Source organism: Coturnix japonica, chromosome 2 (genome assembly GCF_054131305.1).
Source record: "Coturnix japonica strain WE chromosome 2, WE-NBRP24, whole genome shotgun sequence".
NCBI classification, from domain to species: Eukaryota; Metazoa; Chordata; class Aves; order Galliformes; family Phasianidae; genus Coturnix; species Coturnix japonica.
This window is the reverse complement of record NC_140664.1, coordinates 53864930-54007133: the sequence shown is the minus strand read 5'-3', so window position 1 is coordinate 54007133 and position 142204 is coordinate 53864930. Positions and strand designations below refer to the sequence as shown.

General features: G+C 43.7%; 5 protein-coding genes and 1 non-coding gene across 15 annotated transcripts; 4 read left to right on the top strand and 2 right to left on the bottom strand.

Moving 5' to 3' along the window:
- Nucleotides 1-283: 283 nt before the first annotated feature.
- TRNAV-CAC (transfer RNA valine (anticodon CAC)) lies at nucleotides 284-356 on the top strand. The gene has a single exon. It is a non-coding gene; the product is annotated as a tRNA-Val (tRNA).
- Nucleotides 357-27714: 27358 nt separating this feature from the next.
- Nucleotides 27715-77360, top strand: RIPOR2 (RHO family interacting cell polarization regulator 2). 5 transcript variants are annotated; one of them, XM_015855159.3, is made up of 23 exons: nucleotides 27715-27806; nucleotides 52076-52202; nucleotides 53450-53605; nucleotides 54185-54263; nucleotides 54491-54514; nucleotides 55031-55084; nucleotides 56742-56891; nucleotides 57782-57845; nucleotides 61443-61486; nucleotides 62153-62278; nucleotides 62586-62734; nucleotides 63480-63609; nucleotides 64136-64282; nucleotides 65499-66188; nucleotides 68571-68755; nucleotides 70503-70671; nucleotides 71275-71410; nucleotides 72161-72322; nucleotides 73012-73170; nucleotides 73499-73701; nucleotides 74336-74419; nucleotides 75230-75320; nucleotides 75746-77360. In XM_015855159.3, the coding sequence occupies exons 1-23, from the start codon at nucleotides 27746-27748 to the stop codon at nucleotides 75844-75846; spliced, it is 3291 nt and encodes a 1096-aa protein (XP_015710645.2). In that variant the 5' UTR covers nucleotides 27715-27745; the 3' UTR covers nucleotides 75847-77360. The 5 variants fall into 5 exon arrangements, with proteins under 5 accessions (XP_015710645.2, XP_015710644.2, XP_085393712.1 ...); XM_015855158.3 differs by lacking the exon at nucleotides 64136-64282; XM_085537585.1 differs by lacking the exons at nucleotides 27715-27806; nucleotides 64136-64282 and adding an exon at nucleotides 38749-38951.
- A 3721-nt stretch (nucleotides 77361-81081) lies between these two features.
- On the bottom strand, nucleotides 81082-86134 carry GMNN (geminin DNA replication inhibitor). Of its 4 annotated transcripts, none has more exons than XM_085537591.1 (7): nucleotides 85667-86134; nucleotides 85515-85578; nucleotides 83633-83731; nucleotides 83307-83442; nucleotides 82581-82663; nucleotides 82392-82502; nucleotides 81082-81564 (listed from the first exon to the last, which is right to left on the bottom strand). In XM_085537591.1, the coding sequence occupies exons 2-7, from the start codon at nucleotides 85569-85571 to the stop codon at nucleotides 81373-81375; spliced, it is 678 nt and encodes a 225-aa protein (XP_085393717.1). In that variant the 5' UTR covers nucleotides 85572-85578; nucleotides 85667-86134; the 3' UTR covers nucleotides 81082-81372. The 4 variants fall into 4 exon arrangements, with proteins under 4 accessions (XP_085393717.1, XP_085393716.1, XP_085393715.1 ...); XM_085537590.1 differs by having other exon boundaries at nucleotides 86016-86134; XM_085537589.1 differs by having other exon boundaries at nucleotides 85859-85913.
- Nucleotides 86135-91727: 5593 nt separating this feature from the next.
- On the top strand, nucleotides 91728-97577 carry C2H6orf62 (chromosome 2 C6orf62 homolog). 2 transcript variants are annotated; one of them, XM_015855147.2, is made up of 5 exons: nucleotides 91728-92131; nucleotides 93523-93699; nucleotides 94732-94854; nucleotides 95408-95542; nucleotides 96259-97577. In XM_015855147.2, exons 1-5 carry the CDS (start codon nucleotides 92003-92005, stop codon nucleotides 96382-96384), a joined length of 690 nt encoding a protein of 229 aa, XP_015710633.1. In that variant the 5' UTR covers nucleotides 91728-92002; the 3' UTR covers nucleotides 96385-97577. The 2 variants fall into 2 exon arrangements, with proteins under 2 accessions (XP_015710633.1, XP_085393719.1); XM_085537593.1 differs by lacking the exons at nucleotides 94732-94854; nucleotides 95408-95542.
- A 4625-nt stretch (nucleotides 97578-102202) lies between these two features.
- ACOT13 (acyl-CoA thioesterase 13) lies at nucleotides 102203-106079 on the bottom strand. Its single transcript, XM_085537594.1, has 3 exons — nucleotides 105965-106079; nucleotides 104387-104571; nucleotides 102203-102901 (listed from the first exon to the last, which is right to left on the bottom strand). The coding sequence occupies exons 1-3, from the start codon at nucleotides 106052-106054 to the stop codon at nucleotides 102745-102747; spliced, it is 432 nt and encodes a 143-aa protein (XP_085393720.1). The 5' UTR covers nucleotides 106055-106079; the 3' UTR covers nucleotides 102203-102744.
- A 43-nt stretch (nucleotides 106080-106122) lies between these two features.
- Nucleotides 106123-112341, top strand: TDP2 (tyrosyl-DNA phosphodiesterase 2). Of its 2 annotated transcripts, XM_015855146.3 has the most exons (7): nucleotides 106123-106320; nucleotides 106389-106468; nucleotides 107968-108135; nucleotides 109558-109649; nucleotides 110071-110189; nucleotides 110561-110731; nucleotides 111741-112341. In XM_015855146.3, exons 1-7 carry the CDS (start codon nucleotides 106129-106131, stop codon nucleotides 112020-112022), a joined length of 1104 nt encoding a protein of 367 aa, XP_015710632.2. In that variant the 5' UTR covers nucleotides 106123-106128; the 3' UTR covers nucleotides 112023-112341. The 2 variants fall into 2 exon arrangements, with proteins under 2 accessions (XP_015710632.2, XP_085393714.1); XM_085537588.1 differs by lacking the exon at nucleotides 106389-106468.
- The last annotated feature ends 29863 nt before the right edge of the window (nucleotides 112342-142204 follow it).

Below are 142204 nucleotides of genomic sequence, written 5' to 3'. Positions count from 1 at the left end.
GAGGGTTGTTAGAGTTAGGGTACTATGGTTAGGCTGCGGTTGGACTTGATGATCTTTGAGGTCTTTTCCAACCTGAGTAATTCTATGATTCTCCTCTCCTCATATCTATGCTGTCATGTCTGACATCCAGTCAACTGTAAGAGTCACCAGGAAAACTACTGCAGCTGCTGTTGCAGGGTGATGTTGCTTTGTCCCTGTACCACCAAAGCTGTGCACAGTTACTCTTCCACTTCCTATTTATGTCACTGTGAAGCCAGTGGAGCCCAAACTGAACAAGAACCAGGTTTCCATAGTGTAGCAGTTATCACGTTTGCCTCACATGCAAAAGGTCCCTGGTTTGATCCCAGGTGGAAACAGTGGAAATTTTGCATGGAGAGGTGGTGAGGCACTGGCATAACTGTGGTGCCCCATCCCTAGAGGTGCTCAAGGCCAAGTTGGATGGGGCCCTGAGCAACTGAGCTGGTGGGGGACAGCCCTGCCCATGGCACAGGGTGGGGCTGGGTGGGCTTTAACGTCTCTTATGGCTCAAACCATTCTATGTTTCTATTTGCTTCTATTCTATTCTGTTATGCTATGTTATGTTCTAATACTTTAAAAACAAACAAACAAACAAACAAAAAAACAAAAAAACCCAAAAAAACCCAAAAACAAACAAAAAAGAAAAACAAAACAAAACAAAAAAAACCCAGAGGGAGTGAAAGAGAATAACACTGTCTTGTCACAGCTAAATATTTCCTTTCCAGTTTGTTGTTGCTGTTGTCTTTATGGGGGAGGGTGTGGGGGGGGTCTTGTGGTGATACATTAGAACTATTTCATTCGTAACAGAGGACTTCAACGTTTTGCTGAACATTTGGAATACCCCAAAACATCTTCAGGTCACACCACCTAATGCCACAGGATAAATAGTGTTGGTAACTGCTTACATAAATTCCATAGGAATTAAATCCCACAATGGGCTGAGAGCAAATCTCACTTAATTCCCATTTGCAGTGTGCTCTGAGAAACATCTGCTCATTGAGTTATGTGCATAAGATCAGAACTGCCCCACTGCACCTTCAATGTGGCTCTGAGAGTAATGTGGCCCCTCAGGTCCTCCTCTGAAGATTAAGTGGGTGGAGCAGTCTAGACAATTTATGTTATTATATCACTACTATCTGCTGAGAACAGCCTGTCGGACCTGCCCAAGTGATACTCAGGTGTGCTACAGCAGACAGAAGGCAACATGCAAAGGCTTAGGGCAGTTTGGTTCACTTTGCTAATTGCTGAGTATCCACTTAACCCTACTCACTTGTGCTCCTTACATAATGAAATTGTTTCATTGACAATGAAGCAATTCATCCTCTATATTTGAGAATGGATGAAGATCACAAGTTCTTTCATTCTGCTCCTTGAGACCTGTGAGGGCTGAGCCTGTTCCCAAGACTCTAAGATGGATAAAATTAGTCTAGATAAATCCCACTCATAGTGATCTGCAAAAGAGGATTTCAACCCGAACCTTTTTCAAAATAGGTAGGGGATTTGCAGTCAGCTGAAAAAAGTAATGAGCTGGTCCAGAGCTGCTCCTTTACACAGAGTGGTTACAACATGCACAGCACAGGCACTGCAACCTGCGCCAAATATAATGGACGGTTTATGTAAGCTTTTTAGTTCTGTTAATCCTTCTGATCTGAGAAAGGAGTGACATGCTGGAAAACTAAGCTGGAAAGCAAAGAGAAAGTGATGAAAATGAACAAGAGATTATGCCCAAGAAGGGCTAAAGAAACACAAAACACACTTCTGCTTAAAAGCAGTAGTACAGTTTCTGAGCATGGAGTGGATACTAACCTGAGTATGTGGCTTGGGAAGTCCAAATGCAGCATGGAGCATCTTTTAAAAGAGCAAAACTTAGATCTCACCAGAGGATGACTTAAACCCAAGCAGAATACACATGCCACTGGCAGGGACTCTAAGTCATGGTGTTTATGAAGAAATGAGTTATAGTCCCTTGCAGATTACTGTCCTCTCCCATAGGCAGAGGTTGCATTTGTCAGAGCTTTTTGAGTGCTAGTGGCAGCTTCCCATTGAGGACACAGAATCCTGAAGTCCTCTTTGCAAGCCGCCTTCAGAAGACGGTGTAGGCTGTAGTCTCCCACAGCTGAGCTCAGGCAGCTCAGCAGGAGTGGGTGTTCCTCCTGAGGAGAAATACTGCAGAACTATTTGTATAGCATCTGCATTAAATAATGGAAAGCAGCTGCATTCAGAGTGATGGACAGGCATAGCAAATGTCTGCATGTATCACACCAATTCTGGGAGGAATACAGCCTTCCAATGGAATATTACCATTGCAGTATTAAGACTGGAAGTGCTTTTCATTTTACTCAGTTGCCAAACTATCTGAAGTCAGCTCTCACTTCTAACTTTCCTATCAGCTGCTCTCCAGAGTGCCCACCAGAAGGTGCTTTCATGCTTGTGAAAAACAAAGTTTTCCACTTTCACAAACTTTACGCCACTTGCTCTGATCAGAGTGAAGATGCTGGGATAAATTCTCTGGATGCAAACCAGTCCTTCAGAAAACAAAATCCAGATTCTAGGCAGCTAGTACAAGTGCCGAATGAAGGTAAACATACACCAAATCTTAAGAAAACACTGCAGTAAAAGAATATCAATAAGCTTGTCAACTAATCTGCAAAACTGATTAGCAGGAGTATCTCTTGTATACTTTTGTATAAAAGGTACAACCTTATAATACTCTGAAACAACTGCACTTCAGTAAAACAGGCCCTTTAATACAACATTCGAGATGGAGCCCTTGTCTTAAGGCATTGGCTGTCACAGTCGCCAAATCACAGCACTGCAGTAGATGGACCTGAAAATGGGGAGGAGATCTTCTTCACACAGACTTGTCTCCCTTTCCCACCCCTGGTCATTCATAGAGCATATGCAGGTTGGCATCTCCCAACAGGATGAAAGCACCAGAGACCTGAGGGCTTGATCAGGTCAGGGGAATCAGTGTGAGGGAAAAAATGGAAGATAAAGTAGCTCCCGCAACCACCTTTATCCTACTTATCCTTTCTATTTAAAACCTGCGCTGAAGAGAGTTCCGGACCTGAGCGGGTTTAGTTTTGGGAAAGGGGTGGGCAGGTGCATAATTGAATTGCTGCTTGTTTAGAGTGGCAGTACAAAGCCAGGAGCCCGCACTGAGTTCTTGAAGTGTAACCCAAAAATGTCACATCACTCTGAAACAGAAAAAAACTTCTAAGAGGAGTGTAGGTGGAACAATTCGGCTTGCCTGTAATTGCTTACATTTCCTCTGCTTTCATGGTGTGAGAATGCTGGATACATCCGGCATGGCTTAAAATATAAGCAATTAATATTTTACTTACACGTGCATATTGGGTCTATGTAATATGCCCAGATGCTCTTCAGAAGCACCAAAGTACTTCAGTAAGTTTTTCAGCAGGAACTGGAAAACAGCATTCTCTTGGTGTTGCAGCTACCAACTGAAGGTACTTAAGTACCTTTGGTGAGCATAGAATCATAGAAATACTTGAGCTGGAAGAAACCACGAAAGATCATCCAGTCAACTGCTGTAACAGAACAGCCCCATCCCCCACAGCCTGGGACCCACTTCAAGGCCAGCCCATGTCTTATTGTTGTTTACAAAGACTACAGTTACCTATTGTTTTTCAATCAGAACATTAATTTTAGATCGATCACCACTGCTGATGTTAGTATTTTTACTAACAGAAAGAGACATTTCTTAAAAGGTCTACAGTGGCATTTCTGAACTGCTGCAGTCAATGATGGCAGAACTGCTTAAATAACATGGGTATGCTTTTGTCATAATGCTATTTGTGTTCAAATTTGTCTATTCAAGCACAGATAAACAGTCTCTGGAAAGGTCAGAGGGAGGCCAGGTAAACTAAAATCAGTCATTTGTACTGCACTACCCCACAGAATTAATCAATTTGAAGTGTTCTCAGAGATCTTCTGTGCCACATCCATGACTTGTATATTGCTGGACTATATATTCAAGAGCCATGCTGCACGAGTTAGCTTTTCTGGATGATGTGGCTTTCTGTTTTGTTGTTTGTAGGAAGCCTGTTTTCTCAGATGAGATGAGATCTTCCCTGGTGGAAGATGCATCTAAAAGAAGGAACTAGGCAAGAAATCCATACCAACAAAATTACCAATTGTGATTCTTTACATACAACGAAGGTTTGGAAGGGGAAAGAAAATAGGGAATGTGACATTACTTGAAGCTGATTATTGGGACCTTAAAGGTTAATTGTGTCAAAACTCTAAGAAAAGCATTGTCTCCCCTGCAACTATGACTGGGCGTCACAATCTTATTTTTCTGGCACTGCTTTTGTACTATGACACAATTATTCTGGTATTATTTGGTATTGGAGAGGGATGGAGAGCTGCACTTGTACATGGCCCTTCTCCTGTCATTGTTCTCTATTCCATCAGGCAGCTCATCCTGCAGTATTACTCACCCCAGGGAGGCCTTCCTCAAGCCTTTTATTTATTTATTTTGAGAGAGAGTTTTGCTCTTGCTGTCAGTGAAAAGCTGAAGCTTAAGACCTACTTGCTCCAGTGGCAGATGGCATGTATAGGGCATTTTATTCCTTGAAGGCAAATGTGTGCCCATCTTACAAGCTCATTTCCTTGGTGACCTCACAACGTGACTGTGGCAGAGATGCTGAATTGCTTATTCCAGACCGCTCTAATTAAGCTCTCCATTAAAATAAAGTAGTAAAAATAAGGTGGTTTTATTTGTTTGTTTTGTCTTAGTTCTTTCATGGGGATTGTTCTGCTATATGGCATGAAAATATGTCTCCACAGAAATATTCATGTTGGTACTGCAAGATATATCCCATCCCTGGAGGCACTCAAGGCCAGGTTGAATGGGGCCCCAGGCAGCTGAGCTGGTGAGGGGCAGCCCTGCCCATGGCATGGGGTGGGGATGGGTGGGATTTGATGTCTTTCCAACCTAAGCCTATGATTCTACAATTCTATGATTCAGTGATTCTGTGAAATGGAAATAAATTATGAGTCCAATAAATCTATACACCCTGATAACAACTCTCTTGGTGGCACATCTTTGTTAGAGTGGACTGTTAGAAGGCTGAGATGAGCTTAAGTCTTGTTCCTTACAGATCCTGTGGGTCCAACAGGATGCTGAGGCTGATTTCATTTCCCAGGAAGGGGAGCAGAGCAATGCCTGCAGTCTGCACTTGCCCACCGTGCACCCCTACAAAGGGCCGCAAGCTCCTCTACTAGGCACCAGGACTGGAGGCCACTGATGAATATGCACAATTACCAGCTCTGGCTGAATGAATCTTTTCCCATAGAGTTTGTGACTCATGAAGGTTTGCTGAAAAATTTATGGTCTGTTGTAGAGTTGTGTGTCTAAAGAACTCTTGACTGGGGGAGGTGAGATCCAATTCACTTCTGGTTGTTGCAGAAAAATGGGACATTTCTTACTGAGTCTGTCCCAAAAGTAGGGTTTTAAAGTGATAAGATGTAGGTAAGACAGAATTCCCTGTTCTTTAACAGAACAGGAACCTGCTTTATTCTCAAGGCCTTCTTGCCTGTTTGCTCTAAGAAGGGCAGCTGACAATCATCAGCATTTCTGAGATACACATCGTAATGCAACTTCTTTTGTTTCTTGACATTATGGGCCTTAATTTACATGGAAAAAAATTAACAAAATTATCAACAGTAGGGAAAAAAAAAAAAAGTTCTGCTGAGATGCTGCAGCTCATAAAATTAAAATGCAAGATAAAACAAATGAGTACACCCTTGTTCAGATAATACGGTAGACTGTAAGGAAGGCATTTCTCATCTCATTTGAGATGTCTTTCTGAGAGCTGTGACTCTGACAAGAGAGCAGCTCCCTGCTGGAGGAGGAGCATGGCTACAGCAATGGATGCTCTGTGAACTCAGGCAGACATTCAGTGCCCAGGGACTGAGCATGGCCAAGCAATGCCCATTTTTTAACACATTTCTGGTTGTGGCAAAAGAAGAAGACCAGTGACAGAAGCAGAGGAAATCTATTGCAGCAATTCACCAGACTGGATACTGGGGAAGCGTTGAGATGGTCCTGTTAGCACTGTCCTGAGTGTGCACCAGGGTGTGTAGCTGGTGAGTAGTTTGCACTGGGGCTCCACCACATTTGTTCACTGAACCACAGAATCACTAAGGTTGGAAATGACCATCAAGATCATTTAGCCTCACCAGCCCATCACCACCATGCCCAGCTAACCGTGTCCCTCAGTGCCACATCTCCATGTCATTTGCAAACCTCCATGGACGGTGACTCATGGTTATACTCGTGGTTTGCTCTCATTACTTTCAGTTCCTGTTTTCATGTTCATTAGCCAAAGCTGTTTCATTCACCTTTTAATTGGATTAAACACATCCTTTTCTGTCCTTATTTCAATTGACTTGCCAGTGTTGTTCCTTTGCTAAATATCCAGAGAAGCTATAAATGGAGATGCTGGCAGGAATTAATGCTTTAGCTTGTGTGAGTGATGCTAAGCATCTGTGACATTCCTTAACATCAAGTTACATCCATCCCTTCATGGATGGGGCTGCTGACACCACCAGGCATCTTCTGCAGGAACCTACAGTTACTGTCTAGAAGCACTGAAAGTATTCTGAATATGTTGCTAGTTAAAGCCCAGAGCTACAAGAGGGTTTAACTGTGGCCAGCACCCCTGGCAATTGAGCATTCTGAATCATCAGCTGACACAGGTGCTTGTGCTGTGCCAAACACACACAGGTACATATGGTGGGAGTTCCGTGAGGATGCCCAGGAGACCCAGCTTCTCTGGAGAATGTTTTGTAGGTTGGGTTTTCCTGACTGAGCTCCATCAGAATGATCCTGGTAGGAACAGGTGATCACTGATGCCAGAAGCAGGGTGGATGGCACCCTTAGAAGCCCACATAAAGGGCTTTATGCCTGGGGACACCTGGCTGCACTGAAAGGGGTTTCACATCTGAGAGGTGCTGGGATATCTGGTGCACAAAACTGGTGAAAATTGGGCACCTTGAGGAGCTTTGAATAGACTGGGTCTCAGTGCTGTCAGGGTACATGGCAGCCAGGTCCTACCAAAGCTGCACTCTGGGTGCAATCATGCTTTTTTCTTTTCCTTTCACTCAGTCTGTCCATCATGAGTAAGCAACCAGGATCACACAAGAGAGTCATTGTAACTCTAGTTCCACAACAGTTTCTGAGACCTTTGTGATAGATTTTCACTGTACTTCATTCACTGTCTTACATTGTGTCCGCATTCGTAACAGCATGTAATTCTCAAAAGTAATGTCCTTTCCCTTTGTTCCCTCTGCAACTTCCTTATCGTTGTAACAGCATTCTTGAGGAATTCAGGGCTGCTGAAATTAATTTCAGGGCTGCTTTCCCTTTGGAGGATGATATAGAGATAATATCAGCAGTAACCAATGTGTTTTCTAGTGACCAACTACAAGTAGATTAGCGGTTGGTAAAAGATGTTTTTATAGTGTCAGGGATAGAACCAAATATTTGTTTTGGATTGGGAGGCATTCTGCTGGAATACTATTTAGATGTGAGTGGTTTTACTTGCTAACTGCTGACATTTAATATTTGGCAATAGGAACACGTAGGGAGGAAAATACAGCAAAGCTATGGAGTTACATTAAGTTACCAGAGTCTGTGGGAGGACTAGATGCCAGATACAAAGTAGTAACTTTGTCATTATGTCTGATTGTACAAATTGCATAATAGAGGGGTCAGGAGCATAACTCAGTTCTGAATTTCAGCACTTTCAAAGTCTGTTCACACAGTGCAAGGTACTTATTCTGTCTGAAATAAGATTTCTTTCTACAAATGGGGGCAGTTTTAATGCTCACACACAGACTTGCTGCTCTTTTACTCCAAGCTAAGTGCACTCAGAGTACTAACAATGCTAACTGAGAGGAAAAAAAAAGTGATGTTCCTGTGGAAGAGTGGGAAATGTTAGGGAGAAACAGAGTGATGGAGTCATCAGCTCCCATAATACAAGCAGCAAGAGAGCAGTAGGTTTCTGAGGTGTTAGCTGGGATCAAGCATAAGGAATTATTGTGTGCTATGGAATCAATTTCTCTGTTGTATTTCTTGTTCTTTTATATTAACAGAGTTATGAATTTCAGTTGCTCACCTGGTCTTTAGAAACATTTTGTTGGCCTACCTTATTTTTTTAGGCTTAAATTCTGTCATGACAGGCAGCAAGAGAGCTTCTCCAGAATAAAAGCAGAACTCAAGCACAGAGAATGTGGGTAACGCAGTGCTGGAGAGAACAGCACATAACCTTCCCTCTGCACCCTGGACAGACACACAGCCCCGGGACATGTTTGTGTGTGGGGTTTTGTGTGATGTGGTGAGCACCCATGAGAGAAGAACAGAGAGTGCTACTTGACACCCTGCAACCTGGTCTCAAGGACAAGCTAACCTGGCAAAACAAGAACAGTCCCTCGGTTTGTGCTATGGCTGCATCCTAAACCCCAGCCTCAAATGTCCAAAGAAACCACTGCTGGCTGTCATGGTTTTAAACAGGAGATTTTCTGCTTGGCTACAGCTGGGTTTCTGTTAACACAGATTGTCGTTGAATGGATTCAGGGTGGAAAATGGTAGGAAGAGAAGGAGTTCTTGCAAACATGCATTGAATTCTACCCTTACATATCTTTAAGCAATAGGAAGATCTCCTTTTTTTCCCCTTTTCTCTTTAAAGAGGGTGTTGCCCAGGGGGTGTGCTATGGCAGCAGCATCCAGCAGTACATTATTTGCTTCCTTCCAAACTGAAATATAAAGGACTTGTTATTGCATAGGCCTGCTGTAATTTTGGAAATTTAATCCTCACCATTTGGGGGGAAAAAAAAAATCACACTCCTCCCTGCCACATAAACTTTCTAAGCAGATTCTCTGCCAAGTTTTAGAGTGTTCCAATTTCAAGTTATTTTGATCTCATCTCCAACATGCTTTTTTAATGTATCTTATCATTAGAGATTCCTTATTGTGCAGTTGCAGAGTTCCCACGCTTAATGCAGATGGAGCAGAGTTTAGCCAGGCTGCTGCAATAGCTCAGCTGGAGGAGAGATGTGATTATTCATCTAAAAAAGCTCAGTTTCCTAAGCCACATGCTGCTGTGACCTGTCTCCAGACACAGAGGCACTCACAAAGCAGTGCTCCTGGTGCAGTGCCTGGTACCCGCAGCACACAGGTCGTAGTGAGGCTCAGGTGAGGAGTGTGGGCATGCAGGAGCGTGAGATGAAAACATTCCAGACAAGAGCTTTGCAGGCACTGAAAGCAGAGGGCTTCATTTTTCCACCTTGGAAGCATTTAGGTTTGATGCTCCAGAGTGCTGACCACAGTTGGCTACGGCAAGGTGAGCACTGTGTGCTCAGCCCAACACTGAGCAAGAAGCTGAAGTGGTCACACACAGTAGGACTTCAGCAGCTTCACCATACCACGTAAGAAGGAGGAAAGACTATTTGCATCTCCCCAGAAACCATTGCACCCCTGTGAAGCAAGCAGCTGCAGCAGCATCTAAGCAATCACACCAAGTGACATTCAGGAAAGGTTTCAGAGAAGCTTTAACAAGCACTTTGCTTCACCCGCCATCTTGACAACACACAGAAAGACTTTGCTCCTGTCAAAACCCTCCTGTGACACTGAGGAGGCAAGTAAAACATTTTATTAGGAGAGTTTTTCTCTCCAGGGGCTGCTGGTCCATACTTTATAATCTTAGGTAGTGTTCTCTTGCTCCCACTGTATCTTCCCTGGGGATTTCAAGCCTTTCTCCCACTGAGACAGTTTGACAAATAAACAACATGCAGCTATTTTATGACTTTTCCCAGTTTTTGCAGTGAGACATTCCCATGTAGCAGCTAATGAAAGCAGCACAGCATAGCATCATCTATCTGCACTGCCGGTTGGAGTGCTCTAGTGCTTGCAGCTGGGCACTGTGCACTTCCTAATGTGTGCCGACTTCGATATGAACTTCTCTGGCTATTATTTGCTTGATTACTGGCTTTAAAAATCCCTTACTTAAAGTACTTCCTTTGCTTATGAAAACTAGCAGCAACAGGTGATACTTGATGCTGTTTAGTTGAATCAACCCACTCACTCCTCACTGCAAACAGCACAAGTTTCATCCCTCTCCGTCATGTACAGGAGTGTTCCCACCACAACCAAGTGAGGACTGCTTTGTCCACACTGCCTGCTCTCCACATTACCCTGTGCCTCCCAACAGCTGGTTCTCTGTTACGCCTGATGTGATGTATATGCGATCTAAGACGCTTGCACAAGCAGAGCTGAACCATTGCCAAGCATGAGGGCTGCAGCCATGCTTAAACATCTGAAACCTCCCCTCCTGGCAGCAGCACAGAGCAGGTGGGGTTCATTTTTCTCATGCAAAACCATCTGTGAGGTCAGAGAAGGACAGGGCTGGGGAGTCCCTGACAGCCTGCAGGCAGTTTTTCCTAATGGTGGACACCAACAAGCAGTGAGAGGAAGTATAGGAAGGTTCAGCTCCCCTCCCACAAAGACCATTTTGAACAATGCAGACGGTATCTATCAAAGAAAGACACTGAGGCCCTGAACTATGTCCAAAGAAGGGCAATTGAAGTTGTGAAGGGTCTGGAACAGAAGTCTTAGGGGGAGTGGTTGAGGGTGATGGGACTGTTCCGTCCAAAGAAATGGAGGCTCAGGGGAAACCATATCGCTCTCCACAATGACCTGAAAGGAGGCTGTGATGAGGTAGGGGTCAGCTTCTTCTCTCATGTAACAGCAATAGGATAAGAAGGAATGACCATAGTTTGCACCAGGGGAGGTTCAGGTTGTATATAGGAAGAATTTATTCTCTGAAAGAGTGGTGAAACAGTGGCATAGGCTGCCCAAGGAAGTGGTGGGGTCACCATACCTGAATGTGTTCAAGAAACATGTAGATGTGGCACTGAGGGACATAGACAGTAAGCATGCTGGTAGGCCTACAATTGGACTAGGTGGTCTCAGAGGTCTTTTCCAACCTTAACGACTCCATCATTCTATGCTCAAGAGTAACTTTGCCTTGGGGCAGAGAATGAATCTCTTGAGGTCTCTTCCAGCTCTACTTTTCTACAAATACTTCTAGGTTTCTCCTTTGCATCTCTATTCTAAACCTGATGTCCCCAGCACACACTGGGTAGCAGTCACTGGAAGGTGCCATTCTGAGCCTAAGAGATGAGCCCAGCCTATTCTTGGAGTTCCCACAACCTTGGAACGCTCATGAAGCTACCAAACAGAAGATTCAGTACTTTGTTATTGTTTTATCTTTCAAAATTCTCCCTACTGTTTAAAAACTGGCTGACATGTTTGAGGTTCAGCTCTGAAAGGACATTTTGCCAAGTAGCTTCAGCAAAAAAAGCAAATAAACAAACCCCACTGTCCCTTCCATGCAGTGCCACACACTTGTTGGATGACTTTGAATAACCATTTTCCTTCTTATCACCTGAGTATTGTCAGCTTTCAAATGTTTATGAGAGAATTTTGTCCCTTCTCTCTTATTCCTTTCTTTCAGGGGAAAAAGCTGGCAAAGACATATCCATACCATAGCTGTAGTGCCCATGGGTCTTCCTAACTCTCCTTGTGCAGTTCTGTAACCCCATCACTTAACTATAAATCACAAATTGTCCACTTGACAGCTGTGTTTCCAGCCCATAATCACATTAAGTGGCTGCACAGCCAGTATGAATCAGGGTTTGGCTCACAAGAGCACACTGATGTAAGAAGTTGCCCACAAATCTGCTAGTGCATTTGCAGCCCCCCCCGAGGCGCCATCACTGGGGCATCATCAAAGCTCTGCCAAGCTCCTACCCTCATAAGCATGCTGATTTCATGGGGTATACATTTACTCTCCTGCCTACTGGATTTGTGTTAGCTGATTCTTATTTTATAGGGGGAAATAATGTCCTGCTTAGATAACGATATCAACTGCATAGCAAAAAGTTGTACAGCTCCATACTGCTGCTATGAGTGTCCTGGGGATCCTTTTCTAATCATTTTGTTGTCAGCAACAATTTAAAGCACGGTAATAGAAAAATCTGTCTTTAGAGCCCACTTCCTGCCACTAAAGTAAAAAACAACTCCCATTATTCCAACAGAGAAAGAATTCCTATCAGTAAAGTTGTCTTTAGAAAGCTATAGCAATATATTTTTATTTCTCACATAGTTCAAACTTTCATTGCCTTTAATAGGGCTAACCACTCTGTTTCATTTTCCAGTTACTTTGGGATGATTAAATAATCACACATCCCAACTTTGGTGCTCTACATCCCTCATCCTCAGCCTGAGGTTGACCTCTCAGCTGTTTTGTACCCAGCAGCTTCAGCTGAGGGTGCAGTGCTGTGGCTTGTTCACCACTCACTCTGGGAGATGGTAAGATCAATGGTATCATCATCCTTACACAGCATTCAGTAGCCTCATCCACTACTTGCTGCTGTGGGTGACACCTCAATGTGTGGGTGATGTGTCTTGTGACACCTCATAACCACTGATGGACTTCCCAACACCAAATCAGGCAGTAGTTCAGGCTGCCCAGGGCCACAACCTATCTGGCCTTGAATGCCTCCAGGAATGGAGCATCAGTCTCCACATGTGGACCTCAGTCTGTTGTGTCTTGTTACTGATGGTTCCTTACAGGTGACTTGGAAGCCCCCTAGCCCAATAGCCAGTATTGGCTGTTTGATGTACCAGCCTTTAAAAGCAGGTCTTCCCACACTGTGTGTAATTCCCAGCTTGGAGGTGGTTTGGCCTCCTGATTAAGGACACTATACTCCTGTATCTCCCAGTTCCAGACCTTTCCTTCAGCACTAGGTACTCAGCTAAACAGCAAGTTACATTCTAGCAAAGCTCTACAATTCAGAGGGAACATCCTGAACATGATCAGAAACTAAGCTACACACTGAGCAAAGGAAAGCTCCACAAAACAAATCTCCTTTGAGTTCTTGGCTCTGGGAATACATTTCTGCCAAGGGATGGCCAGCCTCCAGGGCCTCAGAAGAGAAATGCAGGGGGAAGCCTAGGGCAGGGCACACAGAACATCCATCCACACAATGTCTCTGATAACAACTTTAGTGCCTCTGCAGCCACAGTAACTGACTATTGAGCTGCCACAAACCAAGCATCACCATCAGTCACCTGATGAGGCATTATCTCACCTGTTTGCTAAGGTCTGTACTTCTGTCAAGGGCAGAAACAAGACTCTGAGTGACGGCACTCCCTAACCAGGCAATTTTGAACTCTGCACTGTCTGAACCCAAACAATAACATTCCATTTTGTATTTGATATACCAGATAGAAATCCAGACCAAGGTCTTCAAGGTGAAGCACTGATTAAATCTTTCATTTTACACTCCACACTGATTTTTATCTCCTAAATATTTGGTTCCACCCCCTCGCCAAATTTCCTTGCTCTTCATCTTGTGAGTGATGAGAACAGCTCTGTCTAGCAACACTGTATCTCCTGCACAGATTATACCCTGTGCTTGTGCTAGCAGTCACTGCTTCCTTGACAGAGGAAATTAAAGAAATCAAGTTTTGTTTTTTTTTAAAACACCATCTCAGTGATAAAAGGAATTGAATCCCTTCCTTGCCTACGCAAGCAGAGAGTTTCTCTTTAATTACACAGCACTAAATGCTAACAAGCCCACTTCCAGGCCTCTTATCACAGATTCCTAACACTCCCCACATTCATCACATTGACTAAATGATTAAATAATGTATGAAAAATGCCTCCAAGCAATGAGTGGCATCTTGATAATAGGAACACACAGCATTTCAGACTAGGGAAATCTGAGGAAACCTCACTGAAGTGAGCTATAAAGCAGCTGCCATAAGAACTTACAAACCACTGGTATGAAGGAGAAGGCTTTTTCCACCAGGCTTTTGGGATAGAGCTGTTATAACATGCCACAGTGTGTGCAGTCTTTGCCATGGAGCTGCAAATCTGCCTATGACCATCAGTCACACAGTTGTTATGCTTTTATTACCATCTTATATTGGCAGCACCCTTAGTAATATTCCCTTGTCTCCAACCCCCACACGCTCAGGGCGAAGAGGTGAGGAAACAGCAACCTCACGTGAAACCTTCTTGCCTTGAACATCAGCAGCAACAGAAGGAACTGGGATGCCTGGCTTTTGCTTGTATTATGAGGGTGTAGTCTGGGGTCAAGCTGAAGAAGCACTTGCAAAAAGATGCTGCCACATGGGCTGCAGTTGCCCAGCTAGTGCCAACCACAGCCAGGCAAGGCCTACTTGCAACAACAGCAAATTACAAAGTCAGAATGGTATTGAACTCTATCACAAAACAAAATTAACACTGTGCCTAGTGTGGCCATATGCCTGCTGCTGGGTTTTGCTGCATGCCCATGGCCTCACCATGGCTATCCCAAACGTGTACATGACTACCTGCAATAATACAGGTGCTTCATAAGATTCTATGCAGCTCCTGATGAGAAAAATGCTAATAATAGCTATCATTGTGGCAGATTCCTTGCTTGTGCGTGGGTTTTATTTTTGTGTCATTAGAAAAAAAAATAAAAATCTCATCTGTTAGTTCTTTTCTTTAACTAGCTATGGCACACAAGCACTATAGCTTTCTTACAAAAGCCTAACTGCCTCTCCACCTTCTGCCATCCAAAGTTCACATGAAAATAGTTCTTTGGCCCCAGCTTGAGTTACTTGAGTGAATCACAGAGTCACAAAATGGTTTAGGCAGGAAAGGACCTCAAAGCCCACCCAGCCCCACCCATTTCAGGGTGGTCCCCCACCAGCTCAGCCGCCCAGGGCCCCATCCAACCTGGTCTTGAGCGCCTGCAGGGATGGGGCACAACAGCTTCTCTGGGCAGTTGTGCCAGCGCCTCACTGCACTCTGAGCAAAGAATTTTTGCCTAACATCCCACCTAAATCTCTACTCTTTTAGTTTAAAGCAGTTCTCCCTTGTCCTATCACTATCAGACCACAGAGCTAAGAGTTATTTGTTAGGAGACTATCGCCTTGTATTTATATCTCATTACCTCAGCAAAGGAATTATTTAGCTGTTCACAACACATGTAAAGTAGTATCAATACAGTACATATATCAACCATTCCTGCCTCAATGTATTCAATGTGCTGTACATGAACGAGGAATAACATCAGGAATGAGCAGAGTACTCTGTTGATGGAATAAAATGTCCCAACTTTCTGGGCTGGTGTAATTCTGGCACTTTGCAAGACCATTTCCAATTGCAAAGTTACTGACAGAAGGACTGAAAATGGATCTGCTGCTTGGTATATCTATAACTGACATGTACCATTGAAAACTGCATGTTTTCCAAAAGTCACAGGGCCACTGCATGGGCATAAGATCATATTGGCTCAGCCTCTTCCATGACAGCTTTTGGACTGAATAGTCTCAGCTTTTCTCTTACAGACTGTAAGAGTCCAAAGAGCTTTTTACATTGCTCTGGTTGGAATAAAATCTTGTCCTTGTTGAAAATTAATTATTGAGGGTTATGCTACTTTATAATGTATTTATGTGCCCTTGGGGACACAGCTGAGGCAAGAGCAGCAGCCAGCTCTGCTTTGTGGTGCCTTTCCTCCAAGAACAGCAGGACACAATGATACCCATAGATAGTGCAAGGCTCTGACTGAAGGTTACATAAAGATGAAAGAACAGGAGAGCATAGGCTAAAGACTTGTCATATTGCTATTCCAGTGGCTCTTTGGAGAGAGAGAACAACAATTAAGAATGAAAACCCAACAAATTCACTGGGCTGGGTTGCCCTTTGATCGCTGTTACACTGTTAACATACTTTGTGGTCCTCCTATGCTGAGTTATTGTCTTCTTATACATAACTCTGACCACTAAGGTAAAAAAAAAACCACCTATTTTCTGGTTATTTGTTCCACACATTACTGCAGCTTCTAAAACACGATCAACTCCAATAGCTTAATTGTAGGCTTACTGACTGCCTCAGATGGTCGGTTTTGGCCTTGGAAAGGGAAATAACTTTACCCTGGCATACAACAGAGCTAAGCCTGCCTCACAGATGTGATGGCTATCAACATAACTGTTAAAGTAAGGGAGGGTTCTCAGGTGTTTTATTGAAATATTAGCTCTGTTTGCTTTATGCTGATCAATCACAAAGCCAGGACAGAGATAAGCAGGCAATCTGGGAAGAGGCATTTGGGTGACTTGGCATTACGCACCCTCCCAGCCATGTGGAGCAAGAACAGAGTCAGACTATCAGTTGTAGCACTCAAAGGGCAAATCTCAATAAACATCAAGAAACAAAGAGGAAAACTTTATAGAGATTTCAGTTTCTTAAAACCTTGGGTGAGGAAGCTATCAGACATTTCCCTCTTACTTCCACCTCCTCTCCTGCCCTCAATGACATAATGACATCCTTCTCACACTACAATGCCCTGCCTCATTTGCTCAGCTTCCAATCGTGAGTTTGAAGGATAAAATTTTTGGTGGAAATAACATTGCTTGGGTACTATAATACAAGCAAACAAAAAACTCATGTATTATTGTGGGAATGGGATAGACCAGTACAACGGTAAAGGCATTACAACAAAGGTGTGACAACAGAAACTGCAGCACAACAGAAGAGGATTACTCACCTATATCAGAAGACTCCAGGTTCACACAAGAAAAGTTTCACCAAAGACAGATCTCCAAAAGTGACCCTTCCCTGGGGGTAGTCAGCCCTTAAATGAGGTCTAGGAGAGGGGCAGCCAGGCTCCACCCCTTCTGCTCACACAGATGAATTGCCTTCACCTGTGCTCCCAGGGCTGACTGGGTCCTTTCCCCAGGTGATCAATCAGCAGTTCAGGCTGTGACTCAACAGTTACCATGCAATTATTTATATATATAATATATGATGTGTATATATTATTATTATATACTAGTGTACTGTTACTACTACGGTAAGGAAGTTTTCTTTAAGGAAAGAAAATAAGAGCAGAGGGCTTGAATTCACTTGATTCTGTATTCAAAATGAAGGTCTTTCCAAGCTCAAGGGCATATCCAGGCTGGGTTTGTGGATGGCTACCTACATCTGGAGGTATTTCAGATGTTTGCCCATCCACCCCACTTGCAAATCATATGTGGGGACACCTATTATACAGCAGCCCCCTGCTTCTCCAGCACAGGCATACCTGGTCACACCTGGAAATCCCAACACGAATTGTCTGACCCACATATTTCTCTGGCTTCTTCTAAGTCTTAATTTTCCTTCCCAAATTCACCAGTGAGATCCAGAGACCAGATTGAAAGCAATTTAAAATTTGTCTGATTAACGAGGCTCAGCGGCACTGGTGCTGCACTGGATATGTCAGCACCTGTCTTTCTTCTCTGCTCCGCTTTACTCCAAAAGAGAATTGACTTCAAACAGAAACATTTTCCACATTTCTCAGTTGTTTTTGAGCAACCTAGTTTCACTGAGCCACAGCCTGGAACTCAGCTTGGCAGCTTCCCCTAAGGGCAGAGAGAAGTAGGAAGAATACGAGTACTACCACAGCCTCTTTCACTTCTCCCATATGAAATGCTTGTTGCCAGGTACAGCCTCACTTCTTCTGCAGCACTCCTTTGATGTGGCCCACGGACATCTCAAATATCCCATTTGTGAGGGAGAACCCTACTGCCCTAGGCAAAACACTAGAGCCAGGGCCTAGCCTTGGTGGCTGTGGCCACACATGGTTGATTCCCCACAGACTCCAGATAATGCTCTCAGATACAGGGTTTGAATTTTGAGTGGTCCTGTATGGAGCCAGCAGTTGGACTTGGTGACCCTACACCCCATTCCTGGAGGCACCCAAGACCAGGTGGGATAGAGCCCTGGGCAGCCTGAGATGGTAGGGGGCAGCCCTGTCCATGGCGTGGGGTGGAGCTGGATGGGATTTGAGGTCCTTTCCAATCTAAGCCATTCTATGAATCTATGATCTTAACAGCCCCTTCCAACTTAGGATACCTGCAATCCTATGATTCTATGAAAAGCAGACAGTTTGGGGCAGTAACCAAAGCTGCAATGGAGGCACGTCTCCATAGGCAAGAGAAAGACTCAGAAACCACTCTCAGTCAGTTTGGTCCATACGGTGCAAAGCCTTGCAAACAGGCAACAGACTTCATGTGTCCCAGTTTTGACATCACCATCCTGTTTCCTGCCTATGTTTAAGTGTGCTAATTGCTTGGAAAGGAGTGTTGGGAGGGGGGAAAGAATCTTATGCTCAGATCTTCATGTAGGTGCTGTTGCTAAGAAGCAGGATAAAAAAGAAATTAACCTTTTTTTTCCTTTCTGGAGGAGAGGTTGTAGGAGAAGAACAGGGTAGAACAATCCTTTCAGCTTCATGTAAGGGAGATGCTATTGCACGCAAGAGATGCTGGAGTGAAACAAGCCCCCAGTCATCTTGCAGACAACAACTGCCCCTCACTGCTCTGCATTGGATGGCATTACAGTGTGGAAGAAAGTGGCAGCCTCAGCAACAAGGAGGTTAGCTTTTACAAAGACTGTCTGCACAGGGTGCAGCTCCTGTGGACAAAGTGGGGGACCTTCACATGTCTCTGCATGGTAGAGGTCCCAGACCAGAGGTTGTAGAGCCTGCTGAGAGCTCCCTTCTCTGGCACTCCCATGCCCACATCATCCCTAGCACCTGGGCTCCTCCATCCCTGCAGCACTCCCTGCGCTGTGACCTGTGCTTCCCTGCCTGTCTTCACAGCTGGGTGGGCAGCATGAAGTCAAATGGAGATGCAATATTTTCCTCCCCCTGTGCCACCCCCTAGAGCTGTTTCACTGACTGCCAAGCTCTCTGTGCACAGTCCTAAGTAGGGCACGCTGGTGCATCTCCCACAATTGCTATTTTATCGTTCTCTGGAAGATACTACTTTGCTGTCACCAGTGTCTCATTTGTTCAGCAGTGCCAAAGCCTGTACAAAGGTTGTCAGATCAGTCAGACTGGTACTGTCCTGTACTAGAACAAAAAGTCTGCCCATGGCGATAAGCTAACTTGCTGTTAATTTTCCTTCTGGCCCACTTATGTCATTTTCTGTCCATCACGACTATTATTTCCGAGCTGCCTCTGTATAAAATACTCACACCTGTTAATTCCTGCACTTCAGACCCTGCTGTTTTTTTATGGACTTTGAGAAGCCAACCTGTGCTTCTCCACTATTTGGGTGACTCTTGGGAAAGGGGCATCTACGCAGGAGTTAAGCTGATTAGAAAAAGAAAATTCAGGAGATGAAAACAAGAAAAATAACTTGCAAGAAATGCCACATCTTGCTGAAACTCGTGTTGCTATTTTTATTCTTGTGTTGTTAGGCTCTCTCTGAAGTAGCTCTCTCAGCAAACACGAATGAAAGCTAGACTGATTAACAAAACCAAGTCTGCTGAAGAAACACTGATGCAGTGGGTGGAGATCTTATCCTGAGCCAGCAAAGTATTTGTGCAGCAATGCAGCAGGAGGGGAACCTACCCATGTGCCACCAGTAGTCATCTTCAGGGGCATTTAACAAGTGAAATTTGACCAGCACGCTGTGGTCAGTATAAGCCAGGTGTATGTGCTAATGCATCATATGAAGGTAGGGAAGCTGTTCTTTAAGTCCCATCTTAAATTACTGTACCTTCGTGGGCACTGGAATTGCAGAAGCGTGTACAGGTTTTCAGAGTGTTCCTCATTTTGAGATACTCTACAAACGTTATCATTTCTCATCCACTCATATGCCAGCATTTCTCCCCCGAAGATGGGGATGTGGGTCTTCACTTCTTTCTCAGTGGTCACAAAATCTATTGGGTCTATTGACCCTTCACGTTGGGAAGAAAAGTCAGAAATGTTAACATTCACTAAAGAGAAACCAAAAACACAAATGCCAAATCAGTCTGCTGTGGTCATTACACCATTTTCGAGCTGCTAATCCATTCAGCAAGTTGCAAAAGTGAAGCACTGCACTAAAAAATTATACATTCCTCTTTTCTGTCCTACTTAGTAGGAGTAATAACAAAGCAGCTCCTCCAGGAGAGCTATTAAGAGTCCCGTGCACATCCAGCCCCCACGCCTGCCCTGTGTGGCTTGCCCAAGGAGGAAGGCAGGCAGGGCGGGGATGCCTTGCGGTGAGCTTTCCTTTACCGCAGGTTCCGTTCTCAGCTGTGCTTTTATTCTAGGGCTGAAGAAAGAGAAGTAAATCCTGCTGTTGCAATGATTCAGAGAACTCGATCCCAGAGTGGCACCAATGTACCAAGAGGTTGCAAGCACAGAGTGGGGTTATTTTTCACAAAGAGTTCTCAAAAGAAATGGGCTGAAATCCAGGACAGAACATCCCCATTTCAACTCTGTGTAATTAACAAAAAATTCTCCCTCACTATCACATTCAGAACAGGCAGTGCAGGAGAGCTTCTCTGTCCTTTGGAGACATTAGTTTGTATATTTTTCTAAAACTAAGATAAGTTCCTTGGTCATACTTCAATGCGGCCCCATAGCCAGCTGTACCGCTAGCAATACACAGGAAGGAAAAAGCACCTGTATGTTGGCTTTGGAATTAAATACTCAGATCCCCTGGGGCCTTAGTAGCAGGTGTGAGTGACACACAGCCTGAAAGAAAGCATCTAAGCCAGGTTCCACAGAAACCAGCAGCAATTCCTAACAACTGCTAGGTAGAGAACCACCAGAAAGATCCATTCCATGGCAGCAGAATGAATACTATGCTGGTTGGAGCTGAAAGATGTAGAGAAGACTGAGGCTGACTGAGAAGGTCAGCTCCTGCCTATGGCTGGAGAAACTGGAAATGGAGCATACAGAGCAGAGCAGTAAAGGCCACAGAGATGCTTTAATTTAAAGTGATGGAGAAGCATTCATCTGCAGACACTATTTGTTTGACAGTGTGAACTAACCGTCTAAAATAAGTGTCCTTGTGCTTTAACTCAATTTCTCATAGTTTACCTGGAAAAAAAGTACCTATATCTTTATGAAAACATTAGCAAAATTTGTTGTGAATCCATTTGGAATTTACCTTACCTAAGACGGGAGACATATAGCTTAACAACACGGTGAGTCTCTCCCCTGTATTTCCTCCAAGCCCAAAGACAATGATTATTTGGCATAATTATTTGAATAAAAAATGCCAGGAAACAGGAAATTAGGAAAGTCCTGTAGATTTGGTAATAGCATTACAGTATGGTGTAGACCTCTCCTGTCAATTTTGGAGTCTCTTCAAGTTAGTAAATGATTACATGATTGATATATAACCCCTACTGAGGTTTTAACACTTACAGGGATCAAGCATACTTATTGGTTTTGCAGGGGAGAGCATCAGATAGTTTGAATGTTGATACTGTATGCAGATTGCTTCTCTCCTACAGCATATGGAAACAACCTGAAATAATTCTGAAAGAAACCCATGGGATTTAAACATCAGAGGATGAAAAAAAACTTCATCTTGCTGGATTACAGAAGAATAGGTGTGAAAATAACTAGGAGGAAGAAAAGAAAGCTCAAAAAAAAAAAGAGTTGTGAAGATTTCTTAGAGAAGGGCAAAGATATTTCCATGCCAACTGAGAGCCACTGGAATGTGCTGAGCCCTTCAAGCAGCTGGACCACAAAGTTCTCAGCTAAGTGTCAATGAGAAAGAAAGCCAACAAGTAGAAATGAAGTATTATTCAACAGCTGCTGTATCCAATAGCATTGACTGTAACCTCAAGAGATCCCCTATTCCTAATACCCTTCCCTAAGGCAGAATCAACTATTCTTGTGTTATTCCCAGCAGTTACTTGTCTACTCTGTTCTTCAAAGCTCCACAGATGCTTTCTAAGTTTAAAGCAGCCCTGATTCACTCAACACTGACTCAGTCAAGCACTGTTTCGCTGCTTCTCAGATTTTCTTCAAACTTGCTTCATCCTTGTTTCTGCTAGTTTCCTACCTAAATTACATCTTCTCTTCTGTAGCCTGGGTTCATGACTCCTTGTGCAATGCAGAGGTCAAGAGAGCTTCAGGACCACTTTTATATCCTGTCTTGATCGTCTCTCCATCAAGCAAAGGGATTTCAGTTCCTCCTATCTTTTCCTTCATTTCCAGTTTTCTAGCCTTCTGATCAGATCTGTTGCTCTTCACAAGACTTTCACCAAATAGTCTCTCTCAAATGGCATCTCTATTGTCAGAGGCCTTGCTGACCCTAAGCACAGTGAATTACTTCATGTCTCTGTTTTCACTCACACCAGCTAGGATATATTCTGCTGTTTTCATGTGTTGTTTCCAACTCACACTTGGTTTCCTCCAGCCTTTGTTTCTGAAAATGTGATACTTAAGCCCCCATCCATGAGGATAATTATTCCTACTTGAGCATCGTACTTCACAGCTCTCTCACTTGAATTGCATTTCATTCTTTCCAGACCACTTCTCCAGTCTGTCAAGATCTGGTTGAATTTTGATTCTCTTCTGCAATGTATGTATGTATGTGCACTCCTGGGAAGCCAGACAAATCTAACAAGTGTTATCATACCCATTTTATTCGTCTGTAGGATTAAAGGATACATTGAATAGTACCAGGTCCAAAGCTCAGCCCTGCAAAATCACACTTGACCACGTACTTTCTTTCAATGAACTGCTGGGAACTACTTACTGAGAAAAATCTTCCAGATTACACTCATTCTGATTATACTCATTCTGCAGGGCTTTCATCCAGGCTGTCTTGCCTTTGAATCCCTTTGAACTGAAATACGGTTTTGCCATGAGAAGGAAATAATTTACTTTAATAAGCCAAGTGATATCTTCGTGAAAAAAAAAATGGGGTAAGAGAACAGAGAAGAAAGCCAAAGTTATCTTTGATGAGCCTGATGGGATGTGGTAGGTGCTGTGGTGCTGCGGATGGCAGTGACACAACTAAACACACACATGTAAGTGATTTCCAGGGCACGAGGTGGGTTCACTGTACACATCATGAGGGACACATAAATATCCCCATTAAAAAATGGGGAAAAAATAAATAAATAAGAAGAAAGTGCAAAAACTTTCAAGAGTTTGGCGAAGAGAAAACTATACTAAGCTTAATCAATCACTGGCATAGACTGCCTAAATATAACTGAAGTCCCCAGAGTCCCTGTAACTTGCAAATGAGTTAACAACTAGACACAACACTGTAACTCAATCCTCAGTGTTTCTAAGGAGGGTGTTTACCAGGAGAACTGACACTCAGGCAACATCCAGAGGAGAATCTCTACAGGTACTCGAAACCTGTGTGGGCACTGTCCTCCCCAAACCAAGAAGCAACTAGCCTCAACCACCTTTCCCATATCCCTTTCATACCTTATGTCACCTTCCTTCCCTTCTAATCCACATTTATTATTTTGCTCCTTATTTGCTGTGCAGGCTATCCTTCCAAGGCCACTCTTCTGCACAGACAGCCCTAAAATGACACAGGCCACCAACAGACCCTCAGTGGCAGGACTTGGCTGTATGCTGGGTGCTGAGGCAGGAGGGGTCTGGGTAGGGCAGGCATGGTTCAAGACCCCTCCCTTCCACACCAGCACAGTGGAGTAGAATAGGGTCAGCCCTACTACCCTGTTGTTTGTGGACATGTTGGAATTCAAAGAAAAGATGAATTAAAATAACCCCATCTAACACAGCCGACACTCTTAGACCTTTCCTAAAGTAAAAATATCTTGGCTTTTAGACTTGCATTTGCAAATGAAATGCCAGAACACTGTGTTTCTGTCCTTGGTCAGAAATTCTTTTTCTGCTCACTTATACTGTCTGACACAGGTTTAGTAGTGTATCTCAGACTTGTCATAGAATATACAAACAAGCAAGTGAACCCCACAGAGTATTTTCTTTCCCTGGTGTGGCAAAAGCCTTCCTTGAGAAGACCACCTGCAACATGGCAGAAATACTGCCCAAGAACCCAGCCCTTCACCACTGAGGGCAATTTTCCCATCTGCACATGTGGTACTGAGCATAATTCCCCTTTCTTGGGCTACAAGCTAACCACAAAGTAACTACTGTCCTCTTTGCAAGTGCTAAATTATTATTTCTGTCCCATATTTAGCACATGACTAATGCATCCCGCTCAGACCCAGTGTGCTATCCTCAGGACACCAGTGAGACTCAGCAGGCTCCTCTAGTAAAGATGTGGCTCTTGGAACAGCAGACACGTGGAAGCTGGAGCCACGTGCCACCCACGGCCAATGCTGGATGGCAGGGCAGGTTGCTGAGGTGGGAATTGCTTAAAGTAAGTTGAAAGGGAAGAGTGTTGAGGGTAGAGAGATTTGGAAAGAGTTGTTCTAAAAGCTGCAGGCTGTTGCTTGATCTGCCCTTGTTTTTGACATTGCCCTCATCTCCACTGTGCTTTGTTGACAGGTTCTTAGACCATGGGTGGTGGCTCTTTCTGGTAGCGGTATCAGATGTGGTTTTGTGAAAAGCACACACATGAGAGATCTGCAGTAACTGCAGGGTGGATTTTGTTGTTTTTCTGTTCTTTGTGTGTGTGCACGCATGTGTCGAGTGGAGTCTTGTCAGCCAGCAGGTAAAGTTACTGAGGTTTGAAACAGCTCAGAAAGAATAAGACTGTATGCACTTCAGGAAAAAAAAGGCTGAAATGCTACAAAATACAGCCGGGAGGAAGCCACTTTGTATGGCTAGAATAGTAGAATCACAGAATCATTAAGGCTGCAAAAGGCCGCTAAGGTCACCTAGTCCACCCATCAGCCCATCTCCACTGTGCCAACTAACCACGTCACTCAGTGCCACATCCACACATTTCTTGAACATCTCCCATAATGGTGACCTTACCACCTGCCTGGGCACCCCGTGCCACCGTCTCACTGCTCTTTCAGAGAAGCAATTTTTCCTTATATCTAACCAGGGAGATCCGTGAACAGCAGAGACACAGGCACACCAACCAGCAGGGTGAAATTACAGCTCCTCAAATGCAAAGGTGAGCAGGGACCCTAGTGGTATTCTGCGCTGAGCTATCCTGACTCAAGGGAAGAGCATGATGGTCGTCTGGAGGCCTGGTGGAACACCATGTGCTGTGGGGATGAAGGTGAGGCTATCCATGAGACAACAAGACAAATGGGAACGAATCAAAGTGACTCGTCTTTGTGCATTTGCAATGGGCGCTGAGTCATTACCATTCATCACCAGCCCGGCTGGTGTGTTCATGATTGTGACAGCTGTTTTTGGGAGAGAGGACAGCTTTTGATCCCTTTTAATTCCCAAAACTAAAAACAAAAAGGGCTGTCAAGGTAACAGGCATCCGGAGATGCCGACTGAAAACAGTGGGTGAGGAAATAACTTCCCCGGGGAAATGCAGCACAAAAGGGAACTGCCACAATAACCAGGATAGAGTGGCTTGCTCCTTCATCTTTCTGAAGGAAGCAGTAAATGGCTAACACTTCCCATGACCGACTTACAAAAGAGCTCCTGTTGCAGGATAACACAGCAGTCTCACTATTTCTGTAGCACAGTATTTTCCCCAGGTTTCTTCTTGCAAGGCTGGCTGCATGGTTTGAGCAATTTACACCAGCAGCACCACTGATCTTAAAATTTATCAGAATCAAGCTCCAAAAAACTCAACAGGATCAACAAAGCCTATTCTGGTTCTCATTAGTCCTCAGAGGCTCCTCTTTGACAAGAGAAGCTGTGGTTCCCCGTCCCTGGGGGCACTCAAGGCCAGGTTGGATGGGGCCCTGGCAGCTGAGCTGCTGGGGGGCAGCCCTGCCCATTGCAGGGGATGGGGATGGATGGGCTTTAAAGTCTCTTCCAACCCAAACCATTTTATGTGCTCCATGGCTTTTCAGAAGCTCACGTTTCTCCTGCTATTTCAAGGAAGTGAAACAGCGACTGCCCATTGCTGGGAGTAGTTCTTACCAGGAAGCACTTTAATGCAATGTACACCCTGTGGCTGACCTTCCCTTTGCACTTCTCCTTTCCGTGACCAGCCTGTAGCCTTCTCACAGCTTGGTCCCACGGCCCCTCAGGGTCAGCACTTTCCCCTTCAGGAATGCTCAGGGAGGAACCAATCCCTCCCTCTACAACAATGCTTCTCTCTCTTTCTCCTCTCTCTTACTGATCCCTTCTTCCGCTCCATTTCCACTTAACATCCCATAGCAGTATTTCTCTCTTTTTACCACTTTCTTCATCTACTTGCCAGCACTCTGAGGTCAGGAGAGCCTTACTGAGGCCTTTGGAGTACATGCAATAGGCTTCAGCTTACAGATCTAGCCAGAGATGGTCCCCACCTGCAGAAATCACTTCAATAAATGGGAGAAGGAAAAGGATGAAGAGAGGAAGTTTACAAGTGTAAACTGTTATTCCCAAGCCTATCCAGCAGGGCCAGAGCCAAGTCTTCACCCTTAGCCACAAGACCAAACTGCCTTATTTTCCCCACAGGGACTTGAACAAGTGTGGTGTTAAAGCAAAGACAAGCAAGAGAAGGCCTCCTGGGACATGAGCTCCTCAGGGAGAGGTTGACTGCCTGGAACAACCAGTAGTTACACCAAAGTTCATCCCTAGGAGGCTCTTGGCCTCTTCCATACACAGCTGAGAAAACAGCTTCTCTCCTGGGAAAGGAGGCAGAAGGAAGCCTGGCCAAGTAGGCAGCATGAAGACAAGGGAGAGCAGAACCCACCTTCCAGGGAGCAGGAGAATAGGGTACCCAAGCTGGGAAGGGGATTTAGTCCTTCATTTATCATCAAAAGTACAGGATTTGCCTCAGGATAGATGCACATGGCTTTGAGGCCTGGGATAGAGTTAAGTTTAAGTGCCCTAATGGGGCTTGTTCTGTCTTCTGTCTCATCAACTCCACCTGGGCTTGTTTAAGCTGTGTTCCACCTAGGATGCCAGCTGTCTTTCAGCCCTGCAGAAACCCAGTGGCAGAGCTTTCAGAAAAACAACAAAAAACCTGCACTAATTAGGGATGAACTCATCTCTGGTTGTGACTCATCTGCTGGAAGCTACAGTGACCACCACTGTGCTGGGAGTCGCAGTTTCAAGGGTGTGGTGCCACATGAGAATTCATGACCAAGTGATCAGAGCTCAGTGCAGGTCTGCTGCCATCACACTGAGAGCAGAGATGGGGCAGGCAACCAGTTTCAGCCCCCACAGCTGTGTGTGCACATGAATGCCATGTGAGTGGCCTCATGAAGCAACGGGACTATCCAAGGCTCGAGCATCACCTGAATGTACACACCAAGTGTGGTTTTTTGCAAGCCTAAGTTTCTGGGTATGGCCCTCTTATAAACTGAGGGACCTGGCAGGAGGGAGCCAACTTGCTTCATAAATTTCAGAGAACAGCCAGTGAAAGGAATGGTGAGATGCAGAATTAGTAGTGACAGAGATCTACAAATAACATGCCTGTTATTGGCAGAAAGTTTTGCTCCAGATGCCTATGGCTCTGCTGATCTCTACTTGCCTCTACCCTCCTACCACCTCCTCTCCACAACTCAGAGCTGCTCCCAAGGCCATCAGTAAGACTGTGGAGCATTATTTCATAGAAACAGAATCATAGAATCACCAAGGTTGGAAAAGACCTACAAGATCACCCAGCCCAACCATCCACCCATCACCAATAGTTCCCAGTATTTGTATGAATGAGTCTGCTTTCACAAAGGCAGAAGCGGAAGCTGTTGCAACCACGATGCTTAGGAAACCAGTGAGAGGAAATAGCCTCTCTTAGTGTAGGAACCGGTATGAGCATTCAGTTCTGGCTGCTGCCCTGAGCTGCACCCTCACCACGATGCAGCACATTCAAGAAGACCTGGTTGTATCTGGGGAAGAAGACGATGCCTTTGAGGAAGGTAAAGTCATCTTTTATTCAACTAATCCTTCTCCTGCACAGGCTAAAGGCAGTTCCTAGCTTGGGTGGTATTTCTTGGGTAAATCTGAAGTTCTTTACTGAATCCGAAGTGTCAGGGTAATCAGGCTTTCTTTTTTCTTTCCCTGAGAGAATGGGGAACAAAAGCAACCCCAGACACAATAAAAATAACTTTTACACCACTCAGCAGCTTGCTTCCTCAGCAAGAAGCTTATTGCAGAAGAAGAAAGCTAGGCAGACACACCAAGTGTGTTTACTACAACAGCTGCAAAGCTGCACATTCGCCATTCAATGCCACACGTGCAGCTGCCCTTCAAGCATTAGGGGCTGCAGGCAATGGGCTACCTTAATAATCTCTGCAAAATTAGCCTCCCCCTCTCTGGCCTCTGCAGCCCAGGGTAGAGTTGATGCCATAGTTGCTCATCCCTACAACTGGAGGGGGCCCACAGGGTATAATTTGTGCCTTGCTCATTGCTCCCCCTTGCACTTGAGTGAGGCTGGGGGACATGGCTCATGCAAATCTCCCAGCCCTAAGCAGTTTCCAAGGGAGCTGGAGGCACAAAGAGCCGTCTGGACCAGCTCCAGGGACTGTGACCCTTTAAATTCACTTGCAGCACTGCTTCAGCAAACCTCATTTAAACAAAGCTCAACTGCGGTTGGTATGGAAAACTTAGCATTGAATGGTGCCAAATCAAGTTATCCGAGCCTCACTGAAAGGCATCAGCCCAGAAAAGAAAGCAACTTCAGTGATGTACTGTCTGTGCTCAGATACATTTCTCACGTATATATGACCCGGCTCCTTGCCCTGTGTCATAGTTCTAGCTCAGAGGGGCAAAGGATTTGCAGAAAGGAGAGGTCAGAGTATTTGCATTTGGGCAAAAATCCCAACAGCCCCTGGAGGAGCTGGCACCCCTGGGCCAGATCAGCCTGTGCTGGGAACTGCATTCCCACAGCTCACCCTCGCACAGGGGAGAGACTGCCTCTTGCAATGATCAGCAACCTGCTCCTATTCCGTGTGGGTTTCTGTGATGGGATTTACGTGTTGCTGCTGTTTCTGAAGTCTGTAACTGATGTTCTTAACCAGCAGGGTAGGAGATGAATGCATTTGATATTTGTATCTGGAAAGATATAGCACTTGAGAAGTCCTTTTGAGCCTCCCAGCTATGTTGATTCTGGCAGGGCTGATCCAGCACAGCCAGAGGAGATACTGGCTTTTCTAGGGCAGGAACATCCTTAGAACCTCTCCATGACCCTGCTGGGTGCAAGAGGCATCCTATGAGGTCCCTTCCAAACTGGGTCACTCTGTGAGCCTAAGGGCTGGTGCCCACATCTCCCACTCCATCCACATGCAGCTCACAGCAGGATGCTGGCTCCCAGACCTACAGCTGGAAGCCCCATGTTAGTATGGCACAGCATTCAGCCTCCCCTTCATCCCTCTCTTTGTTCTCCTGAGCAGATTAGCAGGTAAATTTTTGGTGGTTGGTTTTGGCATAGGAAAGTGCAATGCCAGTTTCAATTACAGGGTGCAGGGGAAAAAATAATGGGCAATAGCAAAGATAGGAACCTCTCCAGCACCTGCCTGTGTGCAGGAGCAGATCTGTGCCTGACAAAACCTCTAGTGGGTCTGCTGGGTCTGCTGTGCTTTGTGGTGCTCCTGCTGATCTCCCAAGACTATGTAAGTGCACCCATCCTGGGGATAGACCTGCTCTTCTTATCAGGGTAAGATGTCCATCCTGCCTGCTAGGGTTTGGAGGAGAAGAGCTCAGCAAATTAACTTCTCTAACTACATTAAACCCTCAGGGTGCTGTGCCAGCACCTGTGCTCTCATGCTTGCTTAGTTTTAGACTGGTTAAAACACTGCTGCTGTGTAACTACACAAGAAATCTATTTCTGTCAAAGGCTTGCTAAGGCTGGGGGCTGGGCACACCCTCCCTGGTACCTCACAGGGAACATTAGGCAGAGCCAACACCACTGTAACACCTGAAACCCCAAACTGCACAGAGCGTGTACCAGCTAAAAACTGGCTGTGGGTTTTTGGGCCAGCTGGAGCCATTTGGCAGCTGGGATCTTCAAACCATAGTTCTGAGGGTGTGGGTTTGTTTTGTTCTCTCTCTCTTTTTTTTCTTTCACATCTGTCAAAGCTGTAGGTGTGTGCCTCATACAGCTGCCCACAGATTATATTCACACCACTCTGACCTCTGTCAAACAGACCACTGTCCATGGCTGTTTCTGTATAAAGTGTGAGTTTTAAGGCTTTTGATATTTTCATGGATCTTCCTGGGACCAGTATCTCAGGGATGTAGACACCAGCATGTAGCAGATCATCCCTGTTACACTAGGGACAAATCAGATGATCTCCTACTCATACTTGTGTGTATATATATCTATATCCAGCACATCCCTAATTGATCTACATCATTTCAGGTTTCTTAGTCAAGCTCTCATGCAGTACCAAGTACTATTTCTCACTATTCCTTGAGTAGGTCAGGACCCACTGCAAGGCTGTTGCACCTTTACTGACAGAGCACTGTGAATTCCCCTCCTTGGAAGCACTGGAGGCCAGGCAGGATGGGACTTCGAGCAACCTGGTCTACAGGGAGGTGTCCCTGCCTATAGCAGGGGGGTTGGAACCAGGTGATCTTAAAAGTCCCTTCAAACCCAAACCATTCTATGATTCTATGATTAACTCAGAGTTCCCCGAAGTTGAGACACGTTCCTCATTTAGCAACAGTTCAGGTTAAGCAACCTTTCTCACCCCTAAAACAACACAAGAGATTACACTTTCCTTGGAAGTACCTGTCAGGCACCATGTCTAAAGCCACACAACAAGACTGGTGCCACAGCTTGCCCATGGTCCATGGGGCCAGGCTCCTTTCCATGCTTCTTTGTTGAGAGCCAGCTACTGCACAGACTAGGGAGCACATCAAACTGCTGCTATCTTGAGCAAGCTGCATCCACTAAAGATGTTCCCATGTGCACAGCAGCACTACATTTCAGCAGGTGTATTCCTCAGAGATATAGTTTATCTTATTTTTCAGCCCAAACTGTGTCTGAGATGCCTATCTCCCAACATGCTGAGCACCCATCACATGGGAAGCCTTTAGCAAAGACAAGCAGTCTTGCATCGCCAGCGTGACTACTGGGGGACCACAGATGGTTGTCCTGCAGCTCCCATGAGTCCTTCTAGCTTATCTTCCATGCCCGCAATGGCACAGGCATGTGGCACATTCACTGCAGTGCAGAGGAAGGAAAAGTCCCAATTCCTCATCACCAAGGCAACAGTGTTCACTTGAACCAGATAGATGGATTTTAATAAGAGGTGTTTGGCCTATAAACTTGGGTTTAAGAACATTTCTCCAAGAGCGCAGACAGACCTTCTCAGCCCAGATGAGGGCAGAGTTGCAAGGTGGTTGCACAGCATTGGAGCAGCTGTTCTTGCTCCCGTCTGTGCTGACTGCTTGGATCCCCTGCTCTGCACAGCTGCTGTTCAGGGTTGGGTCTGTGGGCTGTGTGGGTAGGTCCAAACTGATCCAGAGTGAGGGGCTGCGTGGGACACTCGTCACCACCCCGGAAATTCCACAGCTGTCCTGGAGCAGCTGGAGTCCTATTTTTAATGGGGTGTTGCCGCAGGGATGATCAGGCCTGGAATTTAAAAATATCTGGAATCAGGGGCACATTCTGCTTTGTCGTCTCCCTGTATTTTAATTGAAGATCTTTGATCTTTTTTCCCCTTCTTCCATGTCTTGAAGGCAGCTTGTTTGGTTTCTGTCTGTCAGCAATATTTCTAGATCACTAATAATAACAGCAGTGAGGGAAAAAACAGGTCAAATAATAAACAAGTGGCATTTAACCAGTCTTCACAGAAAAGGAAGTGACTAGCCAGCCAGAGACTGCAGGTGTTGGTGCTGAGGTGACTTTCTAGGCTCTCCAAACCAGCATCTCACCAAACTGCCTTCCTCCCCACCTTTTGGTTCCTGTTTTTAGATAGCCCCCTTGCAGATCCCTGTAAAACACAAGTTCTTTTTTTGTCATCCAGCCCCTTTCTTAACACCACAAAATGAATGTGGCCTGGCTGGGGTGGGCTGACAGGGTAAACAGCTTCCCCACTTTAGTGATGCAAGGCACAGCTCAACGCTTCCGGCTCTCTGTGCTGAAAACAAAGGCTCTAGGCTGGTGTGCTGAGGGCGTGACACCACAGCACAGCCCATCAGGAAGCATGAGGGTAAAGGCTGTGAGTGAAAATGAGAGAAAAACAGAGAAACCAGCATGATGGCATGAGTCAAGGGGATAGGACGGAGCAACCGAGGACTTGGCAATGTTGCTGGGGCACTGCAATAGAGGTAGTGGGATGCCTTGGCCTTCTGTTCTCCAGACTGAACAAGCCCAACTCCCTCAGCCTGTCTTCATAGGAGAGATGCTCCAGCCCTCTGAGCATCTTCGCGGCCCTTCTCTGGACCCACTCCAACAATTCCATGTCTTTCTCGTGTTGGGGGTCCCAGGTCTGGACACAATACTCCAGACAGGTGGGAGGCACAGTGACAGACCAGCACTGCCAGGAAATGCTGAGTGCAAGATCTGTGCTGTGTAACTTATAGATGAAGGGGATGATGCTGGCTTACTCTGGTTTAAGTGCGAGGAGCCTGGAATTGGAAAATTCAGAGCTGGAACTTGAAAATTATGCCTGGGAAGCAAAGCCCTCAACTTCCCTGAATGTTTGTGACTGCCCAAGGTGCAAGTGGCATTGCACATAGGTGCTTGCAACACCTCATGTTTCATCATGTGAGAAAGCACAGCTCGGCACACAGCTTCCTAGAAGCAAACCTATATTTTATTACTTGGGAAGAAAAAAGAAGAAAATAGGAGAGGACCCAGGTGATGCCGTGGAGCTCACAGGGGTAGTGCAAAGCAAATGAGACCTTTTACTGCCTCAGAAATCAGCAGACCAGAGCTCAGTGCAGTTTCTTAATGGAGATGATGTGCAGAGCACAGCATGTTCCTCTAGGGAACTGCTGACTTCTGTGGTGGCATCTGGAGGAGCTGCCTTATTTATAAACAGAACACTTAGGGGAGCTTTTGTTATATCAGCTCTGGTGATCAAGCCACGACATGAGGCATTCACACGCATCTGACAGATTTCCTTCCCAGGAGCACCTTGCATGAAAGATTTTATGGGTGGAGATGGATTTGGAGCTGGGCAGCATCTCTGGAATCCCATTGCAGATGAAGCTTAAGAAGCCAAGCCTCCAGCATGGCTGAGCACAGCCCTGGAGCTGGGTGGCCATTACTTTTTTTTCAGTTTTCCCACAGAAAACAGGCAGCTGGGAAGGTCCTGAGCTGTTCTGCCTCTCCTGCCGCTCTGGGGAGCTTCCTGCCCTTTCTATTCCTGCTGCCGGCCACAAGCCAAAGAAGAGTTAGCTTAATCAGCAACACCAGCCACTGATTGGTGCCAAGCTGTTGTCATTAATTGCTTCAAAAAGCACTGTGCTGAATATACTACCAGGGTCAGACATTCAAAAACTGGCCTCGTTTCCCTGGTGTCGTGTAATCCCACTGCATTGCCATGTCACAGCTCTGGGAAGGCAGCTCCTGCAGCTGCAGGGCTGGCTGGATCACAGGCAGGCTCCCTCCTCCCCAACAGATACCCCTTAGAGATGCTCACAGCACCAGCCTGAGGGCCTGGTCAGCACAGAGGACCCCTCTCTGCATTGGCATCTCAGCCTAAATATTTGGCAAATGCTCTTTGGGCTCCTTATGTTACTCAGGCAGCATGTTCAGCGCGCTCCCCCGAATGGCATTTCATGTGCGCTGCACTTGTTTTGTATCTGCTATATTTAAGCCACAGAAATATGCGGCAATGAGGAAGAGGGCTGTGGGGTTTCTTGGAGGTATCTCGCACTGGGGACCCAGTGTGGGTAAACATGCTGCTGTCTGGCTGGAAGAAATCTGTAGGCTGGTTTTATGCTGAGGATGGAAACTGCCCAAAGCCTTTGTACCGGAGGACTCCTCTTAGGTTTCTGTAATGAAACTGTCTTATTAGGAACCTGTTTTAGAATGGAGTTGGACCTGATGATCTCCAGAGGGCCCTTCCAACCACACAGTACCTCATCCCATTTAACAACTGTGCTTCATGACCTTTCAGGCCTGGTGCCCTCTTGGTGACATGAGGTGGGCATGGATAGGGCTGGCCCAGACAGTTCCAGGCAGTCTGGATGTGGTTGGGCCCCCATTTCAACTGCAGTCATGCTGAAACCAGCAGGTTTTGGAGGTGGACATTATTATCCATCCCAAAGAAACACTCAAACATAGCAGGAGCTCAGCCTGCTGCGGGAACACATAGTAAGGATTGAGGCAGGCAGTACCTAGGAACCAAGAAGCAGGAAGGAGCCAAGAGAGGGCTTAAATATTCAAGATGATCCCAGCAGGAAGACTTCTGTCCACAGGGATGAATCGTGTCCTGGAGACAGTCTGATAGGGCACTCTGAGGAGGCACCGGACCTGTAGGTCCACACTTCGTTCCTCAAAGAAGCCCCCCACTCTCCTCACCCCTCTGGGCAATGTGGGAGCCAGGTTTTGAGGCCATCCAGCAGCAAGGGCTCAGCTCAGCTCAGAGGAGGCTGCCTGACAGCCATGCTCCCAAAAAGCAGCCTGACACTATCACTGGCACTTTAGCTCTCTGATCACTACAGTGGCTTTGATCATTGCATTGCTTTGCTGACTTTCAGCTGTTCAGGAAAGCAAAATGAATTTCCAGCAGATCTCCGTGCAACTTAAATTAGCAAACAAGGAACACGTTTTGAAAACAACAAGGGACAAAGCTTAGGGTAGAGCTGCAGCAATAGACATGCCATCCACACACTCAGCGCGCACAAGAGCAACTCAGCCCGCCCTGGTTGCTAAGCAGGCTGAGGAACTGGAATGTGCTGCTCCCTCCAACCCCTCTGCTCCTTGCCATGGCCACCAAAACCTGCCTGGGAGAGGGGCTGCTGCCCACTGACTTGACCCCAAAGGGAGATGGTTCTGGGGGGAAATACAGTATGGTCAGTGGCTCCTTCCTCCTGCTTCCCTAGGACAGGTATCTGAGGGCTGGTAGGGTGTAGGCTTGTTAACATGTCCACTGCCACAAGGTACATCCACTGACTTATGTACACGTTAGTCATTCCCAAAGCTGTGCTGAGCATCTGGCCAGAGGTCCTGGGAGATTGAATCTGTTCTGAACCTCTGCAGAACATCAGCTGAAGTGACCTTTTTATTTCCCATAAAGTGCCGTGAGAGCTGCAAAAGCAACATGAAGAAGAAAGTAAAATGGGGAACCTGAGGGTGGAGCAGCCACACAGTGACGGGAAGTACAAGGGGGGAAATAGTTGCACAGTGGTTAAAGGGTGTGAGCAGAAAAACAAGCGAGTTCTAACAGGCAGCAGAAGGCAAGCAACAAGTGCCACAGGAGGGCAGTGAACACAGGCCAGATGTACCAAGCAGCCCCATCTGACAGAGAAGGTGGAAATATGGGAATGGAGTAACCAACTCGAGGATGCTGCATGTTTAGCTGAGAAAAGAGTTAAATTTGTGCATGGCCAGCCCTGCCCGGGTTGCTTATAATCAGTGTCAAGTCCTTGGCTTTTACCTCTCCGATAATGCAACAGTCTTGCTCTCTGCTCTCAAACCTGATCACTCACCTCCTTTTTAGACTGAGGTCCCAGGTTCGCTACCTGTGTTCCTATAGGAGCCTTCCTGGGCCTGCCACCTGCTGTAGGAATCTTGTATGGGATGTCTGTCCAGGAGGTGAAAATGCACCCAGGCACTCCCTCCCACACCAAAGGGTATGGAGACTTCCATGGAAACAAAGCAAGGAGTTACAGTAGGAAAAAAAAAAAAGTACGAATAGTCTTCCATGAGGGCTGGGGCGGGCCTAATCTACCTCAGACATCCAAAGCCCCAGGCCACTGTCTAGTGGCCACTTCCTCCAGCCTCTTGCTGACACAAATGTGCTGATGAGATACATCCATGCAAATCGCCGTCTGCACGATGTGCTGAGCACTGCCACTGAGGTGTCTGCCAACCCCAGCCCCCAGATTCTAGGTGTCTGAAGTCAGCCAGGACTGGGATGTCTATCTGCATGGCAGACACGTGTCCCTGTGGTACAACAGAGAAGGTACAAGGATATCCCACACTCTCACTGTGATCCTCACAGGGCCCTCCCTCAGAGAATTTGATGGGGGTACAAGTTCCCCACAAGCCTCCATCTTTCCACATTTCTGTAGAGGACAGTGGCAGTGGGCCTGAAGGTGACTGCTTTGCTCTGCTGCACTTAACGGGGACTACAGAAGAGACAAGGAAGGATTCCTTATTGGAGAGTGTAGTGACAAGACAAGGGGCAGTGGTTTTAAACTCAAAAATGGGAGATTCAAGTGAGATGTCAGGAAGAAATTTTTTCCTCAGAGGGTGATGAGGTGCTGGCACAGCTGCCCATAGAAGCTGTGGTGCCCCATCCCTGTAGGCACTCCAGGCCAGGTTGGATGGGGCCCTGGGCATCTGAGCTGATGGGGGGCAGCCCTGCCCATGGCACAGGGTGGGGCTGGGTGGGCTTTGGGGTCCCTTCCAACCCAAACCATTCTGTGATTCTATGATATGTATCAGCCAGAAAATCCTGCTTGGCCCTTCCAAGAAGCCTTCCAGGTGTCTGGGAGTAGCATAGCATTTAGGCATGCTCTAATCTCTCCCCTGGGAAGCGTGATTTGCTCTCTGGCCTGAGAGCAAAGGCTAATAGAAAGCAGAGTGCCCCTGTGAAGCCTAGCAGGTAATTGAAGAACTCAGGCTTAGATCTCTCAAGTACAGCGTGGCTGTGGCTGGAAGTGTTGCTTGTAAAGGTGCACAGAAGCCCGGCAGGGATATGTAAGTGCAGCACAACTGGCAATTGCTGTTTTGCAGAGGTCAGTCTCTCTTGTAGAGATAAAGCCAGAATCGGTTTTGCTGTTGTCACTTGGAAATTGCACTGAGGACATTTGTGTTGACCTATTTTTAACATGACAGCAGATTACAGTGCAATCCAGTGAATAATTTATAGGGGTAGTAGCATGACCATGGCCACAATACAATGGCAGCTTTGGGTCCTGCCTAATGACGGAGGGAAGCAGAGCTCTCTGGCATTTTCCACTGAATTAGCAAAACAAGACACACGTGGAATGACTGACCCGATCCTTTCAAAAGCATGTGTGTCATGATGAATATGTGCTAGGAAGGACTGTGTGGAGCAAAGATTTTATTTAGACCATCCTCAAACCAAGCAGCAGCCCTGAGAGCAGGGAAATGGGAACACATGTAGGCCTAGAGGTGACAGAAGGGAATTAGACTTCCACGTTTACTATGCAAAACAGTATTGAGAAACCAAGAGAAACAGTTCCCACATCCCTCAGCATATGTATTTGCATAGGACGGAGAACATTTCCTTGAAAGAGCAGGCTGCAAATGAAGGAGGCATTTACATCTGCAACCTTAGGTTCAAAAAATCTTCTGGAAGAGAAGGCTGATGAGGCCAGAGGGAGTTTGCAACGTGGGGCACACAGAGTAATTGCCAGGAACTACTGTGGGAGGCACAAGGTTGTAGTCAGATGCTGCAATTAGCTGACAGCGCTGAAAACCTATAACAAATTAACTAGACTTCCACAGTGAGAGCTGCCACCCCCTAAAAGGCTGAAATGGACTCAAAAGCATATTAAGTATGCATGATGAGACATTTATAGCTTTCAGCATTGCCACAAATATTCCCTCTTCTCTTCCCCTGACATTCCACAGCTCGAAACACGCAGCTGTTTTATTCCAGAAAGCAACTTCTCCATGCCCTCCCCATTCACATCCCACGTGGAACACATGGAGATAAGACCTGCAGGGCTGACCCTAAAAACACGCCCTGGACCCTACAGCAGCACTATGGTGCCAGTGGCATCCTCTCTGCTTCTCACGCGTGCTTTTAGAGAGTCTGGAGTAATTTTCTGTTGTTTCTACATCTGAAGGCTTCAGGGTGCTGTTTATTTTCAGCATACGATATAAATACCACATGTTCATTAATACTGCTGGAAATGACTTAAGATTGTAGGTCAGCTGGAGTTGGCAGCTGGGATTTTTTTCTTTCTATTCGGTGAGGTTTTATTTTTCCTCTGAGCAGAGTGCTTTGTGGAAACCAAACTCTTATTTTTGCTGCCATTTCACAATCTTCTTCACACAATATCACCCTGCGTGCTCCACACACAACACTGACATTTGGAAGGGTGAATGTGACCTAAGTGGGGAAGGATCCAGGCATTAGGAAGAGTATCAGTAGGGTCTTCTTGAGCCACCACCCAAATTGTGCCAATTTACCGAGCCCACAGCCTTGCTGGGGTCCCCTGGTACTTCTCCCTCTTCCTCTTCCACTTGCATTCAGTACTAAAAACAAGTAAAGATATTAATGAGGTGTTAAGGTGCATCTACACAAGGCATAGGTTTGAGTTTTGCTTGAAGTCAGTTAAAGGTGTTGGATCAATATGTACTTCAGAGAAATGGAAAGAGCTTGGTGAAGGGCTCTGCAGCCCTTCTGTCGGGGGGGGGGGGGGGGGGACAGCAAATCCTATGGCAAACTCTCCATTTTTGGACCTGTGTACATTATTGCCAGCAGCAGACGGGACAGCGAGAGGGCAGGAGAGCACTCCTCGCCCCTCTCCTCTTGCTACACACCAGAAAGATATAATGGGGCAAGTCAAAAGTGCGGGGCTCGCCCCCGGGGCCGCACAGCCCTCCCAGAAAGAGGCTCACAGCTGCGGGTGCTGCACTGGGAACACGCCGGGGTCCCGCACCGCCCTCACCGCGGCGGGGGCGGGCAGCGCCGCCTCCTCCTCCTCTTCCTCCTCCTCCCGTAGCTCGGCGAGGAAAAGCCGGCGGCTGCTGAGCTGACTGCCAGAGCAGCGGGCAGTGCGAATAGAGGCAGCCTGAACCCCTCCACTTTAAAAACAACAGGAACAATTCTTTAAATTATTATCGTGAATTTTTTCTGAGGATGGAGCGCCGCTGTGCCCGAGGAGCCCGGGGCTACGGAGGCAGAGGGCAAAGCATGTCCCGGGGTGCGCTGTGAGCCGCGGGGACACGGCGATAGCTGCAGGTACCGGGGGTCGAGGGCCGGGATCCTCGGAGCTTCGCCGAGCCGAGGCCGGGGCTGCGGGGTGAGCGACTGAGGAGGGGAGCGGGGGTCTGCGGGTTTCGCCGTGTAAATGAGGTGAAATCCTCGGGGTGCCCGTAAAGGGTAAGGAGAGCCGCGCGGGGGGCTGCCGTCGTATTAGCAAGAAGTGCACTGCCTTGGTTCCATCCTAAAATAGAGTCTCGGCGTTTCCTCGGTTGCTGTCTTTCTATTTCCAGTAAGCTTCCATGGTATTACGGCTGAGGAGAGCTCAGACCCTCTTAAGTTCTCCTTTTGGTCTCTGGCTCGTTTCCCAAGGGCTGATGCAAACACATCACAGCCTGGCGCTGCTCCCAGGTTTGCCCCGGTTACAAAAGGTCGCCCTGATCCTGGGGCCGACTTTCCCACCGCTGGGCAGCCGGGCACCCCGCTGCCCCTCAATCAAAGTTCTGCAAAGCTTTCTGGATACGGTGCGTGTGTGTCTGTGTGTGTGTGTGGCCATTCCTCCTGTCAGGAGCCTTATATGTTCCCAGCCCAATCTCTGCGCCCACTCATCTGGCCGTGAGCACCACTGTGCTCACCTTCGTGACTGCGCTCTGATGCTGTCACACAGCCGGAGCCCAGGGCAGGAGTGCTCGCAAGCTGCAGCATTACCCTCATATTCCCCAGCAGAATTGATGGAGATTGATGTCCACTGTAGCCACAGTGGCACAGATCATCCCAGACGGCCTCCACACCTCAGTAGGCACAGGTGGGTATATGTGGAGCACTGTGAGTCCCAAGGCACCACATCCACCTTTTCTTCCATAAATATAACATCTTTGTAGTCACTGATTAAATCACTTGGATAGTCACTTAAGATGGTGCCTGTGCTGCTCGTTAGTACAGCACTAACTTGCTCTGTGTGGACTCTGAAAATCCCAGCATCCATGACCTTGCTTTAAATGTCAGCATCTGAGCAGCACTTCCTTGGAAAGATGAGGGAATTTTGTTTGTTTCCATTTGCCTTTTGAGGAGCAACAGGTGCAGTGCATTTCCAGGTTCCTGCTTGAAGAACAGAGCAGTTTGCTTTTCCATATCTCCTTACTGCTCTCTGCAGTAACGACACAGTTATGGCTTAGTGCTTCTCTGTAACAGAATGAGCGGTGTAATGGGAGAAATCTGGGGTTTGTGCAGGAGGGGTGCCTGGCATCTCTATGTGAGAAGGGTGCTCTGCCTCTCTGTGCTCTCAAGGCACACGGCCATTTCATTCAGCTTTATGGAATCACTGAGCTCTGCTCTCGGAGACAGTGACAGGGTCTGAGGGAGTTGAGAGCGTGGAGCTGTGCCAGGGGCGGTGGGCATGGAACGGGCTGCACAGGGCTCAGGGCACGGCCCCAAGGACTGGAGCTCAAGGAGTGTTTGGACACTGCTCTAAGACACAAGGTTTGGATTTCAGATGGTCCTGTAGAGAGCCAGGACTTGGAGTTGGACTCAGTGATCCTTGTGGGTCCCTTCCAACTTCAAGTTATTCTATGAGCGCTCAGGGTGACAGCTGTACAAAGCATATCCCGAACCCCACCGCAGTGCACCCACGAACCCCCAGAGCCCAGTGTGGTTATTCCAGAGCCCAGCCAGAAGCCAGGTGACTCGCAGGCAGTGCCCTGACCTCCCCGCTGTGAAGAAGCAGCAGAGAAAGCGAGAGGCAGCATTTGCCTTGTCCAAAAAAGGGCTGGCTGCTCTGCCTCTGTCCCAGTGCTACGTGCAGCCGGGGGACAGGCAGCCCGTGCATAGATTTTGGAAACGATAAAGGCAAAAGGGATGCACCAGCTCCTCCCTGCACAGCTGTGCCTCAGGGAGGGCTGAGAGTGGTGCTCCCCACTCGCCTACTCCACACAGTGCCCTGGCTGCTCTGGTTTTACTGCAGCCCTGCTCATTGAGCAGCCCCAGGACGTGCTGCCCCAGTCCCTCAGGGCACCGCAGTTGCTTTTTTGGCAGCTGCAAGCACCGACCTCGCCTCTCTCTTTGTATCCAGACTCTGCACGAGGTGGCCTCTGTAAGGAGCAAGTCCTCTGAGTGTGACGCAAGAGCTGCTTTTTTATTGTTTTTCTTTAAATGTGTCTGTTTCTGCTCCGTTTTCACGTTACAAGGGGATCCTCTCATTCTTCCCCCCGCCGAGTACAAAAGAAATGACAGATTAGCCCCGAAGTATGGGAGCATCTTTCTTCTCCTCAATGGGAGGCACAAATTGAAGCTGACAGTTCCCTGGAAGCAGCGCAACCCAAGGAACAGCCACAATAACACATGCCTTCTCCCAGCCCTTTTAAAGCCTCAGCCTTGCTGCTGAATGCCTGCTCTTGCCAGCCCCAAGCACCCGATGTGCTGCAGCCACCAGGGTCAGGCAGCAGCTGGTGGGCCTCCAGCCACCGATTGATTTCAGATAATCACTTCTCCAAGGCACTTTTAGTCTTTAATTCAACAAAACCCCACATGACACAGACTGCAACACCCAGAGATTGGGCAGACTTGGTTTTGTCCTAAAAATAGCACCGATGGGAAAACTTCACCCACCCATCAACCCCAGAAAGGCTTGAGGAGTTGCAGCAGAGAAAACCTCTGTAGTTGTCCCTGAAGTGGTGGGTTCATCGTCTCTGCCATGTGTTGTTGCAGCCTGCCTTCATGCCCACAGAAGGTCAGCCTTGACCAACCCTACCTATTCATGTTTAGCTATTCCCTGTTCAAGCTGACCAAAGGAATAGAATCACAGGATCATTCCAGTTGGAAGGGATCACTAAGATCATCTAATCCAACTATCAACCCACCCCCACCATGCCCACTGACCTCAGTGCCACATCCACACATTTCTTGAACACCTCCAGGGACAGTGACCCCACCACCTCCCTGGGCAGCCTGTGCCACTGCCTGACTGCTCTTTCCGAGAAGGAATTTTTCCTAATACCCAACCTGAACCTCCCATGGCACAACTTGAGGTCGTTGCCTCTTGTCATATCACTGAACCTATTTACAGTGTTGGAGGCAGATAGGCAAATAAGCACCTGCAAATCCCCGTGGGATGTTTGCACTTGGGCAGATGGGGCAAGGCTAAGTATTGCTGCTGCCTTTCCCTCTGAAATACCTCTGAGCAGCCCCCACTGCTTGTTCTGTCTCCCAGTGCCTCTTCCTTCAGTTAGATTTCCCTTACTCCTGCTGGAAGACTGAAGCAGCTCAGAGGGCAGATGTGGTTTGTGGAGCTGGTGTATGGGAGTGTGTGGGGCTCAGGCCCTTGGTAAAACCTGGGGCAGGCAGGTGGGAAGGGGGATGTAGCTTTGCTACATGGACGTTTTCTGGTTGTATGGCAGTAGGGAAAAGACTTTTTCCTTAATTAAGTAACTTAACCTCCACTGTTTGCCTCTAAGTAAAACGTTTGGGCTTAAAACTGTAACTGTAGGGGCTTCTACTGCACCTTTGTGCAATGACATCCCAGCAAGTGGTCTTTGGCCAGGACATTTCCCTGGGTGCAGAGGCACCTTCTCTGCCCATCACTGGAAGCATCATTGGGTTATGGTAACAGAAGCCATCCCAAACGTACAGGCGTGCTTGTGGGTGATGGAGCTGCTGAAAAAATACTGCTGCTCAGTCAAGTGTGTGATGTGTCAAGCCCTGCATGAATGAATGCCCTTTCCTTGTCTCGATCAGTACATCCACAAAATGCCATTTGGTTGGTTCAGAGAAGGACTTGGGTTTTTGCACAGGGCAGACTGAGCTGGGGAGCAATTGGCTGTGAGGTGCTCTTTGAAGCATGAGGCATTTTCCTGAATTCAGCGTAACGCTCGCAGGCCGCATCTATTAGATAAACGCATCTTTTTAATAAGAATAGACATCTGCCAAAGTGAGCAAAGGGGACTGCTTGCTTTATCAGACGTTTAGATTAATGAACCCAAGAGCTGGAAACACTCATTAAATCATCTCTGCTACACAGAACCAAACCGAGGCCATATTAAAAATGGTAAGACCAGCTGATGCCATGGCTAAGGGAATAATCAGCTTAAAATCCTGCTAGCAAAGCCAAGGTTTTGCTTTCTTTGCAGTCATAGAGCAATGGGACCACAGAGCCTTGCTGCAGGCGCAACCAGGTTGGAGGGGCTTGCAGCACATTTGGCTTCTGTGCCCTACGCTGCAAGCAGAAGCTGCCCGATGTTCTTTTTAAGGATAGAGTCGTTGCATTCTTGTTTTCCTGTATGCAGAACGGCAGCCCGTGCCCATTGTTGTTGTTATGTGAATTGGAAAATGCAGAAGCCTCAACAGAGAACAGAACAAGGAAAGAGCAGGAGGGCAGTGGAGGACAGAGTGCGGTGCCATGCCTGGGAAATTTTCATTGGCTTGTGATGGTCCTGGTGTGTTTCCACATGGAAAAGTGGGCCTGTCCTGAGATGCATGCAGCCTTCATTTACGCGATGAAAAGTTCCACCAGATAATTGCCTTGTAGTTAGTTCAGCACTATAAATGCTGTCAGATCTGTTTAATCTAGCCTTGGTTTATCTTTCATGTCTCTGTATCTTTAAAGATTTAAATGGTAACTAGTAGCAAGGCCAATTTACCAATTGAACTCAACTAGCTCTACTTACTGTATAATCAAGAGTCTCATCAGGTTTGCACTGGCCATGTCTGTAGCAGTAAACTATATGAGCTTGGGGTTGTTCGCCAGCATTAATAGCAGTAGGCGCTGGAACAGGCTTCCCAGGCAACAGGCGCTATTTCATCCTCATATCAGTTCTGAGCCTCATTGTTCTCCCTTGTCCTGTCACTGTTGTTGGACAGATGATGTAAAAAGTCCCTCTCCTTCCTGCTTAAAAGCTCTTCTTTAAATACCATAAAGCCACAATGAGGTTCCCCTGGAGCCTTCTCCAGGCTGAACAAGCCCAACTCCCTCAAGCCTTTCTTCACAGGAGACTTGAAAAGATTGCCATCAGAAAAATACCAAGCTCTACTGTAACTTTAAATTAAAACAAATAATTGGGGTCATCTACGTCAGCTCTTGTCTAATGTAAGATTCGAGTTGTGAGTGCAGATGAGCTGCAGCCAAGGAACGGCAGTTCCATCAGAATACACGGCCTCGCTGGGCTGTGCGCGGACAGTGTTCCATTGTTTGATGTTCCAGGGAGGAACTTCAGTTGTACACCGTGGCCAAGTACAAATGAAGTAACACAGGACTTCTATGGCAATGCTTTGGGAACAGGCACACTTGTGAAGTGTTGGAAAGATTAAATAAATTGATTGCTTCAGTGCTCACACCTGGGACAAAAATGTCCGGCTTTAAGGACAGTTCTGCCCTAAACTGTGCAGCAGTGTATCTTCAACAATATATTAACGGGCAGTGTGCCATTAAGACACTCCTGGAAACAGAACTATCATGTAAACATGGAAGGCATTTTAAGTCTCCCTAATCCCAAGTATTTAAAGAGGAGCAGCAAAGTGTTTGCATCTCATTAGCAGCTGAAAGGGTTTGACAACAGCGATGTTTTACTTTCAGGGATGAAAAGCCTGCCTGGCTTGTTTAATTTATCTCACGCTTGCTTATGTTAGAGTGAACCCGGAGGGGATACTGAGTATGGCAGTGGTTGGTTTGTCTTGGCTGGAGCAAACCCAACAACCCGTAGAGTAGCCCACCACTTACCCACACCGTCCTACACAGAGCTTGGTGAATTTAGTTTCTTGTACATGCAAAGAAATGAGGGCTGTAAACAGAATTAGTGGTGCAAAGTGAGAGGAGAAAGCAGCGCTCCTAAGGGTGGTTTGGGATTAAACACTGCTACACCACTGTTTTTCTCTCCTGACAAGGGGGAGGTTTTTATGTTCTTTGCTTACACGGTCTATGAAATCAGGTCATTCTCCTGCTTATACCTGACATACAGCTTTAGGTCAGTGCTCATCATGGATCTTTGCCAAATGACTCCCACCAGAGTCACATGTCGTTACATCAGGGCTGGCTCACTCAGCTGCTTTCGGATCTCACTGCTGGGCTCATCCAAGGGTGACGTCTGGTCAGTAAGGGACAGCAGCTCACATGGCCACCGAGGGCTGCTGAATCCCCAGCTCTTACCATTAGTGCTGGCAAAGTTGCAAGATGGCTTCATTACCTTTTGTGATCCCTGCTGAGAAGTTACAACTCTACCCAACAGACATGGGCAGCCTTATAGTAGTTGCCTGCTTATGGTTGTGGAGTTAGAGGAGCAGCCTGACTGCTACCAGCAGTAGCACAGTCCATTCTGCATTCTGCTAGTTTTATTACATCTCACAAGACCGTGTCTTTTAGTATATCTCCTGCTATAGTGACAGAGAACACCGCAGCACACAGTCTGCTGCATTACTCCCCACAGCACTGCAAAATGTCGATGTGATTCAGGAAGGCACTGGCTGCTTGCGCTGAGCTACTGCTGCACATGCAGTGAAAGCTGGCTTTCAAGCACAGGGAAATCATCCTCAGCTGATTTTCAGGAACGCTTTTCCTTACGTTATTTTCTTACACTCAAATGGCAGGGGGCTTTGCTTTTAATTAATTCTTTAATTGACACGAAGAACAATCGATGATGAGTAGAATTGGAGCTGACTTCTAATCAAAGATAATTCTGCATACCAGGTTTAGTTTTAAATGAATGAACACGAAATCTAATTAGACAGGCAGGCCCTGATCTCTCGGCCTCACTCTTGTGTGCCATCCCTGCACTGGTTCTGCTGAGCCGTGCTAACACTGCCTGGATGTGGTCGCTCTGTACTCAGAGCACTGTAAGAGAACGGCATTAAGGACGGCCCTGGGTGTATTTCACGCTCACAGTTGCTCCAGCTGCCAGCGCGAAACAAATGTTGGAACTGAAAAAATGAGGTCAGCCACCGCGAACCCATCTGTCGTGTGTGGGAGCCATTTAGTCTCAAATTTATTTTCCTTGGGTTTATTACAGCTAAATTACTCCTTAGCGTTTCCCTCGCCTTATGTTTTCAGCATGTGCTAAACCAAAATTGAGGAAGATGCTGGAGGTGTTTCTCTGAGGGGGACTGAAGCAGAGGAAAGAGCTCCATGTGCCGGGAGCTGAGAGCTACCACAGCACGGTTGCAAGGACTGCACTGGTGTAACAGATTGATAAGAGCTGAATTTGTGGTATTATGTTACAATAGGAGCTTCAACCGCCAACTCCCATATATACAAATATATGGCAAAGATGCCATCACCGTTCTGCAGGTGACCTGAATGCTTAGCTTTCTTATTATTACTGTTGTTACTGCTTTTTGGTTTACGTGCTTCATCCAGTCAGGTAGGAAGAGCAGAACAAACAGCATGAGCCACTCCAGATGGTAGACATCTTGGGTTTCTGCTCAGGCTGTCTTGTGATGAGCTAGCAAATACTGCAGCATTTCAGCTGAAAATGTCCTTACATACAGCAGAAAAAAACATTCTTCCATAAATGGAACAGTAAAGTACAAGTCTTGCTATTCGTATCAAGGCCTGGGGGTATATTATTTGACACGGAAGCTAAAATTTGTCACCAAAGTACCCAATGCTAACAGTCGTATATTAGAAATAATTAATGGCACCTTGTGCTCGCTCGCAGGATCTTCTGCATCCAGGCAGAGCTCTCGGCTATGACTTAGGCAGGGCCAGAAAGGAGATACCAGCCCTTCTTTGCACTACAAAAACTGAATCCACCCAAACTGAAGATATAAAAATACAACTAACAAAAGAAAGTATCCCTGTGAGAGCAGAGCCGTCAGCCAGCAGCGAGTCCACGCCTTTGAGGAGATCCTGCTGGCCAAGAGACCCACCTCAGGCGGTGCTGCTTCCAACTCAGTGTCTTGGGCTGACCAAAGATTGCTCCATGTGCTGGAGCCAAAGAGTCTTCCTACTGCCCAGATGCCCACCCCAGCACAACCCCAGCACTCCCTCATCTCCCTTCAGAAGGAGACAGAGTCAGCTTGTAGCCCCTTTCTGTGCAATACTGTTCTCTGCAGCCATGCTGATAAGCCCACGAGGCTCTTTTTCTGTGCTAAAATTAACAATTGAAGCTCACAGATCTGCTGGCCTTTCACTGGCTGATGTAGGCTCAGGAATTGTGCTTGTCAGTGTAGCCATATGCTCCTATTTAGGAGAATCTCCTTCTTGGATTCTGATGGAACAAATGCACATGATTTTGTTCTGGCAACCCAGAATAGTTCTTCAAATGGAGCTCAGATGTCTGGTCCTGCTCTAGCAAACCCTACCCTGCACAAGAAGTAGCAGCTCTGTCACTGGGAGCATAAAAATGCCATCAAGGTTGTACTGTATGTAATCCACTCATCTCTCGATGCTTCCAGGAGATTCCATCCCACAGAAATGATCCTGACACATTCAGAATTTAGGAGCCTAAGAGTTTTTGTCCTAAAAACGTTAACACTCCTGTAAGAGAGTTAATTTTCTTGTGGAAGTTTTTATGATGCTTTTGAGGGCACTTACCCATATATTATTGTCAAGCTTTTATATTAAAAATTCATCCACAAGAATGTCTAAATTGTCATCCAAGATACATACCTTTGTGCCTCCTAGGAGTCAGGGGAACATGGAAACCATAAATTCCAGGTGGCGGATTGGGCTACTGGCCACGCTGGTGTCTTATTGCCAGGGTAATTCAATTAAGTTGGAAGGAAGAAACTGGGAAATTGATATTATTTTCCAATTTTATTGATTCTGTGATTTCATGAATGTACATTGAATGTGCTTAGAATTGGACTGAGACAGAGTACGGAACTGATTTGTTCACTCAAAGCAGAAAGAATGGGCTTGCTGTGTGGGGGCCATGACGTGTAGGGGATAGTCAGTTTCTTCCCTTGCTGTGCTTACTCTTTTGGAGGTGCACACTGCTAAATGAGGTTTTATTGCAATAAAGCAATAAAGCATTTTACTTTTTTACCTTTCTAAGTTAACAAGCTACTCTGATAAGCACACCATAATCCTTGACATAGATGAGATATGAATATGTTCTTTCATTATTCAGTAAGTTCTTGGTTCATTTGTTAGACATACCCTGTTGCCAGGTTTTTGGTTAAGAGAGGTTCCTCGCATGCACAGCTGAGCCCTTTGGCTGCTGCTGCAATCTGCTCAGAGAGGTTTAGTGGACTCTCTCATCTTTCCTTACCCCAAGCAATCATCACCAAATCTTAATGCACAGTGCACAGATCAGCACAGGGAACATCAGACAAAACATCTCACTATGGGGATTACATCTTTGCAGATCCAGAGGGGGCCATGAAATGTTTGCCACATAAAACAAAAAGATAGGAACAAAGGATTATCAAGGATCAGATCGGCCCTTGAATCTACCCCCACACTCCCATTTAATCAAGGATTATATTTAATCTAAAAGCGTCCCCAAAGCTGCTGTGCCGCAAACCTTCAGTTTCAGTTCCCTAACATCCTACAGCAAACCCGAGACCTAGAGCCATAACTGCAGATGCTGTGAAGGAGCAGGATCAACCATGGGCACTGGCAACATGTATTTACTGGTGGTCTCTAGGTCAGTTAGGGGGGGAAAGCAAATGAAAAGGTCAGTCTTGATTTAGCAAATGTGTTTCTGACAGATACTTTGGCATTACAGGAGGTGCAAGTCCATTCGGAGGGTGACTGAAAGAGGGAAGCCCTATGGAAGTGATGGGCTCAGCAGTCCCTTCTCTCATTAGCTCAGGCTCAGCTGTTTCAGCCGTAAGGAGAGATGAGGGCAATGGGGTTTATTTCTCTGGGGACAGAGGCACCATCAATTATCTGCCATCCCCACTGCACACTGTCACTGAGTCAGGAAGGAAAAAATACTGATACGATTTCACCTTATCCCTCAGCACTGCTGCTAGATTCATTGCTCAGCTGCCACACACTTAGCACGGGCAATACTAATTGTATTAATTATGCTCACACACACACAGTGCATGTTTACATTAGCAGGAGATGGACTGATGATTTTTTAAAGTGAAATACTGGCAATTCATCAACTATAGAGATTTCAAAATGTAAGTCTGCTGGTTTGATCCACTGCTGAGGCAGAATCATGAATCTCCAAAGCTTTTAATACCATTTCAGATGCACACTGTGCTTTAATATTGAGAGAAAAATGCATATTGTAACTAGAAGATGGTAGCTTTATGCCAGATAACTACTAACTGTGGGTTTAGAAACTTGATCATTACATTGGAGCATCACCAAAATCCCTTCAGGGCTGTGCATCTGTAGGGACAGCGATCAGTTCCATAGCAGATCTGTGTGAGTCCTCGTGGACTGAGTCCTACTGAAATTACCCCAGTGATTACATACATGCATACAATGATGGTACATCTCTATTATTAAACTCAGAGGTAGGCTTGTTTAGCACAGGAGCTTGTGAATGGTTTAATAATAAGCAGGAATATAACTGCACCTCAGCGAAGCGTTTTCCCACAGCATGGCAAATACTCATCACCCAAAGGGTATTTGCTAGATGTCAGTGTCATAAATAATCCATGAACGTGAATGTGGTGCCTGTGCAAATCTGGGCTAAGGGGCTGCTACTTCCAGAGGGGGTCAATGCAGCTGTGAGATGTTGGCAATGTAATATTAAATCTTAACAGCAGATTGTGTTTGTATGGTAGAGGAGAACTGTAACCAGATGAACATATATATCGAGCACGAGCCAGTGTGGGCTTTGAGTTCTGACCATTTTATGCAATAGCAAAGCAGAGTAGCTCCAGGCAGGTCTCCAGTTTGCATTTCAATTGCACTTCATCCACACTTCCTTTTGGTACTGTGAGCAGAGCCCTCACTACTAAAGCACTGCAAAGCCCCTGAGCACTTCAGCAAAATAAGTAATATAAATAAATCAGTAAATTCCTTTTTCAAGATAGTTGCGTTTTTAAGCTTCTCCAAAACAAAAGAGCTATGCTTTTATGGCCAACATAGCCATGACTAGCACCCAGCATCAGGTTTGCTCTTGTTCCCTTTGTTTCCTGAGGGTTTGTGAGCTGATGTTTTTTGTCAGTGGGGTTTAGCTTCTACCCTCTCATGTCACCAGATGCTGGCCAGGCTGTGCTATCCATCCTGCTGGACACCCTCAAGGCTTTCTGCTCCTCTCAGAGGGGTTTGGGCTGGTTCTCAGAAGGGTTTTCGCAGCATGATCATAGCTGTACAGTGAGCATAATTAATACTACGCCCTGTTAGATGAACAGAGTGGAATGTTTTGATTCCAGCTTATGGCACTGGACTGCTGAGGATAATTCTGTATCCCAAAGTTGATCCTAGCACATACCAGCACTGCTGATGGAAGACAGTGGAGGTGGGAAGTAGTGACTGGGAACCAGACAACCGTCAGCCAGGGCTCACATCTGCAGATGCTCCTGTGGAGCTCTGCCATAAACCCATCACTCCTGCTCCTGTGCTCCAGGCACAAGGCCAGATGGGTTGGAATGGTCTCCAGCTATAAAAGTCTCCTGAAAATGGGGTCTGGCTACATCCAAGCTGCTCGCTGGAGTAGCTGGAATAGCCTCTGGCCGATGCTTATTCCCTAGATGTGCCTTGGGATTGTTCAGGAAGGCTTCGGTTGGCACAGCTGGATCGAGAGAGACCTCAGTGGTTGTTCTTGCCCAGGCATGAGACTGGATGGAGACAGAAACCTTTCTAGACCTCCCCAGGTAGATCATGGCTACCTGCTGGTCACAGCAGTGGAGAAAATCTGGCTTAAACACACCTATCACAAAGCCAAGGCTGCATCTATGACGGTTGCCCTGTTACAGAGTACTGACCAGATCTCACTTCCAAAACCAAGAGATCGATGCTGTTTGGGTTGTGTAACGGAGAATATTTCACATCGCTAATAACGCTGACAATTCTGAGGCTGGAAGAAATATTTTTGGCAGAGCTCTTACAGAAATATTCCTGACAAAGCAGCTCTTCTTGTGCAATACAATCCTCTCCAGAGAAAAGTAGCAGCTCGCCACGGTGCCGAATGCCACCTCGGGGAGTATTTGTCCAGCCTAGCATTACAAATCAAACATAACTGGACTGTGCACGACGTTTCCCCACATATTTGCTTTTTCCAGTGAGTGTTTGCTGTGGAGGCACTGCATAGCTCTGCTCCTTATCTGCAATAAATATGTTTGGTTGTGAAGGCTCAGGCTGCAAATCTGCGGTCCTTGTACGTGGCTCCCTTTGGGGCACTCAGCTGTGGATTATTCTTCATTTGTGGGGACAAGAGACTGCTTTAAGTTTACCCACCAGGTCCCATAGGCTGCAGTGTCGCAAAGCATCAGCTCTGTTGCCTTCAGGCAGCTCTAGCCCTAATACCCGGAGTCCTGCTGCAGCCCTATCTCAGCCCCATACTCATCCACAGCTGCTGGAGGAGATGCAGGGTAAAATGAACTGAGGGTATGGACTGTATCGGGGTCTGCTTTTAAAGTAGATGGGAAAACAATATTTTTGTTCATTTTTTGTCAGGATATTTTAAGCTGGCTTAGTTTCTCCATGTGTTTCCCAAAGCAGTGGCGTTAGCAACCTGGGAAGGAAGGTGGGTGGTGAATGGATGCGTCCTGTGGGATAAGGGAGCAGCAGGGTCCTCCTTAGTTCACTGACCACCTCAGCATAGCATAGTTGCTAAGGGGTAGCACTTCTGGTGTAGCAGATGGTGATGCTGGATCTGGGGGAGAAGTGTGCCAGGCATGGCATGAATTGGGGCCACTGCTGGGATTAGCACATCGCAGCAGCTAGTTACCAGCCCCACATCCAGATCCTCATTGCAGCCACAGCACAGTTTTCATAGTACAGGACAGGCATACAGCTGTATGTGCTGTAAGTCAGGTGTTGAAACCACTTCTTTTCTGAGGTGGGACAGTTGGGCAGCACAAATGAGCTGGTGAAACCCTCACCATTTCTGCTGTTTTCCATGCGAATAAGACATCCTTACAGGCACTCGTGTAATTTGTTCTGCAGACCAACCAACAGACATAGCAGACTGGAGCTGGGGGTTGTGTTGGTGCCCTGGCTCACAGCCCCACTTGGGGTTGGGTTGCTTTCCTCCTTTCTGATGCCCCTGCCTCACAGCAGCCCTCCTTCCTACCCCATCCCTGACCTTCCTTCCATTCTTTTTCAGGAATATCCTCCAGGCTTCCAGAAATCATGTCAATAGGATCACATTCATTCTCTCCAGGAGGTCCTAATGGGATTATCAGGAGCCAGTCCTTTGCTGGCTTCAGCGGTCTGCAAGAGAGACGCTCTAGGCAAGTACCCCGTTCTTTAAGTGGCATTTCACAGTCAGCTGCTAAATGGGCCTGAGGGTTTAGAAGGTGTAAGGGAGGTGAGGAAGAACTTCCTTCTCCCCAGCTTGCAGTCTTCTAGGCTAAAATCTCCTTACATATTGCCCATGTCATTAAGCTGTTAGTTTTCTCATTGCTGCTGTGAAGTCAAAGCAGCCCCTTTATTTATTTATTTATTTATTTATTTATTGCAGAGCTGCTTCAGCATCCTGCTGGAAGCAGATTCTTGTTTAGAGCCTTTCCCTGCACGGTCCTTTGGCTAGACAGGACCTCCTGCTTTGAGCAGTGCACTTTACTGGGTCAGCCAGATGCCTCCAGAGGCTGCTTTCCAATTAGTTTCAACTTGTGTGAACTCCACCAAGCTCGAGATCACCAGTCAGCAATCAGGGAGGAGCTGCAGGGTGAGGAGGTCACCTCCCGATTGCCAGCAGTAGGGTTAGATGCTGACCTGCAGGAGGGGAGCCAGAGAGCCACCTACATGCAGCACAGCTGTCCTCCATTTGTGGTCCACGATCGAGACCAGCAGCATGATAGAGAATCATGCAATAACTCATGTTGGAAAGGACCCACAGGGATCATCGAGTTCAACTCCTGCTCCATGCAGGACCACCCAAAATTCAAATCCTATGTCTGAGAATGTTGTCTTGAGCTCTGGCAGCTCATTCCTTGCCCACCACCCTCTGGTGCAGATCCTTTCCCTAACTGCTGTCCCAGCTGCCCCTCCACTGACACAGCTTCACGCTGTTCTCTCTGGCCCCGTTGCCATCACGGAGAGCAGAGCTCAACACTGCTCCTCCGCTCCCTGTGAGGAGCTGCAGCCACCATGAAGCCTCCAGATACACAGTCCCCAGTCTTAGGAGCCTCCAGACTTTACACCTGGAATTATCTAGGCACCCCTTTGCTCTTAGCCCTTTCATGGCTGAGTCTAAGCAGCAGGAGGCAGGACAGGCATGGGATAAGACAGTAATGCCTGATGAGCCTGGGACTTCATATCTGGGAAAGGCAACTGGCACATCAAAAGCTGACGGCACACATCCCAGACTGCTCAGACCTCTCAACCTGTAAACAAACACAGCCTTTTAAGCAGCAGGCACGTAAGCAGAACCATTTCTCTAGCACAGATAAAATCAGGAAGATTTCTTTAAGCTACGCTTCTTTGAGCTTGTTTGTGATTTACAGGGATTTTCTCCTCTTTTATGTTCACTTTGCAGGTGTAACTCTTTTATTGAAAATACCTCGGCGCTCAAGAAGCCCCAAGCAAAAGTGAAGAAAATGCATAATTTGGGCCACAAGAACAGCACCACCCCCAAGGAACCTCAGCCCAAAAGAGTGGAAGAGGTCTACAGAGCCTTGAAGAATGGCCTGGAGTAAGAGCCTTTATTGTGCTTGTTGACTGAAGCTTTCCCAGGATATTTTAGCCCCTAGAAAAACATGTCACAGAAGCAGAGATCCTTAGTGATCGAAGAATGTACCTGTTGGAATAACACTTAGGACTGGAAATATGTGTAGGGAAAATCAGTCTAGAATTCTGTTTGCTTACAAAAGTCTCAAGGACAGGGATTTCAACAGTAGAATTTTTTTCCTCCAGGTTTCCTGGAGTCATATCAGAAGAGTGTATCATCCTTAAGATAATGCTTCTGATGATAAGGGCTTTTACCAGCCAGACATTATAGCAGCAATCGGAAGGCACCAGCCTGTAAACTAAGCAGCAGATAGCTTACTTGAAAGCAGTTGTTTAGCATCAGGAAAACACCGGGCTACTTCAACAAGTGGCTTCTACTTATTCTCAGAAAGGCAGCAGGGAAACTGTTTTTAGACCAGATCGATACAGATCAACTTTTTGAGGAAGGCCATTTGTTGCAGAGATTTCCTTGTATAGCTCTCAGGAAGGGGCTCCATGACATGCTGCAGAGCTCATGTCTCCCTTCTCTGCTTTGTGTTTACAGCGAGTATCTGGAAGTGCACCAGACAGAGCTGGACAAGCTGACTGCTCAGTTAAAAGACATGAGAAGAAACTCACGCCTGGTACGTGTCATACTTGTGATTGTATAGAGAAGCATGGTGCCCATCCAGAGGTACTGGAACAGGCATGGGCTGGGAGTGGGAAACTGGGCATGTGCATGCATGATCTTTGTCCCTTCCAACTTTTACTGTGGTTTTGATCTCTATTCACTGATAAATGTTATTGTCTCACAGTGCTCTGGCACTGTCACGTTGCAAAATAAATCACAGTTTCTTCTTCTCTGTTGCAGGGAGTCCTGTATGATTTAGATAAGGTACGTTATCCTTTTCAACACTTCTTGCAAGGTAGTGTTAGTATTTGTGTGGTGTATGGAGCTGGAAACTCTCAGCCAGCTCTAATAGCCAGGCTAATGTCATTGATACTGAAGTTACCTGCAAGCCATTGAATCATTTGCCTTGTCCAACTTTGCCCTGTAAGCCTCAGGTGGGTGGGAGACTGCCAAGGGCACATCCTGAGTGTCTACAGACCAACCCCAGAGGGATGAGCCAAGGGCTCAAGCAGCTGCCTTTGCTCTTGCATTATGCACCTCTGAATGAGCGCCAGTCAGCACTTCATGGTGTGGACATTCACAAAGAGCAGTAAGCTCCATTTTCAGCAGCAGCTTAATCACAGTAAGGTGGGACAGTGGATTTATGGGCAGCAGGGCCTCATGTGCATTAAGGAGGAGCTCCTCAGACTCCTTGGGATCCGAAGACACAAGCTAGCATGGAGATATCTTACAGATGTGTTCACATGTGCCTCACTCTCTGCCTTTCTGTTTTTCCCACAGCAAATCAAAGCAGTCGAGCGATACATGAGGAGGCTGGAGTTCCATATCAGCAAGGTATTGAGCACCCCAAGCATGTCCTACATTAGAAAAAACAAACCCTGGGGCTACTGCTGCCCTCTCCTGCCACCTTCCAGGAAGGTGGATTTGACAAAGCCTCTCCTAGATTCACTGCTTTTGCTTTAACAGCTTGGTGGTCAGAAATGAAGAGGGTTTTCATTGGTAACCTCTGACACCCAGCCACTCTCCATGCCTCACAATGCTCCCATGCACTTTTAGCCATACTGAGAACATGGAAGCAGGTGCTTGCTGGGACAAGTCTCTCACAGCATGCTTACTTCTAAACTAGAGGTAAAAGTGGAGTTACATTTGAAAGTCATCCAATTCTCCAGCTGTAACTCCACGGCACACCACATCTAGGATGTTTTTGCTGCTAAATCTTCTGCTGCAAGGTTTGGTGGGTTCACATCTACCTGATTGCATTGGTGAGAATGAGTCTCTTGTACCCAGTAGAGGTGCTTGTGATTTATACCTGTAGAGTTTAGAGTTGGACGAGACCCACGACATGTGTTCTCATGGCTATAAACATATCTGCTAGCTATTAGTTACTTTTCTGAGTCTGACAAAAGAAGGAATTATTTTTGATGGATGAAATGCCTTTTGAGAGCAGTTTGAAAAGTGTTCTTACAGCTTGAAGTGCTCCAATTATGACAGCCCAGCCAAACCTTTTAATTTCGTGTTCTCTTACTCCGTGAGCTGAAAAAAGTCACCAGGCAATAGGATGAAATTTTGTTCCCCCAGCCGTTTTCTCTCTTGCTGGCAGCATGAATGGCAAAATTATTGCTTGGAGAACATTTCCATTCAAGGCCTTCCCACTCTAGCACTCTAAGAGCTAATGGTTTCTATGCTTATAACGGGAATGAAAAGCACCAAACACAAGGGTATAACTCTGATCACCTGAGAACATTAGTTCTCTTTCTGTAGCCCACAGCAACAGAGGCAGGAGGAGCAGAGCTGCACTGCATTAAAACTTGTGGGCTTGTTCGGGTGACAACACAGTTTAGTTTCAGATGCCAGAAGGTTCTTTCAACCCCTGTGCTCAACATGGGCACCCACTGCATAGGAAGCAAAGGAACCTTAAATTAAACTGTACCATTGGAGACTTCCACTGGACAGCTTGGATGGCATAAACATATAAGTTCAGTGCAGGGATTAAAGGGAAAGGAGAAACCAAAGCATGAGACTTGTAAATCCATTGAAGGCTAGATCCAGGTGAGACTTTAAGTTGTATGTCACCAAGTATTACAAAACCTCCAGACTGCTTACTGAATGCCCGGTGCCTCGGCCATGCCAAGGACTCTTAAGAAGATCTCAAGGAAATTATGCAAGCATCTATGGAACTGAAGTTCAAAATACTTACTTTGCCATCAGTTGTTTCTAAACTTTTGTTTATTCGGGCTACAGCTCCTAGTTCTTGAGGTTTTAAAACCAGTCCCTGTATTTGTGTCTTGTGCTGATTCTTTTTGGTCAGCTGTAACAGTATGATAGCTTTGCTGACAGCTTCATTCATCCACTCACTCTCCATCCGAGGGTTTAATCACTTGTTTGGCTTAGTTTCCTTTTAATGCAATTCTTTTATTTCATTGAGTTCTCAGTTTTTTGTCTTTCTTTCTTTTTTCCCTCCCCTCCTTGCCATTCCCATTGTTTGCTCCAGGTGGATGAGCTTTACGAGGCCTACTGTATCCAGCGACGCCTCTGTGATGGTGCCAGCAAAATGAAGCAGGCCTTTGCAATGTCTCCTACCAGCAAAGCAGCTCGAGAGAGTTTAACTGAAATCAACAGGAGTTACAAGGAATACACAGAAGTAGGTCCTCATCCATTTGGTCTTCCATTTTCACACTGTTGAAAGGCCGTGAAATCTTGGCCACTCATTTCAGTGATAACCACATCCAGATAAAAGGGTTAGGTGTAAAGTCAGTGAAGGAAGATTGTTAATTATTTATTTGTCTTCAAGTGAATTCCTGTTATCTTATAAAGACAGGTGACATAAGCTCAAAGAGTTCTTTGAAATAATAATGGTTATGTTCCAAAAGACGAGGGCTATACCCCAGGAACCACTGCATGCAAAGAAGTAAATCTACCCTGAACCTACATATGTTGCAGCCATACACGTTCCTTCCCACCCTGCAGACATTAGGGTGGCAGGGTAGCTGGAACAGGCAGACATCTTGTGCTCTGCATCCAGTTTCAATTGCTGTGATTACTATCTATTTTATTAAACCAGCAGTTTAATTAAGGAAAATCTAATAGTGCTGCAAACATCACAGTGCACAAGCTGTGGCATCCTGCCTAGCTCTTTGGGGAGGGTCAAGTACCCATCTCACACAGTCTTTATTTTTAATGTCGTCCATGTTTTGTGGGTGAATAAAAACGTGCTGGGAGCTACTCTGGCATGGAGCTGCTGCTGGCTTGTGTCCTGGTGAGAGAAGACAGGGACAGTAGCCATGCTACACTTTAAGGCTACAGCTGCCTGCTGCCAATGCCAGAATTAGATCGCAGGTTTACATTCAGCTTTGGTGTAAGCAGGCATAGTTCAGCTGCTGTTTTTAGGGCCAGAGTTTGCTAGACAAAAGTAGCTCTTGCATATGGATTTTAATGACAAATACCTTTCCTCTGCATAATAGAAGTGTTTATTTCCAAATAGAACTTAGAAAGAGGGTTTGTCTGACCTCACTATTCTGTCTTCCAACACAGAACATGTGTACCATAGAAGCAGAGCTGGAAAACCTGCTGGGGGAGTTTTGTATCAAGATGAAAGGTAATTACCTTTTCACCTTTCCTTTCACTGAACAGAAGTCAGTCTGTGCCTGGTGCTGAGGGCGTTGAGATGCTTTGGTTTTATATATGTACTTATAAGCATGCTTACTCGTCCTCTGCACCAATTGCTGAGCCTTCAAACTCTGACTTGCCCCTCTGCACTGTGGAAAGGATCACAGAGCTGGGAGCAGTTTACAGTGAGATAATTCCAATAACATGATTCATGTGTTCAAGGGAGATGTGCTAGTTAGGCTCTCCCAAATACTCCTCCCAACAGCCAAAGCAATTCAGTTTGAAGGGTGCTGCACCTTTTGCCTCTATCTCCACAACCCTTTAAGAGCTACATGAACGTCCATGGAGCTGAACTTCAAAATAGTAGACCAAAGGCCATACAGCGCAGAAAGGAAATTGCATCAAGCTGTGCCCCTCAGGGCATTGCCATAGTTGCTGTAAATGCAGAGCAGTGCACAGTTCAAGACAGGATGACTTGTCACAGAGCACATCAGGGCATCACAAACAACTGGGCTGAAAAGGCCAGGCCCCTTCTCTCTTGTATGCCTGAGTCTTCCAGGAAGGCCTGCGGGCTACAGTGAAGCAGAGAGCAAACCACAGATGACAGCTACGTCTAAAACATTCTTGTACCATGAAGAAGCCAAATGAGAAATTAGCAAAGAGAAATGCCATATTGCTAAGCATTTTCTAATTAGGACACCGTGACTCTTATGTAGGTCACTTACCCTAGGAATGGGAATCCAGTAGGACAGTCCAACTTTTGCTATTGTCACAGCTCTAGCACAAAAACCTAGCCATCACATAGCAGGCTTCACCCTTTCATTACACCACAGCACATCCAGCTAACTTTGGAATCTAATGTTAAAAATCAAAGTGTTCCTCCCCCCAAAGCTTATCTGTTCCAAGCCACTCCAGTGACAGCTATTTCTGTGTACTCTGTCACTTACATGGAAAGAGAACCAACCCACACAGCATCATCAGGAAACACGGAGCCCACACTGTGTTTTTATCATTGATACATACATATATATATATATATATATATTTAAGCCTAATCATTTCTCAAAATAAAGAGAATAAATCTGACAGAACGAGCAGTAGCTCAGGATTAATCAGCTGAAATTAAACAGGAAAACCCGTTGTGTGACTGTAGAAGTCCTTGTAGGTAAGCCAAGCGCCCTGTTATGATGCACAGGGAAGTGCCCTTACCCCTCTTTGAAGCACCAGGACAGCAGACAGTGAAACACTCAGCCATCTTAGAGCAGCACTCTGGTCCAACGCTAAAGCCCACCTGCCCACATTCCTGCCCTCGAGCAGAGCTAAGCACGTTGCAGAAGGCTTCAGGGCCCTGAACACAAAATACGTTCCTGTTCTGGCACCTTACACAGCCACCTAGTGGCCCCGTCCTGCCAATAATTGCACTGACCTCCCAGGAGCAGTCACCTTCCCCTCCCAGTCTGTGTTTTGAGCCCAAAGCACTGCTTCTACAAAGCCATTTGAAGCTGTGCAAGCAGGAGGTGGCCGGGAGGTGGGGATCAGCCCCTTCTCCCAGATAGCAGAGATAGGACAGGAAGGAATAGTTTGCATCAGGGGAGGTTCAGGCTGAATATTAGGGATAATTTCTTCTTAGAGAAGAGAGGTGAGGAAGAGAGAGCACAGACTGCACAGGGAGGTGTTGAAGAACCATGTAGGTGTGGCACTGAGGGACATGGTGGAGATAGGTCAACAATTGGACTAGATGATCCAAGTGGTCTTATCCAACTGTAATGATTCTGTGACGAGAGCCATTGGCTCCTGCTGTACACTGAAGCCCCAAGAGCCACTCACGCCACCAAAACTTATGTTCCCTGTGACAGTGATGTGAGCTCAGCAGCTGTGCAGTGTTCAGTCTGCCCATCATCTGGCTGCAGAGACCTAAGCAGCACCAGCAGCCTTAAGACCTTATTCCCAGACCTTGGTTCCTGCCCAAGCTGGCAGGGCCTGTCACCAGGCATAGACCCGAGCTCCAGACAGCACACACACACAGAGGCCCCAGTCACATCCCCCCATCCAGTGAGCAAAGGAGGGGCCTTTTATATTCCTCAGATGCTTTCAGAGATGCATCCCAGCAGAGATCAAATTCCTTTGTAAAAGTGTGCCTAGGGAGAGAGGAGCAGCAGTGGAGTGCTAGAAAGTTTGAATAATTTATGAACAGTAAATAAATTAGATAGGAATTGGTAATATGAGCTCTGAACAAGGGCATCTTTGTTCAGCTAAGCAATAGGATAAGTGAAGAAAACTATTTTCTGATCAAAGATATGAAAGACCAGCAGATTACAGGGACAGGCCAGGACTGCACAATAGAGATCTAGTTGGTCCCACAGCCCAACTGCAGCATGGCAGTAGAAGCCAGCAGTAGGTCACATCTTAGCTGTGCTGATGCTAACACACCTCTTTCTCTCTCTATGCGAATACCAGCAGCAGCTGGTATGAGAAGGCAAAAAAGATGCCGTGTATGCCTGGGGTGGTGAGCAGCTGAAGGAAATGAGGCAATTATTTTTTTTCTTAATAGCAAAACAAATGCAGTAGCTACCTAATGAAGAGATCAGGGAGGAAGAAGAGATTCCCTGTGCAGAGGGTTGGGTGACCAGAAAGCAGCCAGTTGCCCCCATCCTGCAGGAGGGCAAGTTAGAAGGCCAGGAGGCGGGTGGTGTCTTCCATGGGGCTTCAGGATGGTCACAAGCCCTAGGAAACTTTCTATTTCGTATGTATGGTGCCAATACAGAAATAGCATCATGACATCCTTTTAAAAAAAGCTCTCATGCAGGTAGTGCAGCAAAGCTCTTGTAGTGTATATATCACCCCTCTGGGGAAAGATGGGATAAATCTCATATTACAGAGGTCACTTGTAGTTCTTGATGTAGTTAGTGCTTAAAGACACTGGGGTAGTAATATAATGGTTACAGTATGGAGTCCCTCTCCCTCACTGTGTTACCATTAGGGAGTTGTATCACAGACTTCTGTGTGTGCCCCGGTGGCGCAGTGGTTAAGGACGCCGCCTTGCAACACTGGGGCCCGGAGTTCGAATCCCCCCTGTGGCGCAAGTGGTAGAAGTGCTGCTCTGCTACACAGAGGCTCGAATTCCGGGGGCTGGACTCGATGATCTCTAAGGTCCCTTCCAACCCGCATGAGACTATGAGACTATGAAACTATGAAACTTCTTGTTAGAACAGACAGTTGGGGCTGATTTGGGTTAACCAGCAAGCACTGCATAGTAATGAGCAGCTCGCCTACACCTTGTGATAGTCAGAGCATGAAGCTCAGCTTCTGAAGCCACATGACATCAGGAAGCTATTTCTTCTGTTTCATACAGTTATTACACAAAAGGGAAAATTATGCTCGGAGGAAAAAAAGCTGGGAAGTGCAAGTCTTTGATATGCACAAAACCACTGCATGATGAATTTCTGTACCAAAGAAGAAAAGTCATCCCCATAGAGTGTGGGCTGACAGGGCTGCTGCCTTTTCCTGTCACAGCTTGGTGGCCACTGGGTACACCCAGGGGTCTGTCTGCCTGCACTGACCCTCACTCCCTGTCTCTCTCCCCCAGGTCTGGCTGGCTTTGCTCGGCTCTGCCCTGGGGATCAGTATGAGGTATGTAGCACTTGGCTTCCGGATCAACACAAAAAGAATTAAAAAGAGAGGCAGACTTCTGCATTTTACTCCACGTTGAATAAAACTTAGTGTCATCTCCATGCCAAGAAACAGCTGCTAGTTTTCCTATAAGCTCTCCGAAAAGCATTGCAGATCTCTCTCTGCCTGTGTTATGGCATCTGTCACAAGACCTGAACATTTTATTTGGAGCACTGGGTGGTAGCTATTCCATGAGCTACAATAATTTATTTAATGAAAATAAGGCTTTTTTTGTATATGCGTTTGTCTCCCAAAATTAGGACACGCTTCTCACCATCTTGTTCTCAACAAGTATTTCTAATTCTTCTGGAAATAAAGCATATGCCTCACCCTATGTATGCAGCTCATTGGAGAGGTCCTTGCAAACATTCTCTATCAAATGCAGGGGTTTTCTTGTTCAAGCAGAAAGACACAATCATTTCTTGAGACCACTGTCACTCTGTTTTCATCATCAGCCTAAGCCTTGCTGCTGCAGAGGCCTCTTAACAGGGGATGACCAAACCCCACCTAGCCCACCCTTCAAGCTGTAGGAGTTAGGGAATTGGCCAGAGGGGACCTTCCCTTTCCAACATTTGTGCACTAAGAGAACATATTGTTCAAGATAATAAGAGGACTTTTCTTTTTCAGATTTTCATGCGTTACGGTCGCCAGCGATGGAAACTGAAAGGCAAAATAGAAGTGAATGGCAAGCAAAGCTGGGATGGAGAAGAAATGGTCTTCCTCCCTCTCATTGTTGGGCTAATCTCCATAAAGGTATGCATATTAACTGCTCTGCCTGCAAGCAAGGCAAGTGCCAAAAGGCTGCCTTTATGTGCACCGTCAGCAAAAATATGAAAGTAGATCATTAAACTTCTTTGAAATGAGTCATGATCAGTATTTCAGACACACCTGACTGAATGAAGAGTCATAGTACTATGATATGAAGATGCAACAAATACAGTCGTATTTTAAAAGCCTTTTAGCAAGAGGCCCAGACCAGAAAAAGACAAAACCATCCCTTTAAATTAAGGATTTTGGTACCTTGCGTGGTCCTACATGTCCTGTTGTTTTCCTCTCACAGGTGACAGAAGTGAAGGGACTTGCTACTCACATCCTTGTAGGAAGCGTTACCTGTGAAACAAAAGACTTGTTTGCAGCTCGGCCCCAGGTGGTTGCAGTAGACATTAATGACCTTGGCACAATCAAGCTGAACCTTGAAATCACCTGGTAGTAAGTAGAACTGACTGGACAGTCTCTGGGTCAAGCAGATGTTTTGAAAGAAATTAAATAAAAATCAACCATACAGAAGGGGTCTATCAGTGTGATCTCTTCTCTCTTTGTGGGAAAGAGCATGGTTTAAAAGCTGGATTTTGTGGGCTTTGTATATGGTGTGAGGGCAATGGGAAATCTTCTAGCACTCTCTGTCTGCAGTGGTAAGCGTGGGTAAGCTGATAATGTTTGGATGCAAACCCAGTTCTCAGTGTGTTTTAATGAAATAACTGTCATTCCTTAAATAGCATTAACGTTTTTAACTTCTACAGTAGTGTATGCTCTTTCTTGTAATGCAATAAACATGAAGCTAGCAATGGCAGCAACTGATTTCCTTTATAGTACAACAGCTCTATTAGCTCCTGTTAACTCTGCTGAGCACCTTCCTTGTTATCACATGAGCTACCTTTCAACTCAGCTCCAAGAATACTCATGTGAGAAAGCAGGCAGCGCTGCATAAATGATTTCTGAAGCTAAAATGCTTTTATTGGGAATGAGAACTGCACTTCTAAGCCTGCTGATTAATTAACAACGTTTTCTTTTAAATGCTTCAGTTAAAAAAAAGAAAAAGCCACCTCTGAGTTTTGATGTGCTCATAAACACCCTTTTCAAAACATCCTTTCTGGGGACCTGAAATTCCTTCTTCATCAGCCTAACAATGGTTGGTTTTTGATGTCTTTTTTTTTCCCTGTCTGTGTTCTTGCAGCCCCTTCGATGTGGAAGACCTGACCCCCTCCACGGGAAACGTGAGCAAGGCCTCTGCTCTCCAGAGGAGAATGTCCATGTACAGCCAAGGCACTCCAGAAACACCAACCTTCAAGGACCACTCGTTCTTTGTAAGCCCTCCTTGGCTTCATGTTTATGTAACAAGAAACCCTACCACAGTTCAAACACTGCAAACGCTTCATTGCTTTCCACATTTAGGCTTTTTTCCCCAGCGTCAGCAAGTTACCCTCACAAATACTTATAACACAAATGCATTTCTAGCTGCTAATTCTCAAGGTGGCAGTGGTCCTGGCATGCTGTATGGCCAACTACCATCTAACTGTTGTTCTTGTCTGACTGCTGTGTTACTTGAGTAATCTTCATAAAATGTCAGTTCTTCCCATGGCTGTGGTTAAACAGCCGTTGCAGCAGTAGTATATTTAATGTGTCCGCTGGTAAAGAAGAGATTTGCAAGGTTAGATTTCATGTGAAATTAATTCTGAATGCTTTATAAGGACCGTGCATTAAGTTGAATAGGCCATCTGTAGAGATATGAATTTTATAAGTGCTACATCCCATGCCTGTGATTTAAATGCTCTGCTACAAAGCATTCAGTTAACCTGCCCTCCTCACCATGTTTGCTTTTAACTGTTGAAGAGATGGCTGCATCCCCTGCAAGACAGGCCAAGGTTGGCAATCTTAGATGCTCTGCAAGACACTTTCTTTGACAAGCTTCGGCGCAGTCGCTCTTTTAGTGATCTGCCATCGCTCAGGCTAAGCCCCAAAGCAGGGCTAGAGCTATATGTGAGTCCTGATATTTGTGTGCTGAAGGAGTCTGCCAGTCCCCGTGTGGCATCTCCATTCCCATGCATGCTTTGTGTGCTGCTCTCTGGTGCAACTTGCTTATTTTGCTGACCGCTGACAGGGGATAGTGTGAGTGTGAGCCCACGCTGCTTGCGGTAAAGCAAATTCCTTTTGGTTTCTACAGGGATAATGATCTGAGGGGGGAGTGCATGGCAGGAGCACAAGCCTATATGGCATCCTTAAAAATGGCATTATTAAAAATGGCACGCCATATTGATTGATGTCATACATTTGCTGTGTGACTTGACTTTCAGCAGTAAAGGAGAGGTTGAAAGCGTACTCATGTGATGGGAAAGGAGAAATAAATCTTAGAGTATCGTTATGTTTAGGGAAGAAAGCTGCTAGGAAAATGATGCAAATTTTGGACATTGTAACTGTAAGTACGTTGCCGACATATGAGTGCCTATAGTTCCTTCCAGCAAATTGTCAGCAAAATACTAGTTGTCATTCATCTGTGCTGTGCTTTTGCATGAGTTTGCCATGTAATGAAGGCTAAAATTGGCTTCAGAGCCAATCAGTGTGAAATTTCAGGCTTTGATTTATTATGTTCTGGCTCCAGGCAGGTTCTTGTACTTCCCCTCCTTACTGCTTTTCGCCTTTCTTTATGTTCTAAAAATTGTGTAAAATAATAGAGCGATTTGTACTGCAGCTCTGAGATGCTTCAAACCAGATAGCAGGGAAGAAGTCAGCAGAAATGTTCTCTCTCCAATGTACAGTATAAATACAACATGAAATAAATACAACAGAAATCTGTAAGAACACAAAAATGTAGCCAAGATAGCTTAAATGCAGCCTACCAGGAAGGAAATTTCCCACAAGAAGTGGGGCAGTGCCTTGGAAGTGCTGTCAGAGTCAATTTATTTAGACAAGCAGCGCTTGGGGCTGCTATGGGACGTGCTTACCAGAGCTCTTGGCTTACCCTGCCCCAAAGAGATGTCGAACCTAGAGTTCCCAGCAGAATCCCGCTGGAGTCAGGAGCTATGCCAGATGAAAGCACAAGTTGGATTTCAAGTGATTTTCTCATTTCTCAAGTCTTGACTACTTCTCTAATCTTATTCCTTGCATTTGTCTTTCCCAGACACATAGATTATTATTATTATTTTCTTTCCAATGAGACATGAAAGGCATTTTCTCTCTTTCTCAATTATCTTTTCAGTCAAACTTGCCAGATGATGTCTTTGAAAATGGAACAGCAACCACTGAGAAGCGGCCTCTTTCCTTCACTTTTGGCGACCTGCCTTACGAAGACCGTGTGCCCCCTGCCAACTCAGCAGAGCCCTCCTCTGCTCACGTCACCTCCAGCCCCGATATCGCCACCACTGCTACCCAGCACCGAGCTCTCAAGTCATCTGAGAGCTCGAGCCCAGACTGCAGCAGCAGTGACTCCTGCAGAGACTCCATCCCTGAGCTCAAGGACCTGCCATCCCCAAGAGAGGCAGCAGCCATCAGGAACAAGGCCACCCCCAGGGCACATGCTGAAGTTTGCCAAAAGCCCTCCGATACTGGGAGCGATCGTGTCTTCATAGAGGCGAACGTCCCGGTTTCACTCCTGCAGGACACAGATGAAGGTTCTGAGCTAAAGCCGGTGGAGCTGGACACCTATGAGGGCAACATCACCAAGCAGCTGGTAAAAAGGCTGACGTCTGCCGAGGTGCCTGGGACCCCAGAGAGGCTGCCATGTGAGGGGTCCATCAGTGGGGAATCAGAAGGCTACAAGTCTTATCTTGATGGAAGTATTGAAGAAGCCTTGCAAGGGCTTCTCTTAGCTCTTGAGCCTCATAAAGAGCAATACAAAGAGTTTCAGGACCTGGACCAGGAAGTGATGCATCTGGATGACATCCTAAAAGTGAGTACGTTTTCAGAAAGTACTACACTGAAGGAAATCTGAGCGAGTAGAATCTCTTCCTGTTCCTTGCAAACATCGAATCAGAGATCACTAAACAGATCTGTTCCTGTTGGAGCACCCTCTCACAGTGCTGTATTTTTAAACTCGTGTCTGCAGTGTGCTGGTTTTAGCCTTGTATGCTCAAACAGCGGATCCTTTAATCAACTCAAAACCTGGGGGAAAAGGAAAAAGGTACAATGGCGGAGGGGTAATTACGTTATGCCTTTCTCTGCGGAAACCACTTGAGAGCTTGCCAGTTGTGCCATACTGGAGATCAGATTATAGCCAATCTTCTGCCTTTAAAATTCACAGGCCGCATCCTTGGTGGCTGTACTTTGGCACTGAGCTACACAGAGCTCTGCAAAACCACATCAGCTGAGGATCAGGCCATGTAGGCATGGCAGCTTGATTTTCTAAACTGCCAAAGTGATTCTGAAGTGCAGATCCTACTGAAGGTTGCCATTCCTTCCTTGCTTTTTGTTCCCAAGCCTTTTCCCTTTTTCCCCCATGTATTTTTTTAAAGGAAGTCATCCTGTCTTTACACCAGGATGAACCAAATGCATTGAAGATTGGAAAGAAGTAATCAATTTTGTATGGGTTTTGTTAATATGTTGCCTGCTGATCACTGTGGATCCTATCTTCCCTATGAATAAGAACTCGTGACGTGTTACTTTGCAAATAGTATCACATGGGAAATAATCATTTCAAATGCTTCATATTCATATGCAAGTTGGTCTGATAGTCATTTAAACCTCATCCTTTAAAAGCAGGGCTGAGGAGGAAGGAGGGAATCATTCATCTTTTCACTAAGAAAAGCCCACAGCTTTGTTAGCATTTTTTCTTTTGGTGTATGCAGCTGCATGGTATTTCTCCAACTTAAGTGGGATTTTTCTTGACAGTCTGCAGCCCATGAATTTTGTACTATTTTCCCAGTATTTCAAGCAGGCAAAGCTACCATTGCTGTTAATTTTCAGCTTCATGGCTACCTTGCCCTGCACACTGGGGATAGCTGCTTCTCCCAGACTTGCTTTCCATATGCATGTAGCTATTGATGAGCTTGCAGGTGGACACACAGCATCCCCAGTGGCTGTGCTGGTCTCAGAAAGCTGACCTGGAATCCAGCTGTGGCTGAAGAAAGTTCTCTTGGCCCTGTCAGATGGTCAGAGAAACACAAAGCCCACATGTTGCTGTTGCTCTTGCCTGAAAAAGCTGCACTACCAGCCTCAAAAGAAGCGGCAGCTAAAGTCATCTGTGCTGCAGAAGCATGATACAGTCAGCCTCGTGGAGGTGTTGGGGACTGTGTTTGAACAGTGTAAGACTGTGCTGTCAGTTCAAGGTGACAAGCATCATAAATGCTAACGTACAATTTGTGCAGACAAACTAGAAACAAAACTCCAAACCTTGACAGTTCTAGAGGAGCCAAGTCCAAACTTGGAGGCCAGCTTGTTTCTTTTTACAAGCTGAAAACAGATTCCTGGTTCCTACTTGGGACTGGAAGATGCAGCTTTGTAGCTGCATCAGTGGTCATGCAGTACATGAGGTGCAGGAGTCCTCACACAACTCCAGCTGCTGATTTGGTCAGGCAAAGTAATCGTGGCATCAAGTCTGTGGGCACACCTGGATGTAACCAGGGCTTTGGTACTTCCTGCAGCACCAGCAAAGCCTTGGTGATATTTCATTCCAGCACTGAGGTAGGATGACTTCCTCCCTCTCTAGGCAGTGTTGGTTCGCAGGTTAGAATGCAACTTCTTTGTGTCACTTAGGAAATCAATGCATTATTAGCTCTTCTCTTGTAAGCAGTGTGGCTTCAAAGGCCACAGAAGTCCTCTCTTGTCCATCACATGTATACATCTGCAGATGTGGGACCAATATGGCTTAGCTTCATTGGAGTTACATCTGGAATACATTCAGTAGTGTTGTTGTATATGCATTTACATATAAATCTGCTTCTGTATCTCTAACAGCCATTGTGCAATGTGCCTTTCTTTTTTCAATTTCCACTGTTCTAATTACCATCTCTCCTTTCGGAGGATGTTGAAAGCTGCATCACTTTAAGATGTACTTGTCCTTTCTGTAAAACATGCTGATTTTTGCCTTTGCAGGTCTTCTCTTTGGGCAAAAGAGGAGGTAGGATGGGGAGGGGAGGAGGAAGGGAAGGAATTTCTAATTCCAAGGCTTTGATTGTGTATGCTATGAATATGAAGGTTTGAAATGAAATGCCCAATAAAATGAAGTACTATAAATAAAATGAAGAATTGGAAAATGTTAAGCTTTATCCTTTATGTTTTTATTTCAGTAGTAGCTAATATCTGGGGTTTTCATTGGTTCGTTCTGCCTTTGCAGTGCAAGCCAGCAGTAAGCCGAAGCAGGTCCTCCAGTTTAAGTCTAACAGTTGAAAGTGCTTTAGAAAGCTTTGATTTCCTGAACACCTCTGACTTTGATGATGAGGATGGTGGTGGTGAGGAGGTTTGTAATGGTGGAGGAGGTGCAGACTCGGTATTTTCAGATACTGAGGTTGAGAAGAATAGGTAAGTTCGTAGCAACTGCCAGCTGTGCTTAAGCCAAACTGATCCCCCGGCTCTTTGTCGCTAACAGAGGATCCCGGTGCACACATTATTCAAGGAAGACTGACAAATCCTGGAGGAGTTTATAGGGTCAGAGGGTTTCCGGTGGCTGCTGCGTACCAAATCTTTAGCTTCCAGGATAATCTTTTCCTGTTCAAATATGCGCAATCTGCCCTCCCCCCAAAAAGAGATGGGTGAATTAAATTAAGCTGTCATCGATACTGGCAGAGCCTCTTCCTTGACATAGGTTTGGACCTGGCTTTCCTTGGATGCAATTACTAATTCCTCTGTGGTTTTTCCCCCCCCTCCCTTTGTCTTTTCTCTCTAGCCGAATGAGTCTTTGCAGTGGATTAAGCTTGTCAATAACAATAACACAGGGCCAGATTTAAGCAGCATGGTGTAGGTTTCCTTTGGAATGTAAGAGTGATGACTGGTACTCTGTCCATGGCCCTGCGTGTTACCTGCCCTTCTTTCATCACTTCTGGTCTTTTTGAGGGGAAAAAAAAAAAAAAGAGAAAAGAAAAAAGAGCTGTGTTGTTTTGTGTCGTGGTTTGCCATTGTCGTGTGACCGTAAGAATGCTGTGTTTCGATCATTAGATCCTAAAAGCACATCTGCTTCCTTAGCACTGCCTGCGTGTGGCACGAGAGCAGGAAGGCAGAGCGCAGCTCCATCAGCCCCCGTGCTTTCCAGCAGGGGAGCTCTGCTTCTCACACCTTATCATGGCCTGCTCAAAGCAATTCTGAGTGCAAACAAGCAGCAATGGTTCAGTTCCCATCATTTCACTGTGTTGTCTCTTCCCAGACTGAGATGGTGGGAAGAAAACCTCAGGAGATTGTGTTGCTTGCTGTATTCTGAGCTTAGGTCGTTGATGTAAAGATTTGGCTTTAAGCAGGCAATTAAGCTTGATTTTAACTTAGGCAGAAGAAATTGAAGTTAGTTGTAAGCTAACTTGGAACCTAACTAAGATCTCAAAGGCTAAATTCTCATGTTCCCCTCTGGGCTCATCCCAGACAGTGTGGATTCCTGCTTCCACTTTTAGCTGCGTGTGACTCAGTGTAAGGATCACAGGCGCTGACACTCCTAGACCTGCAGCCAAGCGCACTTGCGGTCTGGGGACTGACCTTGGGCTTTGTGTTTAAACACAGGGAGGACCGTTTGTACAAAACAAAGTTGGAAATAATGATTTAAAACACAGCGAGAACAGCTTTACGCTCTTACAGAAACTACTGGCAAACGAAGCTGTACACAGTGTGCCTAAAACAGCCTATGAAAATATCATGTCCCTCATTCCAGCAGTGGTTTTCCTTCTGCAGTGACTGATAAATTTGGCACCAGGAAGATGCTGATAGCCTAGATCTGCTCTCAGCAGCTCAGTACTTGAGACAACACAAACTGTAACGTTGCTTCTCCTGGACTAATACGGGAGATGATTTATTGAGAGAAGGGTGTTTGCTCCCAGTGTTTGTGCCTCTATGTGACTGCAACCTTATAGACACTTGCTGGTGCAGATACCATGTTATTCAAGGCTTGTCCCACTGCTCACATGTGACATGATGTCTTCATCACCGTGTTTCTGGCTTTCTGAGGGCTGTGTGGTCCCAGGGTGCTGCTTTCAGCTCTGCTCCGTGCTCGTTGCCCATCTCTGAGTGAGCGTGTGTCTGTCTGCCCGAGCAGCCACAGCCCTGCACTGATCTCTTCTTCCCTCTGCAGTTACAGGACTGAGCACCCCGAAGCCAGGGGCCACCTCAGCGAAGCCCTGACTGAGGACACGGGGGTCGGCACCAGCGTTGCTGGCAGCCCTCTGCCCCTGACCACAGGAAGTGACAGCCTCGATATAACGATAGTTAAGCACTTGCAGTACTGCACACAGCTCATCCAGGTACCGAACCCAGCTCATTTCTGCATTATCTTTTTACATTTTTGTGGGTATAAGTGGTTTGACAATGCTACTGTGGTGGCAGTGGGAGCCTCCCCTCCTGATATTCTTCACCCCCGCTACAACAATCACAGCATTTTGGAGCAGACTCTTCAACTTTAGATATCATCAACATTTTCTTGCCTACCTGAGCAATGCAGAACAACCCTAATTCCAGTCCCTTAGCCCTGAGCTGGACACTCTGCTGACTACAAGTATGAGAAAAAGGGAGTTTTTGGCTCATATACAAGAGCACATAGTAAATATGCAGCTGAGGGAGGCAGGCCTGAACTCTGTCCAGGTTTGATATGAATGATGTTGGACTGCTGAAGGAAATACAGATGTCAGCAGCAGGGTGTATTGGCCATGGGAAAGCACCAAACAAACACAGGCAGCTGGGCAGGGGATTGGAGCCAAAACAAAGCAGAGCAACAAGAAATATTTGATAATTCCAGGCAAGGAATTTGCCATTGCATTTCTTCAGGTGCCAGGTGTTACAGAGGTTTGAGTTTTGTTTTGAGGTTTCAGAATGATTCCTTTTCTTCCTTTCCATCTTGTCTCCATTAGCAAATTGTCTTCTCTGGTAAAACACCATTTGTGACAAGAGACCTCCTTGATAAGCTGTCCAGGCAGACCCTTGTAATGGAGAATATTGCAGAAATCAGCACCGAGAACTTGGGAAGCATCACCTCCCTTACAGATGGTAAGAGACACATTAGGGGTTTTCCTTCTGAAAAGGGCTGGTTTAGGCAGGGGGCCTGCTGAAATAAATAACCACTGTGACTGAAGGGAGTGCCACCATAGCAGGAGACAACTCACAAATGGATGTAGCAGTCAATGAACTTGGTCAGGGAGCTTATTCATAGAATGACAGAATCCTTAGTGTTAGAAGGGATCTCTGAGGGCCATCTAGTCCAGCTCCCCTGCAATAAACAGGGACACCACAGCTAAATCAGGTTGTCCAGGCCTTATCCAGCCTGACCTTATTCTGTCTTAAGTGCTGCTATTCAGAAATAAGCAGGTGAGAAGAGAAAGGGCTGTACTGACTCTTTTCCTGCTTGTTGTGCAGAAGGTGGGCAGAAGTAGCTGCAGCAATGGGGTGGGGATGCTGCCACTTCTGCAGTTATACTTGTCCTCCACCTCTTTCCTGAGGAAAGTGAAGATCTGCCTTATGCTACTTGGCTAACTTACCCAAGGCTACAGAGCAGTGCTTGGACAAGGACCAATCTCATGCAGACCATTCATTTTCCTTAGTATTTCCCCTAGTGGTTCATGGTATTTATAGAGATGAGACATCAGTGTCCAGAACTTGATCAGGAATAGATTTTCCCACATCTTCTTTTGGGAAACAGAAACAACTCATCACAAACCTGGGGTCAGCATGTGACCAACTCTGTGAAGGGTGACCTACCTTCTGTCAGTGTTTCATCATTCATTTTGTCTTCTCCTCCAGCAATCCCAGAGTTCCACAAGAAGCTGTCACTGCTGGCTTTCTGGATGAAGTGCACTGGTCCTTCGGGAGTCTATCACACATCTGCAGACAAGATGATGAAGCAGCTGGATATCAATTTTGCTGCCACTGTGAACGAGGAATGTCCAGGGCTTGCAGAAACAGGTACCTCCTGCCGCAAAAGAAGTTATTTGTCATCAAAATGGAGAACGCTTTTGTACTGGGCTTTACTCAGCTTTCATTGCTTTGTTTTCCAACCCCTGGAGGTCTGTTTGGGCATGGCTCCAAGATGCTGTTTGAAAGCTAATGCAACAAATTCTTGGAACAATTTTGGCCTGAAATAATCAGATTGGAATAGGAGAAAAAAGTGAAAAGAAATCATTGTTTAAAGGCTCATGAGGTAATCGGAAAGTGCATTCCCAAATACAGATTTGAAAGTGATATAGTGCAGTAGGAATCCTCTCGATTGTATACAGTCATTAAGGTTGGAAAAGACCGCTAAGATCATCTAGTCCAACCATCATGTGTTTATTATATAATGTCCATGTCCCATTGCAGTTTGCTGGCATGAAATGTGTACAAATCCAAGTGTGTCTATCTGAATGTAGGTTTCTGTTTGGGGTTGGATGTACCACTTGTCAAACTCCAGCTCCACTGACTAGCTCTCTCTGGGCAGGAACAGGATGGCTTGCTTAGCCTGCAGATGCCCACTCAGAGTGGGGTTTTCCTTCCTGCTCCATTCTGCTGCTCTCCAGGCCATTCTCAGGCTCACTTTCTGCATGACACACACCTGGGCAGGAATGCCAGCAGCTTCTGTTCTCACTAACACATCCTTTTGTCCCTGATCCCTGCAGTGTTCCGAATCCTGGTATCTCAGATTCTGGACCGGACCGAGCCCGTCCTCTACTCCACCATGTCCTCAGAGATCATTACAGTCTTTCAGTACTACAACTATTTTGCCAGCCATAGTGTTAATGACCTTGGAAGCTATTTGCTGCAGCTTGCAAAAGAAGGTAGGGTATACAAAATAAAGTAGCTAATGGGAGATTTCATTGGTGTCCTTCTGATTTTACAAGAGCTGGGGAGAGTCAAAGAAATGCCTTGGATACTAAATGTGACTGCACCCCAAGAGTTGCACATATCAAAGGGGAGGAGCTGGTGGAGATACACCCTCAGTCATTTCTATTTCCACATATGAATAAGACACCACGGTGCTGCAATATTCAGATGGGGATTTTTCATCTGTCCTCTGTATGCAGTGAGGATTTCTGGTGGGGAAATGAGAAATCTGAAACACAAGGGATAAAACCAATAACAAAAGCCTTCCTCTTGCACTTCTAGCCTCTGTGGTTCAGATGTTGCAGTCTGTGAAAGATGGAAAACTGCAACAAAACGTGTCCAAAATAAACTCCAACAACCTCCCACCGCAGCAAGAAGTTTTGAGAGCTTTGGCTTTACTTCTCAATGAAAATAAAAACGAAGTCAGTGAGACTGTAGCATCGCTCCTGACAGCTACTGCAGAAAACAAGCACTTCAGGGAGAAGGTAAATGGCAGAAAATCACCTGTTGCATAAGGTTTATACCTTATTTATACCTTATACCTTGTTATACCTTACGTTATACCTGTTGTATAATCATCATGCTTTTTTCTGTCTGTATGTCTCAAATGTCTGCATTTATAAAGTAGTTGCCCTGAGCCTGATTTAAATTGAACCGGAGGGATTTTCCACCTGTTTTTTTTCTGCAAATACACAGGTTTATTTCTGTCATTATGTCAATCTGCTTCTACCTGTCATTATACTAAACAGGCACTAAGCCAGATCATGCACATATTTAGGAAGTACTGAATTCTCCAGCTATCTTCCACATCTTGGCTTTTGTGCCAGCCTACCTTAAGCCTGGCTTGAAGGCAAGTCCCCAGCATCATCAGCACACAAAGATGTAGGTCACCTTTTATTTTCCCAAAGGAAGCTGGCAACTGAGATCTCCCACCTACGATGTGAGTCTAGTACAGATGCTAAAGGCAGATTAAACACAGAAATCAAAGAGATGAGAGAAAAGGAATGAGAAGAAATTAGGGGTTGACTTCCAGCCATTTGTGACAGACTCCACTCTCCAGCCTGCTGCTCCACAAAGATATGGACTTTTTCATGGCTATTCCTCTTTATCTTTTTCCAGGCCTTGATTTATTACTGTGAAGCGTTAACCCAGCCCAACCTCCAGCTGCAGAAAGCAGCCTGCCTGGCTTTAAGATACCTCAAGGTAAGAGACAAGGAGTTTAGTTGTGGTGCTTGGTGTTACTTTAAAGAAAGGACGTCTGAGAGGTGAGGATGATCAAATAGAAATTGTGATAGCAGCAGCAGTACTGCTTTTGTTTTGCATTACTGCACATCACTTCCCAGATTCCTTGTTTGGAAACAGTTTAGAAGCAGTTTTAGAAGCTTTGCTTTGAAGGAGAGGAAGAAAATAATCCTTTTCCAGGATAAAACTAGCTATAATGTGTGCAGACTGCAGCAGTAGAAGAGATAGATAGCTCAGTTGTAACGCTGCACAGAGAGACTGTAAGAGAAAGTTTAGGCCATGCTGTGTTATCAGCTCACCTCTGTTACCGCTTCTGCACTGCTTCCCATAAAAGAAAACAGTTGCTTGCGAGCTCAACTGGTACTGGATACAGCAAAATAAATAAATAAATGCATTCCATGCAATAGACTTAGAGCAGGGTGATACTTTCTCCTGCGCGAAGCTTGAGATGTGGGGTTTCTCGTGTTAGTGCTGCAGAAAGGTGAGCTGGGTGCTCCAGCAGCTTCCCCTGCACAATCTCCTAGCCAAAGCTAGTGGAGCAGGAGCCCTTCTCATCCTGCATGAAGACAGACAGGGCAGAGGGATGTGCACGTTGTCACGCAGTTTGGTTTGTGAGCCTTTATAAGATGAGGCCAAGGACACAAGATGGTATTTCCATGTGCATTGTGAATGGGAAAGGAAACACAGAGGGTGGTCAATATTCCTATATGACGTTCTGAAATTAAACCATAACAGGCAGTGTTAATATGATTCTTTTTAAATATTTTCCAGGCTACTGAGAGCATTAAAATGCTGGTCATGCTTTGCCAGTCTGACAATGAAGAGATTAGAAAAGTAGCCTCTGAAACCCTGCTCTCACTTGGTGAGTTGCCTGCTTTACAGCAGCATTTTGTTTTGTTTTTGAGCAGAAATACATGTAAAGCACCTGAATTACACAAAAACAGTTTAAAAGTATATGTACTTAGAAGTGTACAGGAGTGGAACCTCTCCTCCTTGAACAACATCAGAAATGTTAAGAGGGAAAGAAGTTACTGGTTACCTTCTAATAGTATCACAGTCTCATGCGGGTTGGAAGGGACCTTAGAGATCATTGAGTCCAACCCCCCAGGATTCGAGCCTCTGTGTAGCAGAGCAGCACTTCTACCACTTGTGCCACAGCGGGTTTCAAACCCGGGCCCCGGTGTTGCAACGCGGCATTCCTACCACTGCGCCACCGGGAATCCAATAGTTTAGATGTTGTACAGTAATGATACGGGTTGCTATGATGCTTTATCATGTTGTGTTCAGGTGAAGATGGGAGACTGGCCTATGAACAGCTGGACAAATTCCCCCGGGAATTTGTCAGAGTTGGAAGTCGCCGGGGAACTGAATCTGCCACAGCTTTCTAGAAGAACCTGCCTAAGCGTAACAGCCACAGAAGAAGGATGGAGCTGCCATTAAGCGTGGGAAGGAGAATGAAGACTTGGAAGGAGTGTCCCAAAATGTAGCAATTCACCAACATTTTAAGGAAAAGTGAAATCTAAACACAGCTAAATTGTTGCTGTTGGCTCCTCTCTGCAGCACACGATGGAACAGGCGGATGTTGAGGAACAGTGCTTTCTTGGTTGATTTGAAATAATGCAATTGGAGTTACTCAGTCTCGGCAAACTTCTGTGAGTTTTTAGAATCTGGAATCTTCATATATTTTGCCAAGCATTAAGTTAATCAGTAATTACATTTACTTCCTTGAAGTGGTCATGAAAGCTTCACACATGTGATGTGTATCTGAAATGGATGAGTAGGAGGCCACTCGAGCAGAACCACAAAGCAGCTTGCTCTCCAATGCTGAACCAAGCACCTGCTGCCTGGCAGTGCTTCCAGAACCACTCCAGCTGCCCAGAACACCGCCGTGCTGTCTCTGTAATGAAATACAAAGCGAGTTTCTTCAAGTTTTGCCTCCAGAAGCAGCACGATGCAAGCCCTGGGAGGTGTCACTTCAGTGACTCATTCTGAATGCCTCTACTGGTCTTTTATTTCCTTGCTCTCACCCTCCAGCAAAGAACCATCATTAATCCAGAGATTCGTGAGGGGGGAATCAAATAACCACGTAGGTTTTAAAAAACTAAATGAAAAGGTAAAGTGCATTTATTTATTCCAAGAAGTAGCGATGAATACAGCTAATTGCACAAGTCCCCAAAGCCATTCTGTCCTGCAAGTTGCAAGCAGGATTGGATTTCATATACTCTAATTAGCGGAGGATAGCTTCTATAGAATGACTTCAATAAAGAACTGAAACAAACTAAAGCAAACCTCAGAGGCAGTAATAAACAGTGTGAAGTGAATGCGTTTGCTCCCCCACTGCAAGAATGAAAGACAGTGCTTCAAGCTGTTGATTATGAGCCTGAAGATAAGAGAGGAGGTGAACAGAATTTAACAGAAGAGTGTTCCTGTACTGTGTTCATTATGCATGAAATGATATTTAGATGTCAGTTATAGTATCCACATTTGCATAGACTACGTAGAAAAGATTGCAAACAATTCACATCAAAAGAAGCCTTGAGCGCCAAACACATTGGCAGACAGAAGTTGTTCTGGTTTTTGTCTTTTTTTTTTATTGTGAATGTTACAATGATGTACATATCTGTATATTTATAAATATATATATTCTTCCTTTAATTAAAAAGGTACATTTTGTACAGTTCAGAATGCTTACTTGTTTACTGAGGGACGTAGACTCTTTATACAGGAGGTGAAATAACCATGTTCTGGTTTTTGTACCACACCTGTCCCATCAGCTGAGTTCTTTCAAGGTGTTCTTTTGTACTGACCTCTGCTTTTTTTTTTCCTCCCCCCTTTAGTTTTGTGGCATTTATTTCCTATCACATTTAAGTTATAATAAAGATTATTTTTTAAGTACTAAGCACATCAGTCCATATGTATAAGTCTTTCTTTCTACTGGTATCTTCTCCATAGTAAGGCTCACATCACCTTCAAACTACCATGGAAATCACCCCCCTCTATTGTAGGTAGCCCAGTAGGAATTGCCTACTTGGAAAGGTAGTTGGTAGCTTAAGTTTAAGCTCATAAGTTTAAGCTCATAAGGAATATTAGTCTCTTCAATCCTGAACAACCAAGATTTTATGATATAAAAAAGTTCAGCTAAATTGTGCAAAATTACTTGCTAAATTACCTGTTGTGAAGAAATACTTTTTGTTTCATACCATATGAAGACTTGGATGAACATTAAGATCTAACAGTTGAGTAAGCAAGTAATACACAAAGCAAAGAGTATGCGTAAGGGCAAGGAGAACTGCAACATCTTGCACAGCATAGAAATGGTACAACACTAGCTTGTGTTTTAGTATACACAACTGCTGCAAGTTCATTTTTTCTGTTGGCCAAGGGAAGGTAAGTAGCAAGCAGATTTAGTAGCAGAAATAGACACACAAATCAGAAAGGGAGGAAAAATAGAGGGATGAAACAATACTGAAAGTGACTGCTCTTAGTTATATCTCTGTAAGGTGAACAAAAGCACGTTAAAAAAAGAAGTAAACTGAAATGCTGTAACAAACAGGTATGAGAAAACTGTGCCCTCAGAGTCAATGAGGAAATTCATAGAAATCGGAATGCAAACACTGAGACTCAGTGTTCAGTTCCCATTGTGGTACTGACAAGCTTGAACCTGGCATATAGATGTATAAAGGCCTGAGGTAACTTTAAGCATTAGTGTTGTTTTATTTACTCTTCTTCTAAAACAAAAAGTCTTGTCCTAACATGATTCATGACAACATGCGGAGAAGAAAAAGTCACACTGAGTTTAAGAACTTCAATCAAGCAGGAATCTGAGATGTTTCTGCCCAATCTACCTGCCCAGAGCTTCACGCTGCCATCCATAAGATGACTCTTGGAACCAGCATACCTCCAAAAAGCCATCTATTGTAGCTTTGCTGTTATATACTGATTATTACTCAAAACATTCAAAACTAGAAGTCTGTAGGATTGCTGGACTGTATATCCTATATATGGACCCTGATTTGCAATCCTACCTGATAAGATCCACAGTGCTTCTCTTCAGCTGGCTTAGGTGCCCCAGAGATATTGCTGTCGCTGGGGGGTTGGCCTTGAACACAACCAATAACATTTCATCACAATCAGTTGGCAGATCTACAAAGCAGCAGAAAATAGAGTTCTATTATCATTTCCTCAACCCTTATCATTTGCTCACTGTATCTTTTATCTGTGCACAGGCTGCAAAGTAAGCTGCAGCACACATCAGTGCTGTGGTCACTTAGGTAAGCAATACAGCACCAAACATCAAGTGATTTTAGTTGTCCAGCCAAGGAGTTACTACGGTCTAATTCACTTCTCTGTGCATTGTCTTACATACAGTGGACTTTTACACTGAAATGGTTATTTTTGCTGAGCTTGTTTTCCAGTTAAGACATTCTTCCCCACACGAGCCCCCTCCACCCCCATGACTGCTTGTCTCTGCTAGTCCAGGCACAGCGGTTCCTTCCTGAAACACATCCAGATTCACAACACTTCAGTCTTACATACCTGACATTCTGTCCTCAAGGCATGCACATTTCTCTGTGGAAAAGTGCCAGGACCCAGTAGACGCATCCCACATCTGGGAAACTTTTAAGATCCATCAGTGAAAGATAAAACTGTGGCCACAGGCTGTACAATGAGAAAGAGTCAGCATAGTATGCTGGTCATGTTGCTGCACAAAGGTATTTACTACTTCTTAGCAAAACCACCTTATCTAGTTAGGTCCCAGAGCTGATAATTTCGTTTTGCATGACAGTATTCTCTGTAATTTAGCTGAATATGAAACGCCAAAGCTCCTGACAGCACTTCTATACATTAGTGTATCTGGTATAACAGGGAGGTATTACTTGACCAAGATCCAATACATCTGCAACAAAGAACACATACAGCTTCAGCTTCCAAACCACAGTTCACGTCTTGCAGCTGGTCTTCTCACACAGTCTGGTTTTCTTTCCAATCACAAAACTAGTCTCTCTGAGAATTACCACAGCAGGCATTGGAGAACTCCAGTGCAAGTGTGCTGTATTTACTAACTGATCTGTGTGGTTCTGAAACTAAGAGGTGTTCTATCACAGGCCAGGCAGACACTGCATGGTGTGCAGAATACGCAAATGGCATGAAAGATTTACTAAGTCCTTATCAACACAAGGAAGGATCCAAGCACTCAGTCACCACCTTTCCTTTGTTACTTACAGTCAGAAAACAGCACATGATTTAGATCTAGTAAACATCCTTCTTGGCTGTTTCAATGCAAATGAGACACAAACTTAAGATGAAGATGATGCACGCAAGCACTGGGTTCAGAGCATTCCAACAATCATTATATCGAGCATTACAGCTCATGTTGTAGTGATTAGAAAACACTAAAACATGAAAAAGAAGTTCCAAGGGCTGCCTCTACTGAATTGACCTGATCAAACTGGCCAAGGAATTGTGCAGGAGAGCTTTATAGCCTTTTTATGGCTCTGAGAAAACCTTGCTTACCAGGTTCAAGACTAAATGAAAACCAGAACTCCTGTAGTGATTCCAACATTCCCATTTAAATCTGTTGCGGGACAGGTGTTAACTGACATCTGTATGGAAACAAGGAGATACAGAAGAAACCTAAAGATATCAATCTCATAGTTCTGCAGGTGTTTATGCATGCCCTGAAGCACCTGTTTTGGCAAGGTCTGATAGGAACCCATTAACTAGCATCCCTGATTATTTCAGCCTGCTGAAAGTCATGCAGCATTTCATTCTGCATTAAGCTCTTCACAAGGTATCGCAATTGCCACCACCTTCTTTTAGAGTCTGTCCAGGGAAGGGTACCAAACAACTGCCAACGTTCCACCCAGGACTAGGAAGCTTGCACTGCTCTCCCTCATACCTCAGCACCTGGAGCTGGAAATACTTATTTCCTGTATAGATAAAGTCCTCCAAAGTTTTTAAGATGTACCTTTTGTTCATGTAAACACTTCCAAGTTCTAAGTGTTTACAAGAGAAACATTCGTAAACACCATATTGGCAAACATACCACCTCGTCCCTTGGTAAATACCAAGAACGGTACTTTGAAAGCAGAAAGCAAGTTTCCTTTTAGAACAGCTCTGCAGCATGGCTACTTCTTCCCCATTGAGTTCTCAGCACAGTTAGGAGAGGCTGAGTACACAAGCCTGAGCTGCAAGGATGAAAGCAAGGATGCTTTAACTTCAGGTTAGCCACTATAGCTCTCAGGCAGCTGGACTTATCTTCACCCACACATCCTGGAAAAGGCTCCTTTAAAGACAGGCAACAATGTAAGACTGTTAAAGCAAGTTTCACTAAACTCTAGGATCAATCTCAAGTCTTATTATCCATTCAGTAAAGCTTACATCTCACCAACAGCACTCAAGGTTTCCCTCCCCCCAGCCCCAAGCTTTTGCTTTCCCCTGTCCCCTCAAACCATTCTGCTCTCCAGAATTCTGGAGAGTAAATCAAGGGAGTTCATAAATCAAGGGAGTTCAGAAGTGCCCAGACAGTCCTCCTAAAAACACTAACACCATCCACCTACAGTAGCCACGACTGACTTGTGGAGCTTAGAACCAGCCATTCCTCAACTCAGACCAGACACTACTTTGATAAGGCAAAAAATTTATTTCTCAGTTCTCATGCATCATGTCAAACCATTTGATATTTACACAGTTTGAAATACACAGTATTTGCATTTTAAACAAGCAACTAACTGCAGCCTGTAAGAAGTTTTACAAGCAGTATAGAGGTACTCCCTGCTACATCATTTCAGTTAAAAGCCACTGTCACGCTCCCACAAGAGTTTCTATACCTGAGAAGATTTAGTATATCCTTTCAAGGGGAAGCCTGCAATTAAAAGAATCCACATACATAAGCCTACTTAAGCTCACAGTTGTCAGTAATTTCCTTCTCTTGAAGCAAGATCTGATACACCCTTCTTTAAGCCACAGGACACTTGTGATGGCCCTTCTGAAGAAGTGCTGTCTGCATCACCTCCAAGGTTAAGTTCTTCATTTTCCTGGTTGGATTCATCTAAAGCCAGACTCCCCAGCGTCTCAAGATTATCAGATGCTTGCCCTGTTAGCCTCTAGAAAAACCACAGGAGATGGTATGAAGTTAATAACCAGAAAAACACTGCATATTAGATTAAACAAGTTATTTATCTTCAAGCAGATACAGCTCATATATGAGTATGCAAAGCATACTCCAGTCCAATCAGATAAAACTGAAGTAGTCTGCCAGGCAGCCAGCTTCTTATCTCACTATAGAGCTCAGTCCAAACACTAACCAACTAGATGATCATTCGTATGTCCGGGTTTCATGGCTGCTTATTTGTTATAGTTCCAGGGCTGCTACAAGCAAGTTTTTCCTGCTTCCAGACTCAGCAGCAAGGCTACCAGTGCCCAAGGAACTCTCTCAGAAAGTACAGCAGCTACTTCCAAAAGTTAATCTACTGTAGGTCTGTAACTTAGAGCACAAAAACATGGTTTCCAAAAACTATTCAGCAGCTAATGGAATCAACCTTAGCTCATGCAGGTGACAATTATATTGCTTGAGGAACAGACACGCTCTCCCTTGAAAGAGCAAGGTTGTAACTAAGCTCTGGTTCCCAGTCCTTTGTTGAGACCTTCTGCTGATCCAGCATACTTCCTAATTTAGTCTGACAACATTAGCATCTGTACTACCAGTTTTATTCAAACAAGCCATTTTACAGGTTACAAGTCTACAAGCCTTACAAACAGACTTTGTACATTAGGCTTTTCTTAGGCCACAAAGTGGCAAAATTAAGTCATCCCAGTGAAGTGCAAATGAACTCTTCCTTTACACATCACTATCTCTAACATACACAGCCTGTTCTTATAAGACAACAGGTTGAATCTTCCTTTTGGAGAACATATTTCCTAAGTACTGTACCTCAATCATGCTGGTCAAATAATTCACATGTTCAGCCAGTGCCATGAGCTCCTCATTCTCCTCCTTCAGGCGGGCAATTTCACCATCTTTTTGTTCAATCTCTTTGTGCAACTGAATTCAAGGAAACAAAGTGTTAAAACAGAGGAACAACAGCCAGCGGTACAAAAGGTAGTTGCTTTCACTAGCTACCTTTTCATTTTCTTGAAGCACTTCATACAGAGCCTTCCTCCTTTCTTCAGCCACTTCTTTCCAATATCGAGATGAAGGACTTTCTAAAGTAAGAAGCTACAGTAAGTCCAAGGTAGGACTGAACTCAGATCACCTTAAGGTACCTAACTCACACATAAACACCCCATATACTGAAAGATGAGAAATTGTGTAGTGTCTTCCCCACACACTAGTAGCAAGTTCACAGTGAGAAACAAGTTCACTAAAAGAGATCCCACATTGTTAGCAGTGGCTACACAGGCTGAGTCTTCTAGAAGCTGCCCCAGATATTAGAGTGTGGAAGACACAAGTCTTAGTCCTAAGTCACTGTCCACACTGAACATTAATAGACACCCACTAAACACATAGTATAACTATATATATATTTAGTCCTGAGAAACCCAGGAGCTTCAGCATCAGCATTCTACACCAAAACAGAGCTTAATTTCAGCTTAGTCACTTGAAAGCCCATAGATAAGTTGAAGAACTAACAGACTTAACATTGCACAGTGAGTTCATGGTAAACCAGTACTGGGAGCCACTCTTAACAGTAGACAGCTATACTGTATTTAGCATACTACTGAGGGAAAGTATCATTAGCTCCTGATACACCACTATAAAAAACATTCATCTGACAACCATGCTTCAAGTTATATCCCAGTAGAAGCATTTTAAGAGTAAGAAAATATTGCCAGAATTACCACATACTTTTAATGAGATCTACGGCTTGAATGACATCATCCGTGTTCTCATTTTCTTGCTCTTCATCTACAGGTGGTTCAGCTTTACAGGCTGAAGAGGTAAGCTTGTTATTCCACAGTTTCCTCTTGACTGAAGATTTCTTCTGCACAAAGTACAAGCAGGTTTAATACATTCAAATGCTGCTCTGAAGTTAAGAAAACAATAAAAATATACAAGTTTACATGTCCAAGCTCGTCCAGGACTGCAAGTGGATTACATGCTTTTTCAGTTGAAGCTTAAAAGCACTTCAGTACAAGTAGAAACAATTACACAGCTACAGGTGATTCTCATACCTCATTATACCTTCCAACCAGGCAACCTTTTGCAGAAGGCTGAATCATCTTCAGAGTCCGTCTTGGGGCAGCACTGCATGCAGGGTCTGTGAGGTACTTCTAAAGAAAGGAGACATGGATTCAAAGCATTGCCACACTTACCAATGTAAATTGAAACTCAAGTCGGCCATGCTCCCATTAACATAATGGACAGCTTCCCTACTCAAGAAGAGCTGATATTTTAGCCTGTTTTCAAGTATTTGCAAAGAAGGGAATATAGTCGTTCATAGGAGAGGTGATCTTATCAAGCCAAGCTCAGTCTCTGCCCTCAGCCTTCCTAACAGAGCTTGAAGAAGCCACCACACAAATAATTAGGGGGAAGTTCTTCACTAGGAGAGTGGTTAGGTCCTGGAACAGACTGCCCAGGGAGGTTGTGGATGCCCCGTCCTTGGAGGTGTTCAAGACCAGGTTGGACGGGGCCCTGGGCAACCTGATCTAGTAAAGGTGTATGTTTGGTGGCCCTGCCAGGCAGGGGGGTTGGAACTACATGATCCTTGAGGTCCCTTCCAACCCGGGTCATTCTGTGATTCTGACTAAATTTCAAGGCCAGCTGCCATGCAGGGGCACACATGCTACAATTAAAGCTCCCAAAGCCACATTTGACAACAGCAGTATTACACTCTGGAGGGAACAGAAACAAAGGCTGCAATAGCAAGTTTATTTAGCATAGCCACATTGTTTTATTGGTGGTTTTACTGTCTGTGAACACATAAATGGTATTCATTCACACACGTGTTGCTTCAGTTATCCAGAGTGAAGCCACAACTTCTTTGCTTGGATCCAGACAGGCCATTGTTTTGTATAAACAATGTTTATCACTTTTCTTCTCAGGCATAAATACCTATTTCCTACACTAATGCTCTCTGATGGGGTTGGTTACGTGGCAAACAATGGACAGAAAACCAAGCAAAAATAACCAGAATACAATGCTATGCCAGCGTGAGAAAGTCACCGATCCACACCGTGCTCCGTATGACAGGAGCTCGCCTTTCCCACGGTACTTTCTGCCACCAATTACCCTGTTGCTGAACTGCAGGACAAACACTAACCACTGTGGGAACAGGAATCACACTGTCAGACACTGCTTGCTGCTATTGAGGACCAGCATTCAGTACGCTTTGCCAAGTAACTATTGGCTAATACTTGACTTAACACACCACAATTAAGTATTTGAAAGTGCAAGAAAAGGCAGACTTATCAAAGACCATTATTATTAATATTGTTGTAATCAATCACTCCTGAGTGCTTATTAGACTACACTAAGTCAGATCCAGTTAAGGTCTATATTAAGAGGTATATATTTAACTAAAAAAAAGTTTAGCATAACATCAGGTAACTTCTAAACAGTTACCTCTTAAAAAATAAAAACCCACCTTTCAAGCTTTTCTATCAATCTCAAGGCAACTAAGGCTTATTAAAGTACACTCAAACAAGGATGGCTTCACCTGTAGGCTCACCCCCACAACAGAACCCACTCTACAGAGCCCTACCAGCCAGACCAACCCAGTAACTGAAGTGCAGCAGGCCAGCAGCATTCAGAAGCTTTAAGACAGCAAGCGACCTCAGTCTTCTGCAATAAACCCTTGTTGTGCACTGAAGAAAGCATCTGCTCAAGCAGAACACATTATTTCCAAGGCAGGAGAATCATGTCAGGTGGGAGCACACTACATTCCTCCAATAGATATATGGCTGTGTCCCTTAACAGCCCATCTCAAAGACATCACAGTGCACACCTTCAAACACACTAAGGTTATTCATAACGCAGGACTTGCCAAGTAGCATCTTGCATTTTCTGCTCTTTACCTGCTCCTGCATTCTAACAGCAACATGTAAGAGCTCATACCTGCAGAGATCCAGCCGGGTTTTCCACATTCAGGCTTTGTTTCATTTTGGAATTCATCAAACCACTGCAGGATAAAGAAAGGATAAACAAAATGAGAACACCTGGCTATAGTTAAGGCCGAAGTACTACAATCCCACTTGGCAAGCTCTTACAGCAGCACTGAGAAACTCAGCCACAGTCACGCGGTTAGGAAGCTCCTTCAGCTCACGGCTCCACCCGCGTTTTAGCCCTATACCAGCAAAATGCCAGAAGCCACTACGAACCCAGCAGCTGTGGAGTCTTCTCACAGCCTTTTGTAGCAGCCAGCCCAGCAGCAACCGAGACCTCCCAGAGAAGGACCCTACCTGAAGGAACGCACGCCCAAAATGGCGGGAGATGGAATCCCGCCCCCTGCGCCTCGCAGCCAATGGGGAGGCGCGATGGGAGCCCGCCAAGCTCCAAACGCAGTGTGGAGCCCTGCAGCCCCGCTCTCTTCCATTAGCACGGACACCCCACACTCACCTCTGGCAGCTCTAGCATAGAACACAACAGTAACACATGCGAAGCACCCAACAAGCTGCCGCTTTCCTGCCCGCCCGGTGCCTACAAGCAGCTCAGGCAATGCTGGCCCCTCCTCCGTCACCTGACTGGCTCTCCGAATCCGAGCCAATCGATGGGAGTCGGTGTGAGGGGATGGGCGGGAAGGGGGTGTATGCACCTCTCCACAGCAGTTCCACACCAATCACAGAATTATCAAGGTTGGAAAAGACCTAGAAGATCATCTAGTCCAACCATTACCGATACTTCCAGGCTAAATCATATTCCTCAACACCACATCCAAACGTTTCTTGAACACTCCCATGGTCGGTGACTCCACCACCTCCCTGGGCAGTGCATTCCAATGACTGACTACCCTTTCTGAGAAGTAATACTTCCTAATGTCCAGCCTGAATCTCCCCTGGCACAGCTTAAAACCATTCCCTCTAGTTCTGTCATCGATTACACGAGAGAAGAGGCCAACCCTCAGCTCACTACAATCTCCCTTCAGGAAATTATAGAGCGCAATGCGGCTTTCAGTGTCTTTTCTAGGCAGTATTGTGAAGCACAATTGCAGAGAGATGGTAGTTTAGCACCTCGTCTGCTTGGAAATAAACTTTGTGGCACTCATACATCTCAAGGGAAGTTATAGTCTGGCAAAATGAAGACAGAATACAGACAACGACGAATGAAGGAGTATTTAAACAAGTATAAGGAAATAAAGCTGATCTCTCTTGCATAAACTTGCTTAGTCTCCCATTGACCCATTGAAGGTTTCATTGTTCGCCACATCCTTTGGCAAGTAGTTCCAGAGCTCAAATAACTGTTGTCTGAAGAGCCCTCACCTTCCACTTGGAACCTGATTCCCATTGCTTCGCTTGATGGACGCAGCCTTTGAACTGGAAAAGATAACAGCCAGTCCTTTCCAACCTTCTCTAGGCTGCTTTTGTCCGTCCATCCCTTCCAGCTCTACTCAGTCAGTGAGCTGTTTTATGTGGAAATACCTGCTGTAATTCAGATCTTTTTCACCGTGTACAACTGAGACATTTTCTTTCCCCCTGTGCATATTATATTATATTATAGGGCCACTAAGGTGGTGAAGGGCCTGGAGCATCTCCCCTATGAGGAGAGACTTAGGGAACTGGGTCTGTTTAGCCTTGAAAAAAGAAGGCTGAGAGGGGACTTGATCCAGGTTTATAAATACCTGAGGTGTGGGAGCCATAGTGGTGAGGCTGGTCTCTTTTCAGTAGTACGTGGGGACAGGACTAGGGGTAATGGGATGAAACTACAGCATAGGAAGTTCCACACAAATGTGCAGAAGAACTTCTTTACAGTGAGGGTGATGGAGCACTGGAACAGGCTGCCCAGGGAGGTGGTGGAGTCTCCTTCTCTGGAGATATTCAAGACCCGCCTGGACGCCTACCTGTGTGACATGGTGTAGGGAGCCTGCTTTGGCAGGGGGGTTGGACTCGATCTCTAGAGGTCCCTTCCAACCCCTACAATTCTGTGATTCTGTGACATTCACTGACATTCATTCACACTGGAGTTCACTGACTGCTGTTACTCAGTTCCATAATGCCCTTATGCGTTGTTTTTTTTTTTTTTGCTGTTGTTGTTGTGTTTTTGTTTTTTTTTTTTTTGGTCAGCCTTCTTCTTGTTATACAAATTAAGGTGGTGTCATCTACAGACTGTCACCTCAGCAAGCTTCATCTTCTATAATGATATATCATATAATAAGCTCTGATTAAGAAGTCTTGCCAGCATTTTGTTTCAGAAAGATTGGATAAGGGTAAAATATACATACAGATGGATAGTTTTAGATTCTAAAACGTCTTCAGAAAAGCAGTTCAGAAGTGGAATAACTGCTTTTGGAAATGCTGGTAATTGGAAAGGGCCAAGGCAATGGGTGATGGCTCTGATGTGACACTTGTGTTTATTTTCCTTTTAATCCGTTCCTTGCTGGAGGCACATGATCTCGAGTTTTATTACAAAGGTGCCACTCCTTCGGTTTATCCGGCTGAAGAACACGTCCCATAATAAAGCATTGTGTTTGAAGAGTTTTCCTTCTGAGGAAGGAGTTTCTTCGCTTTGAAAAGTTTCTAAAGAATCCCTTCACCGTATCAGAAACGTATTCATTGATTAACTGTGGGAACCACTGTAATTATATTAAACACTAACACTGTTAACCTGTTTTCACACAGCTCCTGCTTGCCCAGTGCTCGATGTGCCCATGGAAATCAACCCGCTACCATCCCCTAAGCGACAGCAGGTGGCAGCGCGGCCTTGCTTTGCCTAGCGCCGACCCTCCATCATCCACTGTTGTTGTGGCATTGACTTATATATACAAGTGTAGTTCGTGATCTGTCTTCTTTTTCTCGGTTGATCATCGTGGAAGGCTGTATTCTAATAAAACTCTGTCCGAAAAAAAAGGGTTATATACACAGCATAATCCCTGTGTGACGTGGTGTAAGGAGCCTGCTTTGGCAAGGGGGTTGGACTCGATGATCTCTAGAGGTCCCTTCCAACCCCTACAATTCTGTTATTCTTTGGAATCCAAGCAGGTTTTCTATGGTGGCCCCATTAAAAAAAAAAAAAGGAGAGAGAGAGAGAGAGAGCTACAGTGCACTCTGAAGTATATGAAAGAGTTCTAATTGCCACTAATTTGACTTGTTTGAATTACAAAGGAATACTAATTTTTGTCTGATGCATAAACATTTGGCACTGAATTAATCATCGTTCTGTTTTTGAAGCAAGTAGCCTCGGGGCTGTTACTACTTCTAACATAGGCAGCATTTTGAAGTAGTCCCAGCAATCTAGAACTCATGTGCTGCTGCTGGTGGTTAGAGACCATGTTTCCACCTCCACTCATGGGGTTATTTTCAACAGGCATTGCCATGAGGAGTGAACAGTGGGTAAAAAATGGCCTGATTCTGCTCTGTTGGGAACAACAGGGGAGTGTTCTGGGTGACTCCTGCAACAGGGAAGGCAAGATGGAGGTCTGACTCAGAGGGCTTCGCTCGTGATGGGTGAGGATGAGAGCTAAGGGCAATGCTGGAGGTGGGGGGAGACCTGGCTATGGGGTAGAAAAGGGGGATGGACAGTCAGAAGCCAGGGCATAGCACAGTTCTGTGGGGACAGAAATGCTTATTATTCTTCAAGGATTAGGCTCGTATCTCCGGAATAGCAACACAAAAGTGAGCTGCCTTCATCCGGGCACACTTCAGCCACACGCATTCACTACAGCAGGGCCCCGTTGGAGGTGGGCACCACCTGATGCCTCACAGTCAATTTGTTCTTACACGTGCAGTTTCCTCTGCACGCACATTCCGAACTGAACCCCAAACTCGATGAGTGAGGTGAAACTGATCTAGTAAAGGTGTATGTTTGGTGGCCCTGCCAGGCAGGGGGGTTGGAACTACATGATCCTTGAGGTCCCTTCCAACCCGGCTCATTCTATGATTCTGTGAAACAAAAGCGGCCAGCCCGATACGAGGACCACCACACTCCTCACACAGCCCAGCTCCCTCCATGTGGAAGCGATGGGAGGGGGTCGGTTCTCCCCCCTCTCACACCCCCCCGTCCCAAGCGCAGCGTTGAGCAACTCCATCCGGGTCCTCGCCCCTCAGGAGCACGCGTGGCTCCGGGGGGACGAAGGAGCAGTCAAGAGCCCCCCAGCTTCTCATCGTGCTGGCGGCTTGAAGGAGCCCTTCTACATACGTTGACTGCTCTTTATTTCTCCCAGAAGCGAATGCTCGCCACTAACGAGGCCACCACGGAGACTCCCAACCCACACTCCATATCTCTCTCCCCCGCGGGTCGGAGCGCTTGGTACGCGCCGTCCGATCGCGGCTGCGCGTTGCGGGCAGGGCGGCACCTGTGTGACTCAGGCGCTGCCATTTTGAGCGCTCGCTGCTGCCGCGCGGCTGCCTTCGCCCTTCTCTCTGGTGCCGACAGCCAGGCGCGCACCGCGGCGCTTCCTCTCGCTCCTGCCGTCGCCTCCAAGGACGTCCCAGGGTCGCCTGGGCGAAGAGAGCCCTCGTCTTCCTTCGGGCTGTCCCCGTCCTCCACCGCCGTTCCGGCGCCTCTATGCCCGCCGCCCTCCTCGGGAGCAACTAGCGCGTCGACCCGCCGCCGTCTCTTCCTCCTTCCGTTGCCGCCGCCGTCGCCTCTTCCTCCTTCTCCTCTTCCTCTCTCCGCCACCATTTCCCCACTCCCCGGCACCGGGGCGCTGAGCTAGACTATGGGGACCAGGCTGGGGCTGAGCAGCGGCAGAGCGGGCGGCCCGGTCACCGTGTCCACTGCGGCGGGGATGGGGGGGCTCGGCGGCTTGGTGGCTTTATCTTGACATGGCTCCTCTCCGTGCTGCTAGCAGCGCCGCCTCCTCTGCCCCTCCTGCGCCCGCCGGCTGCGGGTAGCGAGCGAGCCACGGCCTTGGTCTCTTGTCCGAGTCTCTCAGCCTCTTGCTTCAGTCGGGGGGAAATTTGGGGAGAAATTCCTTTTTTTTTTTTTCCTGTTTTTTTTTTCTTTGTAAGGCGAGGAGAGGGGATTCTTTTTCCCCTCGTCTTTAAGCTGGTCCGACAAATTTGCTAACCTCCAACCTTGAAATCCCCGCTAATCTAATCAAACGCCTCGGGGGGCAAAATGTCTGGAGAGGGAAGGAAAATAACCTGATAATTGGGGATTTGCTTTTTGGGGGTGGGTGGGGGGGGATTTGAGAGGTTTAAAATCACAACCTTAGGCTTGTGATTAGAATTAAAAAAAAAAACCTCGCCAAAAAAAATTTGCTACCGAAATCTGCTTGGCAAGAAAAGCGGAAGCAAAACTCTCCATGTTTTCCAAGTCGTGACCATGAAGTGAGAGGGGGAAGTGCCGCGCTAGTTGGGTGTGCCAGGCCCCGGGCACAGGCCGCCTACTACAGCCTCTGCCACCTTGCATAGGGAGGCCCAAGGAAAAGCAGGGAGCATTGGTCATGCACAGCCTCGGCTAACCGAGAGCGCTGCGGGCACAGCAGCAGAGAGAGAAGGATCCCCCGGGGGTCAGCAGCCCAGGGAGCCTGTGGGGCATTGGGGGATGTAGGGCTCTCCTGCTGGGAAGGAGTCAGGATTTGGGGTGTCTGTTTGGGTGTTAGTCTCTAGGTGAGATAATACTGTCTCTTAACCCCTGCCCGCTCCTCATCGGTGGCTGTCATGCGCTCTCTTCCCTTTGGCAGCAGAAGCCTCGGGGCAGTGACGTGCCCGATGATGAGCAGGATGAAGTTAGAAATGACTCTGCTGTTTTTTCTCTTTGCTTCCCTGCAAACCAGCACTGTGTTGTCCGTCGTTGATTTTGTTCTTGTTGGCAGAGAAATGTCATATCTCCCAGGATGTGCGCTCCTCCTTTGCACCCTTTCCTCTGCCACCCACCAAGTGTAATCGTTGTGAAGGGGAAAAAAGCAACACAGCAATAGTGGGAATCTGAGAATAATAATCAGTAGAGTCATGAATCTGGCTGGGGTGAAATGCAGTTTGTAATACCAGCTTCATTTTTTTTTTGTAAGCAGAGCAAAAATAGCCCCCCATGGATTGGGCTTGTGCCAGTTGCTTTTTATTGTACACATAAATTGTGATAAGATTTGGTTTTTTTCTTCCATTCTCGCCCACTTATTCCTGCAGCCAAACTGTTAAATTTTTTTGTTGTTGTTGTTAAAAATTCTTAGGGTTTTTTTTTTTTTTTCATTTCTTGGTTTATGGTCAAACCTCTTGTCCAGCCATGGCTGGGCTACTGCTTATTTTGTTTCTTGACCCTTCCAATACGACATTCCCATAAAATAACTGCCTGAGGTGCGGTTTTTGGGTTGCACTCGTGTTTTTTATCGATTCAGTCGTATTAGCAGGAATAAAATGACTTGTTTCTGTTGTACTTGAGTCTTACGAAAAAGTGCCCATAGTTTAGCGACAGTTTCCAAAGGCTTTAGTACCACCTATATTAACAAAATGGGGGACCCAAACTCCCGGAAGAAACAAGCTCTGAACAGACTTCGTGCTCAGCTTAGAAAGAAAAAAGAATCTTTAGCTGACCAGTTTGACTTCAAGATGTACATTGCCTTTGTGTTCAAGGACAAGGTAACTTGGGTCTTGTTTATCTGCTTCTGTGTTGCAGTGCGAGATAACTATGCTGGGCCAAGTCTTTTAGCAGTAGTTTGTTCCCTTGGGTGTTTTAAGTTTTTATTGCCCATTGATATTTGCCCCAGTTCTTATTTATTGTCAGTTTGGTTTTCGTTTTCATGTGCTTGTAATGCTGGGGGTGCTAATGCATTATTTAATAAGGAGGCAGCTTCTATATCAGAGAAGTACAAGTTCTGTTGTACTTAGCTCAGTTTAATTACGGTCTGAGTTGTGTAATTGTTTGCTGTGAAATGGTTCTGTTAAGAAATGAGATCTGACTGGTGCAACTGACAAAGCTACTGCACTTATCTGGTTAAAGCAGAAGGGAGAACTTGGCAGCTGAAGGGAGCGGCTGTTAAAGGCAGTGTTGCAACGACCTGAGGATGTTGGCGTATGTGAAGCTGCCTCCCCCTTTATGAAAGTTGGGGGAAGAGAGGAAGCCTGTTCACTCAGCTGTCTTGTGGAAGGCTATTGGAGGCTGTAGATGTGGGCCAAAATGGGAAACCCATTGGCTTTCTAATGTCAGATTAGAGGCAGAACTGTAAGGTTTTTCCATCCACAGAAGGAGGGGAAAAGTAGATGCTCAGAGTAAGTGAATAAGCTCAACAAATTGACTGAGCGAAGATGGAAATGGCAACTGAATAGACAAAATAAGTGCATGTACATGAGCACTAAAGCTGTTTACTTTAACTAAATATATAGTTTTATACGTTTGGTAGAAGTTAATCCTCTCTAATCAAGACTGTTCTCTGGGCTTCGTTTAAAAAATTCCATAAAGTTATCGCCTCCAGATTGTTGTTCATCAATTCTTGTTCCAACCTTGTCTTATATAACGTGACATAGTTTCTGGGTATTGTATCTACTGCAGTGAGACTGCTGAGTGAACTTGCTTGTATTTAAAGGACAACTCATTCTTTTCTGCTTTTGTGGCAGTTCTAATAGTTAAAGATACCACTATTTCTAAAGAAATGTAAGTTTAGTGATAGCTAGATTTTTTTTAGTTGATGGCATTTTTAAGGCCCATCTCCCCACTGTTAATAAACGAGGGGAAGGACCTCACCAGGTTTAATTGACTGCCAAGTAAAAGCTTGCAGAGGACTCTCAGTCAGCCTGAAGTCATGTGTTCTGCATGATGAAAGCTCAGTTCTACCAGTGTCTAGGTAGATCCTTAATATTGGATCCAAAAGACATCTATGTTTTGTGATTCTGCTGTGATTTATGTCCAGGTTCTATCTGGGGTGATGCTTTATGCATAAATGCTAATAGAATATTATGGAGCCTGAAATAAATGAACTACAAGTGCCTAGAAGTGGTTGTAACCTTAATGCAATGTGCCTTTTCTTTTGCAGAAGAAAAAGTCAGCGCTTTTTGAAGTGTCTGAAGTGATACCAGTCATGACCAATAATTATGAAGAAAATATCCTGAGAGGTGTGCGGGATTCCAGCTATTCCTTGGAAAGTTCCTTAGAGCTTCTGCAGAAGGATGTAGTACAGCTTCATGCACCCCGCTACCAGTCTATGCGCAGGGTAGGGTTATTCTTTATGCTTTCACACAGATCACAGAATCACAGAATGACCCGGGTTGGAAGGGACCTCAAGGATCATGTAGTTCCAACCCCCCTGCCTGGCAGGGCCACCAAACATACACCTTTACTAGATCAGGTTGCCCAGGGCCCCGTCCAACCTGGTCTTGAACACCTCCAAGGATGGGGTGTTCCACAACCTCCCTGGGAAGCCTGTTCCAGGGCCCAACCACTCTCCTAGTGAAGAACTTCCCCCTAACATCCAACCTAAATCTTCCCTCTTTTAACTTAAATCCATTTCCCTGTGTCCTGCTATTGTCAGCCCTTTCGAAGAGTTTACTGCCCTTCTGGGACTAAGTTCCCTTCAGGTATTGAAAGGCTGCAATGAGGTCACCTTTCTGAGTTTCACTTTGAGTTTTGATTTCTCGTGCTACTACTTGTGAATCTTGATGCTAATCCTGCTTCCCTACTTTCTCATCTGCTGCTGCCTGAGAGTTTTGAAGGCTCACTTTTGTAGGGTTTTGTTTGAAGGATAACTTAGAATCATAGAATTGCATCAGATTGGAAAAGACCTTCAAGGTCATCAAGTCCAACTGCAACCCAACCATAGTACCCTAACTAACAACCCACCACTAAATCATGTCCCTGAGCACCACATCCAAATGGTTTTTAAACACATCCAGGGATGGTGACTCAGCCACCTCTGTGAGGAGCCTATTCCACTGCTTAACTATGTATTGAAACAACTATATACATATAACTAAATGTTTTTGTTAGATAAATATTGGAAAGCAAATAATTTTTCCTAGGAATGATGAATTTTCCTAAAGCTGGAATTTATATTAACTGGATGCTTAAAACTCAGTGGAAAGCGAGGAGGATTATAGTTCTTTTGAGTAATACAGATGGGGGGAAAAAAGTACCTCACAAACAGGATAACTATCGCCTTTTAATTAAATGCCTGTATAAGTGTGTTGCTTTTCTGTGTCTCCTACTAATGGAGAGACTCTAAAGTACAGAACTCTCCCACTTGCAGGATGTGATCGGCTGTACCCAGGAGATGGACTTCATTCTTTGGCCTCGTAATGACATTGAGAAGATAGTCTGTCTCCTGTTTTCTCGGTGGAAGGGATCTGATGAACCTTTTAGGCCTGTTCAGGTATTGCTTTTAATTTAAGTAATATATCTGGGAGTGGGGAAGAAGGGACTAGGCAGGAGGTAGACGGGAAGACTTTAATACTATCTTTGCTTAACCATGATAAGGTCTGTGCCTTCTGTGCATGTTAGAAGGTGTTCCAGTTGGTTTGATTTATAGAACAATTTTCTGAGTTCTGCTTCATGAACTGGGGTCTTAGCATGAAGAAAGTGGTATGAAGAACCTTTTCAAATGGCATATATAGACATATATATATACGTATATATATATATATTTAGTTTTTCTAGATACTAGTTCAGTGTGGTTCTTCTCAGTACAATCAAATCTTTATTTATGTATGTTGTTGAGGTTTTGTGAGTGTTCCCGAGTTGCTGTATTTTGTAAAAGGAAGCAGATCTGAAATAGGTGGGATTATTTCACTGTAGGTTTGTGGGGTTTTTTTGGTCATAAAAGAAAAGGTGGTGGATTGTGAAGTCCCAGATTAAGTGAAATTAATTGATTATACTTGAGATTTTAGCTGGGTAAATATTTTATTCCCTTTCCTCACACAATACAGGCCAAGTTTGAGTTTCATCACGGTGACTACGAAAAACAGTTTCTGCATGTTCTGAGCCGAAAGGACAAGACTGGAATTGTTGTCAACAACCCTACCCAGTCAGTGTTTCTCTTCATTGACAGACAGCACTTGCAGGTGAACTTACTCTGTCCCTTTGTTTCCTTGCTACCCACAGCGGAAGCATTTTAGGAACGTCTTACTCATAAAATGCTTTATCTTCTCAAGAATGTTAGTGACTGATACTGCAAAATATCCATCTGGAAAAACTGATGGTGCGCTTGTGCTTGCGTTTCAGCTCTTAGAGGAAACATGCTATAAATAGCACTTGCGCATGCACCAGCTATTTGCAGGGCAGAGATCTGGCTGCGCGGTTCTGTAATTCTTAATACAAAAGCATGAAGTTCTGAAGTAGACTTAAAAGTGTTTTGGAGACGTGAAAGCATTGGCTGAGTTTGTGTGATATTAAAGTAATAGTTAGAGGGGAAAAAGGAACAAAATAGTGATTTTTAGGTATTCAAAGTTCTTGTTTAGATTGTGTGAAAGACAATGGCTTGTTTGTGGCACAGTGGTAGGAATGCCGCGTTGCAACACCAGAGGGCCCAGGTTTGAATCCCCCCTGTGACGCAAGTGGTAGAAGTGCCACTCTGCTACACAGAGGCTCGAATCCCGGGGGTTGGACTCGATGATCTTTAAGGTCCCTTCCAACCCACACGAGACTATGATACTATGAAATGCCTGTCTTCTGCCACAAGCATGCTGTCAATTGCATTGAGTCTTCTGGGGGTCTGTCTATTAGCCTTGAGTTGACTCGTATGTTTAACCACTTTTCTTTGTGTTTTCTTTGCCTCTAGACTCCAAAAAACAAAGCTACGATCTTCAAGTTATGCAGCATCTGCCTGTACCTGCCACAGGAGCAGCTCACTCACTGGACGGTTGGTACCATAGAGGATCACCTCCGTCCTTACATGCCAGAGTAAGGTACTGGCCAGCAAAATGGGGAAGATCACAGAATGCAGCAGTGAATTTTTCACTTTCCTCACCACTTTATTCTTTCAGGATTTAGAAGGAAACGGACTCATGTTCAGAACACTATACATTGTGAAACTTGATCATCCTGGATTTGTTCTTTTTTTTTTTGTTTTGGTCATTTGTATCTCAGAACTTTAAAATTTTTTTGGTTGTTTTCTGCATGGACCTTGTGAAAGAGAGGATGCTCTGCATACTTCTGCACTGCATCAGCATCTTATTATAATGTGAAATGAAGGGACTGTACACTGAAACAAATGTATCTGAAGGCACAAGGTGATCATTTGTGGTGGTGTTCCCATTTGTGCTGGTCATGTCCCCTAACATCTATGTTAACCATCAGTATTTGGAGGGTGAGAAGTGAATGTAAAGGGTTTAAAAGCCTTACAGCTTTGCTGTTAATGATTGTATCTAAGAGCACTATTCGTGTTAATGAACAGAAAAGTGGCTATTACAATAGGAGGTAAATGTGGGAAAGATTTTTCTCTTCTTTTAAAGCAAAAAATGAAAAGCATCTCATTTAACGTGTAGGCATTTCTTGCCTTCTTTTTTTTTTCTTTTGCTGGGCCATGTATGAGTTTACTGGCACTTTCATTTTGGATCTCTTTCCCCACGTTGCTGTATAACTGTATGAAAGTATTCTTTTGAGTTGGATGCGTATATACAGATGAGGCAGACCTGGAGTCTGAAGTCGCTCAAGCAGCTAAAAATAAAATAATAGCTGCAGAAACAATGTTGGTAGAGGATTATTTTTTTCTTGAGAGTTGAGACTTGTAGACTTGCTGGTGAACCGTGCAGGAAATCCTGGTTTCTAAAACATTTCTTATGGGGAAACCTGTTGAGGTTTATTTTTTTTCCTTTTGAAATAGACGTTATAAACCAATGTAAGATAGTGTTTGGAGTGTCAAAAGTTGGTTCTGACAGAACATGATAAGATTGTGCAATGCTAAAAGGAAGACTACTGTATAGTTTTGATGACAAAGAAGGTTTTGCTTAAGGGTTGAGTACTTTACTGGAGTAAAACTGTATAAGCCTGCTCCATTTGGATAAAGCTAGTGCTTACCTGTTTAAAACTTGTATTTAGCTTTCGTTTGGAATCGGGGAAAACAAAAATTGGAACTTAAATAAATTAGGTGAAAGACAACTGTGTTTATTGATGGAAATCTTACGTATCGAGTTTTACGGGTGTTCGAGTTTTACCTCTTGGCAGTGTCACCTGTTGCAAACGCTAACAAATAGCAACTGTAAAAATGATGTTATGATTAACATGGTGGTAAAGGTGTTTCTATGCAGGGAAAGCATTTACTGTGGCAAAGCAGCTGTTGGAAATGATGGAATCGCTGGCATACCGGTGTATGCTACGTGGATATTTTTAGTTCTTCGGTCATAATATCCTACAGGTTAAACTGGAACAGTGCAGAAAAACAGCCTGGAAGCTGCATCAATTCACACCTTATGAAGAATTCATATTTAAATTCCTATTGTATGAAATGCTAACCAACATATCTGCAGATAGCGCTTAGTTTCCCAACTAGTTACACCATCTTAATGCTTGTAAGAGTGCAGTTACCTTGGTTAGTGAAGCAAATAGCTTAAATGTTCCTAATGCAGTAAGTTGCTAAAACAACTTGGAGGGGGGGGGGAAGCAAACAGCAAACACACCAACCCTTTAGTGTTGGCCTGGGTGGATGCGTACAGTTCTTCTTGTGTCAGCACTGACGTGACGTGATCCTTAATTTCTAGTCTTCTGTAATACACAGAGTAATACAAAGTTTAGTTGCTTTGATTGTTCTGTATGGGCTGCAGAAGATGCGCTGGTTATTTGTTAACTCTTTGTGGTGATGATCCCAGGGTTAAATGCAACTATACTTTGATGGGAGAAGAATGTGGATGTGGAATACTGATTCTGGTAAGTGATCTGTTCCACACAGCTAACAAATAGATTTTTTGCTGTGACGTCACATGGAGTTGATGCACTTCTCCCTTTTGTAAGAAGTCAAGATAAAGGGAAGCAACAGACTCAAGGGCATGAATATCTCAGCGTATGTGAGTTCACATCATTGGCCATCTTTGGAAGGCATCTTTCTCTGCTGGCAGAATGACTTCAGAGGGAAAAGATGAAGCTTGATGTTGCTGTGTGCTCTTAGTGCATCTTCTAGTTTAATGGCAGCATTATTCTGTTAGCTTCTGTAGCAAAAGAAAAGCCCTTTGGGAATCTGCTTTGGGTTCTACTTAACGTAAATATCAGTGTTGAGCCTGTATGTGGTTATGTAGCTTAACTTTGTTTTTAACACATCTTCAGTTGCACAAGTGTCAGCAGAAATACAGGAAGGTGGATGTAACTGGTTGTACAAGCTCTGCCCTAAGGTAAGTAGTTCTAAGAAGTTTGTAGTTTGCTGTTTATCATGTCTCAGAACATAAATATCCCAACAAACTAGTTCTTAAACTAAAAATAGCTGTATTTATGGCTGTGTCAGGTAATAGCAACACACTGGCATTATACAGCTCTTTGTGAAAAACAAACCCACAACCCTCTGTGCTGAAATAATGGGTAAGCATTGAGAGCTTAACATCTACCCGCTGATTTTTTGCTACGTGTTACTGTTTTGCATGACAGTGCTAAGCTTCTTAGACACAAAAGTTCCACCTTTGCCTTAGGTGGGTGCTTTGATAGTCCTTACAAATGACCTCATTGCAGGAAATACATGGGTATTAACTGGAAGTTCAAGTGTTTCCAAGCTTGTAATAGCCTGAATCCCACTCCGTAGACTAAAACATTACTGGTTCTTAGCCCATTTGTTGCACCTGTGGTGCGCTGGCTTGGAATGATGTGTTGTATTCTGTCCAGAGTATTAGAGAACTGTAGTAATTGGCTGCACGTAATGGTGTTCAAGTGTATGGTAATTTGCTGTCCCTCACAGATGATGCACAGGGATGGATAGATAGATAGATAGATAGATAGATAGATAGATAGATAGATAGATAGATAGATAGATAGATAGATAGATAGATAGATAGATAGATAGATGAGCTTGCTTCAGTTAACCTGCAGAGCAAGTGAGATGCAAGCGTAAACTTTTGCCTGACTGACTGAAATGCTTTTTAGGGCTGAAGATATCCATGACCTAGTTTTTCTGCTTGAAGAGTATTTACGTATGGGAAGGGCTTGTAATTTGAGTGTGATTACTGTATGCTACAGCCACGCTGAGCCTACAGCATCTGCTCTACAAGCTGCTTTTCTGGGCTTCTGAAAAACTATCTGAGCAGCTACTGTTTATTCTAAGCAGAAGAATGTTAAAGATGCAGCTTCCTACTGCAGCTGTGCAGCCCAAGTAGTGTTTCAATAAGCAACAGTAGGGATTTTTCAGTGCATTCCTTTTGATAAGAGCTTCCAAGTAATTTGCTCTTGTTAAATGAGAACTGCACATAGCACAGTGTCCTGCAGTTGTGGACCATGGGATTTAGTAATGGCAGTGCATTCACTGAATGACTATAGGATCGCTAAGGCTGTAACTGTCAGCATGGTTCTCTCTGAACTCTTAAGGAGTGAAACAGGAATCAGAGTTCCTCTTTCTCTGTACCCATGGAGAGCGAGGAAACAGAAGTTTGCAGTTTCAGTTTACTGATCAGATGGTTTCTGCAGACAGAGCAAAGTTGTGAAATGGTTAATGGTAAAATGCCATCAGAAGTTCGTACACATCTCCTGGCATTGGCTCAGAGCCGGTCAGTGCAGCAGAACAGAATTTAGCTGCTGTTAGAACAGTTACTTAACAGCCTAATTCTAATTCTGTCCCCTTCCCCTGTTCCCTTTAAGCGGCTCGTCAGTTTGTGAGTTATAAACCAACTAACTCATAATTAAATTGGCAGAGAATCCTGGGTGAAGTTGTGCAGCCCCTTGTGGCAGGTGGCTTCAAATGAAAAGCACAGATAGTCAGGAGTCAGTCTGGATGCACTGATGCAATAGCCAGTAATAATGTGAGACCAACATGAAATACTTAGCTGCTCTATATATTGCATACAGTGGGAAGCTGCAGTTGCTTTCAGAGATAAAGGTGAACCGTTCCATGATGTGTCATATACCACTATTTACAAGTTTGATCCGGTATAAGATCTTTAGACACACAGGAATACTGTGTAGGTGTTTGATATGTTGGATAACCAAGCAGTTCCACAATATGGGATGGACGGTCTCATCTGTAATGTATGGCAGTTACAAAGTGTCAGTTACTGGATATGTGATTTCTTATATGATGAGACTGTCTTGTGATGCTTGTCACTTCATTTGCTTGTAAGGGCATTATGCCTAAATCTGCAGTGATAGAACCAGGTCAACCCCACAGGAGATCTGCTTGTTCTGATGCCAGCTGGAACCATGTGCTATTCATCCTTATTCTGCTAATTATTTCCCATTCTTTCCTTTCAGACATAGCCAGGGTAAGATGCAGATTTTCTAACAGGCAGGTTAGCAGCAAAGAACACTTCAGATTTGAAGTTGGACAGCTTATTCCTAAAACTAAGCAATCTCAATGGTAAGAACTCTTTCAAAGGCCTTCAGCTCTGTTATTTTGTGTAATAAATGATCAGTGCAGTTGCTGATGGAGGGCTAACAGACAAGGATGTCTTAAAATAATGACTTTAACGAACTGCTTCTAAAACAACTGGTCAACGTGTTAGTGAGGTCCTTCTTATTAATTAGGCAGCACTAAAATACTGTGTCCCTTATGACAGACTACTCTGTTATAAGGGAGAAAATAATTTACTTGTTATTTCAAGGTTTCCCTCTCAGCCTGCAACTGTCCTTGCCTGGCTTGAATAGGAACACAAGGATATTGTTTACTTGTTGAGGTTTGCTATTCCTAATTTGCCTGGACACTTTTCAATTGCAGTTATGTAGATATGATGAATATTATGTGATAGAATGAGACCATTTAACTAGGGTAGGTTCCTCAGGCAACCAGCTTGGATGGAGGGAAGGTGTTAAATTGCACTGGGATAGTTATTACACAACTGCAGAGTTGCCCAGACATTCAGCTAACTGAAATGCTGAAAGATTCAAAACACACTTGAATTCAGTGCCTCTGTCATTCTCACCTTCTGTCTCTTGCTTTTGGTGTTAGTCAAAACAGATGGAAACTGGTCAGTGTGAACAGGTGATAGCACAAATTTCACTGAATCTAAAGTTTGAGAATGCACAGAAATCCTAAATGCAATAAATGCTCAGTCACAAAGCTGAAATCACTGAAGACTCAGCTTGCGTGACAAAAAGAACCTTGCATGCACTTCACCAGTGTACACTACTTAAATCTTCCACTGGAGCAAAACTAAGGGCGTGGTTTATATAAACTTGCACTGTGCATGTAGCGTTGCTGTTCTTTTGATTTACGGTGTGATAGCCTGGCAGAGGATCACCTGTCATTTGTTTAAGGGAAACAGTTAAACCTGTCAACAGCAGTGCAAGAGGAGACAAGTCTTAGCTGATGAAATAGCAGCTGAACTGCACCACATTCAGCATGTCAGACAGCCTTCAACTTTGAGCCTGACGCAGGGCTTTTAGGAAGCCCTTTCACATGCTTCTGAGTCTCACATGTTGGGTTGGTTTTGTTTTTTAAATAACTATAGATAGAATTTTAGTGAACACATGCAAAGATCTCATCCTAGTTGTACAATCACAAAGTGAATGAGAGAATGGAGTAGTTGGGTGAATTGGTGTATGCCTGTTCCACTACACCCACTTTTATTTGAAACAGAGAAGAGAAACCTTCGAAAAGGTAGTTTCAGAAAGCTTTATTGAAAAGATTTGAACATGTTACAGGATCAGTGACTTACACTTTGTACTAGCTTGCTTCACACATTCCGTAACGTGAAGCCAGCTGCTTATAGGCACCCTTCACCACCCTCCTGCAGAACAGTCAGTAAGCACACACTGTAGTGTGTGAATGTGCTAGTCACAAGCCTGAAGGGTGGGTTGCTTACTCACATGGCTACATCACAGCCAAAACAAAAAAGATTTTTTTTAATACTGTCATGCTGGTGAACCACACTGCTGTTCTAAAGGCTTTTTTCTTTGTTACCTTGACCCTCAGAGTCCAAACAGATGTATTTTCATGCTATTGGGTTGTTTTTCATCCCCAAACAGGCATTAATTTTATGCTTCTAGCCATTCTGAAGGTCATAAATTTGTTCACGTGTCATGGAACTGAGACCAATTTGTGTTACACAGTCAAAAGTATGGAGATTGTCATTGCATAAGTGAGAAGACTGTTCTAGATGGGATTCTCAACCCAATGTTGTTACTGTTTAAATTCCTTGCATTACTGTCCTATGTACTTTGTATGTCTGCCTTGCGCAATTAACTTTCCTGTCGCCTTATTTGTTAGATCCACGCTGGCAAATGCAAGATTTCTTCCTTGCTTCAAAACCTGAGCTGTGATCAGTACTTCTTCTCCAACTTTAGCAGCTGAAGCATATCTTAAATGAAGAACAAAATGAACAAGTAAGGGTCTGTACAGAGCATGAATCCAAGCCTATTTTCTTCTTTATAGATTGTCACAAGAGAAATTAAGCAAAACTAATAGTCACATCTCCTTATAACTGCCTGCTTGAAAATCCCTGCTACCTTAAGTCCTTGAACTCCTACAGAGTATTGCAGAGGTAGTTCAATATAGCAGTTCTCTGAAGAGATGGGAGGATAGAAAGAAACCCATTGCTTGGTTCTTATGAAGTGTCTTTTTGGAGCAGGAAGAATTAGGTACCAAAAATCTCAGTTACAAGCTCAACTTGAATTCCTATTCCAGCCACTGCAGGCTTCTTGTGTCCTTTCTAAACCAGTCTGGCTGGTTTCTGAAGAACATCTCTGCAAGTAACATATCCAGAAGGTCATTTCTGTATAGAACCTAATCACAGGTTAACTGCTTCACATAGCCCGGTCACAGAAAAGCCATGGGAATTTGGGAGGCTTTCAAAACTTTCCTGGTTTAACTCAGTTTCAATTCATTACATGACTTTCTGTTTTATTTACTCAAGTGTGTGGGCGTGCCTCTGAAAACACACTGTCCAGGAATTAAGAAGAAATTTCACCACAGAAAGCCACAAAAGTTTTGTTTGACCCGCGTATCTCCTAAACTTTATGCTATTTGATTATTTTGGATCACAGTGTCAGTGGAAAGCTCCAGTCCCGCTTTACCAGTGGGAAATCAGAAGGCACTGGGGGAAAGGAATGCATCTAGTAAAGATACAGATCACTCCCCACATATTTCCCTATGGTTTTGATTTTTTGAGGCAGTCTTAACAAGGAGCTATTTCTCCAAGATTTTTAGTGCTCAGTATTTGTTATTTCAAGTCGTACTACGTCAGTAATCTCTTCAGAGGAAGTAAAGAAGCAAAGCTGACAAGCTGTAATAGCGCGATCAAAGACAGTTTCAGCCTCTTTTTAAAGGTACTGTTTAAAAATTGCATTGCAGGAAGAACTATTTTCAACCACCAAGCGCCCTAGAGTCAAGGAATCTTCTATCAGTGAGAAATTCTGACTCAATTTGTAGTTTATCCTCTGAGTGTAAAACAGAGCTAAAATGTTTCCTTTTTTACTCTTGGACTAATGCTGAAAAAGGGTTTATTGAAAGCTGTTTGGCCTAGATTTTGTTGTTTGAGGAAACTCTGCCCAAGCAAAGCCAATTGTGTAAGACTAAGGAGTTACTACATACCATCCCTTTTAATGTTCCATGAATGAATGGGTAACAACGCATGTAATAAATACAAACTGATTCAAATTTTGCAGCCAACTGGCAATATCCTTAGATATGCTTCCCTCCACCCACAACTCAGTTTATTAAAAACAAGACTTCATCACCTTTTCAAAGCAGGTAGTACAACACATAAGGGAAGTGTAACAGAGTCAGTACCTTGTCAGGGAAGAGAAGTTAGTAAGTTCTGCTAGGTGTGATGGAAGATACCTACGTGATGTTCATGTCCACGCTGACCCCGGGCAATGCTCTTTCTGAGTACAGCAATGCAAATGTTGATACAACATCCACAAGTGTGGCTGTCAAGCCTCCGTGTAACGTGCCAAATCTATTGGAATGTTCCTCCTCCACTTTCAATTCGCACACAATTTTTCCTGGATTTGCAGAAAGAAGTTTCATCTATACAACCAAAAATGGAATAAAGAGCTTACTGACAGAGTAGCAACTCCAGGTGCTGCCCTGAATCAAGTTGAAAGGATTATTTTGGATTTATGAGACAGATGGAAAGACATAAAACATAGTAATTGAACTGTCACATCAGATGTTTCCATAAACTTTGAGCTAATCCCATTGGCCTACCTGAACTGAAACCAGCATTCCTGGGCACAATCATCCAACGCTGAATTGTAATGTACTACAGCACCATAATTTGTGTACATGCTTCGATAGGTGTTATAAAGAAAACCTGTACTGATGCATGCAATTATTCCACCCCAGGTGTAGGCCTGCACTTGTTGAACCTCATCAGGTTCCTCTGTGCCCAACTCTCCAGCCTGTCCAGGTCTCACTGAATGGCAGCACAGCCTTCTTGCTAAGGGTTGCGTTCTGTCCTTTCGGCCATCAATGAATCTGTTGAATAAGACCAGACCCAGTACTGACCCCTAGGGAACACCAGTATACAGGTCTCTAATCAGACCTGTGCTGCTGATCACTACTCTCTGAGCACTGTCAGCCATAGAACCATGGAATGGCATGGGGTTGGTATGGGCTCCTTACAACTCTATGAGCGTCTTAAAGTTTTATACTTTCTAGACATAAGACCAAAATGACTTGGGGAAACACAATGATAGGAGCTGCTGTCATAGAATAGTTTGAGTTGGAAGGGACTGTTAGAGACCATCTAGTTCAACTCCCCTACAGTGAACAGGGACACCTACAGCTAAATCAAGTTATTCACAGCCCCATTCAGTCTGACCTTGAGTGTCTTCAGGAACAAGGCAGGAACAACAGAATCACAGAATTATCAAGGTTGGAAAAGACCTAGAAGATCATCTAGTCCAACCTCTCTGGGCACCTTGCTCCAGCACCTCTGCTCTTACTGTAAGAACCTCTTCCACACACATGAAGACAACATGACGCCAGAAACAGAATCCTGGCTCTGCAAAACATAACGAAGGCCCCGGAACTGGGAGCACACAGCAGCTACACTACCACACACTGCAATATGTGATACACTAACATCATTTTAACTGTGTTTTAACTGTACTACAGCATTATATTATTGTTAATATGCCTTGTATAAGTTTGTGACTTCAGAACTGCACCAGACCATTATGTTTCTTAACACCGGGCCTTGCCAGCAGCTCACAAACCCCTGCCATGTTTGCTTTTTCAGCGTGACTTCAAGTTGAATCTATTCCGAAAGGGACTCGTTTTCATTTTTAAGCAGAGAGCAGCAATAACATTTCAACACACCACAGCCCTAAAAGTGACCTTGGCCACCGGCATTACTAAGGAATTACTCCTATTTCCCACCGCCCCGGGGGAACGGGGACCCGGCAGCCCTCCCTACCTTGCCGAGCACCCTGTCGAATCCCTCGGACTGCAGCATGTACTTCATAGCATCCCGCAAACCCTCCAAGGTTAACCGCGTGCTGCCCATCTCGGTCACGGCGCCCTATGACAACAGCACGGCCCGGAACGGCTCGGCTCCGCTTCCGCTCCGCCCGCAGCGTGATGGAGCTGGAGGCGCGGAACGAACCACGCTCCCCGCGGGCGGAGCATGGGGAGGAGGATGAGGAGGATGAGGATGAGGAACTACGGCTCGCCAAGCGGAGGAAAGTGCTGTGCTCCGAGTTTGCCGCCGTCACCAGCAGCGACGAGGCGGTGGCGAGCGGCTTCCTGGAAGGGAACGGCTGGCAGCTGGAGGTAGGGCCGGCGGCGGGGGGAAGGGGAGAGCGGCCGCCATTCCCCTGCGCTCTGCCTCTGTGTTTCAGAGGGCGCTGGACGCCTATTTCGAGGCACCGATGAACGGACAAGATGCAGCAGGAGGGAGCTCTGTGGGGAACGACAGCTGGTGAGTCCCCTGAAAGGAGAGATAGAAAGGCCCCTCTGGTCTTGGGCTGGAAGAACCCCAGGCACCTGTACAGGCTGGGAGGAGTGGTCCTTGAGAGCAGCTCGGCAGAGGAGAACCTGGGGGTCCTGATGGATGAAAAACTCAACATGAGCCAGCAGTGCGCTCTGGCAGCCCGGAAAGCAAATGGGATCCTGGGCTCCATCAGGAGAGGGGTGGTCAGCAGGGATAGGGAGGTGATTGTCCCTCACTACTCTGCTCTTGTGAGGCCCCATCTGTTGTACTGTGTCCAGGTGTGGAGCCCTCAGTACAAAAAAGACATGGAGATTTTGGAAAGGGTCCAGAGGAGGGCCACGAAGATGATCAGGGGGCTGGAGCACCTCCCCTATGAGGACAGGCTGAGGGAGTTGGGTTTGTTCAGCCTGGAGAAGAGAAGGTTGTGGGGTGACCTCATTGCAGCCTTTCAATACCTGAAGGGAACCTACACCCAGGAGGGGAGTAAACTCTTTGAAAGGGCTGACAATAGCAGGACACGGGGAAATGGTTTTAAGTTAAAAGAGGGAAGATTTAGGTTGGATGTTAGGGGGAAGTTCTGCACTAGGAGAGTGGTTAGGCCCTGGAACAGGCTGCCCAGGGAGGTTGTGGATGCCCCGTCCTTGGAGGTGTTCAAGGCCAGGTTGGACGGGGCCCTGAGCAACCTGATCTAGTAAAGGTGTATGTTTGGTGGCCCTGCCAGGCAGGGGGGTTGGAACTACATGGTCCTTGAGGTCCCTTCCAACCCAGGTCATTCTGTGATTCTGTGATTCATTCTGTGTGGTCTTTATAGCTGAGAACAAGCTGTGTTTGGCAACAACTGACCTGAAAGTAGCAAGGTGAGGTCGGCCTCTTCGCACAGGTGATGGCATAGGATGAGAGGGAATGGCCTCAAGTTGTGCCAGGGTAGGATCAGGTTGGATATTAAGGAGAATTTCTTCTTCAAAAGAGCGGTGCTGCAGTGGCACATGCTGCCCAGGGAGGTGGTGGTGTCACTGCCCGTGGAGGTGTTCTAGAGCCATATGGATGTGGCACTGAGGGATGTGGCAGTGGGTGTGTGATTCTGTGACTCTATAGAACATATATATATATTCATGTAACTGTATAAAAGAATTGCTGCTATCCAGCTGCTCCACAGCAAGTCAGAAGATGACTGTCAAACTGTAGGCACCTTTTCCTTTTCTCCTAGTTGCCTTTGCACTGTAGCTTATGCCTCCACCCTATAAGGAGGAGGAAGAAATTGTAAATTCTATGTACTAAGACTCCATGTGATTGAAGTCTTATGTTTTAATTACTGTGCTTCTTCAGAATTACAATAAGAGATCACCTCGTGTTCACTTATTTGTTGGGAAAGTTTTGGGTGGTTGTCTGTAAGTTGTGTGGGGTGTAAAATGTTGTACTTTAGAAGATGAGAGGCAGTTGCAGTAAGAATAATGTTATGCATGTTGATGAACAAACTATCTCTTTAGTATCGACCTCACAGCAGATGAAACTGCAAGTGATACCAGCAGCAGCGGTGCAGGCTCCAAGCGACAAGATGATGACAGCAGCTTCTCGCTGATAACCTGGAACATTGATGGACTGGACTTGGGAAATCTGCAGGAGCGAGCTAGAGGTGTCTGTTCTTACCTGACATTGTAAGCACGGCTTTGATCGTTACGTATCCAACTTAAAGTGAGCTTCTCATTTTAGATTATGCAAAGACCTTCATGTCTAAATTATCTTCAAATTAGATGCAGTAATAGAGTTGTACAAATCCTAATACTGATTGGAGGAGGTGTGAGCCTGTGCAGTGTTTCAGGGGTTAAAGACTTTGCAGTATTGCTTATATCAAGTTTTATGCCTATGTCAGGAGCATGCTTTGTTCCCTTGCCATTACTGTTATTTGTCTATAAAGGATGATAATGTGCAAGCTAATATGAAAGCAGTAGTATCTGTGATTGCCTTTTATAGTTGTACTGTTTGAAGCTTCCTGTTAATACACTTATGATTAATTTAATAATTACATAAATTGGTGTTTCTTAATACTGCAGTTTATCAGTGTAAATTAAACTGGTTTAAACAAATGTTAATTGGTTCTTCTGAACCCAACAGGAGCCCTTAACTAAATTGGTATTTCTCTTGATATTTAATAATATGTGTTGATTTTATTTTTTTTCTGTAAAAGTGAACTTAGAAGCAAGAGGGAAACTTTTTACACAGTCTGATAGTGATAGGGCAAGGGAGAATGGCTTTAAACTAAAAGAGAATGAGATTAAGGTTAGATGTTAGGAAGAGATTCTTCACTCAGAGGGTGGTGAGGTGCTGGCACAGCTGCCCATAGAAGCTGTGGTGCTCCATCCCTGGAGGCACTCAGGGCCAGGTTGGATGGGGCCCTGGGCAGCTGAGCTGCTGGGGGGCAGCCCTGCCCATGGCACGGGGTGGGGATGGGTGGGCTTTGAGGGTCCTTCCAACCCAAACCATTCTGTGATTCTATGCAGTTTGTCCTTTGACTGCTTAGAGAAGGTCTGTTCAGCAGTGTAACAAAAAAGGACAGCTATAAAGTTGTGTCTAAAAGAGCACTTTCAGGATTCCTACCCCACTTGTGCTGTTACTGGTGGCATAGCTCTAAGGAGGTTGGCATTGATGAATGGCAGATTAAATGAGGAAGATCTGTTGTAAAGGAATGAGGTGGAGGGTAGAATTTCCTAGAAATCTTATCTGTTGCACAATATGATCCAAAGCTGCTTTTCAAGTGTTTTAAGTTAAACTTCTTGCATATATAATGATTGAAAACTGTGCAAATGTTCTCAAGACAAAAGGAGGTCATGCATTTTATTGCCATGTTGGTACTGTGCCCTTAATAGTAATTGTTTTCTGCATTGTCTTCAGCATCAGTGCTATGTCTACATGCTACTATCATTATAAATATATTAAATATCTTTAGAGAGGATCTTAAAATATCTAGGTAGATAAGGAAAAGGCTCACCTGAAATCTCTGACCCTGTTCTGTTTGACAGCAGAGTGTAATATTGGTACCCCTCAGCAGATAACTTCACAACTTGTTTTGCTGATTTCAGATACAGCCCAGATGTGGTGTTCTTACAGGAGGTTATCCCACCATATCTCTGTATGCTACAGAGGAGAGCAGGAGGTTACACCATTATTCCAGGTACGAAGTAAGCCTCAATTTCTTAAGACAGAAACTAGACAGAAAAATTAAGTACAGTTTTGTTCAGTCTTCCTTGCCAAAAGCTCTGACTTCCTGTAGCAACTGAGAAGAGTAAGATGAAGAAGGAAACACTTCAATTACTTCCTCTGTTTTACTACCATATAGTTGGATGCAGATCCCCATGTTTTGAAAAACTGATAGCAAAATTATCCCCAAAAGCACCACAGATGTTTAGTTGCTTAAACATCTGTATTAAAAACGCATTCATACCACTGTTGAGGAACTTTTGAGTAATCATTTTGTACATCTTGCAAATTAAACATTTTCTCCTAAATGATAGTAAGGAGATCTGTGGAAGAGCTTTAACTTTGTCCTGTGGCAGGAGATGTCCTTGACCTTTCATTTGCCTGTTCCTCTCCAGGTAACGTAGATGGCTATTTCACTGCCATGCTGTTGAAGAAAACGAGAGTGAAAGTACTAAAACAAGAGATAATATGTTTTCCAACAACTTCCATGATGAGGAACCTTTTGGTTGTGCATGTGAGTCAGTCTGTCAGTACTACAGCTGTGTGTCTGTCTTCAGAACAATAGAATCATAAAAAGATTGGGCTGGCCTTACTCAATGGCAGTCTTAAACAGAGCATAAACGTTTCTTCAAACAAACGAATCGGGTTGCATATGGTACTAAGAAAATCAAGTATCTTATATTACTGGCTGTACTTTGTTTTCATATCTGATAACCTCTGAAAACAAATTAGAAGCCTGCTATCCTCCTGTGAGGCGTTTCTCCAATTTAAAACAAATATTAACCAGAGCTCTGTCATTCATTCATTTATTTTCCGTTTAGTTCTTGTCTATGATTTTCATATCACGGTGTGGAAAATAGCATACCTGTTTTGTTTCGTGTGCAGGTGAACATATCTGGTAATGAGCTTTGTCTTATGACTTCTCATCTGGAGAGCACTAGAAATCATTCAAAGGAGCGTATCAAGCAACTGCAAATAGTGTTGAACAAAATGCAGGAGGAGTCTGAGTCTACCACTGTCATATTTGGGGGAGACACAAACCTCAGAGACAGCGAGGTAAACAGAAATAAATAACCTGATTATTTTGGGGAGGTATTCTGGTAAAATCTTGTCAGACTTTTCTATTGTCTTCATGAGAAACAAACTGCACAGCTGAAACCTGTAACTTCTTCCTAACCATGCTTTCCCTTATTAAGAGCCAGAAGCTGTGGTATTACTACACTCAGGCCTTGTTACAGTTGAGATGTTGTTACATGTTACAAAAGGAATGGTTATTTTTCCCTGTAACAAAAAATGCATAATTCTCAAAACGCGTTTCTGAGAAGTTTCAGTTTTCAAAGCATCTTCTGATTTTGAGAACTTGATCTTTTTATTCATTCATCTCTCTGATTCTAGGGATTTAATGCTAAAAAAATGAATGAAAGAAGCAGGTGTTCTGCAGAAATAGATCTTGGGAGCCTAAAATCCGTCCCCCATCATGGAGACGTTCAAGATTAGAAGCCATTTTTGGCTGCACACGTTAAATGTGAAATTTCTGCATTATTAGTAAAACTTCTTTTTTCCCTAATAGTGAAATTCCACTGCTATGAGCAGGAATGACCTTATTTCAGGAAACATGGCCTTGACCCCCATGCCTGAAGATTTCATAGTTGAACTCTTTGTTTTGTAGCATGGGAGTCCATTGGCATCCTGGCTTGTGTCAGGAATGGTGTGGTGAGCAGGGCTAGGGAAGTCATCCTGCCCCTGTACTCGGCATTGGTGAGGCCTCACCTCGAGTACTGTGTTTTGGGCACCTCAGTACAGAAAGGACATTGAGGTGCTGGAGCAGGTCCAAAAAAGGGCAGCAAGACTTGTGAAGGGCTTGGAAAATATGCCCTATGAGGAGTTACTGAAGGATCTGGGGCTGTTTAGTCTGGGTAAGAAGAGACTGAAGGGAGACGTTGTTGCTCTCTTCCAGGATCTGAAAGGTGCTTATAGTGAGAGCAAAGCAAGTCTTCACAACTCATGTTTTGCAGGGGGGGAAAAAGTGATATTTTGACAGCTCGGTTCTGTTTTCTCCCTTCAGGTAGCTAAACTAGGTGGCTTACCTAAAAACATCACGGATATCTGGGAGTTTCTGGGCAAACCCCAGCACTGCCGCTATACGTGGGACACAAGCTCCAATACCAACCTGCGCATAGAGAGTAAATGCAAGTTGCGGTTTGATCGCCTCTACTTTCGGCCTGCAGCAGAAGGGGGACATATTATTCCACGAAATATGGACTTGATTGGATTAGAAAAACTGGACTGTGGCAGATTCCCAAGCGATCATTGGGGTCTTCTTTGTCACTTTGATGTGATATTATAATGAACAGGGCTTGTGTTGTTTGGTTTTAAGGGTTCTGTTCCTGTTTTTAAGGAATTTTACACTCCCAGTTTAAGTAGGGCATGTTGACAGTTTCTGCCATAGCACATTCTCTACTGGAACATCTTCAGTTAATTCCAAGGTTCTTTCTTCCTCATTGTATGCATCTGTTGCTGAATCATGGCTTTAAATATATATTTTTAACAAAACCAAATTTCAGTTCTGCAACAGGAGATTGTCTGTAAATGTACCAGGTGATTTTCAACATGCTTTTATTTTGTCCTGTATTATAAGCTCATAATAAATGCCACTTGTTTTTTAATGATGGCTGCTTTGTTTTGTAACCGTTATCATCATCCTTTACAGCAGTGTCTTTTGTGAGGTGTTTTGTGTCAGTTTCTGAAGTTCATATTGGTAATACATAGAGGTCCCCTCAGGCAAGATGATAAACTGTGGAAAGAATAGCGAGGCTCTCACAAACTGAGAGTTTCTATCTAAGAATTAAGACACTTGGGATGGTAAATACCCTGCTTTATATTTATTAATATATAGCTATAATAATATAATATAGCTATTAATATATATATTATTTATTAATATAAAGCTGCTTTATTGATGTTAAATATAAGGTAGCTCCATATTAATAGAAGGCTAGAGAGGAGTTTCAGGCTTAAGATTTTATCATTCGGGTGAGCTGAATACAAAACAGCTCAGAGTTTAGCTGACTTTACAGAAGATAAACAGACTTTCTTACTCAAGAGCTGTGTAATCAGCCTTGTGTAAGCTATCATTTTATAGCTGTGCAAAGTACTAAGTGGTGTCATTAAAAAGGAGTTCTTGCTTTGAAATTGCAAGCATGAAGTTCAGTGCACAGGCACGGAGAGGTAGCACAGACAGCCCGTGTCAGTGGTACAAAGTGCACTGAACTGTCTGTACTAATGGCAGTGTTCTTACAGGCACTGACAAACTGATGTGTTTTTTAATCTTGGGTCTTAAGCCAAAAGCTTAAGAATGCCTTGTGTTTTTTCTGGGATTTTGAGGCAGGTTAGCCCCAGCTGGCCCAAATAGCAAACAAACAAAGCTCGTGGTTAAAGGAAACATGCAGCGAAATTACTTACCAATTACTCTCATGGGCAAAACAGGCTTGACTTACAGAAATTAACTGAAATTCATTACTAATTAACAAATATCCTTAATTACTAATTCAAGAAGCAGTATAATGAGTACCTTTTCTCCCCCTTTCCCAGGCTCCATGTCACTCCAGGCATTTTTGAGGAGTTGTTTGTGTACTGGTTGGCTTAAGACTGCAAGATGGGTTATCTCTATCACTAACATGACTGGGGGAAGTTTTCTCTGTCCTTCTGTAACAGGCTATGAACAACATTGAAGGGCAAAGGCAGCATGAATAAGTACTGGGGACAGCATGACTGGATAGATGCAGGATGTCACCAAAAGGCCGCATCAGACCTATGTCAAACCAGCAGAAGTGAGTGATCCAGCAGTGAGCAGAGCCACAATTAGCTCTTGTGGCATTATGTGGCTTAGCCTATTGCATCTACCTGGGTGCTCCAATCAGCCAAGCGTCAAGGAAGATGAAAGATGTGTGTGAATGTTGCCTTTTCCATCTCCATCTTGCAGTGCTGCTTGTAGCCCAAAAAAGCAGAAGTTGGGCCAATATAGGGCAGTGAAAGGTGACTTGGTGGGTTCTTACCCTAAAATAGTCCAGATATTTAACCAGCTTCTCATGACAAGGATAGAGAGGCCTGAGGTACACGTGTTTTTTCACAGCAGCCTTACTACAGCCTTACTACACAAGGTTATATGTCACGATGGCTATTTTTTGCTTGTGTGGATGCATTCTCTGCACTGTTTTGGAGAGTATGAAAAGGCAATGAATGTTCTAGGTTTTTAATTTGAGAAAGAAAGAAGGAAAAAAAGGCTCAGAGCAGTGCTGAACTTCCAGATTCATCTCTAGCACTGACCGTGTGTCCTCTGCTTTGATCAGCTGTCCTTCTTAACCTCTGAAATAGTGAGTGGGCACAGGGCATTTTTATTAGGAACAAGCAGAGACATAACACTGTAAGAGCCATTTCATTTCTCTAATTATAAAGGTAGGCAAGAAGTCCATATTTAGTGTAATTAGTGGTTAATCATTCTTTCAGAATGAGGAAATTATGCTTTACAGCCTTTAAAACTCTTCTTCTTGAACTACATTAAAGGCAATCATACTTAAAAAATTAAGATGACGTAAATGCTGCATGTTTCACTGACTACTGAATGTGAAGCACTACATCTTTAATAATTAAATACACGTTGAACCACTCAGTAATTACCCAAATTACTGACAATCAAGAGTAGCGAGAGCCCTTACGTTAATTTGCCTCTTAATTTAATCAGTGATGTAAAGGATGAAATATCTGCTGAATATGTCAACTGAAACCTGTGAGATAACTGAACATAAGTATTTAAAGGGGTAGAAACAGCAAAGTAAAATTAAATAAAGGGTTTCTGGGGCTACAACTTTCATCTTGTTTTCTTCTCCTGTTTCAGCAACGTAATACTGTGGCATCCATACACTGGGTGACAGTGACCTCATTTAAATACATGAGGGTAAATTTCCCATGTTTTGTATTCACTGGAGGTATAAGAAAGATTAATTAATGAAGACACATAAATAACATCTATTTACTATTTGGAGAGAAGGCACGCTGTGGAAAATCAGCTTAAAGAGAAGAATCCCAGAGACTGTGAAGCCATCAGTTTAATGCTGCCATTTTGGTAACAGTGAAGAAAAAAGGAGGCTTAAACAGATGTTGGAGATCACAGGGATTCTCAGTGTGTGATAATGCCAGTACAGTTGAGGAAAGGTCAGAAAGAAGCTTTATGATCATGGTGAGAGCACATTCAGACAGCATCTCTTCTCTGCTCCCCTGTTCTCTGTACAAATGTTGCTACACTGCAAACAAAATATATTTTTTCTGCAATAACTCACAGTAAAGTTGGGCCCAGATCACTCACAGCTCATATGTATCTCAAGAACTTCATGCCCTGTGGTGGCACAGAGGAGGTACAATCCCTCCCTTTTGGCCCTTTGGAAGCCTACTGGGGACACTAAATTTGTCTTCTGAGAACCATTACAAAAAGCCACATTTATCTGCAGACATTAAGCATTCAGAAGTGAGCATGGGCAGTGAATACAAGCACAAAGTTCCAGGCTTCACTGCAAGGAAGGGAGGTTTATCCAGAATGTGATGTCAGCCTTGCAAGGAAAACAACTTTCTATGGTACACTTTCACTGATAAAATTTATGTGTATTCTTCCCTAGGCAAGGAAGAGGTGAAAAAGAGATAGGGCTCTGAACAACCTGATGTAGCTGCTGTTGTCCCTGTTCAATGTAAGGGAGTTGGACTAGATGATGTTTTAAGATCTCTTCCGATTCAATCCATTCTAGCTAGAATAGCTATGACACTATTTTATTACTTGAATTAAAGCTATTTGCAACCTAATAAGCGGGCTAAAGAATGATCTAACTCTCAATATACTACAGGATCAAGGTGAAGTACAAATCATCACTGAGGATCAAATAATTCTGTTCCAACTGACCATCTTAGGCAGCACTTAGTTGAGGCTTTTCAGATCAGCTAGTTTGAAAGCAGAACTGTTCTTTCTAATACGTGTATTTCACAATGTATTTTTGTTCTGATACGAGCTTGGTAGAAGCTTCTATCTCCTTGAATCCGGTTGTGTTGCTTAATCTGTACTTTATCAAAGTCCAAGTTTCTGTAGCTCAGTGAGAAAAATATTGCAGTTTCCCTCACTGACTGACTGAAATAAAACGGTCGATGATGCACGAACAAGTCCAAATGAAATAATAATATCCTTAGCAGTGAAAAACGGATTGGTAGTACAGTAATTGAGTAGATTTATTGCCATCTCCTTGAGCTAGCCTGCTGAAACAGCCTGCTATTTTATTTAATCTCAGAGGAGTTACAGGCTGGTAATCCATTCTTAAACATCATGCAAAATGATGGATTTTCCAACATCATCAATTCATATCTCATTAGCACGTGTTATTTATGATTCTCATAACAAGATCTATGGAGGAGAAATAGAGACGTCAGCTATTGTTGAGATGAGATGAGATATAGTGTAGTTTATAAGTCAATAAATACATACAATAATATTTCCCCATAGAATCAATTACAAATAAACAGAGAGTGCCTTGTCTTCCCTTGCTGTGTATGACAGCACTTGCTTCTATGTGTTTTGCTGCTAATAATTCAGTGAAAAAAAAATATTAAAAAGCACAAAAGAGATTATTGTAAAAATTACTTTTAGGTTACTAAGGGAGGAGAGGAGGAAGAGCCTTTGCATATTAAGTAATAAAAAATACACTTTACAGCTTTGTTGCAGTTCACTGAGCACTTGGAGCACTTTTTCCCCCTATGTCCCTGTGAATGCCAATGCACATATTTCTCCAGCTGTGGCACAGTTGCTTCTTAAGGATACTTTTTGTTGACTCGTGGCCTTAGTGCAGCAGTAATTATGGTCACAGTGACAACTGCTGCCTCAGCTAAACACCTGAAAATCATTTTATGGTCAGCTCATAAATATCAATGACAGAAGAAGAGTAATAAGAGGCTATCTAGAGTACAAGGGATCAGCTCATATTTCAGATGAAAATGAAATGTTGTTTTTTATTTGCCTGTGGAATTCCCATTAATTGCATCTCTGATGGGAGGGAGATAGATCAATAAGTGGCTGGCTGCAGAAAGCAGTTTCTGGCTGTTCAACAGTCAGTGTAAAAGGAAAACCACCATATGGTGGTCTTCTCAGTATCAAAGAATCATAGAGGTTGGAAAAGACCCTGGAGATCATCTAGTCCAACCCCTGCCAGAAAAGGAGACTCCACAGCCTCTTTGGGCAGCCTGTCGCAGTACTCTGCCACTTTCAAAGTAAAGAAGTTTTTCCCTGTGTTCATACGAAACTTCCTGTGTTCCAGTTTGTTCCCATTGCCCCTTGTTCTGTCACAGGGCAGTGATGGCTCATGTTCAGCTGGGCATTGACCAACACCCCCAGGTACCATTTCTCTTCACAGTCATCCAGCCACTCAGCCCCAAGCCTATAGTGCTGCATGGGGTTATTGTGGCCAAAGTGCAGGATCAGGCACTTGGCCTTGTTGAACCTCATCCCATTATATATGTACCTTTTGTGGCTGCTCTTGAAGCCTGACTAAACAATTTGCCTATCATTCATTAAGTTGTTATTTGAATCTGGGTCAGTTTCTGATCCTCACTGCAAGGAGAGATACTACACCCATTTTATTATATTTCCCCTACACAGTATAGCCTTTAATTGCTCCCCAAAATTGTAGAGGATCTCATTCCTTCCATCTTTTTTCTTTCTCTCACACAATTCATTCCCATTTTCTCTTGAAACATTTGTATCTGTTGGCAGCTTCTGATACCAATGTCTCTTCTAAGTACATTTTAATCCAGGAGATTTTGTTCACAATCACTGTGATTTCAGTACATTTTGAGCTATATGCATTATTTCCTGCATGTGATAGCACAATTATTTATACCTGTCCGTGACTGAAAGGTGGAAAATTGTACTTCTGTGGATGCAGTCGTTTTTGGAAAGAAAAAGGAAAAGAGATGAAAAACAGTTTTAGTTTTTCATCACTGTTATGCTGGAAAGCAGATCACACATAAATGATTCACAATAATATACAAAAATACTTTAACGGCCTGTTTTTATTTGTAGGTATTGCAGCTCATGCAGTTTTATCTTATATTGTAGAAGAGTTTCCAGCAGAAAACCTTCATCAATCTTTAATGATCTTTGCTGAATGCATGTGCAACTTCTGTCTTTCTTCAAAGAGCCCTTTCAGAGGGGAAATGATATTTGCCATCGATAGCAGAGGAAACAGTAGGGATCAAACTCCGCAACTTAACCCATTACTGTAAGTAAAGGTAGCCCTGTTTCCACTTTGGTATGTCACGATATCCACCCTCAAAGCATTGCCTTAAACAAATCTCCAACAAAGCCAACCAGTGCTGACTTTCACTAAAAGAGTGGATAAATCTGGTGCAACATCGCCTCTTACTGCAATGAGCACAGAGTCCCTTACAATAACCTAGGACAAATACTTTGTTCTAGGCCACAACCTTTAATGTAAAAAAAGTCTCATAGGAATGCCATATTCTTTTAGTTTTCCTGGCACGCACCAATATTTTTAAGTACTGATTTTCTGTTCTTTTGGAACCTGTTTGATGGTTCCTGGTTGCTAAGACACTGGTAATGTAGTCTGGCCAAGTTTAGAAGATGCTTAGAAAAATGCTTATAATTGTAGCAGCTCAAAACCTTGACTGTTACTACTCTAAGTACTAAACCTGGTAATGCTTTTTCAATATAAATTATTTAAGCAGGCCTTGCGGCGGAGTGCGTCATTCTGATTAATTTATGCAACAGTGTGACAGTTGTTTTAATGGATAGTGATTAGAAAACTTTCCGAATCTATAAAACATCAGCGGGTTTAAGCTTCCAATAAATGCCAGTGCCTATTTTTACACCACAACTTCCATTAAACAGATAAAAAGCAAAAGGTCAGCTTGCACCTGCTGGTGCTGAACACCAAATAAAGAGCTTCTGTCCTACCTACAGTGCAGCAGGCACGTCTCACCTCATTGTTTTTCATCTGGACTATTTCAATCATGAAGAGAAAACTAGTTGTTTTTATCAGAAGTATCCAGACATCAACAATTTACCTCTTGCTATAACACTGACACAAAACTATCTTAAGATCAATGATTTAGCCAAGCATTGGCCTATGAAAGAAGGAGTCAGGAGAAAAGTGGTATCATATCAACATCAAAGGCAGGAAGTTTAAAGCTTTTTGATTAGAATACTTCCATATTCTGGCCATTGCTTTGCCCCTTCATACATTCTCCAGTATCTTTTTCTGAGCAAACTTAGGTCATCATCATCCACAGGAGCAGAGATCCTTTCACAGCTGGATCCAGCTCCTCTGAGCTCTCTCCTACACTTTTGGATGGGACTGAGCTCTTGGTCTTCCCAGGCAAAATTTTCCAGTGTGCAACCACCCTCAACAAGAAGAAATCTTGTCTTAAATCCAGGTGGATTTCCAACAGCTTCCAAAGAAAGAAATCGGATACAATGTAAGAAAAATAAACACCTCCAGCTGTTATTAGTTATAAGCAGGTTATTAGTAGGGAACAATTGCCACCATAATTTTTTAATTGGGAAGACATTGCCTTTTTGTCAAGATTAGAGAATTGTAAAATATTTGTGCTACGCAATATAAAATGAACCTACCCATTAATAAATCTCTGTGAAGATATGCTAACATTACATTAGGTTAAGGATAGCACTGCCAGCAGAAAATTAAGCATAATTAATGGGAACACATCAATAAATCAGGGCCATAGGGAAAAAGGACATTCTCTCCATTGATCATTTTGTGGATTAACTGCTGACATGCTCTAAGGACGTGCCAACTGTTTTTATAGCAGTGATTTCATGTAAGATAAAACCCGTGTAACTGCGAATATGCATTGCAATGGATTGCCAAGAAATAATTACTCTGATCACAAACATCTAATTAGTATAAATTTGAAGACTAAAAGATAGAGCTTAAAATGTGATATGCAACAAAGGCTTGTTGAAGTCTTTCAGTATGAGAGATAATAAATAGACGCACAGATAGATAGATAGACAAATAGAAAGGCAGAAAGTGCTGTGTAAATGAAGAGACAATTCAGAAGTGATCATTACTTCTTTTTCTACATGCTGAAAAATGGGGAAGAAGTGAGCTTCTGACATGTACAAGGCATATGAACTCCATCAAGGAAAAAGAAACACTTTATAGATACTACTTCAGACTGCCTTAGAGTTTTAGGTTGCAATATTTAATATATAAAAATATAATTAAAGTACATCGGGCAAAATTTGGCAGAGTACAATGAAGAATTGCTCCACAGAATCTCTTTTCAGTGGGGAGATGTAATTGAAAATATGGTCTTTATTTCTTTCATATCACGTATGTCTTTGTGCTGCACATATTGGCACCATTCAAGTCATTGAAATTTGGATCAAAAACAGGTTTCATTGATTGTTCTGTTCGCATCCTTTCTCATCCCCTGACTGCACAGATATAATATGTGATGTAGTCACATTACTTAAGACATCACTACAATGTGCTCAGATGACAATGTAAGAAAGTAGAATGGAAAAGGATAGAAAAATGCTGCCTTAGAAGGAGAATGTGAATAGTGTCTAAGGTGCAGGACACTGATACTTGGAAAAGGTACACTAACAAGACATGCATGGACTTGGTATCACTGAGTTCATTCATCTCTGTCCTATTTGGTCCTTCTTTAAGAGTGAATACCATAGAATTACCCAGGTTGGAAAAGACCTTGAAGATCATCAAGTCCAACCACAGGATACCAATACCAATTACATTCTGAATTACTACCTTCTGAAGTGAAAAATGTTCAGGGCTCATGCCATTTATGAAACACTCTATGCAGTATACTTTGTGAAATGCCTTCTGATCAGTGTCAGGTGCCAAAGGTGCTCTATAATCAAACTGCTCCTTCTCTGAAAGACAGTTTCCAGTGAATAGAAAGAAGACAGGATTGCAATTTTACCCATGACTAAGCATGAATAGAAAGTATCTAAATGGGTCCTGAAGCAAAGTTGGAGTTAGACTCTGTATCGAGGAATGTACTTGTACTGCATTAAACTAAAGGAGGGAAAACTTAGATTAGTTGCCAGGAAGAAATTCTTTCCCCAGAGGGTGGTAAGGTGCTGGTACAGCTGCCCAGAGAAGGTGTGGTTACCCATCCCTGGAGGTGCTCAAGGCCAGGTTGGATGGGGCCCTGGGCAGCTGAGCTGGTGGGGGGAGTCTGCCAATGGCAAGGTGGATTGAACTAGGTGGTCTTTATCTTCTCCTTCAGCTCAAACCATGCAGTGAGTCTGTGATTTAATGATAATGTGTTGCATGGTAGCCATGATCAAAAAACAAGTTCTTCCCAGATGCTTCAAGATGGGGTGTTACTCACTAGCAAACCAAAAATTAGAACAGAATGCTAATAGATATAGCTGGGAAAGAAATGAGATTTCACATTTATGTAATCTTGAAATAAGATGAAAAATCTACGTTAGATGCATCTGTGATCTTTCAGGGTTTTGATTCTGCAAGTACTTCCTTGTGAAATATTTTTGCCCATCCACTAATATCTAAATTGTGTAAATATGCAATATTTTCTATCTAATAATAATAATAATAATAATCAGTCTTACATTCATATTTTTCTTTTCCTCAACTTCATTTTACTAAAAAACCCACTTCATTTAAAGTGGCACTCATGTACAGAGAGTCACATAGGGAAAAATCAAGGGTAGACTTCGGCTTGTCCATACAGCAGCTGTTCTTCCAGCAAACACAGATAGCAAATTATATAGACAGCTATGGTCTCACTGTTCCCCAGTCAAAATATCCTTATCACTACATTGCTAGCAGACAGCGGATTCCAGCCCTAGGACTCAGTCAAATGACCATCATCACTATTTCAGGACACTGAAATCACTGATGGCAAAACTTGCATGATAAAATATGAATGTCACTAGAAGAGCTGGTGCTCACATTCAAATAAGAAATGTGATCCAAAAATATGAGATGTATATGAAAGAAAAAATTACAGTCAGGGCAGTGTTTCATGTAAAGGATTTCACAGTCAGACTGCTTCATTTCCTTGTGCAGAAAACATACTTTGACTTCATAAAAACACTGTCATTTCTCAACAGGATAAAAAACAGTGAAATAAATCAAACAGCAACATAAGTGATTTTTGTGTGTGTGTGTGATATGTTTCTCAATGCTATTCAGCTGCCAATTTTCTGCAAATATGTTGTTCAGAGCCATTACACTGCAGACCTGATGTTTTTGAGAAGTGCTTTGTGATTCCTCTAAACAGCAACAAGGAGAAGGCAAGAAAATTAACTGGCTGATTTAGGGCTGGCAGAAGCGATGACAAAACCAACACAAATGAACATGAATACTACCTAAAGCAGTTTTCAGTTCTTCATCATGAGAAGGAGATAGAGACTCCGACCCAAATTAATTACGGAAGTCACTTCATTTTAAGACAATTAAGTATGCCTGAACAAAAAAAAATGGTGTCAACTGGTTTAGCCCAGTTTCATGACTAATGGGCTGGGGGGGACCCATGAACAGAGCATAGCTGCCTGGAGAGCCAAGCCAAGAAGGCAGCTCTATGTAGAGGAAAACACAGCTCTGACAATGATTATCAGCAATTGTGATGCTCCCAGAGGCACATCCAGAGTCCCCAGCCTTTGCCCCAAAGGATTCCAGCAGATGCCTCCATCTTCCCTACACTGCAAAGAGAATGGGACAGCTGTCATTGAAGGTGCAATGTGATTAATTACCAATACATTTTTCATATGCCTTCTAAGATACACACTGCTCCTATGAAAATGATAGAGTAACAACAGGCACCAGCAACTTTAAATGCCTTATTTTATATATTCTTTCATAAAAAATAATTTGAGAAGCAAAATCAAAGCTCTTGAATCTTCACTAAAAAATGGGATATTCTATTCCCTACATTCCCATCAGGTTCTATGTTTGGTTTGAAATATGTGAAGCAAGGCTGGAAGACTTTGGTGCTAGAAACAATTCTGCTCTGATAAATTTCATTCTAAAACATAAAGAGTAAGCAGATAGAAACCAATTTCTTGCTTCAGCTATTGGTGAGCATTAAGAGCATGACAGCAATATCTAAGAACCTGACAGTTATGGAAAAAAGCAAAGATAATGGTGACTGCACTCAAGACCACATCTGCTCTCTGATTAATCACTTTTAAAAGCTGAAAAGGCAAAGTGAATGAAGAGTATGAGCAAAGCAGAAGAATCTAAAATGCTCCAACATAGAAGGGAACCTGATAACCTGGTAAAACAACCCTCTTTATCCATGCAGCACAGCCTGGAAAGTTTGTCTGAATTTGTGTGTAGTAAAACATATTCCATAACTGTAGAGCTCTGACCTACCTCGAGAGTATCATTTGAACTGGTGATCTTGCATTGCTATGCTTGATTCCAGGACATTTTTCAGAGCACAGTGCCAGTTTGCTAACAGAGAAAGAGAAGTGTTGTTGAAGGAGGACATCTAGTGATGTGGTCTATATTTACATGTTTAGCTGTTTTGTGCAGCTAGTTTGCTAGCAAGCGACAGAATTTCTGGAAACTATAGTGAGGATGCAGCTTGGTTTACTACATGGTAGACTTGGGGTTTTGATAGAACACAAAGTGCCAGGTCCTGCAAACACAGGCAATGATACAGGCTTGGGGCAGTGTGGCTGGTAGACCTGGGGGTGTTGGTCGACACTCAGATGAACATGAGCCAGCAGTGTGTCCAGGTGGCCAAGAAGGCCAATGACATCCTAACTTGAATCAGAAATAGTGCAGCCAGGAGGAGCAGGGAAGTCATCATCCTTCAGTACTCAACACTGTTGAGGTCACACCTTGAGTACTGCATTCAGTCTGGGGCCCCTCACTACAAGAAAGACACTGAGGCCCTGGAGTGTGATCAGAGAAGGGCAGTGAAGTTTCGAAGGGTCTGGAGCACGTGTCTTATGGGGAGCAGCTGAGGGAGCTGGGATTATTCAGTCTGGAGAAGAGGAGGCTCAGGGGAGACCTATTGCTTTCTACAACAATCTGAAAGAAGGTGGGCATGAGGTGGGATTTGACCTCTTTTTCCAGGTAACAGTGATAAGACAAGAGGAACTGGCCTCAAGTTGAGCCCAAGAAGGTTCAGGTTGGATATTAGAAAACATTCAGTCTCCGATGGAATGGTGAGACACTGGAAAGGGCTGCCCAGCAAGGTTGGGTCATTCATCAGAAGCTCTGGTGTGGGAAGATAATACCACATGGTAGAGCAAAGCAGTCTTCCAAGCATTTCTTTTTGTCTCACTGTCTCCCTCATTACTGCAGTAAACTTAATTATTGCAAACTCCTCTATAACACCACTGCTCCCTCTACTGCAACCCATTACAAAGCTCATCTCACACCCTCTGCCCTTTCCTTTAACAGCTGTGAGACTCTGAATGCGCTGACCCAGCACTGGGAAGAAGATCTGAGGGAGAGCAAGTCCCGAGGGGGCTGAACTGGCTAGATTTATGGGACAGCACGGATCATACCTGTTATGACAATGTGGTAGTTAATCATTACATTTGTGAATCAGTTTACATTGAGTACATTTACCACAATGATGAAACAATTTTTTTTTATTTTTTTTTTTTAATGACAAAATATGGAAAATGAAATCTTTGGAGGGTTAGAGTAGTAAAATGAATAAAGAAAAAGTAGATTGCTTCTCAATAAACCATTTATCTAATGGCTTTATGGCTTTTAGTTACCACCTCCATATTCAGAATACTTTCTATTTCCACTAACAGCAAAATTTTAACTAAAATAAGAATATTTGTACTTTATTTTTAAAAAAATTAAGAAATATATATTTGGTGGAGATGAAGCTACATAACAAAGAAGCCCCTCTTGTCTCCCCACAGAGATCAAAGCAAGTGTTTGAAGAAATTCTTAAGGAAAATGAACGGATTCTATGCTATTGCTTCTTTTAGCTCTTCCTCAGTTACTAATTCTAGGCAGTCTGTATACAGAGGAAATGACTTCTTACTTCATTTTAGCTGATACAGTCGGCTGAAATTGGCAACAGCAAGAATAGTGAGTAATCTACTCACTATTCTTATATATATAAGAAAAAATAATGCTGAGAACCTTTCAGTCCAATTACCATTCATTATTCTTACAATGAATTCATTATAAAAATATAAATTCCACTTCCCATACACGTCAACACTTTCTTCAAGGAAAAAGGCAGTTTCTTTCTTATGCAGAAATTTTCATTCCAAAGTTTGCTAAATAAAGTTGGCACTGACATCGCTGCAGATATTACAGTGAACCATCTGACTTGAATATTTTCAACCTGACAGATTTATTTGTTCCATAAATAATGGAAAAAAAAATATAATTCTTAGAATAAAAATATATAGCTCCTTTTTATTTCCTGACTGTGAAAATTACTGGGTGCCAATCTCCTGGGAACAGGAGATTGAAGACCCTTGAACGTGACCTTAAGAGCCACAAAGGCAGAGAATAGTGATATAAGTGGTTTAGGCAATTCCACTGCAGCTACTCACTGCTAGAAAAATGAGAAATGTGTTTTCTATTACTGAATATAATGAATTCTCTTTCTGTCCTGACAAAGATTGTCAGACTTCATTAATGAGAAGAAAGATGTGATACATAAAGAGTATACATATGAGTATACGTATTTCAAATGAGGAAATATTGGATATTGCTAGAAGAGGATTATTTCTCTGAATCAAGCATTGAATAAGGCTTTCTAAAGATATTTCAAAAATAGCATACTAAGCTATGTAATGTAATATCTATATATTCTGAGTAATTTGCTCTCTATGCAGTTACATTAAATTTGATGTGTCTCAGTTTGATTTGGAGAACAGCAATGGCTGTTATTTATTGTTTTATGCAGTACATGAGCAAGTGTGCTGACAGTAAGAAATGTACAGACTTGATAGTCATTATAAAATTCTCATTAATATAATAGCATTTGGACTATGATAATAGCAAAACTGGAGAAAGGACCCTCATACACAAACTTTGATACATATTCCAGCCTTTAAGCCAGATGTATGCTAGTTAAACTAATCAAGGAATGAAGCAGAGTTTAGCTTCATTCATAGGAGTTATCTTCATAGGAGTTATCTTGAACACTACAAATAGATTTTCCACAGGACTCTTCTAACTCAGCTGCTATTCTGAGCAATATTAAGGGCTTACATGTGTCTTACACTCACAATGAGTTCCCCTGTACTCCAAATGCCCTTCTGACACAAAACCCAATTTAGGTTTCCTAGGTTTCCTAGTACTAGTAAGAATAAACTGTCCATAAACTGCCCAGAGAGCAGTATCAGTATTTAGACGTTTGTAATGGTAAGAAACCTCCCTTCTTCCTGTAAATAGCTGTGGTGCCAACTTAGTAATTACTGCTCAACATATTAATATGAGAGGTGGAGAACAGTTTTCCTTAAGATTCAAAGGTTACAAGTTAATGCACAATTTACACTGCATTGTATTTCACATTTCCTAGCAACACACCATTACTTAGATAACACTGACTGAAAACAGACTGTCTCCATAATGTAACAGAAGCTCTGTTCTACAAAGTATTGCTCACTACCAGTAAAATTAGTGCTTACTATAAAAACCAATGGACAATTTTTTTTATTATTATTATTTTTGGGGGTTCAAGGTTATCATGCCACGCCAACCCAGTTCAACATGGTTAAAAATGGAGAAAGTAATATAAATGAAGCTATCTAAATGTTAAATAAAACTTCTGCTGAATGAGATGCCAATAGGACAAGCATGGAGCACAAGCTCTTTTTTTCTGTGGACAGTCATAGCAGTGAAAGTTTAAGTTTTCCTTAAGTCAAGTACGGCATAATCCCAGGATACAGCAAAAAACAAAACCTTGTGTATTATAGATGTAAATCACATATCTGATAAACTATTAGATATGTTAGAATTGGTTAGAACTGCCAGGTTGTAGCTCATCTTGGTTTGTATGATAAAGCGAAGAAACAAATATTTTAAGATAATAGAATCTTACAAAAGGTTAAATGTTCTATAGATCTTGTTCCAAATATATATATATATATATATATGTATGTATGTATGTATGTATGTATGTATATATACATATATATATAGCTATTATAGACTGTAATACCCTCACAGAGTGTCTTTCACTGGACATTTAGTATAAACTCACCCCAGATGATCATCGGCCACTAAAATATATTTTCTCCACTATCTAACCTAAGCACAAGAGTCTTAGAATCATAGAATTATTCAGGATGGAAAAGACCACTCAAACCATCTGGTCCAACCCCAGCCCATCCCCACTGTGCCCACTGCTCATGTCCCTCAGTGCCACATCCATACGTCTCCTGAACACCTCCAGGCATGGTGACCCCACCACCTCCCTGGGCAGCCTGTGCCACTGCTTTACCACTCTGTATGAGAAGGAATTCTTCCTAATATAAAACCTGAACATCCCTTGACACAACTTGTGGCCATTTCCTCTTGTCCTGTTTCAAGGACTTCTTTGAGGCATGGGGTTTTTTGACCCAACCAGCATATGTCCCTAGCTGAGCCAAGAGTATAAAATAGCCTTTTACAAGTGAGAGGCAGCAAGTGAGCAGGCGTAAAGCAGTTTCTTGCAGGGACAGTCAGCTTTAGGAGGAACAAGATTGATGGCTGGTATTAACAGCAAAGAGAAGCCTGAGGCAGGGCGCCAGCTATTATACAACTTGCACAACATATGCTTGGTAGCCCTGTCCTAAACGCCACATGAGATCTCATATATCTTGCTGTATGTTTGTATGTTTGATGGCTGCAGTTTTTCTCTCAGCACACACACCCAGCAGGTAGAGTTTTTAACAAGTAATATTTTGTCTTTGCTTGCTTGCATTGTCCTGCAGAAAAAGCCCAGAAGGCAATCATAATTTCTGGCTAGGAGACATGCAACCAGGATAGAAAGAGTAGGGAGGAACTGTTAAAACAAATAAATACAGTCCAGGATTATATATACCAAAGACTAATATTTAAGACAGTAGGCAGATAACTGGCAATACCAGTTATCACATATTTATAATGCACATTAAACAACCTGATTTACTTGGTGACTCAGAGAGTCCTTAAAGTTAGATAGGAACTACTGTTTGTTTGAAAAAGGAGAGATACACTTCGCAGGAAGAATGAAGAGTCTTAACTTTATTTTCTGTCATCCTAAAAGGTAATCTGTCCTTGGGAAGCCTGGCCATTTTCTTTTGAGCTGACTCTTAGTAATGAATTGTGCTCATGTATTGAGGCAGAAAACTGTTCACCATTGTCAGCCATAAGGAAAACAGTCACAGCTTATATAATGAGTATTGAATTCATATGACAGAATTTTCTTCTCACAGTGCTCCAAAGGAGAAACAAGCACACAGAACACATTCTTACCCCTTAGAGTTCTTCCCAAAGCAGAAATAGCCTGGAATATGCAATAAGTCTACTTCAAAATACATCACACACATATGTATTTACTGATTTATCTGTTTGCACAACGTGCAGTACTGCTTCAGTAAGTCTTAATCGCAAATCATTACAAAGAAAAACTTGCACAAGTCCACTGCACTTACCCCGTGTAACTTCTCAGGAGTAGAAAGTAGAATGCAACAGGTACTTGTAACCATCTTCCTCACAGCTTAAATTACAGCAGTACAATTTTACTGTGCTTGTAAAATAACAGTGATCTAGTTCTAAGGAGTCAAATAGGTCCTCAAAATATTTTTTTAGGCTGTATTTAAAAACCAAAACCTTTTTTGCTTTTTTAAATGGTAGTTTCATAGTGTGATATTGACATGTCTTTGTATCATGTCCCAGAAGATGGCAGTAGTCCCACAGTTTTTCAGGGATTTATAGATGCTGTTCTCTCCTCTCAGTACAGAAATCTGTACTGTCAGCTGAAGCTTGAGACACGAAGCTTTTAGTACAGTGATAACTGAAATCAGTTTAATTACAACCCAGAGACTTAACCATCGGAGCAAATGTTATCTGTGTTTGCTGTTACATCAAGTATGGTAGCAACTCTTACTTGATTAGAAGTAATACACTATTTGAATACCATCTTAAGCATTTCAGAACGTTGTTTTTCACTGAGGATCACTGAGTCTATAGTTTTGTTTTTTTCTAACCTATGAGCCATTTTAACCCATGATCCACTGTATTGTGATTAACACACTTTTCCCTTGCTCATTATGGGAAATGTAGACCACATTAGAGCTATTTTCAGGACAATAGAAGAACTGTAAAGCATCATTTGTAAAATCACCATAGTGAAATCCAAGCAGGTTTTTCCTTGAGTGCTTTTCCTCCACTTCTGTTCTCTGAATTCTGTTGATTTCCTGTCACGATGACTAGAGACTACTCATGAGTGAAGAACAATCTAAAAAAACAATGATCTTTCTTAACCTTATTTATAGGGGAAAAATAAGAAAAAAAAAAATGTGTACAGGATAATTCCAAACCCTTCTCTAGTACTTCAGCTGCCAGGAGCTGAATACTTCTTCATTACCTTTGCAAAAACTGATGAAAAGACCCAAATCTCTTTGAACATCTACAACAGGAATGAACTACGATGACGAAGATACGAAGCATTAGAGGCTTCTCCAAAATGATGAGGAGCCTGGTATTCACCCAGCTTCTCAAGTATAAGAGCTTCAAACCCTTTAACTGTTAAAAATGGGCAAGAAATTGCCTGCTGGAAGATGAGTTTGTCTGTGACAACCTGTAAATAACTACAGTAATCACCAGTTATAAAGAAATCCCTAACCTTAGAAGATTCGTGTCCAGAAGGTAATGGTAACTGATTTAACTGGATCTTGGAGCCACCTGAAGGGCAACTGAAAGAATCAGGCTTTAAGGCATTAAGCCATTGTTCCCAGAGATGAACACACATGTGCATTATCCACAGTACATTCACAACCTGGAAGCAAATAAGCAAATTCTTTTACACAGAAAATACTATCAGATTCCTCCTTCATGCTCTATATAAATAAGCATGATTATTTCTACGTGTGGGTTGGAGCTTTGTGTTCTTCTCTGTATTTATGCAGTGCCTGCAGGACTTGGTCCATTACATGCCAGATTGAAGGAGTTTAAAAACCAGATAGATCCATGGGCAGTGCAACATGATGTCCTGTGGCAAGCTCCCATTCTCCCTGCACTGAGCCTGTGCCTCAGCACAGAGGTGGTGAAACAAGTAGTAAAGAAGATGCTTGTTGTGAATTTGCAACTAGTGTAATAGGCAAATAGTAGCTAAAGTTGCTCCTAGTCCCCTATGACTGGAGAAAGGAAAATACAATGTCCATCTTTAAGAGTGATGATGTAGGGAACTTTAGATCAATGTTGGCCCTCAGGAAGATTATCGAGAAAATCTTCCTGGAAGGCATGTTCAAGCGTGAGAAGAGAAAGAAATGGGAAACATCCAGATTGCATCCAATAAAGGTGGGGAGGGCCTGAACAACCTGATGACCTCCAATGAAGGTGTGGCTGGTTATTCTGAGTAGAGGATAGTAGTGGATGTTCTCTCAACATAATTACTCCAATATCCAGACAGACTCCAAGGGCTGCAGCTGGTGGCATGAAGTCCCATCAGCAGCCAGTCCCCATGGCATCCCTCAGGGGCTAACACTGTCACCAAGAATTCCAACACCTTTGTTAAGAATCTGGAGAACAGGATGCAGGGCAACCCTGGCATACTCACAGACACCCAACTGTAGGCAGCAATTGGCATGTAGGTCAGAAAGGCTGCCTATAGAGAGATCTAATGGGAAATTTCAATGACCGTCACAAGGTCCTGCATGTGGGGTAGACTAATTCTAAGCTTCAGGGCATCCTGGGGGTAGTTAGCTGTAAAACAAATTCACAGATGAGATCCTGGCTGACAGCAAGTTGAACATCAGCCAAGTTTGCCCTTGCAAAGGGAAAGCCAGATGCATCCTGGGCTGTGTGAGCAAGAGCATAGCCCTTGCTACTTGCTGTCATGCTGCCAGCCCTGGCTATCACTTCTCTGGAGCTGTTCTTCCCCTCTGTCAGGCATCTGAGGCTACCTCTGGAGTACTGTCTCTATTTTAAGCTCCCCAGACTAACACTGATAAAGTAGGCTGTAGGTAGGTGCATTTAATGTTTAAGAACCTTACATTCTGAGTAGATGCAGCAGAGGCTGCTTTGAGATTCCATGGGAATTAAGAGTTAACAACTACCCTTCAATCTAGTACTATAATAAGGAAATAATTCTCAGTGACAGCTGTCTTTAATCACCCTGTAATATGTAGAAACCCCAGTGTGTTCCATTGAACAGGTAAGGCTTATTCTTATCAAAAATTGCAGCACAGCCCATAATACACAAGCTTGGTCAATGAGGAAGTATGAAGACTGATAGTTCCCTGTCAAGAGCAGGAGTGCAGGGTAACAGTAACAGGGGCACAAACTTGAGACTCCTACCATGCCCTGAAAATTTCCTGTAAGAGTTGAATGGAACTTAAAAAAGTGAAGCAAAATTTGGAAGCAGAGAACTTACGTACCTGAATGCCAGTCCTCATTGACAGCCTATGAGAAAGAATTCAAATAGTAATGGCTGCCATTGTTAGTGTACATAAAAAGTGGATTCTTGCCTTGTTTTCTTTGTATAAACCAAATCTTTTAGAGCAGAATACTTTTTATTACTTGGAGAAGATTCCAGCCTAGCTAGGAGCAGGTAAGGTTTTGCATAATGGATGCCAAACAAAGCGTAGAAAACAGCCAAAAACTAAATTCTACTATTTTGTCATGTTAGCATTTCTAGGCAAATTATTATAGTGGGGATATGACTAGAAGTTTTGAAAGCTTGAACCAGTCAGCACTGAACAAAGGAATCTAAATTCATTTCTGTGACTGAATGGTGTTTATATATCTTACTTCTCTTTGCATCAGCTTGATTTAGATGACTTGGAGTGGAGGAAACAACTGATTTAACATATTCAGCTTCTTTCTTTCTGACATGGCTTCCCCTAGGGTTTCTTTGAGTGTCCTACATCTAAAAAGCTATGCTAAATGTAAGAAACATTGAATATCAGTCTTCTTCCTTCGTAGTACTGTAGTCTTTCCCTTAAATGAGATGACATCAGTGATAATTGACAAAACACATTCACAATAACGCTACAGAATGTTAGAGGAGCACTTTTCCCCATTCACTTTTAGCAAATTGTGTTTGGTCTACAGGTGAAGAAACCCATCTTAAAAAATACAAAACATGCATTCTCGTCTTGTCTTGGATGCATTCTATGACCTTGTAAAATTAGCCTTCATAAAGCTTTGAACTAACAGAATGAGCTAATAACAGCTGAATTTACACTTATCTTCAGGTTACAAGCATGTGTAGATTTTTTACATTCCTTGCATAATGGAGTTTAAAATTACAATGTTTTTCATAAACAAGAATCTGCAAAGGGAATGCTTCTTTGCTATGAAATACATAACTATAGCAATGAAAGAACAATTATATTGGAACACATCAGGTTTAGAAATCAATGAACTAGATCAGATAGAAATCTAAAGTGACTGAAGGCTTTTCCTAATAGCTGCTCTAAACTGGGCACTGGCAGACTTGGTACATGGATGTTTGCACTGGAAGAACTTATATTAAGGAAAGTACACAGAAGTGGATCTGAAACTCATCAGTACACGTCCTTCAGAATGATCTCTATTTCCCTTTTCTGAGAGCAGTTTTCCCTGCACATGCTAAATAGCTGGTGACAAATATTTCTCTCAAGCCACTTCATTTTTATTTTTGCTTTCATACTGCTCAAGAAAAAGAAATAAGGCTGATTCACATCATCCATGCTCTTCCACGCAAAGAATTTGTTCTCCACAAAGCAGCAAACAAGGGTTGAAGGTGAGAACAAAGGAGCAATTAGCTGGGCCTTCAAACAAAGCAAAGCTGTCAAAAAGCAGCTGGGACGTAGAAAAGGATATTTAATAACTTTGATGCAGCCCTTCCTTTTTTTCTTTTTCTGCTACTCATGCCTTTATATCTTCTTAGCATTGCCTCCATGGTTCAAGAAAAGCAGAGTGTGGGACTGGATTTGTCACAACAATGGATTAAGTTGAAACAGTGTATATATGTGTAAATGGCACCATAGCTGAATGATTTCATCATGAAGATGTACATGACTGATGTTTCCAGGTCATGAGGTTGTGCTAGTTGTATGATAGATGCTAAAAGCAAAAACGTAAGTATTAACGGTCAACTGATGTCTGGAATTTGTCAAAATAATAAACAGGATGGACCCAAAAGGATACACCATAAAATGTCAAACACATCTATTGCAGTGATGTGCAGCTGTAAAGGAAATGCATACAAGCCAGGGCACAGGACTTCAAACCTGAATTTTCATCTCATTCTAATCCTGACCTGCCTGTGTGACTCTTTATAAATCATTTCAGCTCCATTTCTCCCACTTGGCCTGCATTATCTACATAGGTTGTAAATTTTCTTTTAAGTGAAAGAACCTATTAGAAGGAAAATGTGTTTATCCTGTAAATTTTTATGGGAAGACAAGTAGCTGATGAAGCAGTCACCAGCTGTCACTGGCTGATGGAAATTAACTACCTTATGGGGACCAGCCACAGGTAGGGTGAAGTGAGAACAGATCCAATTGAAGACCTGAAAGGGACACTGAGCGTTTTGTACCTGACATCATGCCTTTGATGTGATGAGGCTACTCACAGGTTTCTGTGTTCAATATGTGCTTGTGTAAATTATGAGACTGAGGCTTCAGCTTCATTTTGGATCAGTTACTGAGCAGTGATAATCAAAATACAAGAAAATGATGAGAGTGAGATATCTGTGGAACTCTGTATTCATCATGGCTAACAGCAGTCCATTTTGCTCGTCATCAATTCTGTTCTGCCTTCTAGCTTGCAAATCGCACAACAGGGAATTCTCTGCATGTAACATGAGTCCTCAGACACATCATTTCACCTGTTCTTTTATGCCCATTGCTTTCTATTAAGCATCAAAACCTCATTTTGTTCAGGTTTACAATTATTGAAACAAATCTTCCAGCAGTTTCTCTGAATTTGGGTCTTTCAACAATGCAAAGCTAATATCTTCCACTGAGCAGATCCCAAGTAAGCCTTTAGAGAGACTCCATTTAAGGTATGCAAAATAGAGCAAGTTCTTGGTACAAAAGGTTTATAATGAGTGCAACAAATGAATTGACTCTTGTGTTAAATGAAGGTTGCAATATAAACATCAGTTCCATAGGGACTGGAACAAGAATTACTTTCTATCACAGACTCAGGCAGAAGTAAATCAAGTCACAGAGCTGCTCAGCATGTTGACTGATCACCTATGGTGCACACACCATTTTCTGCACAAGTACATCCAAAAGCAATGTTAATGCATTCTCTACTTCTTCCTCAGAAGATGCAAGCACTTTGGAATGGGATGGATGCCCTCTCTATGAGAATGCAAGGATGTGTGAAGGAAGGGATCCTAGATTATTGTTTGAAGAACGATAACATTTTCACTGGTAACTCTGATAACAACACAGTGCTCTGCATTACTCAGTTGGTAAGCAATGTCAACCTAGGAAAAAAACCTGGAGTTGAAAATAACTCACTTATGCCAACACAAGGAACTACCCGTAGATAAGGATAAGCCAACTAGAAATGCAAATAATACGTGAACTGTTGTGTTCTTTATAAATAACACCATTTAACTTCACAGTCTGTACAACCTTCAAGCTGAAAGCCTAAAGTGTAAAGAATTACTATTAAGTCAGTCATGATTCTGTGTTTCTATGTTGTTCTTTCAGACTCTGCAACAGCAAGAATATGGTAATACTTCATGGATATACTGAAATACTAACCTGACTCCAAGCAAGTAGATTCAAGCAAATAAATTCAGACATTGAAGTGGTGATGTTGTCATGACAACCAAGCAGCTGTAGGAGTGGCAGGTACAATTCCAGGAATATTCTCCAGCTCAAACCCCAATTTTTGTCCTGTGAATGTGGAAGCCTGAGAATTTCCAGAGCTGTACCTAACAACCTATCAAGTGTGGCTGAGTTGTCACAAACTAACCATAGCCACAGCTGTCAAAACTTACTTATTGCAGATAAAAACATTACACTGAAAGAGCTGCTAATGTTGCTTCAACAAAAGTATATTTAAAAAAAATAATGTAATAAAATAAATTCAGATGTTATTATAAATACTCTATGGCTAGACCACACATCACCTACAACTTCATAGAATTTTAGGATCAATTACACCCAGCTACAGTTCACAATTTTCAAGTCGGAATGAAAGCCCAGTCCACACCTTCACTTCCTTTGTGCCAGCCCACAGCAAAATACCATGACAAATATGAGGTTCAAAGAAAAAAGTCCCTGTGTCAGGGACTGCCAGCTTCTCCTCCCACTCTCTCCTGAACTGAGGCTGAGCTACCTATGTGTTGCAAATTCAGTTTTCCCTCCACATTATTTCCATTAAATTAATCTCAAACTTGTCAAAACTCAACATTTCCAGCCCTCCCTAAACCCTGTGGCCAAGTCCCACTAGGCTGATACTACGCTCAACTCAGGTGAGAGCTCTAGTTTGTTTTGTGACATATGGCAAGTACTCTTTCTACAAACAACATGTGATGACAGGGACCTTGGGTAGAGGTCATCTCCAAGCCCAGGTGTCTTCAGTTCTGCATGACTAGGTTAGGCAGCCAGCCTAACCTGATGGTCTGAAAGAAGGAGACTGGGCTTAAGCTCCACCTCTAGTGAACTATTATTTATTATTCCATACAGAAAGCTCCAATAAGGAAGGTTGTTTTCCTTAGCACTCTCTTTCCTGACTCCTCAGCCTTACCTGAAATCTGACATAGTTTTCCTTAAGAGATTGTGTGTATGGAGGGGATGGTTGATGCAAGGGAAGAGAAATTAAATTTGTTGAGCCTCAGTGTATGAATTGAAGTTGAAATTCTCATTTAGAAGTGATGAAATAAGAAATGAATCAGTGGCTTTTATACCAGCACGACTATTTAAATGATATCCTGCACACAGCTGTTGCTGCTTATGGGTAGAGCTTTCTTGACAGAGAAATTTCTTGAAAATCAAGAGGCCAAGAAGAAGCAAGAGATATCTCAGCAGTGTTTTATGGATTGGTTTAAGTTTTAAAGTAACTCTTTTTTTTTAAAATGACTTTTTCTCAGATGCAATGTTACAGGCTATCCTAGGCTAATTCATGTATCATTACTTGGATTTAGAATTCTGTTGGATTTTGTTATGTTGGAAAAGCACCTGTAATTTTTCCACTTTACTTTAAGGATTTTATATACATGCAGTCTTTTCTGGTTTCTTTTTCGTTTGATTTTTGATGCAACAGTCACTTAGAGAAATTGGATAATAGTCATACTGTTATACCTATAGTCTTAAATTATATCTAATATCGTCTTTCTCTAGAATTCTGCATTTTACTATAATTGACATTTTCCCTCAAAAACTCTGGAGGAAGCAAGCATTAAATAGAAACAGTCTTAAATGGATTTTTAGAACTTAAACCACTAACAGAAGAGGCAAGGGGCGTTTTGGTGTTCTGTATGTGTTAACAAGTTAATGTAATGAGAAGAGTTTTATTATGAGAGTGAATATGTGTTTAGAGCTTTTTTTTTTTCATTTTGATCTTTGCAAATTGTTAAAAGTTATTAGGTCATATGATTTTCTGATATTAATCTTAGAAACTGTAATGCTGTTGTTTAACTTGGTTTGAAATATTGCCCTTGGCATAATAGAGCTTGGGCATTACAATACTGTGACTTTGATACCATAGACAAAGGGCTACAAATAGCTGTATCAGTAAAAAACAGGCTCAATAAATATTCAATAATTTGTTATGGGTTTAATTAAACATTTTTAATTTGGTGTCTTGTCATAATGTTTTTTGTATTTTCTTCAACAGGGAAGATAAAGAATAAAATGAATATTGATTTACTCCTTAATTAATCCAGTCATTAATTTAAGTGAATCTGATATCAGAAATAAAGTCTAGGTATTATGATGGAAATAAAACTGTGAATGGTTAAAATCCTGGCCTTATTCAAGAAAATGGCAAAGTTTCAAGTATATTTTAAAAACAGGATGCAGAAAGTGTGATTTTTAGATTTGTTATGGATTTATCGATGCTAAGCAGAGTAGATTTTGGCTTTATAACTTAATGCTATGCTGGAAGAAGCCAATGTTCCCCATTTTAATGCCTTCTTGTTACATTCTCTTATTCCTTTCCAGCAGTGTCTTTACAGCAGAATGAAAACTGGTAAAAGGTATTTAATGCTTCGTGAGTGACAAAATATAAAATTGGAATTTGGAAAGAGAAATGTAAGGGAACGTGTGATGGTATTCCTTGTGTCCAAGCATGGTAATGAGATAGGAAAAGCAGAAAAGAAAGAAAATGTCTGTAAAACAGTAAAGATGAGGTGCAGGTTGACTCCATTTATGACATCAAGGAAAATGATATGGAGATTCAGAAAGGGGTCACATAAAATAAAGGCAAAAATATTGCCTGAACCCTCTTTGTGCCAATGCCTTTTAGCGGTCCAACTGAACACATGATTTCTGCTTCAAATACTATGGAATATTTAATTTCAGTCAGTAGATCTATGGTTATAAATCTTAGTTTTTAAAAGCTCTGAATGACATAGCAGGAACAATAGCTACTACTGTGGTTATATTACCATCATCATGTCTGCCTTTGTCTTTCTTTCTCTTTGTAGATTGTGAATCTTCCTTGTGCAATATTATTTTCCTTACTCTTTTTCTTTTTCCTTGAAGAGAGAGTTCATTCTTCAATTTCTGAGTCCCTCCTTGCAATGACTGCAGTGCTTATTTTGTAAAATGACCTAGATATTCCTTATCTCTATGAATGTGCAGAAAAATAACCTGATGCAATCCACTGTGGTTAGGGCTTGCTTCTATTTTCAAAGCTATTTCCTTCATAGGAAAATTTTCAAACAAATGCCAGAAGGTTACAACATCTATAGCAGCAGTTCTTGAAATATGTTTTCCTTTATACTGTCCTTTTCAAAATTAAACTCTTGGGACGTCTGAAGTCTTCTGATGCATGTATTAACCTATTCAACAGGTGGAAAGAACCAAATACTCTTAAGCTGTCATATAAATTTTTCAAGGTAATAACCTTGCACCAGAGTTTTAAACTTACTGAGGAATGTGAGCTTGTAGTAATGATCTTGGTCAAGTCTTAAGTGCTTTGGTCAGAGAGAAAAGGACTGAGGACTACTCATTACAAAGTTTTCTGCTAGAGTAGGGCATGATTTCAACTGTAGTTCAGTAATCGGCTTTTTTGTGCTGCAGAGTCATAGAAGGCCAATAGTTAAGAGAAAGCAGAGATTATGTGGATCTGGAAGCTAGATCCTGATTCTGACAGAAATTCATCTTTTTTTTTTTTTTTGCCACAAATAACTACATTTTTTCCCTGAAAATAACTACATTTGTGTAGTGAGGATAAATGACCTCTGGTGATATAGCACACCTTTTATCACTTTTTTTATTCCAGAAGAGAGTAAAGCTTTCAGAAGGTCTCAGGAACTATTTCAGAAAGCCAGAAATCAGAGCTTGATGCCCATGTTAATTTACTTAGCACATGGTCTGTGTGTGCATTCAATTACTCTGGTAGGAAAGGCTCGTAGGAAATGATTTTGTGGGTTAATTTGAATCATACAGGTCAGAAGAAAGAGATTTTCAACATATGCTGTCTTGAGTATGAAAATCTTTATTTCTTCTGTTGTAGGCCAGAAAAGCATCTTGTGTCCTCCCCACCTGCTCTTAGAAGGTCCCAACTGCCTTCTGATAGAATGGTTTGGATTGGAAGGGATCATCAGATTCCGACTTCTCTGCCACAGGCAGGTTTGCCATCCACTAGATCAAGTTCTAGATCAGACTGCACAGGGGCTGATCTGACCTGGCCTTCTGACAGCTCTTTTTTAATTTTGTTTCTTTCTGTCTTTCTTTTTTTTTCTCCTAACTATAATAATTTATTTCTAAATAAATGTTTTCCCTACATCCTTATAGCGGTTCCTCCACTGCAATGTGATGCTAACCTAAAGCCATAGAAGTAGAAAAAGGTTTTAAATCCAGGTGAACAGCAGAGGACAGTGTAAGCTCAACATTCCAACCCAGTAGTGCCTGGGAACATTGGAAAGCCAATGCAGTATTTTGCATGCAAATAGCACAAGCCTTGGATAAACAAGTTTAGCATGCACTGCTAACAGCAAATATGAGAGAATTTCCTGGAAAATGTTTTGTTGGAGAAATAGTTATCTAAATTGTATCGCATTTTTCAGATCATAAAGAGATGAAATATGATGCGTTCCTTTGTTTGTGCTTTATTATGATACATTACGATACATTAAGAGATAGCAACGGCTGATAAACTTCTACAAAATGAACAGAAACACTATGGTGAGAGTGGGAAGAAAACAAATTTGACATGGCCCTTGTCTCTCCTTAGTTCATTTCAGGTTAATAAAACTTACAAGAACTAGGAACAAATTCTCCTTAAAATGTTTTATTTACATGCATCTATATCTATACATTATTCTGGTAGTAGTGAAGTTACTGTTCCCTTCAGCATTTCTGGAATTACACAATGTCTTTTCAGTGCACAAGGTAAATATGAGTGATAGCCTGACAATGGCATTCTCCAAGAAAGATAGTTCAAACTCTGTTTCCTCTTCTATAGAAAAAAAAAAACCAACAAAAAAACAACAGACTTTTTCTCCATTTCTAATGCATACCTGAGAGCTTGCTAAAAATATTTTCCCATTTGCAAGTGTCTGCTTGTATGAATCTCAAAGTCTTGTACTAGCTCCACAGTAATCATTCCGTGCAGACCAGGAACAACTCAAGCCACATTAAAATTGGTGCCATCTGTTTTTCTCAGTGTTGCTCCATAACTCATTAGTTTTCTGCAACTTGCTGCTCCTTTCAGAGTTTTGCCATGTGGAGCCCATCCAACAAACCTTCTCTTCTGGTCTTCTGGTACTGTATCTTCAGTTCAGTCTGACCTTGGCTTCTCCCTTTTTGTTACTGCTTGTTATTTGAATAGGTAGTTGTGCTGTTTTGCTGAGCTACATCTATATGAATTAGATGTTCCATTTCAGTAGAACAAATTGCTTCTGGTGGTATATGTACAGGTAAATGGTAATATACACAGGTAAATGTGCATAAAACGTCACTCTTCTACCTCTATATGTGAATTCAGAAGATTAGAACAGTCTGATGGATGACACTCATTCTTCTAAAGATACTTTCCAGTGATTACAATGACTACTGGTGATGGCATCAGAAGGCAAAGTAAGGCAAACTGATGTCAATTGCCTGGACTTCTGCAGAGCCTTTGGTATGGTCCCTCTTTACATTTTTAGTTCCAAATTGAAAAGATATGGATTTAAAGGGTAGACTGTTATTCCTAGCATTTATGTTAAAAAAAAACTATTTAGAATAGATGAGGGTTAATCTGAATAAGTATTTTGAATTTATACTCTAGTTGTTTAAAAGGCTCCACAATCCAAGTGGACATTAACTTCCTGCTGCTACAGTAATTCATCTTCCATCCTAAATAACATGTTTAATCATGCCATGACAACAACAGCCAGCAGAATGTTGACTAACAGTGCTTCTGCCATCCTGCTGCTTAGGGACTGATTACACTGGTGCATCGAGATAGGCATGGGAACAGGTTTATATATTAACATACAGATGCACTGGTTTCTCTGCTTTCTAAAGACATCAAGTCACCAGGAAAGGCAGAATTTTGAAGCAATTTTGCCTATAAATTAATCTGTAGTGATGGCATTAATGGACTGTCAATCATAAGAGAAAGGGTAGTGGAGCAGGAGCAAGGTGAGGGGTTCCTCTTTGTCGGAGATTGCTCCAGACATTCTGATATGGGGGCACAGCAAAGTGGGAGTCCCACTTGGGAAACAGATATGGTGATATCAAACCCACTTCATGAAAAACAATGAAGTCTCTGAGTCCTTTCCCTTGTGGCACTGTTGAATGCCTGGCTGTCTATTACCATTGCAATGAGCTGCATCCTGTTTTGATCTGAGTACAGCCAAGCATTGAACATATACCTACAGTTCCATCCATCATCCACAGGTCTACTGGCAGGATATACACAGACACCTTCGGGAATGCTGGAAGACCTACATGCTCCCTGGAGACCAAACACAATACTATGCTCTCTGTAGGTACAATAACAGATTATTAGATGAAACATTGAAAATAAAGCGTGATAATAAAAAGAATCAAATAGGCAAGGCATACTAAAAGTACATTATCTGTATCTTGGTTGATCCAATAGCTTACACCTCTGAACAGCCAGTAGGCAGCTCATATCTTTATAGCATGATTTCTCAGCACTTGGGCACTTTTCAGTGTCACCTGTGTGAGACGGGCCTTTCAGAGAGCTCTTACTGCACTTCAGTGGCCATTATGGTCCATTAGCAAGAGGGAAAAGCCCAAGAACTGTCAAGTTGTGTCCAGCCATACCTTCTGCTTCTTGCTTCATAACAGACCAGCAAAAAGTTGCAACTTGCCTGTTGCAGTCTTGAAGCAGATATCTTAAATCGGGAAAAGGGGCAGCTTGCCCTTTATCAGCGAACAATAAATGCTTAAAAAATATGCACGTATTTCCACTTCTTTCTGTGTTCTGGAAGGTACCTATCATTCCTAAGCAATTTCTATGTATCTCCTATGAAGCAATGATTCTGAATGTGTTTAAGCCAAAATTCTTCTAAAGTACAAATGATTCATTAAAAGAAGCCAATTAAAAAGAAAGACAGAATGACAAAAAGGAAAAAAAAAAAAAAAGGTGAATTTAGGCTGTGTTTTAACTGTACAGTGTTTTAACTGTCAAGCTATTCTGCTCTGGATAATGTAGCTCCATTTTCTTTGAGTATCTATGAAGCCAGGAAACATCATAACAGTATTCAAATACAGGAGATGCTGGAAAAATACTTATAAGAAAGTGAGTTTATTACAAGTTCATCACTAATGTTCCGAAATGGACCTTCATATTTTGTCATTCCTCGAGATATTAATTATTTCATCATGTCAAATTGGTAACTTTGAATCTGTTGCATAACCACTGTATTGTTTTCCGTATTGCTATGCGGAAGATAGAGAAATTAATATATGTGTTAATATCTAATATTTCAAGAGAGAAGTAAACCATGGTGTTACTGTTGTTTAAAAGCCATTCGAAGTAGGGCTAGTTGAACAGGTGATGGCAAGTATGCTACTTCCATAGAACGATGGAAGTAGAAGATTTTGTCATTGGAAAAGCAAAAGAAGACCATTGCCATGTAGGAGTGCTGGATGTACCTGTGGGCACTGTTTTAAACGTTGGGGCTGAATGAGAAAGGAAATGG

What these genes read in the sequence shown, in the direction of transcription:
- RIPOR2 (XM_015855159.3), top strand. Translation starts at nt 27,746, where the DNA reads ATGCAGCACATTCAAGAAGACCTGGTTGTATCTGGGGAAGAAGACGAT. An exon ending in TGGAGTTCCATATCAGCAAG is followed by an intron (nt 55,085 to 56,741) that starts GTATTGAGCACC and finishes TGTTTGCTCCAG; the next exon opens with GTGGATGAGCTTTACGAGGC. An exon ending in TCAAGGACCACTCGTTCTTT is followed by an intron (nt 63,610 to 64,135) that starts GTAAGCCCTCCT and finishes TAACTGTTGAAG; the next exon opens with AGATGGCTGCATCCCCTGCA.
- GMNN (XM_085537591.1), bottom strand. Translation starts at nt 85,571, where the DNA reads ATGAATTCCAAAATGAAACAAAGCCTGAATGTGGAAAACCCGGCTGGA. An exon ending in ACCCGGCTGGATCTCTGCAG is followed by an intron (nt 83,732 to 85,514) that starts GTATGAGCTCTT and finishes TCCTTTCTTTAG; the next exon opens with AAGTACCTCACAGACCCTGC. An exon ending in TGCTTCAAGAAAATGAAAAG is followed by an intron (nt 82,503 to 82,580) that starts GTAGCTAGTGAA and finishes CCTTGAATTCAG; the next exon opens with TTGCACAAAGAGATTGAACA.
- C2H6orf62 (XM_015855147.2), top strand. Translation starts at nt 92,003, where the DNA reads ATGGGGGACCCAAACTCCCGGAAGAAACAAGCTCTGAACAGACTTCGT. An exon ending in AACCTTTTAGGCCTGTTCAG is followed by an intron (nt 94,855 to 95,407) that starts GTATTGCTTTTA and finishes CACACAATACAG; the next exon opens with GCCAAGTTTGAGTTTCATCA. An exon ending in TTGACAGACAGCACTTGCAG is followed by an intron (nt 95,543 to 96,258) that starts GTGAACTTACTC and finishes CTTTGCCTCTAG; the next exon opens with ACTCCAAAAAACAAAGCTAC.
- ACOT13 (XM_085537594.1), bottom strand. Translation starts at nt 106,054, where the DNA reads ATGGGCAGCACGCGGTTAACCTTGGAGGGTTTGCGGGATGCTATGAAG. An exon ending in TCGACAGGGTGCTCGGCAAG is followed by an intron (nt 104,572 to 105,964) that starts GTAGGGAGGGCT and finishes TTGGTTGTATAG; the next exon opens with ATGAAACTTCTTTCTGCAAA. An exon ending in AGCGTGGACATGAACATCAC is followed by an intron (nt 102,902 to 104,386) that starts GTAGGTATCTTC and finishes TCTTCATTTAAG; the next exon opens with ATATGCTTCAGCTGCTAAAG.
- TDP2 (XM_015855146.3), top strand. Translation starts at nt 106,129, where the DNA reads ATGGAGCTGGAGGCGCGGAACGAACCACGCTCCCCGCGGGCGGAGCAT. An exon ending in GTCTGTTCTTACCTGACATT is followed by an intron (nt 108,136 to 109,557) that starts GTAAGCACGGCT and finishes TGCTGATTTCAG; the next exon opens with ATACAGCCCAGATGTGGTGT. An exon ending in AGGTTACACCATTATTCCAG is followed by an intron (nt 109,650 to 110,070) that starts GTACGAAGTAAG and finishes GTTCCTCTCCAG; the next exon opens with GTAACGTAGATGGCTATTTC.